The sequence below is a fragment of the Gastrolobium bilobum genome, unplaced genomic scaffold (genome assembly GCF_033153095.1).
Source record: "Gastrolobium bilobum isolate Gb01-03AN ecotype WA unplaced genomic scaffold, APGP_CSIRO_Gbil_v1 utg5726, whole genome shotgun sequence".
Taxonomy (NCBI): Eukaryota; Viridiplantae; Streptophyta; class Magnoliopsida; order Fabales; family Fabaceae; genus Gastrolobium; species Gastrolobium bilobum.
This window is the reverse complement of record NW_026896804.1, coordinates 582,909-714,053: the sequence shown is the minus strand read 5'-3', so window position 1 is coordinate 714,053 and position 131,145 is coordinate 582,909. Positions and strand designations below refer to the sequence as shown.

At 33.1% G+C, this 131,145-nt stretch overlaps 8 protein-coding genes, 1 non-coding gene and 1 pseudogene across 9 annotated transcripts; 6 read left to right on the top strand and 4 right to left on the bottom strand.

Annotated features, from left to right (window-relative positions):
- The first annotated feature begins 30,110 nt into the window (after positions 1–30,110).
- Positions 30,111–31,646, top strand: LOC133302084 (protein DETOXIFICATION 56). Its single transcript, XM_061501807.1, has one exon. The coding sequence runs from the start codon at positions 30,111–30,113 to the stop codon at positions 31,644–31,646; it is 1,536 nt and encodes a 511-aa protein (XP_061357791.1).
- Positions 31,647–31,986: 340 nt separating this feature from the next.
- Positions 31,987–34,887, bottom strand: LOC133302131 (ATP-dependent Clp protease ATP-binding subunit CLPT2, chloroplastic-like). Its single transcript, XM_061501876.1, has 5 exons — positions 34,653–34,887; positions 34,535–34,573; positions 34,336–34,445; positions 33,624–33,803; positions 31,987–32,298 (listed from the first exon to the last, which is right to left on the bottom strand). The coding sequence occupies exons 1-5, from the start codon at positions 34,865–34,867 to the stop codon at positions 32,141–32,143; spliced, it is 702 nt and encodes a 233-aa protein (XP_061357860.1). The 5' UTR covers positions 34,868–34,887; the 3' UTR covers positions 31,987–32,140.
- A 9,184-nt stretch (positions 34,888–44,071) lies between these two features.
- Positions 44,072–46,626, top strand: LOC133302139 (ACT domain-containing protein ACR8). The gene is made up of 7 exons (XM_061501889.1): positions 44,072–44,133; positions 44,762–44,807; positions 44,935–45,049; positions 45,159–45,226; positions 45,346–45,912; positions 46,021–46,125; positions 46,226–46,626. The coding sequence occupies exons 1-7, from the start codon at positions 44,072–44,074 to the stop codon at positions 46,586–46,588; spliced, it is 1,326 nt and encodes a 441-aa protein (XP_061357873.1). The 3' UTR covers positions 46,589–46,626.
- A 7,237-nt stretch (positions 46,627–53,863) lies between these two features.
- On the top strand, positions 53,864–53,982 carry LOC133302158 (5S ribosomal RNA; annotated as a pseudogene).
- An 18,688-nt stretch (positions 53,983–72,670) lies between these two features.
- LOC133302127 (AT-hook motif nuclear-localized protein 1) lies at positions 72,671–82,294 on the top strand. Its single transcript, XM_061501873.1, is given in 8 exon segments — positions 72,671–73,350; positions 74,806–74,873; positions 75,127–75,258; positions 81,271–81,432; positions 81,682–81,726; positions 81,728–81,774; positions 81,776–81,851; positions 81,854–82,294. Coding segments are annotated over 8 exon segments (1,026 nt in total). The 5' UTR covers positions 72,671–72,953; the 3' UTR covers positions 81,953–82,294.
- Positions 82,295–84,918: 2,624 nt separating this feature from the next.
- LOC133302135 (protein cornichon homolog 4-like) lies at positions 84,919–87,325 on the bottom strand. The gene is made up of 4 exons (XM_061501882.1): positions 87,091–87,325; positions 86,631–86,812; positions 85,445–85,567; positions 84,919–85,351 (listed from the first exon to the last, which is right to left on the bottom strand). The coding sequence occupies exons 1-4, from the start codon at positions 87,160–87,162 to the stop codon at positions 85,315–85,317; spliced, it is 414 nt and encodes a 137-aa protein (XP_061357866.1). The 5' UTR covers positions 87,163–87,325; the 3' UTR covers positions 84,919–85,314.
- A 6,011-nt stretch (positions 87,326–93,336) lies between these two features.
- On the bottom strand, positions 93,337–93,874 carry LOC133302104 (uncharacterized). Its single transcript, XM_061501842.1, has 2 exons — positions 93,582–93,874; positions 93,337–93,455 (listed from the first exon to the last, which is right to left on the bottom strand). The coding sequence occupies exons 1-2, from the start codon at positions 93,838–93,840 to the stop codon at positions 93,373–93,375; spliced, it is 342 nt and encodes a 113-aa protein (XP_061357826.1). The 5' UTR covers positions 93,841–93,874; the 3' UTR covers positions 93,337–93,372.
- A 9,663-nt stretch (positions 93,875–103,537) lies between these two features.
- Positions 103,538–106,979, bottom strand: LOC133302149 (uncharacterized protein At4g22758). Its single transcript, XM_061501899.1, has 3 exons — positions 106,502–106,979; positions 104,171–104,381; positions 103,538–103,965 (listed from the first exon to the last, which is right to left on the bottom strand). Exons 1-3 carry the CDS (start codon positions 106,778–106,780, stop codon positions 103,724–103,726), a joined length of 732 nt encoding a protein of 243 aa, XP_061357883.1. The 5' UTR covers positions 106,781–106,979; the 3' UTR covers positions 103,538–103,723.
- A 4,774-nt stretch (positions 106,980–111,753) lies between these two features.
- TRNAK-CUU (transfer RNA lysine (anticodon CUU)) lies at positions 111,754–111,826 on the top strand. The gene has a single exon. It is a non-coding gene; the product is annotated as a tRNA-Lys (tRNA).
- A 15,604-nt stretch (positions 111,827–127,430) lies between these two features.
- LOC133302143 (uncharacterized) lies at positions 127,431–130,272 on the top strand. The gene has a single exon (XM_061501892.1). The coding sequence runs from the start codon at positions 127,677–127,679 to the stop codon at positions 129,930–129,932; it is 2,256 nt and encodes a 751-aa protein (XP_061357876.1). The 5' UTR covers positions 127,431–127,676; the 3' UTR covers positions 129,933–130,272.
- The last annotated feature ends 873 nt before the right edge of the window (positions 130,273–131,145 follow it).

The window sequence follows — 131,145 nt, the reverse complement described above, 5'->3', positions numbered from 1 at the left end:
TCTTGATATTGTTCCTTTACATGTGATACTAATATTTCTACTAGTTTCACTTATATATTATCATGTTGAATTTCCAATCATGGTTCTCTTGTTTGTTCACTTAGAGATATATCTATCCCCTCTTGAACAATCAAGGGAACAATGGATGAAGTTTCTAGAGATTCTGGAAATTATTGATCTGAGATAAATCTCATCAAGAATAACCTAACTTAAGAGCTTATAATTTCTTATCTAGTCCTCCTTTAAGAAAATCATGTGAGTGCTCACTTAGATTATCTTGTCCTTAAGACTAAATAAGAAATCATCCATAGTTCTCTTATTTGACTGCTCACTCTTCCATACAAGATTCCATCTCATTTTACTGTTGTTGTAGGACGTGTGCCGTAGCACCCTAAATTTGAATATGGTTTGATCTGGGCTTGCACCCTTTCCATAATTCTTTAGGTGTCTTTACAACAAACTTTGACGGAATCAAGTTAAGAAGGTACATTTCCTTCTCTTAGGCATCTCCCTTGAACAACATTGACAAAGATGAATAACTGAACATGATCTTCACCAAGTCTAGAAATGTTTGATTTTTGCATACTGCAACTTCATTCAACTAATGCGTTCTTAGAGTTGACAGTTACAAAAACTATCCCCTCTTAAATCAGGTAAGACCTGAACTTACCAGACAGGTAGCCAACACTTTAGTCAGACCAAAGTGTTTTTGATTTGAACACCTACATGCTTTTCTGCCTCAGACTAAATCTCTTGGAAATTTCCAAAAGCTTTAGACTTATAGCGCACTTGGTTCATCTGTCCAAATCCAGAGTAAACATTCATATAATGAAGTACTCATCACCTCTTCTGGTCTGAACGCTAAGTGGTCCACATACTTTAGTATGTACCAGTTCCAGTTGAATAGTTGCGCAAACGTTCTTGGCCCTTGTAGGATTGCTTGGCCACTTTACCTTCCAAATAGGACTAACATGTAGCTGTTAGTTAAAAGATTCTTGAACTTTCAGTCTCTCTTTTAACTAAAACATATTCTCTACTTGAGATAATGTGACTCAATCACAAAGGCCAAAGTTATGTTTCATTTGAAACTCTTATTTCTTTGGTGAAAGTTCTTGTTCATCATCTTTTCCATTCAACATAACAAATTTAAAAAGGGTATAGGACATAGGTAATAAAGACTATTTAAACAATGTACCAGAACAAAACAAGACGAAGATGAACTTCGAAATGTAACTGAGGAATCAATTGCATTGTCAAACCATGTTTTAACCAAAACAACTAACAAAAATTGAATTCCTCTTGAAATCCGGAACAAATAAACAGTCACTCAAAACCATAGTCGTATAAATAACTTGTCCTACTGCAAATGCAGACACAAGTTTCCATTTTCAAGCTTAAAATATCTATGTCCATTGCTGACAGGTATGCCATGTTTGAACTACTACAAAGAGTAACAAACATAATCAGTGATTCCTGAATCAATAATTCATTCACTGATCAGGCCTTGATATGCCCATGTCAGGTTCTTTTCATCACCTCTGGACAATTTTTCTTTCAGTATCCCTTCAGTTTGCACTTGAAGAACTTGTCTTGCGGCTTCTTCATAGCAACTGGTTTGACAACTGATAACCAAGTCATTTTGTTCTTGTTACCACCATTGGGTTTCCCTTTGAATTTAACAAGACACTTAGCAAAACCTACATCGACTGCATTCTGTCTAGCAGAGCTGCTAGACGCAGCAAACATGTCATTAAGAGTCTAAAGCATTTCTACTCCACTCTTAATCTTGTACACTTGCTTCTGCAACTATTTAGAAAGACTGACAATAATATAGCAGCGAACTACCATATCTGCCCTTTCCTAATCTGAGAAATGCATCTTAGTTTCTTTAGACGCATCCTCTGCAGGTTGCTATGGCCCTCGCATTGTCAGGACAAATTTTATCTTCCATGTTTTAGAACAATATCAAAAATTTGCTTTTCACTTATTCATAGTTGGTACCATCTAGAGGTTTTCGACTCAAAATCATTTCTAAGATATTTTCTGAAAAACATATAAAGCACACAATTACAAACAAATAATGCAATAAACAAACGAAGTGCAAGTAGATTCTCATAATTACTCTTATTTATTGTTAACAATCCTTCAGTTTATCTTTACAAGGCTTACGATGGGCAAGTCACTTGTAAAAACCAAAATTGTTATTTGGGCCTTCAGTGCCATTGCCAGAGCCTCGATGGGAGGGTTAACAATTTTACCAAAGTTGAATGTAATTAACCATTGTTTAATTTCAAAATTACCCTTAGTGTCTAAGCATTGCCGACGATGGGCCGTACAATACTTTACTAAAATTTTGAAATTATTAAGATTTAATCTAGTGAAATCTGATTATCCTTATCCGATGGGGCTTCAGCGATAACCATTTCACTAATAAACCCACAAATGGAGCCCGCAAGTTTTAAAATTAATTAATTTTTAAAACCTTCACCCATTCAACATTTTTGTTTGAGAATTTTCATAAGCCCAGTTGAATTCATTGTTTAATTTCAAAATTATCTTTAATAACTTAGTATTATCGACGATGGGTCGTACAATACTTTATTAAAATTTTGAAATTATTAAGGCCCAATAAAATTCAATCATGCTTATCCGTTGGGGCCTCTCATTATTATTTTATTGATAGGCTCACAATGCGCCTGGAGGTTAAATTAATTTCTTAATTTAAATCTCCTCCCATAGATATTTAAGTCCAATCTACTAAAATCCAATCATGCTTATTCGATGAGACTTCACATGATTATTTTATTAATGGTCCTATAATGCACTTGAAGGTTAAATTAATCTCTTAATTTAAATCTCCTTCCATTCAACATAAGCAACATTCTCTAATTTCCAAGAATTATTTAATTGAGAGTATCCTTTGTTCGATTTCAAAAGACTATATAAGTAAGAGCGTCGATAAACGTGCACTAAGCTTAACATAATTTTGAAAGCATTGAGGTCCTGAAATCCGGTCACTTTACGTCAGCGTGTGCTCCAAACAATCATGATACATGAAGGTTGTATGCAGCGTGTGTTATTCCATGACCATTGCAGAAAACCCACAAATTACTCGCAAAATAAAAGAATTCTCTTAGGAAATTTTCTCTAATTATTTTTCTTGATTTAAATCATCCAAATAGCTGACTTAATTATTAATCTAGATTGCAACAATCATAATAATTATCATTTATGAGGATAATTTGAAATCAAAATAATTTCCATAACGATTATTTGTCTTGATGTTAATTATCCAAAATTAATTAATTCAATTATTAATCTAGATTTTTAATAAAAATCATAATAATTATTAATTAATTTCTTAGGATGATTTAAAATCAAAATAATCCCATAATAACTATCATACTAGTCGCTGAAGACATAATAGCTATTATGCTCATGCAATCATACAAGTTATGCAACAATATGGCACCACTTATTCTATATGGCATGTTATCGCAATAAAGCATGTTATCAATCATATAATTTATACCAATCAATAAAAGCATTAAATAATAAATCATAATTACTTTAATCCATGGCCTTCCTATTTTAAAGAAAATAAAATAAAATTAAATTAAATAATACAACTTTGAAATTCGACTTTCGCCTAGCCCATAGATCTGTCTCAAGCCCCTTTAGGGTTTCATGGGCCCAAAGACCCAATCCTTTGGCGAGAAACCCTAGGACGCGAAAGAGGAACCCTAGCCGTCAGGTCTGCCGCGCCGTCACCCGAAGTCAAATCAGGCTGAAACTCCAGGGGAAGGACCGCCACGTAGAGACGAGTGCACCGCCGCCGGAACCACCCAAAAAGGGGGTCAGACGTTCCCTCACTCTCCCATTCTTTGCCGGAGAGTGGCAGCCACTCTCATCCTCTTGTGGAGGCGCGTGGTGGAGCGTGGAGTCTCCGATGGCGGTGATCCACCCACCGTTGCGTTCATCTTTTCGTCCTCTTTCCAACCATATATAGATCTCCCCATTCCTAGATTGGTAAGTCCTTGAAAAGTCTCCGACAGTGCTGACTGCGCATCTTCCTCGCGATTTCTCGATCTTGGAATTTTACAAAATATTGAAAAAATACACAGAAATTCCAAAAATAAACAAAAACAGCAAGGAGGAAACCTAATCATATGGGATTAGCCTCCTTGTTACAAATCGAGAAATACACGAGAGACCCTAACCATGGATTAAAGCATTTTTACCGATTAAAATTTAAACTTTTATGAAAATGAATTATAAAATACACATGCTAGATTCATACCATAATCCTAGAACCCTAGGTGCCACATTTCAAGAAGCAAAACTAATTACATGAATAGTGAAACTAGATTCACATACCAATGTACAGCCAAGGCTCTGATACCAATTGTAGGAAATCTTAGATTTATGCGGAAGCGATTTAGGACCTAGTACATTGGTATGCTTACCGAATCATCCTTGTTTCACAATTACCTCTCGGTGCGCAGGTCTCGTGTAGAATCTTCCCTTGTAGGATTCCTCTTCACGAACAGCTCACATCAGCGCCGCAACACGAACAACCTCCTTGAAGCTGGACTGTGGCAGATCTTCCAAACTATCTCTCGAAGAGGAAGGGGAAGTGTGTGGGCACTGATTAGATTCTGAGCTTGCCTCTTTCTCACAAAAAAGACCTTGGAGGCTGATGACTTAAAAGGTACTATTTATATGGGTTCCAAGAAACCCTAGCTCATTGGGCTCTAGGTTCCTTGGACTCTTCTCATACTAATAACTCATTTGGGCTCTATCAGTCTATCACATTTCGTAGTCTCCTTACAAATTCATCTGAGCTGTTTAATTAATATATATTTTTATTTGTATATTGAAATGCATCCCTAATTTGGGTTATTAAACAGTGTTTTCCATCTCATCTCGAATATGGGTTAATATTATTGCATGCATCAGCTTTCTCACGACTCACATATCAATTATTCTTAATGGAAGACCTACAGAAACCTTTCACATGAGGATGATTAATTAATTTCAGTGTCTCCAGTATTTACATAATTGAATAGTAAGATTAATTCTGGACAAAAACGACAAATTTATGCACACACGTGAGTGGCGGCTGTTAATTGGAATCATTTTTGGTCGTCTCTTGAATTAACCTCGACCCATTTACAATTTTTGTGTAAATGAATAGTCCAGTTTCCAGAGTGTGTTCATGATTTTTCTTCGTGCTAGTCTTATACGTCATAGGAGTGAAGACTTTTGAAAGCTGTGGGAGATGCCAATCATTCTTAACTAGAGATTTTTATTTATTTATTTTTTTGTATCAAGCTCGTTCAGGCAGAGGTCTTTTAGCTCAAATTCAAAGGATCTGGTGTTTTATGATTTTATCCTCGACCTCGCGGAAGGAACCAGAACAATTATGTTGGACTGCGATGGTGTAAATATTTATTTTAGTTATAATTTACTGTAAATCTAACCAATGTTGTTAAAATATATATATATAATATTTGGATTGTGGCTACTTTTTGGCTTTAACTTGTTCCGCCTCTGTTACTTTTTTTCTTTTTTCTTTTTTAATAAAACACCTATCTATAATCGAAAGAAACTAACTTCCAAAATAAATTATTAAAACGTAAGAATATAAGAGATTTTCTTCTTTGATAAACTGGGCTTGGACAGATCCGTTCAGCCCTTCTTATTTCAACGGACAGCCCATTAAGCTCGGGTTTGATATCTATATCTATATCTATATCTATATCTATATCTATATATATATATATATATATATAGATCTGAAAAGATTAACTGCTATGATTTGTAAGCATGTGACACCATTGATTTTTTTTTATCTAATGACTCTTAGATGAGGTGTCAAATTTCAAATTTGATACCAGTGTCAAATTTCAAATTTGATACCAGTGTCAAAGAATCCTACTTCATATATATATATTAATATTATTAATTGTTTCGTCAACTATTTAATTAGTATGTTTCGAGTCGGGTAAGACCATATAGACCGTAAAACTTTTTCTATAAAATTTTAACATAAATGCCTTACCAGAAATTCAAACTCGAAAAGTTAAACTGAACATTTGATATTATCTTTTCAAATTGAAAGCATGTGTTATTTCTTGAAAGTCTGAAGTCCAAACAACTCATGGCTTAACAAAATATATATCAATTAACACGTCCATAAAGTGAATTATAGCTTCGTTATGTCAGTTAATCAAAGGGCATTTCAAGTGCCAAAGCTCAATAATTTCATATACCTCAAAATATTATTCACCCTCGAATAACACTACAAATTATTTCAAGGTCAATCCAACATATTATAAATTAACATGAAATTCTATTCAGTATTATTTAACCATATTTAATAACATATCTATACCAGAACATGCCAGTGCAATATTTCTCTTTATTCAGTCCATTATTTGATACATTTAATATCATTACCTAGTTGCTTGATTCACTATTAAAAACCAAACCTATCAGTCCTGCAAGAGTTCTTATGCGCCAGAGATCCTAACTTTTAGTTGAATCAATACCTTATTTTTTCACCATGAGGAATTCTTGTATAAATGATTGAGAGAAAAAATCTTACATTAGTTAAAAATGTACTAAATGTGCACCATATAAGTGGAAGGATTCGTGCACTTATAAATGTCTTAAAGTTTTGGGTTTGATTGTAGTATTCGATACCCACTTAATATTACTGCTCACTTGGTCTATAATTGGTGATCTATCCCCGCCACGAGTTCTCCCTGCACGGCCCAACACCATTATCATTGTTGGAATAAGTCACCCTTTACACTTTAGGGTCACCTTCGTTCAAGAAGTAGAAAATTTTGTTTCGCAGACTCAATATTCCGGTTGGGTTACCTAAACAGAGTAAGCTTAGACTTTGCTTCAAATTTATTATGTTAGGCTATCACCATTAAAAAAGTAGGTATCTCAGTTCGCATACACTCTTTAGGCTTTGTTTGAGAGTTAGTTTTAGTAGAAAAAGAAAAGAGAAGAAGAGTTTTATTAATTCTTCCATGTTTGGGAGTTTAAAAAAATGGGGGAAGGGAATTGGAGATTTTTACCAAATCCTCCAAAACCCTTATCACCCTTAAAATTAAAGTTCCCCCCAATTTGGGGAGTTTGAGAGAGAAAAAATTGAAAATTACTTATCTACGCTTAGCATTAAAATGTGAAAACTATATAAATATGAATCATTTTTAAATGTGGCATTATTAGAAAATTCTCAAATACCAACAAAATTTATCGACGAAAAATATTTCATCGAAAATAGTGACAAAATTTTTGACGAAAATCATATTACGTAGAAAATAGAGGCGAAAAAACATTTTCGATGAAACTAAAGACAAAATTAGAGATCGAACAGGATTTGGCCATAATCTATTACATAATTTTTTTCAGAAAAAAAATTCAGCCAAAATTCTTGATAGAATCTAAATTCCGTCGAAACTGCCAACGAAAATATTTAGTCAAACTTTTCAAGGAAAAATATTTCTGACGAATATTTCGTTGAAACGCATTTCCATCGAAAATTTTCGACGGAAAATAATTTCGTCAAAAATTTGTCGCAAAATATTTCTGTCAAATTTTTTTACGAACACATTTCTAGCGAAAATTTTCGACGAAAAATATTTTCGTAAAAATTTGTGAATAAAATAGTTTTGTAAAAAATTATGACATTTTTGTCAAAATTCATTACGGAATCTAAATTCCATCAAAAAAATTCCATCAAAATATTGACCAAAAACCACGTTCGCCTAAAAAACATTTTTGTAAATAATTTTAACGAAAAAAAAAAATCGTCAAAATTCTTTACAGAATCTAAATTCCTTCAAAAGTTTTCGACGGAAATATTTCCTTTATATTTTTTGATGCTAAAATTTTCCTTCAAAATTTTTGACAAACGAAAAATTTTCGACGAAAAATATTTCCTTCAAAATTTTCGATAAAAAACATTTCTCTCAAAATTTGAAACGGACACATTTTCGACAAAATTTTTTGAGGAAAAATATTTCAATAAAAAATTTGACGAAAAAATATTTTTGTAAAAAATTTCGAAGAAAAAAGTATTTCGTCAAATTTTTTTACGAAATCTAAATTCCGTAGAAAGTTTCAACAGAAGTACATCCCTCAAAATTTTTGACAAAAAATTTTTTGTGAAAATTTTCATCGGGCGATATTTTCATCGAAAATTTTGGATAGAAAATATTTCGTCAAAATGTTTACGAAATTCTTTTTTTCGTTGAAAATATTTAAGAAATCATTATCATCAAAACTTTTGAAAGAAAATAAATACTGTCAAAAATTTCGATTGAAAATTTATTTTCGTAAAAAATTTCATCAAATAAAATTTTCGTCACTTTTCGACAAAAAGTATTCCGACAAAAAAATATATAATTTATAATAATTTTAAAAAAAGGGTAAAACTGTAAAAATATCTCATTAACTCTTCATTTTTCTCCCTTTCCATTTTTGAACTCCCAAACAAGGAAAGGGAATACCCTTCAATTTTCTTCCCTTCCTTCCCTTTCCTCCCCCTAGGATCCATTTCCTTCCCTTCCCCTCCAAACTAGGCTTTGTTTTGGAGTTGGTTTTAGGAGGAGAAGGAAAGGAAACAGAGGATTTTAGAAGAACTTTCCTTGTTTGTGAGTTTAAAAAAATGAGGGGAAGAAATTGAGGGTTTTTACTAAACCCTCAAAAACCCTTCTACTTCTTAAAATTAAAGATCCCTCGATTTGGGGTGTTTGAGAGGAAAAATATTAAAAATTACTTATCTACCCTTAGCATTAAAATGTGAAAACTACATAAATGTGAATCATTTTTAAATGTGACATTATTAGTACAATCTCAAATACCGACATAATTTATCGACGAAAAATATTTCGTCAAAAATAGTTATGTAATTTTTGATAAAAATCATATACGTCAAAAAATTTCGGTCAAAAATAAAAACAAAATTATAGATGGAACCAGATTTTGCCAGAATCACTGACATAAATTTTTTATGGAAAAAATATTCAGCCAAAATTATTGATAGAATCTAAATTCCGTCAAAATTTTCAACGAAAAATATTTTCATCCAAAATTTTGACGAAACACATTTCCATCAAAAATTTTTGACGTAAAACAATTACATCAAAAAATTTTACGAAAAACATTTCCATCAAAATTTTTCGTAAATATTTTCGATTAAAATAATTTCCATCAAAATTTGTGACTAAAAACATTTATGTAAATTTCACCAAAAAAAATTTGTCAAAATTCTTTTCGGAATCTAAATTTCGTCAAAATATTTCACAAAAAAACATATTTATCAAAAAATTTGTCGAAAGATATTCCTATCAAAATTTTCAACGAAACACATTTTCATCAAAAAAATTTCATCAAAACTCTTTACAGAATTTAAATTTTGTCGAAAGTTTTCGATGGAAACATTTGCATTAAACTTTTTAACAAAAGAAATTTCGATCGAAATTTTTAACGAAACACATTTCCACAGAAAAATTTCGTCAAAAATATTTTCGTCGATTTTTTTGATAGGAAACATTCCCATCAAAATTTCCAACGAAACACATTTCTATCAAAAAATATTGACAGAAAATATTTTTGAAAAAATTTTGACGAAAAATATTTCGATAAAAAAATTTGACGGAAAAAATTTCTGTCAAATTCTTTACAGAATCTAAATTTCATCAAAAGTTTCGAATGAAACATTTCCCTCAAAAATTTTGACAAAAAAATTTCTGTCAAAATATTTGTCAGAACACATTTCCATCAAAATTTTGAACGGAAAACATTCCGTCAAATTTTTTTACGGAATTCTTTTTTCGTTTAAAACATTTGATGGAGGAAATCACTTTCGTCAAAACTTTTGACGAAAACTAAATTTCGATAGAAAATTTATTTTTATAAAAATTTTGCTCAGAGAAAATATGTCGTTGATTTTTGACGAAAAGTATTCCGACGAAAAAATAATTTTGTGACGAGATTTTTGTCGTTTGCAACTTAATTATTTCGTCGAAAATATGATCTTTTTTAGTATTGTGAAAGTACATAAATAATTTTGTTAAAAATTTTAAATTTAATTTAATTTGTAAAATATAATAATTATATTAATTTTAAAAATGAGATAAAATGGTAAAAATATCTCATTAATCCTGTATTTTTCTCCCTTACTATATTTTAACTCCCAAACAAGGAAAGGGAATGCTCTTCAATTTCCTTCTCTTCCTCCCCTTCCCCTCCAAACTCCCAAACAAAGCCTTAAGGTTTCAGGATATAGACTTCATTAAATTTAGGAACCTACACCTTCTGGTTAGAAATTTTTATATGGGGGCACTATTAATTAATATTTTTGTATTTCCTAAAATAATGAGATTGATGGATATTTCAATTTAATCTATTATAATAAGCCAGTTATGATCATGATGAGTTGGTCTTTTGGCATCTATTGGTATTGGACTTAGTTGGGCAAGCACAGTACACGCATTTGTCTGATTAGACTTCTGTGATGGATGGACTCATTAGGGTTTTGCTAGGTCCCATCTCTAGCCTATTTATATTGAGATTAAGTTCCACGAGCCGTCATGCTCCCATCGTAAGAAGGTTGCACTTTCGTAATAGATAATAGAGAGGAAGATCCTACGAAGAAGATCTCAAAATTTGTTCAATAGATCAGATGGCCCAAGTATGTATTCCTTATTCTCGAATTATTACTATGTGTGGCATTTTATATATTATAAGTGTATTGATCCTATTGAGGTATTATCATTGAAAAATTCTTACATTTGGTATCAGAGCTATGCATGTATAATAATAAGTCCCATAATTATTTTTATTTATAAAAAAAAATACAAAATTTGAATATAGAACATAAAGTTCACGATAAAATTTCGTTTGGAATTTTTGACTATTGATTTTAGAAACCTTGAGGTTTTTGTTCTACATGATAAGAGCTTTCCAACCGTATATCATATACATGATCCAGAATTTTTAGATCTTTATTGAAGGAAAATTTATATTCTCAAATTTTAGGGTTCATAAAAAGGAAAATAAAAGAGTGTTAAGCACAAATAATCAAATAATAAATATGGTAACACACTTGGGTGCCAGTGATAATCGCTCCATCCACCTTGTGCTTAGTCCATCGATGTAGCGATGACCCCTATAGAAGAGATCCATGGTTCAAACTTCAAACGGCTCACCATAGATTAGATAAACAAGGAACGAACAGGTGTATGTGGCAGTGACCCTTTTTTGCATTGGAGATTTAGATTCAACCACTCTACGGCATCTTTTTGTGTCAAAATATATATATACTCAAAGTTGAATTCATCGCCAAGTTCAAAGTAAATGCATTTGTCATTGCCCTCCTCCACGTTGCTCCTCGACCCTCGTAATGCCTTATGCCTTTCTTCTTTTTATGATGCTTATAATTGTTTGTTTTGAATGCAATATTTTATTTGCATTTTATTTGAAGATGTTTGGATTTTGTTGCAATATGACGTCTTTTTGGTTTTTACATTTTGGAGCATGACCTTTTTTTTCTTTTTCTTTTTTTATTGCAATACGTAACGAATTTTCAAGGATGCCATGCAGCACTGTGTAACCCCTTAATACTGAATCATGTTAGACTTTTTCATGTGTGCAGCATAATCATTATATGTTATTTTATTTTTGTTTGAGGCATGTTTTCATTGAGTATTCTAAAAAAAAATTGAATTTGAATTTTTGGGTTTTATTACATTGAAGTTTAGAAAAAAATTCAAATTATTTTCAATCGATATATTGAAACTTTAAATTGCTTTACGGCTTTTAAAAAACAAGTTTTTAGTTATCTATTGACACAGAAATTATTTGAAATTATTTCCTATAGCGAATAAATTTTGTTCATGAATGTATTGTTACGAAACATAGGGTTCATTAGGAGTGTTCGCGGTCTGGATTTGATCGGTTTTGGAAGTAAAAATCATCTGATCCAATCCCTTCGGTTTGATCATATAATCATCCATTCGGTTTTGATTTTTTTTCAAATCTGATCCGATCCAATCCAATTTTTCGGTTTGGATTGGATCGGTTTTCGGTTTTTTGAAAATCCTAAAATTTATTTCATGATTATTGTGCAAATAACATCTTTTGTATATATTGGCTTTGTAAAAAAAAATTGAAATACAAAAGCATTAGTAAACTATAATATAATTTTTTTAATTTTAGCAATGAGATATGAAGCTCTACAAAGATAAAATTTTGTTGATGAGATATGACTAGATTTTTTCTTGGGTTTAGTTGATGGGTTAATGGGTCTTGGGTTTAGAAATTTTTAGGCTATGATTAGGGAAATACCCAAGTAGGTAGAGAGAAATTAATATATTGGATCGGTTTGGATTGGATCGGTTTTCATCAACTCATCCAAAAACTGATCCAATCCAATTAAAATTTGCGGTTTTTAATCGGTTTTCGATTTTTCGATTTATTCGGTTATCGGTTTTTCGGTTCGGTCACTGTGGTTTGGATCAGTTGATGAACACCCATAGGGTTCATATTATGAAAGTTTCTATTTTATGTTGTTTTTAATACAAAAATTATAACTTTTGTGCCAAGAAAAATTGCGACCCATACCTTGAAAAATTATTTTTTAAACTTCCAAAAGCTCTCGATATTTTGCATTTTTTAGGATGTATTAGATTAGAATCTTATTGGGTTGTTATTTCTGAGTTGTTTTATTATGAAAATCGCTCAAAAATCCTTTTTTTTTAGCTTTGATGAAGCTCCTTGGAGGAACCCATTTTCTAGCGAGTCCACCTACCAAATTGTTGGATTTAGGTTGATGGCAGTATTCATTTTTTCCAAATTTGATTTAGGTTGTTGTCACTCTCCTACTTAAACATAGTTAGTAATTTTTGTCATATACTTTAATGTTAAGTTTTGAATTCTTATGGCAAAATTTGTTGGATTAACAAATGCAATATGATTTCTGGAAACACATGTTGTGAAGTGTTTCATGTTGTTAGAAACACATGTCGTGAAGTGTTTCATATTGTTGAAAACACATGTTGTAAAGTGTTTCATGTTGTTGGGCATTATTGTTGATCTATTATTTTAAATTATTATATGTTAATTACCTGCCCAATAATTTGAAAATTTACATTAAGAAATTAATGATAGGAATACTTGATTTAAAATTAATTATCTGCCTAAGGGGGATAAATTATTTTTAAATTGCATGTGGTATTATGGAGAAATATGTATAATTTAAAAGTTTGTATACCCAAAGGGGATTAACTTTTATAATTATCTGCAATTCTCCTTGTTCAAATCTTCATGGGATGAAAAATATTAGTATATTATATACCCTGCCCAAAGGGGCATATGATATATAAATTATTTTGTTGTTACCCAAATTTAATCTTGTTGCATTATGTATGTCATTTTATTACCTTTGTTGTTAACAACAACCATGTCATTGTTGAGTTATTGACTAGGTCAAATTATAAGAAATGAATATGTATAATTCATAGAATATTATTGTTTATGGAGTTGTATGCTTCCACTTGAACTATTTAAGTGCAATTTTTTTTAAATGCTAATGTATTTAAATTCATGGTAAGTGAGGGTGTTACACCTTCTTGTGGACTGCATCATGATTTTGTGCAAGAGGAGCAAGAGTTTCTATGAATTACTATGGGTGATTACCACCAAAGTGGGATTGCTTGTATTAATTCATAGAAATTTCTTTGTAATTTGAGTAATGCTTCTAGTTATTTCATACAATTTCCTGTCCAAAAGGGGTTATTGTATGTTTTGATTGGAAGCTTGTTGGAGATGAAGTTAATAGGGGTGCATTGTTTTAGGTAATTTGTCTGCTCAAAGGGGACAAATATCTGAAGTCAATGTACACTACAAGAAAACTGGTATTTGGAGGTTGTTTAAATGAGGTGGTTTAACTTAAACCGCCTCCAATTGATACAAAGAGACGGTATTTTTGGCAATTTAATTGATTCGAGGAGGTTGATGTCTAAACGCCTCCAAATGTGTATTTGAGGTGGTTAAAATAACTGCCTCCATTTTCCATTTAGAGGAGATTACATTAAAACCGCCTCTAATTGCTACCTTTAGAGGCGGTTAAATCATAACCACCTCCAAATGTATATTAGATGCGGTTAAAATAATCACCTCCATTGGCCATTTAGAGGCGGTTGAGATATAATCGCCTCTAAATGTAGCAATTAGAGGCGATTTTAATATAACCGCCTCTGAATGAAAATAGGAGCAGTTATTTTAACCGCCTATAATACACATTTGGAGGCGATTTCATGTGAATAGCCTCAAGATGTACATTAAAGGTGGTTAAAATAACCGCCTCCAAAGCATATTTAGAGGCATTTCATAATCTATCGGACAGTGAGATTCAAATAGGAAAATCTCTTTGTTCAGCCGCTGGATCGTCCTCAAATTTCGTCAGTGTGTTCTTCTCTTGTAATATTTTAATCTGACCGTTCAGATTTTTAAGTTGAATTATCTGGTGTTATATATAAATTTTCAAAGATGACTGTTGTACATTAAAAAAACCATCTCACCTTCACTTTAAAGTCCCGCATTGGATGACACCTGTTCCTCCTTCTCTATTCCCTTCTATATAACAACCCATACTAACACACACATATACAAAATTCAATAAGTTATTTATATTCAACTAATGAAAATTATATTAAATTTTAAAAATATTTTTTTTAAAAAAAATCATATTACCTAATCACTGTAGAAAATTATATTAAAAATAAAAGTTTAAAAATAAAAATTATGTTAACTTTTAAAAGTAACAATTTTAATATTAAAAATTTAAAATTTATACAATTTTAACTATTTGGAAGCGGTTACACATTATTTAGAGGCAGTTAATATAACTGCCTCAGATTATCTTTTGGAGGCGGTTAAAATAACCGCCTCAGATTACCTTTTAGAGGCGGTTAAAATAACCGTCTCAGAATATGTTTTGGAGGCGGTTAGAATAACCGCCTCAGATTGTCATGTAGAGGCAGTAATTTCAGCGATTTGTGAAAACCGGTGTATTTTGCCTCGCAAATGTGGTAAAGGAGGCGGTTCATGAACCGCCGAACTAAGCATTTAGAGGCGGTTTGAACCGCCTCAAAATGAAAATATAACTGCCTTTGCAAACCAAATTTCTTGTAGTGGTATGCTCACTGAGCAATTTTTTTAAGGTTATAGATAAAATTATTGGAGACTCATTGGTCTAGTGATCTACTGCCCAAAGGAGATAGATTTTCAAACCCAATGTTATGGTCATTGATTGATTCATCTAAGGCTTTCACCTTGGTTTAAACCTTGGCTTGTGCATTATGCTCAAATGGAGATATACTATTATGTTGGTCTAATTATGATAACCTGTTGTGCTTATTGAATAACTTATCTGAGGTTTTGACCTTTGTTGCGACCTTGGTATGTGCATTTTGTCCAAAGGAAAATGTACTATTATGTTGGTCTCATTGTAATTACTTGCTTTGATTAAAACTATATCTTGCCCTATAGTTGATTTTGATACATTCTATTTTACCATAACAAGGAAATTTTTAATTAATTCCTTAAAATTAATATAAAATATATATGCTTAACCAATACATCTACATGAACATAAGTGAGAGTAAATATATTTTCTTAGTACTTTATGTAGATGACATTTTATTTTTCATTAAGATGATTTACTTATTTTATGTAGATGGTATTTTATTTTTCAATAAGATTATTTACTTACTTTATGTAGATGACATTTCATTTCTCAATAAGATGGTTTACTAAATGAAACAAAAGCTTTTTTTCTAAAAACTTTGATACGAAAGACTTTGCAGTAGCCTTTTTGTTTGTAGAACAAGAGTATTTTATATTCTTTTTATTCCCCTAGATAGTGGAGTTATACTTAAGACTTTCTTGTGGGTATTTTAGATTGTCTCAATTCCCTTAATGAATGATAGTTATATCCAGTTTGCTTTTCTAGTTACTTGTATACAAAACGATTATCATTTATAACATATGTTTGAATTTTCATAATTTATGATCATCACTATTGTTATTTCTCCTATCGATTGAGAAATATGTGTATGAAATAATATCTTTAAGCATGTTGTGAGCTTAAAGATGACTGGATGTCACAAATTTTGAGATCTTATGTTGTATTGCGACATTGATTTATTTAATCTGAGCAATTTCATGTCGTTTGTAAATCGCGTTTATTCAATTTCATGTTGTTAAGAAATTGGATTGAAAAAGGCAATTTCATGTTGTTTAGAAATTATTGTAATGTAATTTCATCTTGTTAAGAAATTGCATTATGGAGTGTAATTTCATGTTACTTGTAAATTACACTAATGTAATTTCATGTTGTTAAGAAATTACATTGAGGACCAATAAGAATTAATGCATTATATTGTTGATTACATTTTGGCTCTAATTCTTAGTGCACTGCTAGGTCTACAATTCATGAAAATATGATGCTTATTGTATGTGAATATGGAAGGTTATATGTTATGTTATTTTTGATATAATGATCGTCATGTTCCTATAATAAGGTTATATTGAATTGGATTGAATTGAATTGAGATGCTACAATTGAAATATTGTTTTCAAAATCGTGGCCACTTAAAATGTTTTTTCTATGTTATTAACCTGATAGAGTCATTTTCAAATAAAATGTTTTTCAAATTAAAATAAAATAATTAATCTAGCTTAAGTAGGAGAATGTTGGAAATTTTATATGTGGACAATATTAATTAATATTTTTGTATTTCCTAAAATAATCGGGTTAATGGATATTTCAATTTAATCTGTTATGATAAGCCCGTCATGATCATGGGCTTTTGGCATGTATTGATATTGGGCTTAGTTGAGTAGCACAATATAGGCATTGGTGTCTAATTGGACTTCTGTGATGGATGGACACATCAGACACACTGTTGATTAGAGTTTTGTTAAATCCCCTCTCTAGCCTATTTATATTGTGGTTAAGTCCTATGAGCTATCATGCTCTCATCGAAGAAGGTTGCCACTTTCGTAATAGGCAATAGAGAAGAAAATCCTAACAAAAAGAACAGCTCAAAATTTGTTGAATAGATTAGATGGCCCAAGAAGATATTCCTTATTCTCGAAGTATTACTATGAATGTAGTTTTATATATTGTATGGGTATTGATTCTATTGAGATATCACAGAAAACTTCTTACACTTCTCACAACCTCAATATACCCTTCAAGCTTCACTGTGTGCTCAAAATATTAACACTTAAAAGGTACAACCTAGGAACTTTGGGACCTCTCACACTCAGTTGCTCAATATTCTTTCCAAAAGAAAACATTGTCCAACATTACTGTTAGAATCTAGCAATGAGAATCACATAATCACTCTTCCATCAAATCAAAATTTGTTTTCTTATACTATAGCTATTCCTTCTCATTTTTTCACAATTGCACCTTAAATTGCTCCAGCATTATGGTTTTAACCATGCTCCCGGCCGGAACACAATAAGGTTGTTTTTTTTTCTATCTATGGACATGTAAAAAAAAAATGATTCGATTTATTTTAAAATTTATTTCATAAATTTATTTTTAAAAAATTATCCAAAAATCATGTATGATGATCTTTATTTTGAAAAAAAAAAATTCAATAAAAGTGATATAGCGGTAAAAACAGGTGAAATGATGAAAATAATTTCATTTGATATACACATAATCTTATATATTATTTTTTAACATATTTAACATGACTCATTTGAAAAAAATGATTTCATGTCATAAAAATGAGTTGACTCATGTCTCACACACACACACATATATATATGTGTGTGTTTATTTATTTATTTAGTATTAAGAAGATAATATGTATTATAAAAAATGAGTTATATTCTTATATATATTTTAATATTTTCATGAGATAATATCTTTTATTTATTTTAGTTAATTATTGTTTTTAAATATGACATTTTGATCATGAGCTATTCTGATTTGGTCATTTTATACCCAATGAATGATAAATTTATAATTATTTTAAAAGTAAATAAACATACTTATAGTGTTTATCAAATGCAATTTTATATTTTATTTATAGGACTAGTGCATGGATCTATCTCACAATTAATCAGAAAAAATACAATCAATTTAAGTGATAAAAAGTTAATTTCTCATAATCAGATATCTCGAATTCGAAAGTCCTCACAAGTCAGAATAAAGAAAATTATCTCGTGAGAGCCTCTTCTTATAACAAGTTCTATAATATTCGGACAGGACTAATTAGATAATTAATGAATCGATAAATATATAAAAACATACAATGGTTTTAAAAAATATTATCCTAATTATTTTTTGTTTATTTGTTCGATCGATAAATATATAAAACATACAATGGTTTTAAAAAATATTATCCTAATTATTTTTTGTTTATTTGTTCGAGTAATCAAGTGTTTTATTTGAAGAAACTTTATTCAACCATTGGCTTTAGTAGCCATTGTTAATTCCTGGCCACATTCTCACCTTTATGTTACATTTATATTCAGTGCTTGTCATCTTCCAATTATTTTATTCATATAGTCATTATTACGAAAAAGCACTCCTCTATAGAATTTTTGTTTTTTATTTTATTTTTCTTTATGGTGGGTGTGTGTGATTCCACTGCAATGGCAGATAGATACTCTTTTCAATCCTTGAGCTTTTTGCCTCCTTTAAACTGCTTACATGAATGTACGACAGTACGAGAACCCTATGTACTGATGAAAATGGTAAGAAACCAAAAATCTGATGGGAAGAAGAGATGGTTGTCGTGGGGTGAAGAATAATATACAGGGAAAATAGGAACAATAGTGATCAAAATGGTATTGTTCTCTAATTTTTTTTTTCCTAAATGATAGGTTAACAGTGTTAATTTCTAATATGCCACGTGGACAAATTTGCTAAGTATTGTAGTGAATTCAGTTTGGTGATGTGTCATGTTTCTAGTGGATACCAAGTTTGTTACCCTAAGTAACGAACTTGGTTGCAATTAATACACCTACACGTTTCCATCTGCCACGATGACACGTGGCAGACATGCAACGAAGTTCACTAGGGCGGGCAGCAAACTTCGTTGCATGTCTGCCATGTGGCGTGGCAGGTGGAAACACACAGGTGCATTAATTGCAACCAAGATTGCTACCTAGAGTAACAAACTTGTCCACGTGACATATTAAAAATTAACACGATTAACATGACATTTAAGAAAAAAATTAAAAAACAATGACATTTTAATCACTGTTCCAAAATAAGAAATCACACTTTGGATGGTAGTAATCATTATGAATGAAGCTAAATAATAGTGGAAATCGCCTTGTTTTGCACGCCATGCCCCCTTTTTTGTATTTGTAAGTATACTGTGATGAATGCAGCCGATAAAAACTTCAATAAACCTGGAGTATCGAATTTGAAGTTTCTTTTTATTAAATAGGAAATTTATAAAAGAAAATACCAAATTTGTCCTTAAATTCGGTGTTTCAGTGCTTTCAGTGCATTGAAATTTTTCTCGCACCAGCACAGATATACAAGACCTTACATATTTTAATTTTAGCTCTCTCCGCTAGTATTCGAAGGTTGTGTCTTCTTAAAAAACTGACAAAGTTAAGAGGTACACCTCAATTTCCACTCGAAACAGTTTTATATATCAAGGAAACGTACTCGCAGACAACTCGTGTCTCTTTTTTCTCAATAATTTGACCTCTCTATCTCTCTCTATATATATATATACACACGAAAAATAAGATACTTATAATCTATTTTTATTTATAACTTTTTACAATTACATTTTGATCATTAATTTTTGTCAATTTTGAGAATTAATAATTAATTAATAAATATGATCAAATAAATTATAATCGTTAAATTAATGAAAATCAACTATTAAAGTAAACTCATAAGAGATTGTAAATGAAAATATGTTGTAAGTATAATCTTTCTATACACACACACACATATATATATATAGAAGAGTTATATTTATTAAAAAAAATTATAAATTCTTACAAACTATACCATGTACTAGGGATAGTACATTGTGTATTGGAATGTACTAGTACGTAGTATAGTTTGTAAATAAAAAATTTATAAATATATATATATATATAGGATTAATATTTCTCATATTGTAAGAAATAATTTTATCTCCCACACATACATAAAATGCATGAGATCATGTGAGGCCATATGAAGATAAGAGAGAGAAAAAGAAAACATGGACCTCACTTTATTTTATCTTCTATATAATGAGAAATATTAATTCCATATATATGTGGCCTTTTAAGTGTGTAGGAAATAAAATTTATCTCTTATCAAATGAGAAACATTAATCTCATATAAATATATATTAATCTCATATAAATATATATATATATATGAGATTAATCTCATATATATTTATAGGGAAAATATTTTCTCATGTCGTAGGAGAGTTATTTTCTCCTACTAGTGACCATTTGATTTTCGTGCAATATATATATATATATATATTTTTTAATAGATGTGAATCCCACATAAGATGTTTCTACCGTTTGAGAAAATTTTCTCCTACCGCATAAGAAAATCGAAACCCATATCTATATGAGATTAATGTTTCTCATTTGGTAAGAGATCAATTTTATCTCCTAAACAGACATAAAAGTATGTGAAGCCCATATGGACCCATGTGAGGAAAAGAGAGAGAAAGAAAAAATATAGGTCTCATATTTTTTTTTTTTGGAGTTGCCCAACCCTAATTATCTCTTTGAGACGAGTTGGCTCCCTCTGGTATCCCCACGAGCTTCGACTCTTTGAGCCGACTATGGGACTAATCCGGAGTCCGGGGGAACAGTGATGGCTAAAGGTATAGGTCTCATATTTTATGTATGTGTAGGAGATAAAAATTATTTCCTATAACATGATAAATATTTAACTCATATATATATATATATAGGGCTTGGTGTTTGTCATTTTAAATGACATAAGTTTTGTCATTTTAGGAGAGAGATAGACACAAAAAATAAAAATCATGGGAGAGAGAAAGTGGGTGGTTTTTTTTAATTTAAAATTTAAATAAAAAAATTTATTCTGTGTCTATCTCTCTCTTAAAATGACATAACTTTATGTCATTTAAAATGACAAACACTTTTCTCATACATATATATATATATATATATATATATATATATATATATTATTATGTTGGTAAAATTATTTCTGCAGCTACTTTACGTACAACAACGACAGGTGTATAGTTATGATTCCTCTCATTTAATGCTTTCATCTTTTATATGGTTATGATTCCCTGCATTTAATGCTTTCACGTATATATATATATATATATATATATATATATATATGAAAATAATACGCCAAACATAATAGGAGTTACATTTCTGCTGTACATGTAGCAATCAAATACTTGCCATGTACAGCAGAAATGTAACTCCTATTATGTTTGGCGTATTATTTTTCCCTTTTGTCAATGTCACTTAATCATCTTATCATTATCATATAAATTGGAATTTTTTTGTTTCTTGTTCTTCCATACCCATTTATGATTTTCGACCAGCAAATCTCACATTCTCAACACGCATTGGCTTTTTTCCCATTTAATTTGTTCTCATTATTTCTATTAATTATTTAAATTAGTAGTTACTGTTCTAACACTTATTTCTGACCGCATCCAATATGTATTCTCTATTTGTTCAAACTCTCGCATATAATCTCATTGTAACCTCTTTGCCACAATCTCGAACCATATATTTCTACTTTCCAGCGACCAGGAGCTCAAAGTGGATGAAGTTTTCAGTTTTCACTGTAGTAGGCATAATTAAGCTTCAACTTGTGCATTATGATTGGAAACTTTTATGATATTAAAATAAGGTGTTTGTTTTTCTTATCTTGCAGGAGAAAACAAATTTTTTCTATACACACTATGAAAAAGTGTGTCACTCGTTATTTTATTTTTTATTTTTTTTAATAAGTGAGCTCCACATTTGATATATCTATGACATAAGATTAGAATTCTCCTACCACATAAGATTTATTTTTCCCTTAAAATAATTAGTGGTTATGGAAGAGACACGTTAGATGACTAGCCCACGTAAGCTTTTGCTCTGCTTCTGGGCCAACCCTTAGTCCCACTAACTACTTTACAGAATTGTGTGGGTCTATCTTTAATTAAAAAAGTAACTTCGAAAAAAAAAGAAAAAAAAAAGGCTTCTGTCCTCAAATCAAATATATGCATCCACCTTTCGCGCGGTTCTCTTTATGATCGCGGGTATATTACAATCTCTTCAATCATGTATGGCCAAGTATTTGTTTCGATTATGTATCTGTTAAAGTCGCACTCCATGGCTAAATTCCCTACATCCTATATTTTTCCAAGATTCCTTAGACTTACTGTTGCATTTATATTATCCACAAGATATAGTATCATATAAAGTAATAAACTACGTTCCTTCCGTTATATGTTCTAGTTGCTAGGAAATAAGAACTTTTAGAATTTCCTTTATTCTCGTCCATGATTTTGATGTTGGAGCTTACATAATAAAGTTAGCATTAATATTACTTTCAGCCTAACTGGGTATCAACCGACGGAATTGATCAGCCCGAATCAATGTATAATAGCTTAAAACAGGTTTTGATTCTTCAATGATCAGTTAACGACTATATTAGCCAAAACCTCGCACGGGATCAAGCTAAGAATCACATACTCGCATCATTGAGAAATGTTGACTGTAGTAACTAATTAGTTAAAAATTATTCGGTCCATACCTTGTTCAGTTTTGATGATAATAAATAAAAGAAGCCAAGGTATCTAATAGTTTGTTTAATTTTTAAAAGTTTGTTGCACTATTTACGAATGCAACAAAATTATAAGTAAGGCGCATTCAACATTATTTGGGAACCAGGCTTCAACAGATTTATTTAGTCCACATATTAGGTTTGATTTATACATATTTGCTTATTGATTAGAATCTTTTAAATTGATCCTAATTAGCTATTATTGAAGTAAGCAATAGAGGAGCAATTATTGGGAACATGTTCTTTTGGCTTAGAGTTAAGATGAAAGTATATTTAGTAAATGCCAGAAGTTTGACAATTGGGACACAATTTATTTGAATAAACTTGGGTGCCTAAATCTAGAGTAGGTTTGGTTGAATTTTTGTACAAGGATAGAATAAATTATATTCTTATACTTTGAATTGAGCTTAATTATTATCGTAGATTTGTTTCCCAATTGGATATGAATTGGGGTCTTGGATTTTGTATTCCCTCCTTTTGTTTCTCACTTAATTGCAGTATTATCTCTTTACTATTTTATTATTATAATTGAAAAATTAACATTAATTTAAATCAAAAAAAATTTATATAACTTAATTCACCCCTTCTTGAGATAATCAGGGATAAACAAAGGTTGAATACATATGAAAACGATTAATTTTTGGTATTTGTTTAGAAATTTGCACTAATTTCAGTCGTTGAAAGCTTTTAAGTGAGAGCAGTTAAAAATTAATTAGATAGCATGCCTTTTGGCCGAGGAAGAAGCCAAAGTTGCATTCAAATAATCCCTCCGTTGTTTTCCGTTCATTTTCACTTCTACCAAACCGAAGTGGTTGTTGGTTGATAATGAAAATTAAGAGCAGCTTTTGCAGAAATATTTTTTATCAAATTTTTTCCATACTCATTGATTTATCTTATGTTTTGAATCGGCCTCCGCATCCAACGACCCACTTGCTCATTTTATGTCCAACTCAAGGATTCATCTTCCATTTCCCTTGCACATACATCTTATATTTCTATGAAAGTGTTTGCATGGCATATGCACTCAGTAATGGGCTCTAATGACGTTGGCAAAATCATTACTCACGGTAAAGCGCATAAGAGGGAATTAATTGCTCTCATCTTCCTCCTTCCTTGTATAAATAGCCGCATCATCATGGGTGAAAAACCTCCTTGTATTAATGAATCAAATGAAACAATTTCATTCTTTTATGTTAATATTTTTAATCAAAAAATTTCCATATATATATATATAAAAGAAGGGTCCGTTAACCAAATTTTTTTTATAAATTACACTAAGTATGACCGGTCATATACTCTAGATTGAAGTATGACTGGTCATACTTAGTGTAATTTGTAAAAAAAAAATTGTAAACGGATCTTTACCCTATATATATATATATATATATATATATATATATATATAGGGGTAGAATCCTTTGACATCATTGTCAAACTTTAAAATTTGACATCAAATCCTAACCGCTGTTTTTCGTCAATCAACGGATATCATTTGTTCGGAATGAAACTTATTAATTAATTATTAATTCCCAATAATAATAACCGTTGATTGACGGAAATCAACAGTTAAGATTTGGTGCCAAATTTCGAAGTTTGACACTGATATCAAAGGATCATGTCTCATATATATACATGTCGTTGCTGTACGTAAAATGGATGCAGAAACTGTCGTTGTTGTACGTAAAATGGCTGCAGAAATATATATATATATATATATATATATATTTCTGCAGCCATTTTACGTACAACAACGACAGGTGTATGATTATGATTCCTCGCATTTAATACTTTATATTTATTTTCACCTTTATATGGTTATGATTTTTCATATTTAATGCTTTCACATTAAATATGAAGAATCATAACCATACAAAGATAGAAATAAATATAACCGTTGGATCAACATAATCGTCTAACGATGAAATTGATTGGTAGTAACACTAATTGATTGTTACAATATCCTACCCGTTTTTTAATTCATATTTTTTAAATTTTACTTAAATTTTAAAAATATGTATTCGGTACACGATATAAATAGATAATATTGAATCATGGAATTATGTTAATGGGCTTGTGGGGGAAATGAGCATATGAATATTACCATCAATTGGGTTAAAGAATAAAAAGAATAATATTTATAGGTAAGGAAAGTTCTGTTGTCTTCGAAATCCAGCAGCATCTAATTAACAGACGGTGAAGGAATTTTCTTTTTTGCACTTTTAGAATTTGGAATTTGGGTTTATGGAGGGGGGGAAAACCTTTCTACTCTTTAGTTTATTATTTTGGTGAGACTTACTTTAGATTAGGTTCCATGATTGAGTTCTCTCTCTCTGTCTTTTTTGTTCATTTTTAGAAATTTACTTTGCCACCTGAGTCCATAAAATCTTTGTAATGTCTCCTATGTATTGTTATTTATGATTATTGAATTATTTCCTCTCTCTCTCTCTGTTAGGGGTGAGGCACTTAATATTACTGAAATCACGATTAAGTAAATCAACAAATAAGTGATCATATTTTTCCGCAATGTTAAGTACAAATTTATATAAAATTAATAAGTATTATTATGGGGAGGATTAATATGTACCAATATAAAAATAATTAATAAGTCTTATAATGAATTTTAATTGTTAATCTTATTTGCACTTAATCATTCAGGTAAATAATAAAATTAAATTAAAAATATAAATAAATAATTACAAAAAAATAAATATTTGTTGGGTCAGCAAGGGAGCTCATGGCGAGGAGAGATTGTCATCCATGGATTAAGTGAGCAATGACATTAAGTGTGTTTAGTCGTTTAGACACTACATTCAAATCTAAAATATTAAGACATTAAATGCATGGGTCCTTCCACTTATATGGTGCTCATCCAGTTTATTTTTAACCAATGTAGAACTTCAATCACTCCCACTTAAATTTCTCAACAATATTAATATGAAAATATAAACAGCTGATATTTAAAAAGATAAGAACAATTTAACAGCAAAAAATTGTTTAAAAAATAAACAAGTGCAAATAAAAATAAAATGTAATAACCGAAGTACGCTGTAGGGTCTTGCAATATAATAAGAGATTATCGAGAACAGCGACCCATTTGTCACAAATCCAAAAAATAATTGACTACATGCTATGCGAATAGTAAAAAATTTCAAATTGTCACGCGTGCAAATTCGCTACAAACGTGGCACGTTTATGGTGGGCACCTAATTCGCTACTGGTAGTAGCGAATTATATTGAAATTTTGTCAGTCTGCTCTGAGCAAAAGTAAGACATGTGGCAACCACTGAGGAATTCGCTACACGTCATAGCGAACTAAGTCCAAAGGTCAGGGGAAAAAATAGTCATTGGGCCATGTGTCAGACATGGACAAATTCGCTGCACAATATAGTGAACTAGGTCCAACGGCTACGTACATACCAAGTGGGTGCCTATATAACCCCATCCCCTCAAACTCCACACACACACTCTCTCTAATTACATATTTTGCCTCTCTCTCTCTACAATTTCATACTTCTTCTCTCTCAATACCTAATGGTCTTCATTTTATCTTTCACAAGGTTAATGTTTTATATTCTGTTATTTATGCATTATTAGTGGGTGTTAGTTTTTTTATATTATTTATTTTAAGAATTGAAACCTTAGTTTAGAAGATATGTTTTTTTTTTTTGAATCATAGGATAGAACCAAAGTGTTAATGTTGTCACATTCCTTTGTATTTACATTAATATGTAGAATAGTTGATGTGTTATTTTATATTTTAAAATTAAATTTATAAATATTGTTTTAGTATGTTTTATATTTTTTATTTTAATAATATTTATTTTAGGACTTGACACTTTAAGTTATAGATATTTTTAAAAAAAAAAATTCCAAAATAGATCCCATGTGTTAGTGTTATTTATTTTAGGTCTCGAAACCTACGGTTAGAGGATATGTTATTGCTACTGTTTAGGTTAATAATTATAAATAAAAATATTAATATTATTTAATTATTCTTCTAAATAGATCCATGGAGCATAATGAACCCTCACGTCCTAGGTCTCCGGGGAGTGTTATTGACCCAAGTTCGTCCAACCATTCTCTCCTGACATTACAAGAGAAACATATATTCACTTATGCCTGGAATATCTCCGAGGATTGCAACTTCCAGGATCGTGTGATTAATATTAGACACGTTGTCACACATGATCATGAGCATATACCTGAGGAGATCCATCTGTTTCTAATGTAGGGTGGTTTCTATCACGTTGCGTGCCTGTGCAACCATAAGGTTAGTATACTCTTATTGTATAACCTAGTATTATAGTGTTATGATTGTAATATTTTGATGATATCATACTGTTTTTTATTTCAGATCGACCATGCGCTTGTGTCGACACTTGTCCGGCGATGGCGCCCAGACACATGTACATTTCATATGACGATTGGTGAGATTGCCATCACCCTGGAGGATGTACACATCTATTGGGTTTCCCATGGATGGTGAGGTTATCTCGGGCCATGCTGGATAGCATCCATTTCGACAGATGATTTCTGACTTCTTAGGAGTTGAGCCACAGAACCGTCGATATTTCCATGGAGGCTTGTTGGGCCTCCACTATCTGCCGGAGCAGTTTGATGATTATAGGGTCCACACTGGCAATGTTATTGGCTGTATCAGATACACTCGCGCATTAATCTTGTGTATCTTATGGAGGATGTTGTTTGTGAACACCGCCTCCAGCTTTGTGCCCACCAGATATTTATTAATTATGGACGATTTTGAGCTGACGAGTACTTTAAATTAGGGTTCCGCAGTTCTTGCATCCTTATACGATGGACGCCATATTATGATTTCCCTGCATTCCTCGGTATTTCCATATAAGTGGGTACCATCGATCTGGATAACTAACTTGCAATAATCAAAAGCATCACAACATGGTTTAAATGTCCAAAACACCCTATGAAACACCTTGTGAGATCGATCGAGGCGTCCAACATCAAAATGATCATTTAGATCCAGCTTATAAACAGACCCTGGAGAAAATAGCAACATTTAGTCCAACCATCTTGGGAGGAACGCGTAAGACTTATTCCAATCCCCAAAAAATTTTACAATTGTCTTTTGCTTTGCCTTCCTGTAAGATATATGAAATCCAAGATTTGTTGCTATCTTTTCCTATATTAGAGCAATTTTAACACTGGGTTCCTCCCTTATCATTTTTGAATTTGGTCAAACAATAATGTATTAATAATCATTCCGAAAATATTAATAAAAAGAAAAATTATTTGACATACATATGATCAATGAACAAATGAGAATTAAGTCTAGCTACTTCTAATCTTGAGAAAGACTTTGACTAACACATGTGTGTTTGTTATTCCATTTGCAAATAACTCATTCAATGTTGCCTTTTTTTACGGATGCCCTCATCCTCCATGGACAACTGTCATTGTGATTTTCACAAACCATGATCAACCTTTTGGTATCACTCTTTTCTACAATGGTTGTGCGATGGTTCGCCATACAAAATTATTTTATTTTCATATGTACATCTTGCTTGCTCTCAACACCTGGTTCTTATATAACTCTAGACCCATCTGCTAATTAGGTATATGCGCTCCCTCCATTTCGTCCAACTCCTAATTTGGGTGTGTCCAATTAATATTCGTGTAATGGCTTATCTGAGACAAAAAAGGTACACTATCATCTCTTGTTTAATCACACATGCGTTCGTTATTCTCAAATGTGTCAATAACAAGTATGTTAAAAAAAAATTTAAACCATTACAATTACCAACCTATAATTGGCGGGTCATGCATTCCGACAAGCCCGGTGAAGGAATTGGATGAAACACTGCGCAAGACAGACAATAATCGAAATCACCATTGACGTCCGTATCCGATGAGTCACTGTCCGAAACAAGACCTTTGTCCACCACTTTCTCGGAACTGTACGTACGCCAAGCCGGGTTGTACATGTCATGGGCCGAAAGCATTTCTGAAGACATTGGTGGAGGGTGGGGATAACACATACCTATCTTTCGAATTGACCAGCGACTCCCTGTTAATGTTGATAGAGTGAATGGATAAGAGGGAATGTTGAGTGCTTGATTGTCCACCAGAGTTTACTTCCGCATACAGTTCAATAAATGTGGAGTCTTCATGATCTCAAAATGTGTCAACTATTAACGCTACATCTTCATCCTCAAAAATCTCCACAGTAACCCACTGTTGCGGATGGGCATCTAGTAGTCAATCGAGAGAGAGATTGACCCATTGTAATCTCAACTTCTTGTATATTATCTTCTTCAGTTCATTATAATTGCATCGGGGGCTTATGCGAAATATTTCTCTATCTCCTTCAAAAACTTGATCATTCGATCCAAAATATCTCCTCCCATTATAATATACAATGGTGATTAAATAATTGCTACTCTCACTCATTATGTAAAAATGAAAATAAAAAAAAATAGAAGGAAGAAATAACCGGGGCACCAAAACAAAAACACAGGTGAGAATGAAAATGAAGAAATGGAGCGTAGTGCATGCAAGGGAGGGAAATGGGGTTGGGTATAAATAATAGTAAATTTGCTAGACCTGATAGCAAATTTACCATATGTCAGACAAATAAATTTGTTGTGCCCCATAGCAAACTTGTCCTTGGTTGCCAAGTGTTACTTTTGGTCAGAGCAGGGTACCTAATTCGCTATGCCCCGTAGGGAATTAGTCATTGGCTACCACGTGTCCTGCTTTTGCTAAGAGCAAACTGACATGTCACACCTAGTTCGCTATGACATGTAGCGAATTTCTCAATGGTTGCCATGTGTCCTGCTTTTGCTCAGATGAAATTTTGATCGCCTAGTTCGTATTAGCGAATTATGTGGCCACGGAAACATGCCATTTTTGCAAATGAGTTCGCTATCTTTGTAGCAAATTTGCACGCGTGGCACTTTGGAAAATTTTATTATTCGCCCAATATTTGGACAGTTTTTTTTTTTTTTGAATTTGTGATAAATGGGTCAGTGTTCCAATTCAGACTAGTATGACTCATCATCAGTCATCACGCACTAAAAATCTTTCACCAACAACCGTTTCTTTTATTGGCAGGGAAAAAGACTGGTACCACCAATCCGTTCCTCCTTAAAAAAAATACAACTCCCTCCCTCAGGATCACGAAACTCGTGCACTCAACCAATCCCAGTCACCAAGGTAAAGAAGTCTTAAGCAGAGCACGCAACAATCTCCCCAAAACATTAGCTTAGAAAAAATGTCAGCAACATCTAAATTACGAGAGAATCTAAGCTTGAACGGTAAAACTATGGAACTGTCTCTACCTCCTCCGCCATTACAACCTCAAAAATGCTCTGCCAATATGGTGGAGATGGTGCTATCAGAGTTAAGAGTTCAACGACGAATAGTCCTTCCAATGGTGGCCATGAACTTGGCTTGGTTTGCCAAGACAGCCATCACAACAGCTTTTTTGGGGCGCCTGGGGGAGCTCAGCTTAGCCGGTGGTGCGCTTGGGTTCACTTTTGCTAATGTCACCGGTTTCTCTGTCTTGAATGGTCTATGCGGTGCCATGGAACCCATCTGTGGACAGGCTCATGGGGCTAAAAACCTTAGGCTCCTTCATAAGACCCTTCTCATGACAATTTTATTGCTACTATTGGCAACACTTCCTATTACTTTCTTGTGGCTTCATGTTGACAAAATTTTGATTTATTTTGGCCAACAACAAGACATCTCCGCTGTGGCCAGGACTTATGTTTCCTATCTCATACCCGACTTGTTTATCACCTCACTCTTCTGTCCCTTAAAAGCTTATTTGAACTCTCAAAGCATAACTCTTCCCACCATGTTTAGTTCGGCTATAGCACTGGCTTTCCACATACCCGTTAACATAGTATTGTCAAAGACCATGGGCCTCAAAGGAGTTTCCATGTCGGTTTGGATAACTGATCTTATTGTTGTGGTTCTGCTTGCCATTTATGTTGTAATTCTCGAGAATAGAAAGGCAAACATGTGGAAGGAAGGAGGATGGTGGGATCAGAGCATTATAGAATGGATTAGGCTTATCAAGCTTTGTGGATCATGCTGCCTCAATACATGCCTGGAGTGGTGGTGCTATGAGATTCTAGTCTTGCTTACTGGCCACCTCGCAAACGCCAAGCAAGCAGTGGGAATTTTTGCCATTGTGCTCAACTTCGACTATTTGCTTTTCTCAGTGATGCTATCGCTAGCCACTTGTGTTTCCACTCGTGTCTCAAATGAGCTTGGCGCCAACCAAGCTGGCCAAGCTTACAGATCAGCGCGCGTGTCTCTAGCATTGGGCTTTATCGCAGGTTGCATAGGTAGCTTGGTGATGGTGGCTGCCAGGGGAATTTGGGGGCCCCTCTTCAGCCATGACAGGGGAATTATAAAGGGAGTAAAGAAGACAATGTTGGTGATGGCTCTGGTGGAAGTGTTTAATTTTCCATTGGCAGTTTCTGGAGGCATAGTTCGAGGCACAGCTAGACCCTGGTTGGGCATGTATGCTAATATAGCTGGATTTTATTTCCTGGCCCTGCCACTGGGTGCAGTTTTTGCCTTCAAGCTCCGTCTTGGGCTTGTTGGACTCTTCATTGGACTTATTACTGGTATTGTTACCTGCTTGACCCTCTTGTTGGTGTTTATTGCGAGGATAAACTGGATGGAAGAGGCTGCCAAGGCTCAAACACTAGCCAGCAGCAACGAGCAGGTACAGGAAGTCCCCAAATATGAAGCAGAAGAACGAATTGAGTCCCAAGAAAATAATCAAGCATAGAAAGTGTGATCAATATCTATCTATATTCTTACATATCTCCAAACACTTGGCCAGGACGAATTAAACACGGCTCGACCATGTGGACAATCTCAAGACAAGGAGGTCATAATGCGCAACGGCTGAATTGTTTTGTTAACCCCATTCGGAGTGTTTGCTAAAAGATTCTTGCTGAAAATCTGTAAAAAGCAACCCAATTGGTTCTTTGTCATTGTAGATCACTACCTAATGCTTTTGCTTTTTGCCTGTTCATTTCTTTCTTTCTTCCTTTTCTTTTTTATTTCTGCTTTTTGCTTTTTTTTCTGTTTATTTCTTCTTCTTTTGGTTTGTGGCCTGTGGGTTAAGGGAGTGGAATTCACATTAGAAAATAAGATTTCTGCACTCGAAATCAATAGGCAGAACATAATAGCCTGTTGATCTATCTATTGTACAACAATTGCATCAATGACCAATACGCACTCAAGAAAAACTCTTGCCCATACATCTTAAAGCAAACATCAATCATCGGTAACCCGAGGTTTAGAAATTGAGGACTCTAGCTCTTTAGCCTTCTCATCATTAAAGCCAAGGGTGGACAGTATCTTGTGACCAGGGGAATCCACTTCAGACCAAATGCCAAGAAGTATGTGTGCTGTGGTAATTTCCCCACCATCAACTGCAAGTCACAGATGGATTCATAAAAAAACATTAATTTCTTGGCCTAGAGCATAGAACATTTGACAAAAATCATCATTTCCAGAAAGAAAGAAAAAATGATGATGATGCACCACACTCCATTCACCAATTAAGTGAATGAGAAAATACTGCGTGGAAGTTTTAGGAAAATGTATAAATTAGCAGTATCTACCCCAAAGTGGCATTTATAATTATATTGAGAAAAATTCTCTCCCCAAAACAACAATCAGTCACCACATGCCTACCAAGCACACTCTTCTTTATATAATAAATAATAATAATAAAAAGGAGATTATAAAGGGCCATTATCGCAATAAATCATTCTAAGAAACAAAAAACATCTAATAGGTAACAGGAAACATAATGCAGAAAAATGTCAGCTCTTTAGAAAACTACAAATGGTTTTCTTGTTTGGCTATAGAACCAAAATGCCTTCAACTCTACGTTAAAAGCCCAATAAAAGCACTTCAAACTCTATCAGACAACTTTAAATAAATCCTCACCTTAATTTAAGATACTTGTTCTCTTCCTAATTGCCTCATGGCTTTTTCTTGGAATTCATAGTTTAGGTTTTATCATATGACATGATTTCCGAAAGAAGAATTGAATCTTATTTATTATTACAATTTGAATGAAAGTCATAAACTAACTAAACCACCATCAACCTGAAGGTAGGAACATTAGACAAATAGTTTCGCTACAAGAAAAGCCTAAGGACCAAATGACTAGCTGTCATTAGCACACCTGATTAATACAAATACTCATAAACCACAAATTATGCAATCTGAAATAAGTAATTAGAATAATGGCCAATAAAAAGCCACTGACCCAGGGATTTAAATAAAATAATACCTCTCATTCTCATCTTTAACCACATGTATTTTATTTCGAAGGATTACATCCAAACATGTAAATTTCCATACAATTAATGCTATCCATATAGAATTCATTACAAAATAATGCTTCTTGGCATAAGCCCAAATGCAAAACATTTCAATGCATAGGTCCTACAAATTTTGGCTCCATGTATAGTAACCATTGCTGGTTGTTTAGTTTAAGGTGAATCCTAAATAACTCATCATTCTATATAAAAATTCTGTCAAATTTCCTGTGTTTACACGCTATTCAAAAACATTGGAGAGAGAAAGAGACAGAGTCACAGAAAAAATCAAAGATAATTTCAATCACTAGCAAAAGAATTAAGTAATGCATGAAGTCATTTAGGCTTTGCAAGCAGCTCTCCACTCTTCTACGATTGGTAATAAAAAACTACAACAGTAAATGAGGAGATTGACAATAACCAACCAGATTTCATTTTTTGATCAATAGCCCAATCAAGGGCCCTCTGCGCTTCTTCAGTCAGCGGAGGATGCTCGGGGCTGAAGAAAAACATATCAGCTTTTCCAAGTAACTTGACAGTTTCATCTCGCACCTCAAAAAGTGTAATTCCATTGGCTCGCAAAAACTTAGCAGCTAGATTAGTACCTATAGCCCAAAGATAGATTAGGCACAATGCTTAAAACTTATATATCTAAAACTTTCACCGGAAAGAAATGCGGTAAGAACACAGGGTACATTTGTAATCAAAAGCCTCCCAAACATAATAAAGACATAATTTTGCACCTTAAAGTAATTTATTTTATTTTATTTTTTAAAATGTAGCTTCTAAGTTGCATTAAATTTTCCATTTTTTCCCTCCTGGAATTATTTGTAAGGAGAGATAATCAACTTTATACATGAGTTCTAGTCAAATGGCTGAAAATGCAGAAAGTGAAGTTAAATGGGAAAACGCGGAAAATATAAGCGCATGAGATTAAATGGCTGAATTTTAAGAATCAACAGAAAAGTAAACGATAGAAGTACATCTAGTTTATATAATAGTCTATGGAACCAGAGGACTATGCATAAAGACTCAACGGGAAGGTAAAATCAAGGACTGTCCCAATTGAGCTTAAGTTCCCATTTATGATGGTCCACCATTAAACTATACGAAATAACAATGGACAAAATGGATTACCCTCGATAAGAACCCCCATGAGAAGGGCTTCAGTGCCAGTTGTTGGATACTTAAGTTTTCTTGCCTCACATTCAGCCATCGCAAATGATTTTATAGCCTTGGAAGACCATCTTGCTTTCATCAAATACAATTAGCAAAGAAGCAATGACAATGGAATGAGAAAAGGAAGTAGATGCAAATACATTTCGGCGATACTCACCTGGGAAATTCCTTTTCGGGAGAAACTCGCACTGGCTTTCTGCGAATATGAAATCACAATAAATCTGAAACCCTAAATGGGACAAGTCAATTTCTAATTGAGAATAAAAAAAACTTACGCGGTGGGGAGACTGAAGGAGACGGTGGCAGCGAAGGGGCGGCGCGTGCAAACTGACACATGAGATCTCAGACTGAGACTGCAAGGCTGAACCCAAATTTTGGTCCCTAGCCATGAATTCTGAGGGCTCTTTAGCATCAAATTTTGACCCAAACAAACGGAAGGTTCGCACCGAAATATCAGATTCGAGGAGAAATGATAGTTCATAGCAGCCATTTCCACGACAATTTCCGAGACTTCGGATATGGAACGTATTAAGCAGAAGAAACATACGATGTCGTATTACTCGTGTGTTTTTTCGGGTCATATGGGAAATGGGTTCAATGAGAATTGGGCTTAGAGCCTCCAAAACTTCTGGTATCTGCTGGGCCGGAAAGTTTTTAAGCCCTCCTGTTTCCTTCGGTTGTCCCTTTGGAATAAATAGCAATTGCCAAAGGTAAAAAGGAACAATGCATCACTTTGCGGCTTGAAAGCAAAGGAAGCACAAAGGAGAACCAATTGTATGTTGGAAAAAAAGTAGTCAATTATCCAAATTGGATCCTAAGTTCACTTTCCAAGCAAGCAATAAAAACTCGATGATCAGTCCAACGTATCCACTTTTGTGGACGTGAAGCCTGAATAGCCCACGAAGGAGATAGCTAGCACCAAATTAATGTCATCGTATTGTCATTGTGGCTTCCCACTGTCTCTATTTCTTTGTTTGGGTCATTTATTCAGAATTCGAGTTCGATATCTTAAGTTAAAATAAATTAACTTCTTATTACTTAAACAATGATGACAACTTATTGCATATGTTACCTCGTGACATTAAAAATAAATTATTACATATATTTGTTGCTCCTTTTTCTCAGAGTATATTTTAGGCGGGCGAATAATCTCTTCATGTCAGACGCTAAAAACGAAGATTTCCAGCATGTTGTTTTTATAATACACAACAATTTATGGGTCGAACATAAGTGCTTGTTTGGATCCTCTCTTTTTTAAGCTAGAAGTTACTTATAAGCATAAGTTAGGCCAAACAGATTTTGGGAAAAGTTCTTATAACGAAAAGTTCTTTTTTTTTTTCTTTACCAAAAAAAAAAAAATCTCTTTTTTTTTAATGAAGAAAAAAATTGCAAACTAAAAGCTCCTATGAGGAGCTTTTTTTTAAGCTCTTGTCTTTTTTTCTTGAATTGTGTGCTTTTTTTTTTTAAATGAAGAATGATAAAGATAGAGAGAGAGATAATTTTCTTGAAATATGTGTTTTTAAATAATTTTTAAGCTAAATTTTTTATGTAATTTCAAACAGCTTTTAGTTTTTTTTTTAAGCTTTTTTATTTAACTTTAGCTTATAAGTAGCTTTTAGCTTAGAAATAAGAAGATCCAAACAGGCTCTAAAACTACATGTTTAAGGGATTCGAACTTCTTTTATTCGATATGATGCATATTAATCGCATACATTTATTGTTGATTTAAAACTTTATTTTTTGAACAAATTGTTTGATGATATGACACTATGAACACATAATCTAACTGAGTTGTATATAAAGAACCTTGGGATACATCACCTCAAAAGCTAGCTCAAAGGTGGGAGTGCCCAATGTCTTATAAACTCCACATTAGTTGCTCATACAACCAATGTGAGACTATATATCTCAACATGTCCCCTCATACAAGAGCCCATTGGGCTTGAAGAGTGGACAATGCAACAGGCCCAGCCTACCTGTGCTAAGAAATGCCACAAGAGAAAGTGGGGAGCGGTGAGGATCGAACCCAGAACACAAGGCTTTGATACCATAATAGAAGTGAATAAAACTGATTTCATTAAATGAATATCAAGGCTTACATCAGAATACATTTATATGGACCTCAAAATACATATGAAAGAAGAAAGGAAAATAACTGAATTGTAACTGTGCTAAGTTCCTAACAGAAAATCGTTAGCATCTATCTGTCATGATCAGTTCTTCTTATGCAATCGGTTGAGATATATAGTCTCACATTGGTTAAATGTGCAACTAATGTGGAGTTTATAAGGCATTGGGCACTTCCTCCCTTTGAGCTAGCTTTTGGAGTAGTGTATCCCAATGTTCTTCTGATGGTATCAGAGCTTGAGCCCTCACCGCCTCCCACTTTAAAGTGGAATTAAAATAAAATAAAAAAAGCACAAAAGCTAAACCAAAAATTAGGCATGTGCAATTCCACGCTTCTAGCCCACTCTTGCGTGACCCACTTTAAATGGAATTAAAATAAAATAAAAATCACAAAAGGTAAACAAAAAATTGGGCCTGTGCAATTCCACGTTTCTACCCTAAAGGGCTCTTGAGTGAGGGAGCGTATTGAGATTTGGTTAAATGTGCAACTAATGAGGCCTTTATAAGGCCTTGAGCACTCCCACCCTTTGAGCTAGCTTTTGGGGTGGTGTATCCCAAGATTCTTTATATTCAAATTATAATATGTTGGGTTAAAATCTGTTAAACTGGATGTCCGGACTAGTTATGTAAAATTGATTCAAAGTATCTTTTATATTCAAATAATCAATATACTATGTTATTTTGTTGTTTTCAAAATATTCAGTGTTATGAACTAACACAATGGACGTATTATACAGCCCAAATTACTTCTAAGTAAGGAATCTTCTATAAAATAAGAGTTTCACTTCGCATACATCTTTTTCATATACATCGTGAGCCCATGATCAAACATTAACCTTTGATTCACCAAGATCAACACATAATGTGATAAATCATGAGAACTTTACGTTTGAGCAGGGGCGGATACAGGGGAGGCTAGGGTGGGCGGCTGCCCCCCACCCCCCCAAAAGAAATTGCAAAAAATATTAATGCAGTTAAAGGCCAAATATAGTATTGTTGTTACTGTGGGGCGTTTGGTACGCGGCATTTGACCGGATTCCCGGGAAACTGAATTTTTCTAAATTTTAAATTTTCGAATATTATCGTAAACTGAATGTAAAAATCATATTTTTGAAAATTGAGATTCCCGGACAAATAAAAATTTCTCCTGTACCAAACGCCTTCTTTTGGAAGTTCTGGTTTGAGATCAAGTTGAAATCTACCTCCACTTCACGTAATGTGTGTGTTATGTGTAACTTTTTCTGTATTTTTTCTTATTTTCATATGTTATGTTTTGAATAATGAAAGCTTGGGCCTTTTTGCCACCTTTTTACTTTCTTTTCATTTGCATGGTTGTGTTTCTCTTTATGCTCTGGTTTCATATAGAGAAAATGAGATTACTCTAACTTAAAAGATTCACTTTTTGGGGCAACTTGGTTGCAGTCTTATATTTTATTTTATTTTTAAAAATGTAGTTAAAAATATTGTTTTAGTTAAGGCACTTTTTTTTTAATTATTGCTTTAAACTATTTTTTTTTGTCTATTGGAGCACCAATAATACATTTTTTCAATCTTTCAAATATTGTTAAATGTTAATATTTTGGTAGAAAATTACCTAAATGAGTTCCTACGAAGTCAATAAGAAAAAATCACTCCCCGTTAAACCCGACTAGCGAGTGTGGGGTGGAGGAAATTCTTGTACACAGCCTTACCCTTGCATAATTGCAAAGAGGCTATTTCCTGGTTTCAAACCAATGACCTTTCAGTCATGAAGGAACAGTTTTACCATTGCTCCAGTTCGCCTACGAGGTCAATAAGTAAAAAAAATATTGATATTATGCAAGACAAAAAATTAATTTTCGCCCCCTCCCCTCCAATCTTGGCTCCGCCACTGCATTCGAGGGGACGAAAATTTTGGTAACTTGAAGTCTTCTCACTATGTCATATATTTTATTTTATTGTTTCTAATAATATAAAATGAATAATCAAATTGTTCTTGCTAACAATATATTTGATGCTTTTAAGTTTGATGAGATACCAAAAGATTGCTATAGACAAAGAAAATTATTCAGGATATCAAATATTACTCAACTCAACAAAGTTAATGTAATTTTTTATAATAAAAATAATATTATTATTATTTATGACTTTAATTCTTATATATTAATTATTATTTATGATATCAACAAATATTTATATAGAATGAAGGGATAGTGATAAAAGTTCGCGATTCCTCTCTACCCTCCTTGTAATTACTTGTTTGCGGCCAATTGTAAGTCTTTCTTTAGAACATGTGATTATTTATCAATTAGTGTGGTAAAACTTTGCTAATCTGGAACCCGAATTTATTCTCATAAATGCCAACAATTTAATTTTTTTTTTGGTAGGTCAATAATATAATTAAATAACATAATTACTTTAAATTTCAAGTTTAATCAATTTAAATCAATCATAATCTTTTTTTGGTAAAAAATCAATCATAACAATTTAAATACCTGTCACATGTTAATTAAACTTGTTTACTTCATTATCACAATCAAATTAGACAAATAAAATGTTAATATATTTTTAGGGAAATCATTATCTCATTTTACATGAGATAACTCTTTTATGTTGTCTCACATCAAAAATTATGCCACCATTTTTCTTTTTTCTTTTTTTTAATAAATGGTGGACTCCACCACATTATGTGTCTATAGTAGGAGATAATTATCTCTAATAACATGAGAAAATAAAATCTCATATTTTTATATGCAAAGATTAATTCTTTTCAAAATAAATACAATCGGGGACTTGATCCGACTCCTGAGAAGAAAATTCCACATCAAGAGTTATATATTTATTAAAATAAATAAATCTTACTTATTAAGTGATATTTAGAAGGTTCTAATTCTTTTTTATGATGTAGAGCAGGCGAATAGTAGGGAAGACGTGGAATTGTTAAGGGAATAATTTAGTAACGGTAGTCAAATTACGGAATATGGGTCACGGCAAGAAAGTGGGAAACCATAACTTGTCTAAATTCAGAGAAAGGTAAGCAAAGATTTGCAAGGAATCATATATTCTCATTCGGGGCTTTAGATTTAAATTGTTTTGATTACAATTATTTATTGAAACATGTTCACACACGTTGGCGCAAAACAAGCGTCGAGTGTCCCACGGAAAGACATGCGGCGCCGTTGTATCAAAGTCCTCCTCTCAGTCTCACTCTTAAATCCCGCCTCAAATGGTGAGCACGGGATTTCGAATTTGGCGCTACCGACTCTTAACGGTCAAAAAGTGCTGATGTATCCAAGAAAATATAAAAGGCGGGACATACGAAAAATCGAAAAAAAAACTGCTGAGTTGTCAGCCACGTGGCACTACTCAAAGTCCCTCCTCGTACGTTGCCCCTTCGTATTGTAAAAAGACCTGCTAACAAAACCTAATGTACTTTGGACTCTGGTTGTGGTGTGCAGTGTCCCACGCTACTTTTTAGGATCCACAATATCGATGTCGATATAACAACGGGCCCACCACCGTATTCTTTGGCGGGAACCCTCACCCCGTCTCTTCCCGCCACAGCTTCAACCATCATGTCAACCACTTCCTTCGCTACTAACCGTGTCCCTAAACGGCCGTTTAGTTTGTATTGTTAATTCTTGTAGGCCGTAATAAACACTAACGGCGCAACGTCACTACGAGGAGACGGCTTATGGGGTTTGGACACTTGAAGCTGGCAATAGTGATCAAAGTGGCACGGTTTCACAATTTATCTCTCTAAATGTCATGTCAATAGTACAATTTTCTAATATGTCATGCGGATAAATTTGCTACAGTGTCTAACAAACTTGGTAGTCAATGATTTCGTTACACGTGGCACATTTTGACAGGAAAAGTTGATTGACACGTGTCCAAGTTTGCTACGACTGGTAGCGAACTTGGTAGCCAATAATTTCGTGACACGTGGCACACTTTTGCAGGAAAAACTTATTGGATGAAGTTCGCTACCAGGGGTAGCGAACTTGGTGTGCTAGGTGGCACAATCTCATTGCCCGATCAGAATTAATGTTATAATCACATTAAAAAAAAAGAAAAAGAAGAAAAATGACAATTTATTATAATTAATGTATTAATCACAATTAATGTATCAATCACCAATCACAATTAATATATCAATCACCATTCCCAATTAATTTTGATCACAATTAATGTACCAATCACAATTAATGTATCAATCGCAATTAATTTTGATCGTTACATTAATTGTTTGTGATATCATTATTACAAATTTGAACGATATTTGTGAGAGATAAAATATGTCAAATGAGGTGTCATTGGGTAGATCTCGAAAAGTTATATGAAATAAAATAAAAAATATTTGATCTGGATATCCGAATAAAAAATTATGGCTCTCCGAAATGATTGTGATTGGTACATTAATTGTGATTGGTACAATCAAAAGTTAATCCTATTTGTACGCTAATTGTGATTGACACATTAATTGTGATTGACACATTAATTGTGATTGCTAATTGACACATCAATTTTGATTGACATATTAATTAAATTGTCATTTTTTTTCATTTTCTGTGTTTTATTATGATTGATACATTAATTCTGATTGTGCCACGTGGCACCTAGTTAACTTGGACCTTCGGCGAACTTGGTGTATGTCAGACACGTGGCACACCTAGTTTGCTGCATGTGGCAACGAACTTCTCCAATGTGTCAATATTTATTGCAACATAGTTCGCTATTAGAAGTAGCGAACTTGTTGTCCACCATAAACATGCCATGTCAGAAAATGAAGTTTGTTGGACACTGTAGCGAACTTGCCCGCATGGCATATTAAAAAATAATATTGTTCACATGACATTTAAATAAAAAAGTTAGTGAACAGTGATATTTTGGTCAGTAAGTTGAAGGCAAAGACAATAGCCAACCAGGTAACATGTTTTCTGACGAGCCAGCATGTAACCCAAGACAACGTGACCCACCTTAGCCTCTCATAAAAAATAAGACTTAATTTTTATGTTTTATTCTTTATATATTTTTTATTTTTATTTTTTGCCCATAAATTATGTATTTTTGGTTGTTCTACGTTTTAATTTTAAGAAATTACTACTTTTTCTGAAAATATTTTATACTACAAATAAATCAAATACCATGTTTAAATCAATTAAGAAATATTTATTACAATTTACACCAATTACCATAAATATATGTTAAAATTAAAAAAAAAAAATCATACACAACACGAGTCACTTAATATGACGTTGACTTTAAAAACAAAAAATAATATCGGAAGATTCATCCATTGTCTGACACGTGACGAATTATTGTTTCACAGTTTTAAATCCAGTTTTATCTTTTCTTTAACGTAAAATATTTTCTTTCTAAATTGAGTACTATAACAATTTTTCATCTCTTTAAACCAGAACAAATCAAATATACACGTTTTAAATTTAAGTAAATTTTTTATATAAATATTTCTACATCAGGCTCAGAAAATTTAAAATTAATCATCAAATCAATTAGACTGCAGTTTTTTTTATACTAATCTGAATAAATACACTTCATTATACCTTACGCTTCAAATTTGTTATGATGCAATCAATCTTTTATGGGATAAAAAAGAGAATATACTTACTCAAAAAATAAAAATGGATATATCTCGATAAATAAATTTATCAAAAACTTAAAAAGGAAAAACATTACCAAACTTTTCAATTTAAAAATTGATAAGCTGAGAAAGAATCGATCCTATTATCATAAAACATCCCATGATCTTGTGTTATATATATATATATATATATATATATATATATATATATATATGGTAAAATCATTTCTGCAGCCGCTTTACGTACAACAATGATAAGTGTATAGTTATGATTTCTCATATTTAATGTTTTCATCTTTTGTATGGTTATGATTCTCTACATTTAATGTTTTCACTTATATATATGGTAAATATTTGATTGCTGCACGTACAGCAGCCGCACAAATATAAATCTCTATATATATATATATATATTATAATCAAGTATCTCAAAAGTATAACAATTTTTATCCCATTTATTTTAAAATATTTATCATTTAAGGTAATGCTCAAAGATTAAAAATTTATAAGATGAACTAAATTAAAAATAAATAAATAAAATCTTGGATTATAGATATTTAAAATCTTATAATATAATCAAAAACTTAATATGTAACCTTAATCTTTTTGATGTTTTAAAAAAATTCCAAAAAATTAATTTTCTCTTCACTATAGATAAATATATATTAAAAAAAGTTCTATATTTTAATTTGCGAAGCTAAATGCGACAATATTCCACTTAATGAATTAAAAACTTGAATATCATGTCGTATCATGTATATATGTTGACAATCAAAAAAGGAATTTTTTTTAATGAATTAAAAGGTTAAGATCTGATTTTTTTCGAAATTAATTGGTGGTAATTAAAATATTGAATAAGAGTTGGATCTTGGAATTGGAACAATTAATTACGGGTGATTGACAATCAGAATTTCAGCAAGGAGATATTTGTTTTAATGAGTAAAAAAGGAAAGATCTGAAACATTTGGAATGATAAAAATATTGAATTCAAAGGAGAGGGAGAGGGCAGGAATGGAAATAAAAATTGGTTTGCGTCATAACTAATAAGCAAAGGTGAAGATCAAAAATACAAGAAGTACAAGAAAAGCGGCGGAAAGGAGTGAGTGACAGAGGAAAAGCCGCTAGGAGCGGTGTTGTCACGTGCGGACGTTATGATTCGTGTCGGCAAATCCTCACCTTAATTACCAAGGTTACTCAATTCGAACCTTTTAAATGTTAAGTACTGAGCAAGCAAAGAAATATCTGGAGATCCCACGTGTCGTCCACGATGGATTGTGAACCACGCCGATTGGTGACAAATGACACGTGTCACCCGATTTGATTGACCTGTTAGCCAAGATTGAAGGGGCTAAAAAGATTTTAGAATTAATTCGCAATAGGAAGCTGGGTCAGCGGGGGAGGCGTTAGTCACGCCATGTGACAGATGACAGTGCTCTTTTAACGAAAACGCCCCCCTTCATTCTTTTTGCGTGCAGACGTGGTCTCTAATTAACATTTTAATAACGGCAATAAAATATCTTTAAATATTTGCTAAATATATATATGCGGTGAAACTTTGTGTAAGCCCAGGACAGGAAGTTATGTGTTGAGTTGAGAACAAGGCGTGCGTGCTTCTATATAGAGAGAGACACACTGTTTTGCTCACTCAGAGTCAGAACGCGCAGAGAACAAGGCGATTTGGTCGAAGGGGTTGGGCAAATAAAAAGCCACGGTTTCGGATCATAATCTATTATGATTTGATTTTGTGATAACTAGAAGATATCAATCACAATTCACAAGGACATACGCGTTGCTTTTGTGGGCTGTGTGTTTGCTGTTTTTTTTCTTCCCTGCTTCTTCGGGTAACTCGTCGACATCTTATTAAAAGCGGCTACCTATTCCCTGTGTGACCAACTGCAAAGGAAAGAGATGGAGTGGCCTTCTTGTACGGATGAATACGAAAAGCAGCTACCTATTCCCTGTGACCAATTGCAAAAGAAAGAGATGGAGTGGCCTGCTTGTACGGATGAATATGAAAAGCTCTTGATACGAATGAGCACTCCCAGGTTTGAAAATTATTCTTCCCCCAAGTTGTTTCTTGATTTCTTGCCATGATTACTTTTTTATTTCTTCTTTCTTGAACATATGTTTTCGGATTGGTCTTAAAAATTTCGGAACAAGAGTGTGGCTGCTTTTATGCAAATCTAACCCGATTTGTGTGTTCTTCAATGTTGTTTTTTTGTTGTTTTTCTTTACTCTTCAATCAAAACCTTTTAATTTGAAAACATTTTTTATTTTTAACTGTTTAGTTTTCTTTTCTCCGGTGAAAGTTCTTTTTGTTAGACAAGAATGCTTTTGGTCTCTAACCACCGACTTGAACTCCTTCCTTCATATCTTGGTTGTAATAATTCAGTTTCCTAATCTTTCAAAATAGCACCAAAACGTGCAAGAATAAATTTTCTACAAGTCACACCGACTTTTAAATTTGATTGGTCCACTGCCAATATTTTTACAATTTTTTGACTTTCTTTTCTAATCTCGCGTCTAGCCTTGTCTTTCCAGAACGTCTATGTTCCCGAATCCCGTGTATATGTATTCTTTGTATTTTATTTTTTTTGGTCTTCAATCCGACATTTAAACAGAAAATCGGGGAAAAAGTAATTTCATTGACTTTGATTTTTCTTTATGAAACAGGGTTGTCATTGACAATACCAGTTGCTCCATGGCGACTCTGGTCAAGGTAACCTCCCACGAACAATATTTCTAATATTGAATCAATAATCAATTCGTTCAAATAATGTTTTTTTTTTTTTTTATGTAAATAAAAAAATAAATAACAATAGTCTTTGTTTTATTGAAATTCACAGGTTGATAGTGCCAGAAGACATGGTATTCTATTGGATGCGGTGCAAGTGCTCACTGATCTTAACCTTTATATTAAGAAGGCATATATTTCTTCTGATGGCAGGTGGTTCATGGATGGTAAGCTAATCTCCATTCCCCTGAAATTTCAGTAATTACTTAGATTCTGGGTTAATCTGCCAAAATAGTCAATGCCTCAAGCTCTTATCTTTGGCTATTCAATGGACAGTTTTCCACGTCACCGATCAAAACGGAAACAAGCTAACAGATGAGAGCGATATAAAACATATTGAACAGGTATTTAATTGTCGCCTTACAAGTTCCAATTTAGTTGCAATGTTGCTTGTTAGAATTTATTTACCATATCTTGTATTTATTGTTAATCTGACTCAATTTTTTCTTGAATATTACGACAGTCACTTGGGAGCATTCATAATGGAAGAAGCAATCACTCAAATGGTCTTACTGCACTGGAATTGACTGGAACAGACCGTGTCGGTCTTCTATCGGAAGTGTTTGCTGTATTGGCTGATCTTCAATGCGATGTGGTTGAGGCTAGGGTTTGGACTCACAATGGTCGCATTGCCTCCCTAATCTATGTCAAAGATTACAATTCTGGGTCCACTATTGAGGACTCTCAGATAATTAATAAGATTGAAGTGCGTTTAAGAAATGTTTTAGAGGGAGACAATGACATTAGAAGTGCAAAAACTTCCGTCTCTATGGCTGTCATGCACACTGAAAGAAGGCTACATCAAATGATGTTCGCTGACCGAGATTATGAGAGGACTCCCATTTTCAAGTTTACTTCTGATAACCCAGTAGTGACTGTCCAGAATTGGGCACAAAGGGGTTATTCAGTTGTGAATGTTCAATGCAAGGATCGAAGCAAGCTATTGTTCGATGTTGTCTGCAACTTGACAGACATGGAATATGTTGTGTTTCATGCAACTATTAACACGAATAGTGACCAAGCATCCCTGGTAATTATGCAACTTCCTTTCCTTTCAATGGAACGTATTATTTTTTATTTTATTTTTACTTGCTCAATTGCTTGGTTTATGTTAATGTTGTTCAAATTGTCATCTCAGGAGTTTTACATAAAACATAAGGATGGCACTCCAATTAATTCAGAACCAGAGCGTCAACGCGTAATTCAATGCTTAAAAGCTGCTGTGAAGAGAAGGGCATCTGAGGTATAGGCTTTTTTCCTCCCACTATTATTTGTTAAATCGTTATAACTTTTGGATATGATGTGGCTAAGACTCTAATTAATTTTTACTTGTTTGATTATAGGGTGTTCAGCTAGAGTTATGCACGGAAGACAAGCAGGGGCTTCTAGCAGAAGTAATGAGAACTTTCCGAGAGAATGGTTTGAATGTGATCAGGGCTGATATATACACCACAGGGGACATGGCAACAAATATGTTTTATGTAACAGATGTGATTGGAAACCCAGCTGATCCAAAAATCATTGAATCTGTTAGGCAGAAAATTGGGCTTGCCGATTTAGAAGTGAAGGAGTTGCCATTGATGGATCAACAAAAGGCAGAGAAAGAGGATCAAGACGTTGGAGTTGGCGGGGCAGTGTTGTTGTCTATTGGGAGCCTTGTGAGAAGGAATCTTTTCAATTTGGGACTCATCAGATCCTGTTCTTAAAGCAGAGGACATAGTGTAGAGAGGCAAATTTAGGATTGTGGGTGGTCGTTGCATCTTTTTTAGCATAATATTCTTTGCTTCGGGTTTGGGCTTTGTGTACATAAAAAGTTGAAGGGTGGAATTTGGTTATAGTAGTAGTTCTAGTTGGTTTGGTAGGTGGAAACGGATAGGTATTTGTACAGCTGGAGGAGATTGGGGTGCCCCGCCATTTTAAATGCTCTATGTGAGGAAAAAAAGGATTTGAATTATGATGGATTGGTTATTGCAGAAGATGCTGTTCACATCTGTGGGAAGGTTGTGAGATATGAAATACAGAACTGGATTGTTGGTGGCAGATAGACGAGCTTAGTTAGACACAACAAAATGGGTTCTTTGTTAATTTACCATTTAGCTCGTGTCCATACTAAACTTTTTTAAATCGTTGCTGATATTAGTTTTAGTGGCCGACTCCAATTTTTAAATTGAACTCTCTTTCTCTCGCATTTTAACTCTTTTTTGGGCTCCACGTTTGCCATTACTAGATGTTTGTTGATCATAAAAGTTGGTCCGTAACGTGATTTTTTTTTAGTACATACTTTATAACGTGATTTGTCCATAACATTATAAGACAATTTTAGGAAGTTCTCACTGAAAAACTTGATGACACACAACTCTTTGGAAATGGTCCACACCACAGCATTAGCATATAGATGATAGATTAGGAAATAGACTAGCATCGTAGGAGTGAGGAGTGGGCAATTAGTGGTTAGTTAAAAATCAAATAAAACGATGTGGAAAAGGAGGAGAAGTCAATGAACTAACGTGGCAGAAAATGCCGCAGTTATTGCCGCTAACTGTAACTGAGCTGGATTTTGTCTGTGTTTGTACCGTTTTCACATGCATTCTCTCTTTCTTGTCTTTCTTGTCATACTGGGGGAAGAGGCAACTCACTCAGTCTTCTTCTATTAAATGTCACTTTCAAATGTTTTTTTTTTTTAATAGAATTCAAATATGTTTTTTTGAGATGACTTTATAAATATTTTTTTCTTCAGATCTTGGAGTTGGAAGTGATCATACAATAATAACTTAATAGGAAAAGTGTGTATCATTTTAAAAGATGTAAAGTTGTGTCATTTTAAGTAAGAGAAAGAGATAGATAAAGGAGAAGAGAGAGTGGACAGAAAAATATAAAGGTGTATAAAGGTGTGGGCAGTGGCGGACCCAGGAAAATTTCTCTATGTCCGCACATTTAGTGGCGGGGATTCGGGGCCAGCGCCCCCGAATTTTTTTTTGTAAAAAAAGTTTAAATTAACGCTTGAACCCACTCATAATCTAGTTGTTTCCATAACAAAGGAAGAAGAAATCATGGGAATGGGTACGTGACAAGGGAGGAAGAATAAGTTTTCTCTCTAATCAATTTGTATTTCTACGTTGTTTTAATCACTTCTGTACGTTGCTAACTAATATAAGAATAAATATCATTTTTGGTCTCTAACAAAAAATTCGGTCCCCACTTTAGTCCATTATAAAAAAAAAGTCACCTGGTCCCTATGAGATTTAAAGTGGATCTATTTTAGTCTTTTTGAGACTAATGTAGGTCTTTTTTGAATTTGTGAGGGACTACAATTTTAATTAAATTTATCCACTTTGAATTTTTTAGAGACCTCTTCGAGACTAATTTTTGATAAGGGACTAAAATGGAGACCATATTTTTTGTTAGGGACTTAAAATGATATTTATTCCTACTATAAATATTGAACCAAGAGACAAATAATAACCTACATAACTAAAAAAAAAAATTAAAATCCAAAATCACATCCCACCGTGGGTCCGCCAGTGGGTGTGGGTCTCATCTCTTTGTGAGAGTGAAAGAATATAAATTGTGTCATTTAAAAGAACAAACACTATTCCCTAAGTTAATAATAGAAAAGTAACCCTTCTCTACCTCCTTATTTGATAATATCTTCTTTAATAACAAGATATGAATGTGGGATTACTATAACCTGCTCAACTTATTAAATGATGGTAGTTTAGTGGTGTAAGGGAATTGAGCATCGAAAGTATGTGTTCGATTATCTAGTATCGTTTTTTGAAAGAGTTTAAAATTTTAATTCTAGAACGCACCTAAAATCGAATTAGTCGATAAACGATGAACCAATTGAAATATCTCAAAAAAAAAAAGAACCGGCTCAAATCAAGGCCATAAGAATCTTTAGTAAATCAAAATGGTTTGAAATTTTTCTTTTAGGGGGCGTTTGGTACGAGAGATATTTTTTTATCAGGAAAAAAAAAATTCTGAGAATATGGTGGAAAATTATTTAGCCCAAGAAAGTAATGAAAAGTTGTTGGGTAGGCCAAAATTTTACTGGGAAATTTTGGTTAATTTTACTGATTGATTGTAAAATATTGAAAGGAATGTTAACATAAATTATCAATTTACCCTTTATTTTAACATCATTCCAAACAGAATGAACTTGAAAGACAAAGTAATAGTGGAACAGTTCAAAGATTATGTACCTCAAAAGAAGCACCAAAGTCTCTTTTTCACAAATCGGAAGCTCCAAGATGCTCCCATAGTAGTGGGATTCCTGATAAATGTCAAAGGGCACATCTACCAGCTCTCAATACCCGGACACGCACAATTTATGAAAAAGGGTGTGTCGGACACGTGTCCGACACGGACACGCTCCGACACGTTCCGACACGCGGTCAACATTTTAGGACACGTGGTCAACTCTCTGACACGCTCCGACACGCAGTCAACTTTTTCGGACACGTGGACAACGATCAGACACGTTTTTTTTTTTTAGTCTTAATTTTATTTTATTAAATAAAAAAAAATCATTTATAAATCAATTTTTTTCTGTTATGAAATTTGACATGAAAAATTAACAAGGTACGGAAAAAAAAATTGTTTATATTTATGTTATGAAATTTGAATATTTGATTGGTTATATGACTTATTATGGACTGTTATATCTATTAAATATAAATTATATTATATATATTAAAAATATTATTTAATATCAAAACGTGTCCCAACGTGTCGAAATATGCTACTTTTTAGAATTAACGTGTCGGCGTGTCGGGTCGTGTCCTGTGTCAGTGTCCGTGCATCATAATCTACCAGTTTACAAATAAACATTTTCGGACAAAACCAAGTCACAAATCAAAGACGTGGAGATGTGCAGACGAAGACGATGCAACTTTCTCTCCATGATGTGTTTCTCTGCGATGTCTACTTACACATTTGCAGATATATTACAAGGGGGCATTTTTGTTGGAAATCGACAACACACAAATCGAAAACGGAAAAGAAAAAGAGAGAGAGAATAGACACAAAGATTTACTCTGGTTCACCCAATTAAGGCTACGTCCAGCTTGTCTGTACTATATTCTCCTCACCGCCACTCATTACAAGTCACTCGATTTACAAGAAAAATATAAATAGGATTAGAAAACCCTAACAACAGCTATTCATGGGCCCAATCCCAAACTGCTAAGAAAATTACAATAAAACAGAGGCCCACAATAGTACCTAGCCTCGACGGGCCTGGGGGCGCTGCCCCCCGGACCCCCTCCCGCTCACCAGTTGCCTTTCTGCTGACCCCGATAATTAGGGCCCTCATCAGCATGCGAAGTATGAGCCATACCCAATATTCTCCCACTTGGTGAATGCTTCACATGTTTCTTCAATCCCAATGCAGTTGTACACCATTCAAACTTCTCTGAAGTCACTGCCTTGGTCAGAAAATCAACATTGTTGACCTTTGTGTTAACCTTCTCCTGCAATACAACCTTGTCTTCAATCTTCTCTCTGATGAAGTGGTACTGTATGGCGATATGCTTGGTCCTCGCATGCAAACCTAGGTTCTTAGCCAAGAAAATGGCGCTCTGACTGTCACACAAACGATCATCTCTCCTTGTGCAAAGCCAAGCTCTTTGCACAACCTTCGTAACCAAATAGCTTCCTTAACAGCATGTGTCAAGGCCATGTACTCAGCCTTTGTAGTAGATAAAGCAACAGTGCTCTGCCTCTTACTCATCCAACTGATAGCTCCACCGAATGATGAAACAACATATCCACTTGTAGACCTTCTACTATCAATGTCACCTCCCCAATCATCATCCACAAAGCATCTCAGTTCTAACAATGTCTGTCCCCTTGAGCCCTTCACGCCTTCATAGCATAACCCAAGGTCAGACGTACCACGAAGATAGCGGAACACTCGCTTCACATCCGACCAATGCTCATTTCCTGGCTTGGACATATACCTGCTCAATACTCCCACTGCTTGAGCAATATCAGGTCGAGTACAAATCATGGCATACATCAGACGCCATCTCCTCTCTTTCTTCTTCAGTCTTGGGACATTGGTCAGCCGATAACTTAGAACCAGTAGACATGGGAGTCAACACAGGCTTGCAGTTAGTCATCTTGAATTTCTTCAGAACATTTTCTATATACTTCCACTGACTTAACCATATTCTTCCTTTGTCACGCTCCCTCTTAATCTGCATACCCAAGATCACATTTGCAGCGCCTAGGTCTTTCATTTCAAACTGCTTTGCTAGCAGTCCTTTAACAATGCTGATCATCTTCAAACTGTTTCCAACGAGTAACATGTCGTCAACATACAAAGTTAGAATAACAAAGTCACCTTCTAACCTTTTCACATAAACACAGTGATCAACATCACAGCGGTCAAAGCCAAGCTTCACCGCATAAGTGTCGAACTTCATGTACCACATCCTTGGGGACTGCTTCAGGCCATACAAAGATTTATTCAGCTTGCAGACTAGCTCCTTTTTGCCTTTTGCAATGAACCCCTCTGGTTGCTTCATGAAAATAACCTCATCCAAATCACCATGAAGGAAAGCCGTCTTCACATCCAGCTGCTCCACCTCTAGGTCATATGCAGCTGCTACAGACAAAACCAGTCAAATGGAATTTAACTTTGCAACAGGTGAAAATACCTCACCATAATCAACCCCTTTTGTCTGTGAATATCCCTTTGCAACCAATCGAGCCTTGTAGCGCTCAATCCCCCCATTGTCACCAACTTTCTTCTTGAACACCCATTTGTAACCAATTTCTTTTTGGTCTGCAGGTAGATTCACCAAACTCCAAGTTTGATTTTTCATTAGAGATTTCATCTCTTCTTTCATAGCTTCCTCCCACTGTTTGGCATCCTCCGAGCTCCTAGCTTTCCTTACGGTGCTTGGATCATCACCTGTAATACTAAATGCACAAACATCATCACTAGCACACAAGATATAATTTTCAGGTGTATACCTCTCAGATGGTCTTCTTTTCCTCGTGGATCTCCTCAGCACTGGTGCTTTAACCTCAGCCTCGGTTTCATAAATTCATTCTCTACCTCGTTATATTCAGCAGCTTCAGAATTCAAATTTTCCAATTCAACCTGTGAGTTTACTGTATCCTTTCTCAAACCCACATCCATCTCCATTGTCTGTGACTTTTCAGGAGCTTCAGGAAAAATTTGATTCAACTTACATTCCCTGAATACAACGTCTCTGCTGTAAGTTACTCTTCTAGTGTTTGGATTCCACAACTTATAACCTTTGACGCCATCCTTGTACCCAATAAAGACACACTTTTCAGATTTACTGTCAAGCTTGTTTCTTTTCTCTTTGGGTACGTGCATATATGCTTCACAGCCAAACACTCTGACATGAGATACGTCTGGCCTTTTTCCAAACAGTGCTTCATACGGAGTCTTCTCCTTCAAGGTTGATGTAGGAAACCTGTTCTTCAAATAACAAGCAGTAGCCACTGCCTCTGCCCAAAATTCAGCTGCCAAGCCTGCACCGCTCAGCATACTCCGTGCTTTCTTCATGAGAGATCAATTCAACATCTCTGCCACCCCATTCTGTTGAGGTGAGTAAGGCGTAGTCTTCTGCCTTACAATTTCATTGCTAGCACAAAACTGGTCAAATTTTCTTGAACATAACTCCCCTCCATTGTCAGTTCTCAGCACCTTGATCTTTCGATCAAACTGATTTTCCACCAAAGCCTTAAACTCGCGGAACTTATCGAACACTTCATTCTTACTGCGCAGAAAATATAACCAGACATGTCTTGAAAAATCATCAGTAAAAGAAACATAATACCTTAATTTTCCATGTGATGCTACAGGTGAGGGGCCAAACACGTCGCTGTGTATCAGGTCCATAATCCCCTCAGCTCTTCCTCCTATGGAATCAAAAGATACCCGATTTTGCTTCCCTTGCAGGCAATGCTCGCAAAATCCAAACCCTATAGAGCAACTCGGAATTCCATCCACCAGCTTCTTTGATATCAGAGTCTCTAGACCTTTTCCTCCAATATGCCCCAGCCTCCTATGCCACAACATAGCAGTGTCTTCCTCCGCCTGTTCTGAAACATAGCTTTCACCACTGAATACTGTGCTACCCAACAATTTCCACAATTTACCATGACGCTCTCCTCTTATAATAACCAAAGCTCCTCGAGTCAGCTTGCAAGAATACTTGTCACTGCTAAAATTAATACCAGCATCTGCCATACTACCAACGAAGATCAAATTTCTGATAAGCCCCAAAATATGCATCACACCCGGCAGATTCTTGACTGTCTCGTCACTCATCTTCAGCTTTACCTTCCCACGCCCCACAATAGCATGAGTCGTGTCATCTCCCATTCTAACTGTACCGCCAGAATATGATTCATAGGTGCAGAACCACTCCCTATGAGGTGTCATATGAAACGATGCTCCAGTGTCAATAATCCGGTCATTACAGTCACTATGACTGTCAAACGCCTTGTACAAGTCCCCTGTACTATCATCATTATCCTTCTTTGTACCCGAAGCAGATGGTTGTGAATCATCCCGCTTCTCAGGACCTACGCTTTTACTTCTGCAATTCCTTCTCAGATGTCCAACCTGTTTGCACCTCCAGCACCTCATTCCAGATTTATCAAATTTATCACGGGACTTTGACCGTACCCTCGATCTTCCTCTGTGACCAGACTTTGATTTGTCACCACTCCTCCCTCTAGCAACCAGAGCCTCATTGTTGGTACCTTCAGAACCTACCATTCTCATCTCCTCAGACAATAAGGCAGCAAAAATCGTCTCGAACAACAGTTTATTAACACCAGTACCAATTGACTCAATGATGTGCTCCCAAGAATTGGGCAGCGAACACAACATTTGGTATCAAGAGCTTTGATTCTGCGACCAGGGTTCCAGTGACATATTGAGGTTTCGCGATTTGGGTTTTTTCTGTGCATAGAGAAAACTACGAAATTGATCTAGAGAGGATGTCAGCACTAATGCATCGGATCCCATCAGAACTCCGCAGTTAAGCGTGCTTAGGCGAGAGTAGTACTAGGATGGGTGACCTCCTGGGAAATCCTCGTGTTGCACCTCTATGTCAGGCGGGTCCAGGGGGAAGCCCGTGGCGGGGGGCCACCACCAATGAGCTAAGGCTACACAAACCGTAGCAAGTGGATCTGACACCATGTCTCAACCCAAAACCTTAAGGCATTGGGTTCACGGGTCCCTTCCACTTATATACTATTCACTTAGCTCATTACCAACCAATGTGGGACTCATCACACTTGAATATCCCAACAATCTCCCCCTCAAGTGTGAAACCCACCATAGGTATACTCCCCCTCAACCGAGTACCCCAAGCGCAAAGTACTCGACCCGCCTCCTAGCCAATCATCAGGCTAGCTCGAGCCCAACCCGGCTCTGATACTATGTCAGGCGGTTCCAGGGGAAGCCCGTGGCGGAGGGCCACCACCAATGAGCTAAGGCTACACCAACCGTAGCAAGTGGATCCGACACCATGTCTCAACCCAAAACCTTAAGGCATTGGGTTCATGGGTCCCTTCCACTTATATACTCTTCACTTAGCCCATTACCAACCAATGTGGGACTCATCACACTTGAATATCCCAACAATCTCCCCCTCAAGTGTGAAACCCACCATTGGTATGCTCCCCCTCAACCGAGTACCCCAAGCGCAAAGTACTCGACCCGCCTCCTAGCCAATCACCTGGCTAGCTCGAGCCCAACCCGGCTCTGATACCAATGTCAGGCAGGTCCCGGGGAAGCCCGTGGCGGGGGGCCACCACCAATGAGCTAAGGCTACACCAACCGTAGCAAGTGAATACGACACCATATCTCAACCCAAAACCTTAAGGCATTGGGTTCATGGGTCCCTTCCACTTATATACTCTTCACTCAGCCCATTACCAACCAATGTGGGACTCATCACACTTGAATATCCCAACAATTTTGGTCTCAAATCATTAAAACCAGATTCTGATTTCATGGATAAAAAAATACCATGTGTTGTGGGGTATAATTTTTTAGTTGTATTTAGTACAAAACTTGAATCACTAGTAATTTTTTTTCCTTGGCTTTTTTTAAGTTTCTTTATAACAAACATGGCTAAAAAATATTCTCCACCCACTTTCTTATCATTCGACACAAAATACTCATACCAAACACCCCCTTACTCCGTTCAAGTGATAGAAATAAGGACTTTATTTGTCTCATGTTGTTGAATATTTTTATCTTATGCTATAGGGACAATTATTGTAGGATCTATTCTTTTTTAAAAAAAAAAAATGAGACACGAATATCTTTGGGTCAGTTGCAAAATCAAAATTTATGTAGCAACATAACATAACATAAGACAAATAAAATGGCTTTTTGACCCTTTTACCCTTCATTAATTAATTAATAACCATTTTTTCCTTTATTCAAAACTATTTACAAATCTGTCCCTCTTTAATCGATTAACTTGAAGATTTAATTGACTAAATGGTCAAAACTGACAAAAATGGTTGACTTGAAGATTTAATCGATTAAATCTTGAAGTTAATCAATTAAATCTCCCAACAGGCAACAAAGGTCAAATCTCCTCCATAAACAAAAACAGATTCCATGCATATGAAGCAAATCAACAAGCATAGATAACCAAACAAACAAAGAAACCAACAAAAGAAAAACGATTCTTGAAAACTGGATTGATTTACATGAACTAATTTTGTTACTTTCCTTTTGATATAGTAGGCCAACCTATTAGGTTTTAAAATATGATAAGCAAATGCAAACATTGTTAATGGTTTGATTTAGCAATAGCACAAAAAGAAAAACGATTCTTGGAAACTGAATTGATTTACATGAACAGGTCTGTCTCCATTTCTACCTCTGAAATGAAAACCTTGCTTATTACATGAAAAATGGAGCGAAGTGATCCTATTGTCAACCTCGGAACGATGACAGCGACCAAGGCGAACAACGAACCCTTCCCGTCTTGCATATTCATCATAAAAATACTTAGCAGAATCTTCAATCAGTTTTCCGTGTATTGTAGGTTATTTGAATTTTGAATTTTGAATTTTGAATTTAATGTAATAAGAGTTGATTGTGATTTGTATTTAATAGGAGCTGATTGCGTTTTGTATTTAATAGGAGCTGATTGCGTTTTGTGTTTAATAGGACGCAATCAGCTCCTATTAAATACAAATTGCAATCAACTCCAATTACATTAAATTCAAAATTCAAATAACCTCCAATACCGTGTTTGTCTCTTTCAATATATGATTTCACGCTCATTTGGGATATTTAATCGATTAAATATAAGTTTTAATCGATTAAATCAATTAAGAGGGATATTTAATCGATTAAGAGGGAGATTTAATCGATTAAATCTTCAAGTCAACCATTTTTTTCTAATTTTGACCATTTAATCGATTAAATCTTCAAGGTAATCGATTAAAGAGGAGCAGATTGATAGATAATTTTGGATAAGGGACAAAATAATTATTAATTAATTAATTAAGGACAAAAGGGTAAAAAAAAACCCAAATAAAACCCTAAAAATAATGACTCTGAATTTCTGCGAGACAATACAGCGGCACTAGGGTCGTGCAGTCGTGCCAATTCATGAAGGCTCAGTTTCCCGTTTCTTATATTTTGATGATGAATAAGTTTATATATTTCTAATAAACCAGTTTAATATTTTTTAATTGTTTTAAAAATATTGAATATTTTTAAAATTTGTAAAACATTTATAAATGTTTTTACATTGTTATTTTATATTTTATTTTAAGTAATTACGACAGCATTATGAAAAACTTGTTAAGAATATATATTTTCATTCTTTAAACGATACCGTAGAAAGAATCAGACGGACAAAAAAATAAGATAATACAGTATAACAATCTAAATTTCCATTCCATCCCCACAAAACTCTGGCACACTTCATATGCCCGCTCTTATTTAAAAACCAATGTATCGACAAGGGGCATCAGCCAGTTTATATGGATTCATACGGAAAAAAAAAAAATCTAAAAAAGTTATACACTTATAAGCGAAGCAAGGAAGAATTAATTCATTAAACTTTATTCTTAAATTTAATTCAGACTTAAGAAAAAGATAATATAACATAAGTTTGTCTCCCTCAAACTCAACTTTTGAGTTTTCGTCCTTATTATTTCTAAAATACAAAGAAAATTGATAGTGTTCTTCAAATCTGGTTATATACAAACTCAATCGGGTTATATACAAACTCAATATATATATATATATATATGAAAAAATGTTTCTGCAGATAAGTTATCTGCATTTATTTTCAAAATAACGTCATTTTGGTATTGAAATCTTAAAAAATTATAAATACAAAGACTATTATAATCCTGGAATAAATTAAAATTACAAAAATACCATGATTTTCGCCCCAAAACAACGTCGTATTAGGCTTACTGTAGATCAACTCCTTTGTATATGGGAAGAATTTGATTGATGCACGTACAACAGCTACAGAAATGTAAACCCCATATATATAGGGGAAGGATATTGTGACAACCAAGTTGTGTTACTACCAAGTGATTACCAATTAATCTCACCGTTAGATCGATTATGTTGATCCAACGGTTATATTTATTTCCATCTTTGTATGGTCATGATTTTCCAAATTTAATACTTTATATTTATTTCCACCTTTGTATGGTTATGGTTTCCCATATTTAATGCTTTCACTTTAAATATGAGAAATCATAACCATACAAAGATGAAAATAAATATAACCGTTGGATCAACATAATCGATCTAACGATGAGATTAATTGGTAGTCACTTGGTAGTGACACAACTTGGTTGTCACAATATCCTTCCCCATATATATATATATATATATATATATATATATATATATATATATATATATATATATCGGGATAGGATCAACTTACACCGGTGTAAGAATAATAAATTTTACACCAAATCTTAACCGTTGATTTCCGTGCATCAAACGGTTGAGATTTATTGAGAATTAAAAATTAATTAATGAGTGAGACCTAATAAATCTTAACCGTTAGATGCAGAAAATCAATGGTTAAGATTTGGTGTAAGATTTATTATTCTTACACCGGTGTAAGATGATCCTGCCCCATACACACATATATATATAGGCTTTTTGACCATTTTGTCCCTCATTAATTACTTAATAACCATTTTGCCCCTTATTGAAAACTATCTACCAATCTGCCCCTATTTAATCGATTAATTTGAATATTTAATCGATTAAATGGTCAAAACACACAAAAATGGTTGACTCGGGATTTAATCAATTAAATCTCCCTATTTAATCGATTAAATCTCCCAAGCAGAACCCTATTTAAATCTCTGAATCCTCCTTGTCCCGTCTGTGTTCAGTCATTGTCTCTCCCACCCGAGCAGAACCCTAATTACAGGTGATCTTTCATTTTGCCTTGTATTATTTCGTAAACGACAACGCATCCAACAGCTTAGCAGAAGAAAGGGCTTCAAGATCAGTATTTGAGCGATTCACAAAAAGGGAAGAAAGAAAAATGGAATGGTCCATAGTTTTGTTGTTACTCTTGATTTTGTGTCATGATGTGTGTAGATATCTTAACACTTTATGGCTTTACAGGTGCAATACTTCACTTCTAATTGATTATTGTGAAAGCAACGGTAATCACACCTATATATTGATTGATGTTGGGAAGACATTCAGGGAGGCAGTACTTAGATGGTTTGTTTCTTATAAGATTCTAAGAATAGATTCTCTGAGTTAATCCTGTCAACTTTTTTTTTTTAATTTGCGAATTTTACTATTGATGCTTTTTATGTTTAAGTTTTAATGTAGAGTCAATTTGAATCTAACCTTATATTATATGTTTTCAGCTGCCTTATGGTGTTCAACCCTCATAGCTTTGTCGTTTACGAGATAGTTCTGCTCGCTAAAAACTATCTTCCAATTTGATGAAAACTATTGATGTTTGTGAGATTTAATCGATTAAGAGGGATTTTAATCGATTAAATCTTCAAGTCCACTATTTTTGTCAGTTTTGACCATTTAATCGATTAAATATTCAAGTTAATCGATTAAAGAGGGGGCGGATTGGTAGATAGTTTTCAATAAGGTCAAAATGATTATTAATTAATTAATAAGGGACAAAAAGTCAAAAAGCCTATATATATATATATTTAAATTAGTGTGAACTTTTCTGCCATTATCCCTTGTAAACCTTGGGAAAATTCTTTTTAGCAGTTTTTAACTATATATTCACGGGAATGTATAATTATAATATTAAAGTTGTACATTTTTTACTTTTCATGTCAGCAGACAACTTCTAAAGCAGGGATGGCAAAAATAAGCCAACTCGTTGGGTTGGCTCGTAACCCGCATAAAAATGAGCCAGGTTTGGTGGGTAAAGATGAGCTAACAGCTTGAGTCAGCTCGAGCCAACCCACGGGTCAAACAGGTCAACTCGCGGATTACTTTTAAAAAAAAAAAAAAAACAAAAACAAATAAACAAAATCAAATACCAAAACACATGTTGATGGTAGTGTTGTTGAGCATAATCAGATCGAGATTGAAGTGGAGGTTAGTCGCAACTAAAATTCTCGAAATCCTCTTGTCCTTGATCCTTCATCACATCAGGTATTCCTCAAATCCCATACACTATAGATCCCTATTTTATTATTCACTTTTCTATTTCATTATTATCTTAGTTTTGGATTAAGATTATTATTACCATTTTGGAATTTTTGCAAATCGAGAAAGAAAACACGATGAATTTCTTGATGCGGCTTACCACACATGTTTATTCAGATAGAGAAAAGTCTTCAACGATTCCAGAACTCTTGGATCGAATTGGAACGACTCAAGTTTAAGATCCAAACTCTTTCCCATTTTTTTGAGCCAATTCGTGAGCCAACCCTAACCCGACTCGGGTCGGGTTGAGTTGAGTTTTCTGGCTCATTTTTTTTTGAGTCAACCCTAACCCGGCTCATTTTTTCAGGTTGCAAGCGGTTCGGGTCGGGCCGGGTTGGCCCGTTTTGCCAATCCTATTCTAAAGAAAGAAAAAAAAGTAACTTTAATATTATAACTATGCATTCCCAATAATGCATAGTTAAAAATGCTAAAAGGACATAACTTGTATCCTAAAGAACACTCACTAAACCCATAAACTTTTTGAGCTCTGTCATTGCAAGTAGTATTATTTAATAAGTTTGACACCTCAAGTTATACATACAGTCAAAATTATTAAATAAAGTGTCAATTGTTGCAAACATGGCAAGTGCATCAGTCGTATTAGTAATATAGTGAAAATGGTAGGTTGTCATTCCCACTATGATTGATTAATCAAACAATAACATATTTATATAACCAAAGTTGGATCGATCTTGGGAGTTTTTGAGAATATGATGTTGGTTTAATAAAAAAGAAATTTAAAAACAATATTTTTGATTTTCAAGACTAAGAACAAGAACAAAAACAAGAACGGAATAACAACGAGTTGAAAATTAATATGCGAGAGCGTAGCTAGGGCTTCGATTTTTCCAATGTTTTCCTAACAAATCTACCCTTCAATGCAATCAATATTCAAAATTGAGTTATCAACGATTCTTTCTAAATTAATTAAACCCCCTTCCCCCCAAAAAAATATCCCTTAGTAATTTAGTCATATACTTCATTCAAAACCCTAATGCCTTAGAAGTTTATCCTAGAGTAAGCATTAAAAGCAAGAACCATAAAGTAATAGATTTTGTAAGCTTATGTCTAGGGATTTTTTTAATGTGCTCTAGGAGCACAATACTGTTTGGTGGTCCTTCACAAAAAAAGAACGGAAATATTTTTTCCCATTTATACCCCCTCCTTCCTTCTAAATTCGCTCCCAATTAGGGGTGTAAATAAGCTAGGCCAAGCCAAGCTTTAGCTTAAACGAGCCAAGCCTATGAAAAAATTTTGAGCTTGGCTTGGCCCATTAATTTGGTACGAGCTAAATTCTAAGCTTAGCTTGGCTTGTTTGAAAAAAGTTAAAGGCTTAGCTTGAGTTTGGCTCGTTTATAATTATAAAATGTATTTTTTCCAAACTCACATACGTCCAAATGTTGAGATAATAAATGCATCAAATTTTGTAAGTTATCAAGGGAGAAAATGAGTGACAAATAGTCAGAGAAATTGTTTGTTGAACTGTGACCGTGAGAGAATATCAGTAGACAATAGTAAAAAATAGGGTTAAAAAGTAGGGTTAATGAATTAATGACATAAAAATATGTTATTTATTAGAAAAATATTTGTCCTTTTAAAGAAAGGTTATTTTAGTTAAAATGAGTATTTTTATTTAATATTTAAATTAAAAAAAAATCTCACTCGCCCCCTTGATTTCCATTATGCATCCCTTTCTCTCAGTATAAAACATTGTAATTTTGACAAAAATGACATAATTCCATGTCTAATCTCATTATTTATTATAATAATATATCAGGGTAGCTCACAGGCTTTTCAGTCAAGTCTCATTAAAACTATATTTGGAAAGGGAGCACAAAAAATGAACTCTATGTCTAAATCATACAAACCCTAGCAATTAATCAATCGGAATCATAATTGGCCATACAAGAGTCTAGTGTCCATCATAATTGGCCAGATCGCAAATTTAGAAATTAAAATAGATTAAATGCATAACGTGAAACATAAATATTAACTACAAGAAAGCATAAAATAGTGTTAGGAACCTATTGGTTCCATCTCAACCTAACTATATAAAGAAATCTACCCTAACATGTTTATAAAAACAATAACCATAGATGAAAGAAAATTATAATCCATAAAAGAAACTTAAAATCCAGTCTCCATGGTGAAGCTTTGATCGTTTCATCCGCTCCTCTACTTCAGAACTGCTCCTCTACTTCGTCCGAGGTCTCTTGCCAAACAAGGAATGTGTAAAATCAACCTTAGATGCCCCCTTAATGAAAATATTCATGGGCATTTTTTCTAGACGTTGCTCGCTGGTTTGCCTGCTTGTTCGAGCAAATTGACGAGATAAATGAACCAGCTCGCTCGAGCGAGCAGACTTGCGAAATTTGCTGTTAATGAGCGAGATGTAACGTGAAATCACTCCTTGGACTTTCGCTTGGCTTTAGTCTTAACTTTCTCCGGCTTGCTTGATCTATCAATGCTATGATTTATCAATATAAACCTGAAACCAATATACTTTAAAGTCAGTTGTTGCGACTTCGGCAAGTACATCGGTCATATAAGTAATAAAGTGATAAGAATAAGTTGTCGATCCCACGAAGACTGATGTCCAATCACTAATTTACCTATTCAATTAAAGTTGGATCGATCGTGAAAGGTTTTCTTGAGAATATTTTAATTTAATTAAAACAGAATTTTTAAACTTATTTTTAGTTTTCAATATTTAAGAAATTAAATTCAGAAACTAATAATGCTACAAAATTGATTTTAAGTTTTAATAAAAGACGTAGTTAGGATTCAACTTCCCCAATATTTTCATAACGAGTTTACCTATTCTTATAATTAGCACTCAAGATCAAGTTATTAACAATTTTTTTCTATATTTGGTTAGATCTCAATCCCTTGGTAATCTGATCCTTTACTTCACTCAAAAGCCTAATCTCTTAGTACTTTTTCATAAAGCAAGCATTAACGCAAGAACTTTACAGTTATAGAATTCATAAGTCTATCCCTAGATCATACAAATTCTAGCAATTAACCAATCGGAATTAAAACACCAACATCCCTATTGTCATGCAAGATTCTAATTCCCATTCAAGATTTGCCAGATCATAAACGACACTAGGAATTTAAAGCAGATTAATTGCATAACTTTAAATCAAGAATACAAATCATAAGAAAGGCAAAACAACGTTTAAGAACCCATTGATTCCGTCTTGCCCTAACTACTTAAAGAAAATTAGTCTGACATAGTCAGGAAAACAAGAACAATAGATGAAAAGAAACTAAAATTCATAAAAGAAAAATAAAATCCGATCTCTATGGTGAAGCTTTGACCGTTCCTCCGCTCCTCTGCCTTCTGAATGTGCTCCTCTGCCTCGTCTCTTGAATTTCTGGAATTAGCCTTAACGTGCATTTTTATATAAATAAAAATCAACTTTTTAATTTGGACTAGGCTTGCTGAGGATTAATTTTTATTAATTCTTTGTTTTTTTTTATCTTTATCCTTTGCAACTGATCTCAACATCCTTTTCTATTAGATTAGTGATTTGTTACATTAAACCTAAAACAACCTAAAACAATATGAAAAGGGACTAGAATCTTATCAAGTTGTTGGTACTTTAATATCTTTTAGATTTATTAATTAACACTATATCAATAATCATATTAATCAATATTTAAAGTTATTTTAATATTAAAAATATAGTGTCTTTGACACTTATCATCAGTAACACATCAAATCATAAGAACTTGAAAATCTTTTGCAAATGACAAAATGTGTTATATTTTAAAGCATTTACAATGATATTTACCGTACTTTTGCATATGAAAACAATATGTGCATTTGACACTATCATCAATACAAGATTATATTTTAATGTACAAATATTTTATATAAAAAGAACTAAAATTAAATTTTAAGTTAAACTTATTAAATTAAATTTTAAGTTACACTTATTGTACTTTTTCCAGTTTAGTTTGATTAAAGTTTTAGACACTAAAAAGTTTGAGTGAAGTTCAATTTTTGTTCTCTCAATTTTAATTACAACGCTATCACTATTTATTAACTTTTAAAACTAATAAAATAAAATATTTTATTATATTAATGTTAACATGTCATTAGTCTTATGTTGCATTAAATTAATAAAAAAAATCTCATTATTAATTTTTGGTAATGTGATAAAAGAATTTTTTTTTTCATCAACAAAACTAATTTTTTTTTTGGTAAGTAACAAATTAAACTAATGTTATATGATCATCAACTTGGCAAAAACTTAATCATTAAAAGTTAAAAGCTATGAGAATGATATCAATTGATTATTATCTTAACTCTCATTCATCATCGATCAGTTAATATATAAGACATATATCCAGCCAAAAACCAGTCGATTGATCGATCCATCCATCATCTCAATTCTGAGTGATGAAGACGGAATTAAAAACAAATGAAGGAAACTCTTGCCAGAAGTGACTAAAAAAATTATATTTTTGGTGGAAAGTGTTGACTGAAAATATATAATAATGCAAGGGAACTTAAATTTTTTTCTAATTATATATTATAATTAATAGACTTAAGTTGTTATGTTCCTATTGTTTTATATATACAGAAAATATATAAGACATATTATTATCTTAACTCTCATTCATTATCGATCAGTTAATATATAAGACATATATCAAGCCAAAAACCAATCAATCGATCTATCATCTCAACAGTGAGTGAGCCAGAGATGAAGACCTTGTTTAAAAAAAAATGAAACGCCAACAATAGAACCTCCAGAAATGACTAAAAAAATTTATATTTTTTGTGGGAAGTTTTGACTAAAAATAGGCTTACGGGGAAATCTTTTTGCGTGTTATATATGGGTGAATCATTTTTGGAAGGTAGAAAAATTTCAGACACAAAAATCACTCTCGCTCTTTGAATTTTGTGTTTGAAGTAGAAAAAAATTTCTGCCTCAGCTGCAGAAATGATTTACCTATTATATGTTATAATTTAGTATTTATTTGTTATGATTCCTATTCTTTTATATATAAATAAAGTAGAGTATAATAGTTGATAAGGATAAAAGTAAATCTAATATATATAGAGCTTATCGTTTCTTAAGCTGCTTGAAATAATCTTATCTCCAGCTACTAAATCATAACCGTACAAAAATGTATTAATGGTGATAAAGGAAGAGAGAAAAAAAAGGAATCATAATCATTTAAATGTGAATCAATTAATATAAGAAAATAAATAAATAAAATGACGTAGTTTTGGGATAGCCGGAGATAAACTTATCTTAAGCTGAGAAATATTTTTCCTTATATGTATATATGAATCATCAGCCAAGCATGCACATGTTATAATACTTTTTCTGAACAAGTTCTTAACTAACATCAGCATCTCACCGATTATCTTCTATTCCAAGGAGAATGTTCGAGGGCAGCTAGGTGATCTTTCTATTTCTGGCAACCGCAAATATAACACGCGTATGCATGCTCATGAGATACCCTCCATAAAGTTGGGAATAAAAGCATGAAATAAAGTTTATACCCTGAAATAAATATTGTACGATACCTCTAAGGAATAATATATACATATATGGAGTTTATATTTTAATCAGAGATTATTATATACTTTTGTAACAAACATTAATTGGCATTCTAGCAAATAAAGGAGCATATATATATATATATATATATATATATATATATATATATATGTGTGTGTGTGTGTGTTTCTATAATTTTAGGTGAATTAACGAAAGGTGTTTCAGTAAAATGTATACGATAAAATAATAAATAAAATTACAGAAACACTCTTCATTAATTCCCCTAAAATTACAGAAACACTTTTCATTAATCGAAATAATGTAGTTTTTATGGTAGTTGTAGATAATCTTGTTTAAAGTGGCTGTAAAAATATTTTTTCAATATATATATGGATTTTATAAGAGTTATGTTGTAGGAAAAGTGATTGTGTAATGTTATAGAGATTCGTTTTGCGTGCCTTAATTTTTTATTTATTTTTTTGTTTTAAAAAGTGTGGGCTCCACAAAATGTTGTGAGGGTAGAAAAGTTTGTTGTGTTATGTTAAAGGATAAAACGAAAACCCTATATGTATATATGTGTGTGTGTTGTTAATAAATAAGAGCTAGAAATCTCTTTTGATGGATAGATGGATACAGGATCTAAATCCTATAATCCTATGTTTTACTTAAAGAGTTACGGGTTTGTGCTATTAATTTATGTAATAGCCGGCGCCGGCCGGCAGGATTAGTTACATTGCTTAAAGACAAGATTCGGCACCTTTGAATATATTCAACTTGTTTGCATAAGAAAAAGAAAGAAATAAAATTAAAGCTATTGAGCCTGCCAAGCCTGTGTGATCCCTTGAATTGATGGCCTATACATTAGCTAGAATTATTTGTCTCTCATTTTTTTATTTTTAGAAAAATAGAGAGAGAGAGAGAGAGAGAGAGAGAGAGAGAGAGAGAGAGAGAGCACTTATTATTAATGAGTGGGCTGATCATAGAAAAGAAACCAAAAAATATATGTATTGATCAATATTATATTAAAGTTATGCTATCTAATCTATCATATAATTGGATCTGAATATCGCTTAATTAGAGACAAGTGTTTAGGGAGTTGAAAACATGCATTGTTTAATAAAGTCATTGTAATTGTTTACCGAAAAAAAAAGTCATTAATTATTATTTTCGAAAGTTTTAGACTATTATTTTTAGATATTTACCCTACCATGCATGTAGAATTATAATATTATAGCCAAACTTGTTATTTCTGTAACCTAACGTTGATCATTGATTATATATAACTATTTATATATTTTCTTTAGCAGCAAGTTAGCCGCCTTTGACCCTTTTGACGACAATGTTTGTAGTTCAATTTGAAGAAAAAACATATTTCTCATGTGTGAACAAAGACATGAAGCCAAGGAACTAACGTTTCAAAGGGGGGAGAAAACGATGTCACTGTTTTAGGAACATAAGTCGTTTTCATTTGCAAGCCGATGATATAACATTATCCAATAAACGATAATTACAATTCACCAAGTTGCACAAATAAATTTGGCTCTCATCCTTCCAACAACGCTTACGTTAACGTTACAATCAATGTGGTTTACTGGCTCGTCTCTGATTTCAATTTTTTTTAGTAGACTGATTTCAATTTTAATTCTAATTGTTTAATTGACCAAAAGAAACGACTTCAAAAGTGATTATTGGCTGCTTCCCAAAAGAATCTTGAACCGGGGCCTTAGCAGCTATCAATTTGTTAGTGTGAAAGCCGGCAAGTTCATTTTCAAAAGAGATTGCAATGAACATTTGAATCTGTCAAAGGAACATAGAAACTCATTGGATTAGGAGAATTCATAGTTTAGTGGATGAGATAAGATTTCAATAATATTACTTGCACATTATTCTCATAACACTATTTTTCTACCGCTTTTTTAAAAAAGAAAAAAGAAAAAAAAAATAGAAAAAGCACACACATTTTCATATATCATCTTTATCTTTTGATTAAAGAAAGTACAAAATAGTATACGAATATTGATGTGGAAATATTCAATTAGATTGCACCCGAATTTTCATTTGGTCTCTTCAATCTGTTGGTGCCCACAGGCCTTACAACGATATCTTTTAAAATCAATTCAATCCAAAATCTTAAAGTGTTATAAAGTCATATGTTTATGATGTTTATAGGAGTGGCTAGGGATTCTTGTCTGCATGTGTTTCCTCCTGCAATTGAGGAGATACTGGCTTGTGATCAAGCCCATATTGATTTCATTTCGGCATATTCTTCTTTGTAGCGTTGTGTGAATCTGTTTTTTATAAATTGTATCCTCCAATCTCCAAAGGTTATATACACATGAGGGTTTTATAAAGAAGATTCCCAGAAAAGCATTTTCATTTCTTCTAATGATGCTGAATGCAGTCTTTCATACGTGACCTTTACTATTGTTAATTAATGTTATATTTGGCTCTTTCAGATAAGATAGGAACTAAACCATGTGGTGCTCCACCAAGTGTATAGTTATCTTTTATATCTTTTGGGGTTTTGTAATTAATATGATTGTGTTTATTTATTTCAAATGATTCAGTTTTTTTAATATCCAAAAACACTAAAATATAATAATAAAAAATTTAAAAATTATATTTCCAATAAAAAATGCTCATCCGAGCATTCGTAAAAAAAAAATAATAACAATGAAGTTTTGGCATTCACTTTAAATTTTTGCTCACAATCTGCAATTTTCCTTTTTCTTATCCTAAGACTCAGTACATTCTTTGTCAAAAATGAAAAAAATAATATATTTAACCTTTTCATTTTATCCTTCCTTTTATATTTATTCTCCCTTAAATCGCTACCTTTTTTATTTTTAGTAAAAGAATATGGAAAAAATGTTTATTTTTTTTAAAGGATATAACTTTGTATCATTTTAGATCCTAACCGTTGATTTTTATCAATCAACGATTAGAATTTATTGAATTTTATTGTGAATTACTAATTAATTAATATGTTTGACTCAATAAATCCTAACCGATTAGAATTTAAAATGACACAAAATTATATCGTTTATAAGGATAAATATTTTTCTCAAAAAATATATACTCCTACTGCTGTAATATCAAAAGATATGGGAAATTATGTAACAAAAAAAAAGATGTGGGAAATTTTTGGAGTGGGGTAATGCGAATGGATTGTTAAAAGTGGTCTGCTATTGGGCTTGGCCCATATACAATAATATGCTCTAGTCAATGAATTTTGTTGAGGTTTTTCTGTTGGCTGCTTTCAAGTATAAGGGCAACAAAAGGGCCGAAGTAATATGATCGTATATGACGGGCCTTTATCCATCATATTTGGTGAATCTAACCATCGGTTCAGGATCCAAACTTGTACTTACTTCTCAGCTCGGAAATGAAATGATTGAGAAATCTTGATTATAACTAGATTAAATGTATAAAAAATTACAATATATAAAAGACACGATATTTTTTCCCTGAATTAAAAGATAAAGACTAAAGGGCGAAAGTAATTTATTTAAAATTAAATGAGGGAGTAGAACAGTTAATTAACTGTAAATCCCAAACAGGGAAATATAAACATTTATGGAAGAGAAATTAACTCCCTTTTATTCTTCGTTCCATCCCTTCCTCGTTACTTTTAAAACATCCAATGATAACATTAGCGAAGTTAGCGTGATCGTAGGTCTACCATTTCATTTCCAGTATTGGAATCTCAACAACTTCTGTACCTGATATTCCAACAACTTTCAAATTGGGGGTCCAATGAGAAACATATACGGATTGACTTTGATACTTAAGACAGTCAGAACTTAGATCTTTCAGTCATATTTATTGGTAATAAAACAACCAACAGTTACCAGGTTGAAATAATTACTGTTATTTAATTAGGGCAAAATGTATTCTTATGCAGTAATTTGTTTATTTTATGTCACTCTCAGTTTGTAAAGTGTGCTTAATCTTTTTTATTTATTTTTTTCACAAAAATTAGTGGGACCCAACTTACTTCCATGTGCAAGAAAATTTGATTATCTTCGGCTACAGTAGAAAAACAAAGCCCTTTAATTAATTAGATACGCCCATAGATGCTCGCTGTTTTGAATTATGGCAAGGTATTTCTTTAGCAACAGAAAACAGTAATCAAAATTAATTAGGAAAGTATTTGTTTATAAATTTTTTTTATGAATTACACTAAGTATTAAGGGTGTTAACGGGCCGAGCTGAGCTTTGATCTTAAGAGGCTAAGCCTGTATATAAATGTGTCAGTCTGACCAAGCCTGTTACCTGTTATGAATATAATTATCGGCTTGTGGCCTGACTTATTTACAAAAAATAAAAGCCTGATTCAGCCTGTTCAAAAAAAAATAAGACCACAAAAATTTATCCAAACAGAAAATATAATCAACAGCACTGGTAATTCCATAAATATTTATAAATTTAATGTATGTCCAAACAACATAATATAGAACAAAATCAATTAAAAAGTCTGTTTAACCAATAAAATGGGGCGAAATGGATTGAGGAAGGAGAGGGGGCTATGACAATCAGTATAAAAAATATAAAATAAAAGTAAAAATTAATATACTAATTCAGCCTGAGAGGCTCCAAGGCCGAGCTTTTCAATTGGAGCCTGAGGCCTTTTTATTAAATGAGCTTTTATAGAAGTACAAGCATGGTTCCAACAACCAATTTTAGACATGTAAGCTCAGGCCTTCACGAGCTGAGTCAAAGGTCCCTGAAAGACCCCTGTTCATTTAACACCCCTACTAAGTATGATCAGTCATACACTCTTGATTAAAGTATGTCATATTTAGTGTAATTTATTTTTTTGTAAACAAAAAGTTTGTAAATATAATTTTCACCAAATTAAATTAGGGAAAAAAAATATTTTTAGCAGTTATAATTATATATTCTAAAAAGTATATATTTATAATATTAAAGCTATATTTTTTTTTTCAGAAATTAAAGGTAAAAAAATAAATATAATTTTAATAATATAATTATATATTTTTCGAAGGGAGGGATTATATTGACAAACTTTTTTTCTTACAAATTACACTAAGTCTGACTAGTCAGACTTTAATCAAGAGTGTATGACTGGTCAAACTTAGTGTAGTTTGTAAAAAAAACCTATTAAATTGTTCAAAAAAAAAAAAAAAAACCTATTAAATTAATGCAACAAATTATTCCCAGATAAACCTATGTAAATATACTAAAGCCGTCTCCTTGGGATTCCACAGTCATGTTCCTGTCTAACAAGTGACATGGAGCCACTTCAACCATTATTTAATCATCATTTTCACTTTTTTAAGTCCTGTTATCAATCTAAAATAAATAATAGTATCATTAATTTAATCAAATAAGTTGAAATTTTAGGGTGTACGCAAAATAATATACCCAATAAAACAAGAAAGCAAGAAAACCAATCCATTCAAAATTGTATAGTTGAGGAAAGCTAGTGGGCAATCAAGACTCGACCCTACTCTCTCTCATGTATGTATAACGCACAAAAATTCTGTATTTTGTTTGATATTTTCTTATTCTAATTTCTTTAACTTTTTAGAAATATAATACTTCTAAAATAAATAAAAAATTTATATTTACTTTAAATTTAATTCAAAGAATATTTTAATATTAACGCATAAATTCTATCAAAAGGAAAGTAACAAAATCAGTTCAGGTAAATCAATCCAGTTTTCAAGAATCGTTTTTCTTTTGTTGGTTTCTTTGTTTGTTTGGTTATCTATACTTGTTGATTTGCTTCATATGCATGGAATCTGTTTTTGTTTATGGAGGAGATTTGACCTTTGTTGTCTGTTGGAAGATTTAATCGATTAACTTGAAGATTTAACCGATTAAATCTTCAAGACAACTATTTTTGTCAGTTTTGACTATTTAATCGATTAAATATTCAAGTTAATCGATTAAAGAAGGACAGATTTGTAGATAATTTTGAATAAGGGACAAAATGATTATTAATTAATTAATGAATGGTAAAAGGATCAAAAAGTCACAAATAATTCCCCAAATTTTAAAAAATAATAAATAATTAAAAATAAAAATAAAAATAAAGTAAAAATAAGAGAGAGAAAAAGAAATAAAAGAAATAAGGAAAAAAATAGAGAGAAAAAATATATAAAAAATAAGAGAATAAAAAAAAAACAATTCGGTTTTTTAAACCAATTCGATTTATAAACTGATTTTGAAAATCTAATTTCAGTTCATGAATTGAATTTTCAAAAACAATTCAGTTTAAAAATTGATTTTTAAAAAGTAATTTAATTTAAAAACTAATTTTTAAAAATTAGTATTTTTTAATTGCAGTTTAATTCTGGTGGCAATTCATTTTAATTTTTTTATTGATGGTGGAGTCCGCTTCACCCATTCCCAAAACCAAGTTGACAAATAAGGGGATGGAGCAATCGTATATCTAATCGAAGAAGCGTTGGAAGATCTCTTCTTCTTTTTTTCGTTTGATTTGACTCTCTTTTTTTTTTCTCAGAATCACTAATCTCATAAATTAGAGGGCCTCATTGGAACAACAGCAAAAAGATAAAATTTTACCCAAAAAAAAGTTAACAAAGCAGGTTAGAGTCTCAAAGTGGTGACACCAACAATGATCTAATGGATAAAGTAAAAAAAGGTTATATTACTATGGTGCAATAAGAGATATATTATGTCATATTATAAATGCAATCATATGATGACAGTTTATGTAATTGTGTGTGATGTCCTATAAAGTTGTATTCGTAATTTTTTTTTGGAAGTTTATGTAACAAACAATAATGACCATTTTTTTATTCTGTTTAAACATATTGGTTTTACTATAAGAATAAATTTCGATCACAGACGTTTAAGATGTTACAGTAAATACAAGAAAATTTGTTTTAACTTTTACATGACAAACAAATTTCTTTTTTTCTTTGTGCAACACATAAGCAATAAACTATTATTTCTATATTGTATATAATTAATGCAGTACATTGACCGCAACATTTTTTTTTTCATTTGTTCAATTGCTGAAGCAGGAGACAACTTGCTGTACAAGAGAAAGTTTAGTATGGAAGAAGTTTGGCGTTATTAATGTAACATTAAAGTCTTTTATAGACTACATTCAATATTAACTTACAACTCTCTTATCTATTTTTTTTTTTGAATAACTGTGCGCTATAAAATTCCAATTAAAAATTTAATTTACAATTTACGTTAATTTTTTTGAGACAAATAATTTGATTTTTTTTCTCCATGCATCGCACGAGTAATAAACTAGTTATTTATTAAAAATAAAAAAGACATAATAATCAATGAATTTGTAGAAAATTATATTACTCTCGTACAATATAAGAATAATATAACCCAAAGTAAAATAATAAGAAATACGAATTGTAAGAGAGAAAGAAACATAAAAGATTTAATATTACTTTTGCATCAGAATCCAACCAAAACCAATATTACATACATTAAATATAATTAATTAAAATAATAATATTTCCTTTTCCTTCCTTTTATTATTTAAATCTCAAATTGGACAGTTTTAGGAGAGTGGGAACACATTTACCTGAACAAGGAAAACAAAGGATTCATTTTATCTGGCCATTTGGTTTCCTTGCAAAACTCAAAAAATAAAAATATCACATAGCAGCAGCACAAAATTCGCTCTTTCCTTCCACAAAAAACTTTCCCTCTATTTTCTCATGACTCTAATATTTTTTTATTCTACAAAATTTTAGATCGCATTATACATAATTTTATTTTTAGTTTCATCTTACACTGCGGATTAATTTTAATTACGAAATTTATGTAAATCAATGGTCCAAAGTGAAAGACTTTCTTCTTACCCTGTTGATGTGTGAGTTGGTTTATATACGATTTTATGAGGGTTTAACTATGGAGGTTATTAGTGGTAGTGGGGTTACGGCGGTGGGACCGGATGCTCCATCGGAATACCATGCAGCTCCGAGGACTGATAAACCAGCTTCGGCTGGTGGATCGGCCACCACATCGGTTGCTCAAGGGGGTGCTCCGCCACCGCATCCGGCGGGAACAATGATGGCGGCAAAGAAGAAGAGGGGTCGACCTAGAAAGTATGGATCAGACGCGTCGGTGACCATGGCGCTGTCTCCCAAGCCAATATCTTCTTCAGCTCCACTGCCGTCGGTGATCGATTTCTCGGCGGAGAAACTCGGAAAAGTGCGGCCAGCTAGCTCTGTCAGCAATGCCAATTTTGAGTCGGAGAATTTAGGTAATGAAGAAAATCTCTTTTTTCTTTTGTTATGTGGTTTTTTGAATTGAGTGTGTCTAGTGTGAATGTGAATGGCATTTTGTTTTTCCGTACCTTTTACTCATAATAAAAGAAGCATCTAGCAAACAATCGATGTACCTCGGTTGGTGGGTGCACGGGAACTGAGCAAATGGGACGAGAGCATATCCTTCCTAGTACTTAGCTTTGGTAGGGTTTTAAAGCTTTAAATTCTGAGAGAAATGGAATGGTAGGGGGGATGTTGTTTGTGTTATGTTGGAATAGACTTTTGTCTTATATTATTATAGTCACTAAATTCTGAGAGAGTACATTTGAAGATGTGGATTGGGCAACTGTGTATTCTTTTTCAAGAGGTCCATATTGACATCAGCTTCTCTTTATGGTTTCCTTACATTAATTTCTTCTTACTTGGATGATGCAGTTATGTGGTCCTTCCTTTTTTTTATATAGTTTATTAGATAAGAAGGCTTTTGTTGATTATTAGGATATTCATTGTTACTTGTAAACTTATCTGTGCTTGATGAGTGTTATACTGAGATTTAAATGGTTGACTGTTTGGAATGGATAGTATAACTAATTAAACCGGAAGTCTAATTTTCAATCCAGTAACTAAAAAACAGTGAGTTATAAATAAAGGTGTTTGTTCTATTATAATTTGATGTTAGATGAGTTTACACAATTGATCAATATCTGGAGACTTGCTGCAAAAATGGTTTTGACAGCACATTCATTTTTTTAAAATACTAATTTGAATCCCTTTTGCCATTCTTTTTTTTTGTTAATTTTCTTGTATATTTTCTGCTTAATTTTTTTACTTCTGATAAGCTTCCACATACATTAAGTGATCAAGTAAATTTCTATTCTATGAGCACCTCTTAATTCATGACATACATTGAATTATGTAGCTTTTGTGGCATATTTCAGAGATAAAATAACCTGAAGAACTATTTTGAAAAGGAACTTTTTGGTATTTACATTAACAACAGAACTAAATTTGATGTACTATTCATTTAAAAAATCTGATGCAGAGTTTTAAAGTTATCCTTTGCAGATAATGAAAATAACATTTTCTTATGTAAAAGAATCTTACTATGTGTTTTCTTATTACTACCTGATATAAGAGGCATACCCTCCAAAATTGATATGCTGTCTGCTGCCTTAAACCAGAAAAAAATCTGTGTACAAAATCCTACTATGGAGAGTAAAGAATATAATTAAATGTGTATTGGTGGTACTTGCATCAATCTAAGACATAATTCTAATGTTGCCTCAACTTCTTTAGATGGTGACTGAGGTCTAAATGCTCACATTCTTTGAATAAGGGATGCCTTATAATATAATTCCTGATACTGTTGAGTGTTGATCATTTTCATTTTGATATTAAACATCTTCATGGTCAATTATGATTAATTATTGAAAATTCTTTCCTTCTTTTAGGCGAATGGGTTGCGTGCTCGGTCGGTGCTAATTTTACACCCCATATCATCACTGTTAATTCCGGCGAGGTAAGTGTCAGTCATATCAATTGACTATTCTGAGTTTCTATTATACAATGCAATTTTCCTCTCCTTTAATATTCATGGTCAGGTAAATGCCAAAATTATTGGTGGAAGCACATACATCTGATATTTTTAATGGGTAGAAGCACGACTTTAACTAAAATTTCCTGCAATAATTGTATTCATTTTCTGTATTACTGTAGTTATTGATAAAAGAAGTATATATGGTTGACAGCTACTTGTCTTTTTGTTGTCTTAGGATGTTACTATGAAGATAATATCATTTTCTCAGCAAGGACCGCAAACTATATGCATTCTTTCTGCAAATGGTGTCATATCAAGTGTCACCCTTCGTCAGCCTGAATCTTCTGGAGGCACGTTGACATATGAGGTGAAACATTTATGTAATCTGATAGTATCATTTTCTCTAATTCAATGAACTAATTTGGAATTTATTTGTAGTTTGTTGTTAATTTATTGTTTAAATGTGCTCCTTCCGATGATGAAAACTGCGTGCCAGCCACTGGTTCAAATGGACATTTAAGCTGTTTTTTTTACAAAAGTTTTATTATCATTTTATGCTTTTGTTGACAACCCGTAAGTGTAATTTGTTCCTATTATTATAACAACGTGACCTAATTTTCTTTTTGTCTTCTTGTTCTTCTTTGTCTTTTCATGAAAATATGTTTTGGTATAGATGTGTATGAGTGTGTAGCCCCACCCCAGCTTTGCCCAGTTGGCTGATGTGGTTCATATGCAAAAAGAAAACATGGCTTCTGGGCATTGATTTTTATTTGTTTTCAGTGCTTGAAATTTTTAGATCCATTGATGCTCTAGCATATTCTATAAATCTGAAAGGTAACTGGTCATAAAATTAATGTTTGAAATTTTTTTAACGGTTGTAAAATATTAGTACATTGAGTCTGGATTATTTTTAACTGCATATTCCTCAAGGATTTATAAGAAATTATGTACAATTTAGAGGAAGCCAGTGTTTCAATGAAAAATAATATCAGAAATTGCTATAGACCCCTATCACAAATCAAAAGAGAGGAACTCAGAGGAGAAAATATGAACTCCATCTTATGGATTAAAACTGAAAAAATGAATAATCTAAAATGAGTTCTGTACTTTACATAGCTTATATATTATAAAATTAAGCTAACAGAAAACTAACTACTTCTAACTAGTTTAACTAAGGCACGTGGGATCTGATACTTCATGAGCTGACGTGGCCTCCTTTATTACCCCCCCACAAGCTGGACGAAGGATATCATGAAGACCAAGCTTGCCAATATTGAGCAGAAATGGTTAAGGATGAAGGGCTTTGGTAAAGACATCAGCCAGCTGAGAAGAAGATTGAACTGGGAGTAGATGAATGGTGCCATCATTAATGTGTTCTCTTGTAACATGACAGTCGATCTCAATATGCTTGGATCGTTCATGGAATGCAGGATTCTTAGCAAGATAGATTGCTGAGATGTTGCCACAAAACACAGCAGCAGGTTTCGTGAATGGCACACATAAATAAGTGAGTAAGAACTTCAACAATTGAATCTCACAAGACATGGATGCAAGGGCTCGGTACTCAGCCTCAGCTGATGAGCGTGAAACAGTGCTTTGCTTTTTCGAACGCCAAGATACAAGTGAATCTCCCAAGAAAATACAAAGACCAGTGATGGACTTCCTAGTGTCTGGACAACAGGCCCAGTCACTATCGGTAAAACCTGACAGCACCAAGGATTTATTGCAAGAAAAGAACAACCCTTGAGCTAGGGAGTTCTTGAGATACCGGAGAACTCTATGTGCAGCATCCATATGAAGAGCTGTGGGGGCTGAAACGAATTGGCTGAGCTGTTGAACAGCGAAGGAGAGATCAGGTCGTGTGGTTGTGAGATACAGCAGTCTACCAACAAGCCTTCGATATGGTTGAGCATCAAATAAAATTTCAGAAGGATCCTTGGCTTGACATAACTTGTTAGAAGGCTGCATAGGTGTGGAAACTGGTTTACAACTAAGCATCCCAGCATCAGAAAGTATCTCTAAGGCATACTTCTTCTGGTTTACAATGAGACCATCCTTTGAGCGTGCAACCTCCAAACCAAGGAAAAATCTCAGGTTGCTCAAGTCCTTGATTCTGAAAGTAGAGTCTAGGAAAGCCTTAACTTGATTGATCTCGTTCAAATCATCACCTGATAAGACTATATCATCCACATAGACAAGTAAGGCTGTAAAGGAAGAATCAGTTCGTTTGATAAAGAGAGAATGATGTGCCACGGATTGTTGATATCCAATGGAGATGAGTGCTGAAGACAGTTTGGAATACCATTGACGACTCGCTTGCTTGAGTCCATAAAGAGATTTTTGAAGTTTACATACCTTGGGTGGCTGAGACTGAGGGAAGCCATCAGGAAGAGCCATAAACACCTCTTCATTGAGGTCTCCATGCAAAAAAGCATTGTTGACATCAAGTTGCAAGAGATGCCAACCTCTAGAAGCAGCCACACTAAGCAAAACCCGAACAGTAGTCATCTTAGCAACTGGGGAGAAGGTGTCAAGGTAGTCTACTCCTTCCATTTGGGTATAGCCCTTGGCAACTAGCCTGGCCTTATATCTCTCTATGCTTCCATCAGCCTTGAATTTTACTTTGTATACCCACTTACAACCTATTATGTGTTTATCAGCAGGTCGATCAACTAGAACCCAAGTTTGATTCTGCTCCAGAGCAGAAATTTCAGCCTTCATGGCTTCTTTCCAGCAGTCATGCTTTGCTGCTTGAAGATAAGTATGAGGTTCAATGATGCATATGGAATTGCAACAAAATTTTGTAAAAGTGGGTGAGCAATTGTCATAATACAGAACATTGGATAAAGGGAAACGTGTATCAGCATTTGATGTTAAGGAAGAAAGGCCACATTGAAAATCCTTAAGATACTGAGGGTGATTTCTGACTCTTGTGGAACGTCTAATAGGTACTGTGGCTACTTGGTTTGGACTGATAAGATTTGGATTATTAAAAGGTAAGTCACTGGCTTGGACTGTTGTGTTTAAGGGTAAGTCACGGGTAGGATTATTTATAGGTTGGTCACGGGAAGGATCTGTGACAGAAAGAGGTTGGTCAAAGATTTGGTTAATAGGATCATTATAGGTAGGTCTATGGGAGGGAGTGTCATAGATGGGAAAATCACAGAGGGGTGCAGGGTTAGGAAAAGATAAGCATAACTTTTCCTTGAATGGAAAGAAGTATTCATGGAAGACAACATTTCGAGAAGTAAAAATCTCATTAGAAGTGACATCAAAAAGGGTATAACCCTCTATTCCATCTTGGTATCCAAGGAAGACAGCTTTCCTTGCTCTAGGAGAGAACTTATTTCTGTGGCTAGTCAATTTGCTAGCATAGCCAAGACACCCAAATACCCGTAGATGAGTGAGGGCTGGTGGCCTATTGTATAAAATTGAATATGGGGAGCTGTTATTTAGCAGTGGAGTGTTCAAACGATTGATCAGATGGGCTGCATGAATAACAGCAAAATTCCAAAAAGTTGGTGGGATCTGAGACTGAAAAACTAGAGCTCGAGCAACATTCAATAAGTGTTGATGTTTGCGCTCTACTCTACCATTTTGTTAAGGAGTTTCAACACAACTCCTATGATGCATTATGCCTTTCTGTTGATAAAAGGAATCCATGATAAATTCAGTTCCATTATCACTGCGTAACACTTTCAATTTTGTTTCAAACTGAGTTTCTATATATGCTATAAAATTCTGCAGACGTGGCCTCACTTCTGCTTTATTCTTGAGGAGCATTACCCAAACAAATCGGGAAAAATCATCTACAATGGTAAGAAAGAATCTGTGACCATTAATAGAAGAAACACCATATGGCCCCCATATGTCCACATGTATCATATCAAAGACTTTATTGCTTTTAGAATTGCTAAGAGGAAAAGGTAATCTTCGCTGCCTTGAGTAATGACATATGTCACAAGGACATACATCTTCACAGGAGATAAAAGGAAATGCTTTAGACATCTGTTTGAAAACATCAAAAGAAAGATGTCCTAAACGAAAGTGCCATAACTTGGCATTATTCAATTTTCTAGCTACATTAACATAAGCTTTATTCAAGGAGTTGTCAATCTTCATTGTTGTTTCCTGCTTATAATCAAGGAAATACATCCCTTCCTTTGCATCAGCTATACCAATCATCTTCTTGGTATTTGCCTGCTGTATAGTGCACGAAGACTTGCCAAAAGTTAGATAACAAGGAATAGCTGAAGTCAGCTTTGAAACAGAAATCAAGTTGACCTTGAATTCAGGGACATACAAAACATCAACTAGTCGCAAGGTATCACATAAGAAAATAGTTCCTGATATGTTAGTCACCACTTGAGTTCCATTAGGTATCATGATAGAGATTGACTGTATATTGTGGATAGAATTGAAAAGAGACAATACATAACAAATATGACCTGTAGCTCCAGTATCTAGAATCCAACAGATATTACCTGCTGTGTTGCTCCAAGATGCTGATGTTGGAGTTGTATTCAACGCAGCTGTACTTGTCAAATTAGTGGAATGAACTGCTTGCTGTTCATTAGGTGGTTGGCATCCATCATCTTGCAAAAGGCTTAACAATCTCTGATATTGCCCTTGAGACAATGAAACTCCTACTTTTGAATCATCATCGAAAGCAGTTGTGAGTTTCTCCACCAAGTTCTTGTTGCACAAAATTAGCTGAACTATTCTGTCTTCCACCTCTTTTGAAACCAGGAGGAAAACCATGAATCTGATAACAAGTTTCAATGGTGTGGTTGAGCTTTCCACAATGAGTGCACATCTTAGTGCCACGTCCTTGACCTCCTATATTTGGCCTAGGCTTTCCCTTTTCTGCAACAAACTTTCTGCCATAGTTCGAATTATTAGCAAAAGTATGAGATAAAGATGATTCACCTTTAGATACAGTATCGAATTGCCTTTCTTGTTGAGCAACCAAAGAAAAAGCTCGTGTGACATGAGGCAAAGGATCAATCATCATTATCTAGGATCTAACATGAGCATAGTTCTCATTCAAGCCTTTCAAGAAACGCATTGTCTGGTCTTGTTCCTTATGAGTTCGAACCATATGAATGAGCCCACAGTTGCAAGGTACTGCACATCGACACAAAGGTAAAGGACGAAGATTATCTAATTCGTCCCAAAGAGTCTTCAACTCAGTGAAGTAGTCAGTCACATTCATCTCTCCTTGATGAAGCTTATACAAGTCTTCTTGAATTTCAGATAATCTGAATATATCAGATTGACAAAACTGATTTCTCAGATCGGTCCACACATCTGAAGCACGATTCATCCATAGAATGGATCTTTCGATTGAATTGCTAATGGATCTATGAATCCAAGCAAGAACAATGGTGTTGCATCTCTGCCAAGCAACATATGAAGGATCTTCAACAGGCGGTGGAGCAATAGTTCCATCAACAAATCCAAGCTTATTCTTGGATAATAGAGCCATGCTCGTACCCCGAGCCCATGTATGATAGTTCTTTCCACTCAGAGGTGAATTCACGAGAACAAGAGAAGGATTCTCGTTTGGATGCAAGAAAAAAGGATGACTTGGATTGGTCAAGTATTCTGGAATGTTATCTGCCATTGCAAATGAAGAACAGAGAAAAAGAAAACGATCAAGAAGGAAGAAAATGCAGCGGAAATGGTGGATACCAGAGCTAGGAAAGCTCTGATACCATATCACAAATCAAGAGAGAGGAACTCAGAGGAGAAAATATGAACTCCATCTTATGGATTAAAACTGAAAAAATGAATAATCTAAAATGAGTTCTGTACTTTACATAGCTTATATATTATAAAATTAAGCTAACAGAAAACTAACTACTTCTAACTAGTTTAACTAAGTCACGTGGGATCTGTTACTTCAAGAGCTGACGTAGCTTCCTTTATTAACCCCCAACAGATGCGCTAATTCCTAAATCAATTTAAGTAGGATTGTATCTCGATCAGTCAAATGGACTCACCTTGTTGTGAATGATGTGTCAATCTTTATGTTTATTTGCGTTAAAAACTTTCACGCTGAATGTTTTCCTTTTGTATATAGCACAATCCTTTACTTTTCTTGCTTTGGTTTTGGATTTTATAGCTTTTGCTATGCGCTTTGTAAAATAGATTTCTGCTTACTACAGTCTGCATCATTATTGTCTCTGCTGTTAGTTGTGCTGTGCTGCTACTTACCTACAAGGCTACAAGTTTCATTGAACCTGGTCAAAACCTTAGCTCATACTGCTATTTCCTTTCATTATGTTTTCCATGTATTACCGTTTCTGTAGCCTTCTAAAGCCACTGCTGTCCCTCTAAAGTGGAAATTCCAACTTTCTTGCTGTTGTTTTTTCAGGGACGGTTTGAAATTCTATCTTTATCTGGTTCATTCATGCCAAATGAAAGTGGTGGAACACGGACCAGATCTGGTGGCATGAGTGTTTCTTTAGCAAGTCCAGATGGACGTGTTGTAGGAGGTGGAGTAGCTGGTCTATTGGTGGCTGCAAGTCCTGTGCAGGTATCTTTGTACTTCCAAATTTATTCCCTTTTCCTTTTTCACCTGGGTAGGGAATAATAGGTCCAAAATCTGTAAAAGGCATTCTTCACATGCTAAACACCAATTAGCGGTATGCTTGTGTAGTTTATCTTGGATGAATAAAGTTGATGATCCAGCGTCTAGTAACATGTATTAGCCAGTAATTACTATTATTGGATGACAAGTTTATGCAATTCTGATCACTCTTTACAATGGATTGATATGTATCAGGTAGTGGTAGGCAGTTTTCTGGCAGGTAACCAACATGAACAGAAGCAAAAAAAAACCCAAACATGAGGTAATATCAATAGCAACACCTAACACCAACACCAACTGTAGCTGATCCAATACCTAATCTCTCATCTTCTTCTTCCTTCCGCGTAGATAATCTGTCTGCGCAATGGCAGTGGCAGCGGATGTCAGGAATAACCCAACTGACATTAATGTGTCACTTCCTGGAGGTAAATTCATAGGGCTTCACTCTCCAAAAATTTTTTTGTAAGGCTTCATCACATTTGGATACATATTTGGTAGACCATGTTGTAATGGGATTCCTAATTGTTGGGTCTTTTTCCCTTGTTCGTTGTCTTGTAAGCTTATAGACAGTGTCCTGGAACCAACATGTTTTCAGAGCTTTTATTTTTACTGGGTTCCTATCCATTTAGAATTGAGGTATAGCTAATTGGACATGCTTCCGATGCCCATGTTGTGTCATGTAAGATGTTTTGATGTAATTGTTTTTCCCGAAAAGTCCACCTTTATTCTGAGTGAGATTGTGAAATCCTCGGGGCCGTTTGAATACTGCTTTTAAAAATAGTTTTTTGATTTAAAAAAAAAAATACTTGTTCCATGAGACCTGATTTTTAAAAATAGTTCTACAAATATAATTATAATTTTTTTGTTTTGTGTTTTGATTTTTAATTTTTTTAATATATATATATATATATATATATATATATATATATATCGGAAAACTATTTCTTCTTTAACATGAGAATTGTTTTCTCATGTTAGTGAGAGATTGCTTTGCGTGTAATATTTGTTTATTTTTTATTTTTTATTTTTTATTTTTTATTTTTTATTTTTTATTTTTTGTGGGATCCATTTAAATTATGTATGTGTAGGAATTTTTCTAACCTCATGTTAAATGAGAAATGTAAAGCCCTATATATATATATATATATATATATATATATATATATAATCACATATATCATTAACTATTTTATAAAACAATTTTAAAAACAAAAAACATAAACCACAATCAAGCTACTATAACAATCACTAATCACATATTTCATTAACTATTTTATAAAACAATTTTAAAAACAAAAAACATAAACCACAATCAAGCTACTATAACAATCACTAATTTGAGACTGATTTCCATAATTTTCCCATTAATTACTACCACTGTAGGTGTTAGTCGTCCCACAAAAAATACAAAATTATTCATGTATTTTACTCAATAGATTGTACTATTAAAAATGTTAGTTATTAATACGGCATTAGAGTCTCTACAATCAAATTATAAAGAATTTGATTTTATTACTTTCGTTCAAAATACTACATATCCAAAAGCATTGAGGGGATGCTAGGCTTAAGTTTTTAAGAGTTGATCCTTGACTTGGTGGTTGAGTGTAGACGAAAAAGGTCAAAATGTTAACAACAGTTCTTTATTAAAAAAAAATGTATAATCTTTTGTACCCAAACAATATATATATATATATATATATATATATATAGAGGTAGGATCCTTTGACACCGGTGTCAAATTTCAAATTTGACACCTCACTTCAGAGCCGTTAGATAAAAAAAAATCAACGACTCTAATTTGTAAGCATGTGACACTATTGATCTTTTTTGATCTGACGGCTATAAGATAAGGTGTCAAAGTATCCTACCTCATATATATATATATATATATATATATATATATATATATATATATCTTAACTGCTTTTGCATAATTTGACATTTTGACTTATCATCTATCGCAGAATTTGGCATGGTAATGTTAGCCATAATCACAATGTAAGATTCTTAAACAGTTGTCAACCAAAGTAGTGACTTGCCTTATGAACCATGGATGTCATGGAAAATGAGAAATAAAAATTATGTTAGCGTTTTATTTAAATTACTGACAAAATAATTGTTCAAGCAGAGTTAGCCATAAAGGTGCTGCATTTATACCCACGTTTTTATTTATTTATTTATTTTTTAGGAATACTTCATAAGTTGTTAGAGTATTTAATTTTTTTATTAAATATATTTAGTAATCAATAAATTTGAGTATGGTAATTATTCTCACAAATTGAATAATTGTTTAATTTTTTTCCTTTTCCTGACTTAGTAGGAAGCAAATGATGATTTTAATTTTTTCTTTGTTGAACAATAATGCTTCTATTTATTTTATTTCATTTTCTTAATACATAAATATAGTGCTTTTATTATCATTATTATCAACAATGATATGTAGTACATTATTTCCTTCTTAGGTAATAAAAATTATATAATAATCTATCTTTTTCGTTTTATTTCTTTTTTTCAATACAACAATAGGTATAAAAAAATCGTATGTAAAAATCTTTCCCCATTATTATTTTGATTATAGTAAAGTCTTCTACGAGAATCTAGGTTTGTCTTGTAGCTACGACTATATCCTTTGTGCATGTCTTAAAACAGCACAGATGTGCCGTGAAGCTAGGTTTGACATTTCAAGTTTGGATTAGTTTAAGGAGGTGTTTGGTTCAAGTTTTCTTAGAGGATGAGTAGGCATTACATATTAAGATTTTGTGTGATCCATGTTTGGTTCAAGCTTTTTAAGAATATTGGTAGCAAACCAAGTGCCTAGACTTTTAGAATTGTTTGGAAAAAGTGATCTAATGCACTATGCCAAAATACTACTTTGGAGATGGTATTGCAAGATGAATGGCTAAATGGAGAAGTGGAAAACAAAAGCATGACAAAAATACCCTCATAATTTGGAGGAGAGTGAATTTGGAGGAGAGATGTAAACATTCAAAAATTTAAAAGGGATTAATTTGGTAATCTTACCTCATTTCTCCATTAATATTTTACCTTCAACCAAATATAGACTTATAAAATTTTATCTAATTTTTCCGGTAAAATTTTTGCCAACCAAACAACTTTTTTTTAATTTTCCTACCAAACTTCATTTTCCACTATATCTCTAGTAATTATATTTCCCTAGTAAAAAAAAAAAATTTCCTCTACCAAACGCCCCCTAACTTCTCAAGAAAAGAAAAAAAGGGAAAAGGAAAAAAGGTAAAAAGAAGAAGAATTACCAACACCATGGGCCATTGTCCTGTCTAGAATTAACGGGAGCTACTAATGAGTGACGCGAACCTCGTGCATATAATATTATAACCAGTAAATAATTAATCTAATTTACCAAGAACATCAAAGGGTAAAAGCTTGTTCCCCTTAATTTGCCAAAAAGAGAAAACAAAATAATTTTGTAGACAAAACCAATATGAATACATTACTCAAAAATTATTTTTTTGGACACTGGCACGTATTAGCCTTTAAACCATGCAAATTACCCAAATCACTCGTGTGTCACCTCTACCTCCTTTTAATTCCTTTACTCATATGCATGTAAGGCATGAATTAAACAAGCACAAAACCTACAGGCTGTGAAACTGCTTGCAGTATATTGATATAGATATCACGCAGTTCAACAATCAACACTAGCCTGTAACTCACCCTTATAAGTACAAGTCAGTCATGAAACTGTCGCATATGGGAAGGAATTAGCTGCTCTCAACCACACACGTCTGGGAGTTTGCTGCACCGGTTACTTTCAGTAAGCACTCCAAAAAAACAAGCAAGCATCTCCAATTATCCATAATGGTCATCCAGTGATGTGTATATCATCCTACAGTAAAATGAACAATTAGAAATAAAAACATCTATTTTAATGAAATCCATAAAATTGACAGACAATTAGGCCTTTGGAAAATCACCGTACCAAAATACAGAGAGGAAAAGGGTAATAACAAGATAGAAGAGTTTGACAAGCCGTTGCTTCTTTTCCCAAGAGAGCTGGTTGAATATCTCAGTAACATCAACCAAATGCTTTCTTTGTCTATACCTGATCAAAGGAATAAAATATACAATAGCAGGACCATATTAAGCACATTCCAAAACATTCAGATATCAAGCATTATTATTGCAAAAAAAACATGAAAGAAACAATTCATCTTCCATGATCCTTGAACTAGTAAGCAACCATCAACCAAGCAATGGACAACTAGTGCCAGACTGGAACGGCTATAATAGGGCAGCTGTGAGAAATTTAAACAAAAGCTATTTGACTATGTTGATGCAAAATTAATCCCGAACTTTCCAACAGGTTTGAGCTTGGATAATGATATTTTGTGTACATATGCACCTACATATATACTGTTTGGTTCAACCTGAAGCTCCAAACAGTCAACCAGATTACCAGACCATAGTTTTTTTTTTTTTTTTTGGTGTATGTCAAACCAAGTCAAACTAAATTACGGAAAGAAAAAACTGAACAAAACTTCAATACAGCAAAAAGAAAAAAAGGGTTATATTTATCTTATGTTGCATAAGACAAACAAGCTTCCTACACACACAAAGTGGAGGTGAGTCCCACATCTATTTTTCTCTCTCTCTTCTTACATGTGGGTCCCACTTATAATTTTATTTCTATAACATGAGATTACCATTTCCCTACAACATAAGATACATATAACCCAAAGAAAAAAATGGTTCAATTGGTTTGGTTTGGATCTCTGAACATTCCTGCACTCAAACTAAAACACAGAAGAATGCAAAGACCCAAAATTCAAATTCAAACTCTCTTCTCTCACCCAAACAACGGAACAGACATGTATAATTTCCCCTTAAAGAGGTTTTCTAGGAATAAAACATTTAGTAATCAGTATAAGAAATGTAGCCTACTTAGCAACTCCATGAATGCCAAAACCAAAACATAGGTTACTGCGATCAAATTGACCTGACTAATGTACCATCAGCAAATTACTTTTTTGCCAGGCTATCCTGCCACTCTCACACTAGTGTGCAAATCACTTAAATATTCCTTAAAAACAAAAAATTCAAGCATCTGTTTCATTAAGAAACAACAAACTTGCCTAGGTTATTTGTAGAATTGATATAAAACTTACAATCTGACATTGAAGTAGAGATAAGGAGAACAGAACAGTGCCATCATCCAATGCCCGGTGATAAGATAGAAGCAGCACAGGACAGCTTGTGTAATAAACTCAGGCATCGCCACCATATTTATTCGAGACGTGGAGTCATAAGAATTTATATAATCAAATTCTAGATCTGCCAGGCACATCAGCTGCAACAAATGTTGAAACAAGTCAGCATATGTTTGATGATATGATACCAAAAGAGGATAGGTTGACAGTGTACAAAAAGCAACAAGGTCAATTTGATTTGCAAGTATTGTGCAGAACAAAACAATTAACCATCTATCTCTGAAGCAACAATTAACCATTCGTTTCTCAATTACGTAAAAATGCTTACAAATTAAGATTTGACACCAAATTGTGGAGGAATGAAAGGAAATGTTTAGAATGAAGAAGAATATATAAAAGGAAAGAGAAAAAGAAAAACCTGGTAAGTGACGAGGACGAGTAAGGCAATAAGGATGAAGAAGGAGATGAGCCACGCAAATAGATCAGCCATGCTCAACTCTCTTCTTCTTCCCTCTTCCCTCTTCCCTCTTCCTTCCGATTTCAATTACCGCTTCCCATTATCACAAACATAGTGTGCCTTACAGCACCGTGTTGTAGATATCTACGCCGCGCCCTACGCGCAACACCACTCACTCGGACATCAACCCTTTTTTTATGCCTGATTCATTGACAGTAGTGCACATTAATTAACTTCTGTTTTAGATTAAAAAAAAAGTCATTTACTTTTTTTAAAAAAAAAATTTATTATTATTATGGATTTATCTTATACACATGAGTAGAGTGTAAATGAGTCACACAACTTGTCAAACTTGGTCTACTTTCGAGTTCATGAAAAGGGTTGTTTACAAACAAATCAAGCCTAATGACACATTTTTCTTCTCCTCTTTAATAATAAAAATGTTCTTGTCACATGCACATTAACCGATGCAAAATACCAATTAATTGTAAGGGTTAATTAATTGCCTCACATAAGAAGAGTTCACATTTTCCTTCTTATCAAATTAATTACCTGATTTATACCCAAAATAAAATAAAATTATTGCCTCATTAGTGAATTAAATGTCATTTGAAAAATATTAAACATTTTTTATAATTCACCATAAACATTCGACATTGATGAATCACATAAATCTATCACAAAGCTCACGAGTAGAGTTCATATTTTTTAAATACACGCGCCCCAAATTTTCAAATTAGTTGTCTCTTTTAATATATTAGATGTCATTTAAAAACATTAAGAGACTGTAATATAATACTTGGAAAATATAAATTCAAGTATACTATTTTGATTTTTTATCTAAATAATTCTATAATTCAATGAAAATAGGTCCTTAACATTAACTAACTTCCTTGTAGCAAGGTTGGCAAGTCTTACATATGGTATGACCTTTTGCTCATTGCAATCAGTCCAAACTAGAAAATCCATAAAATCATTCTCATCATTTTTTTTATTTTTGTGGTTCTTAAGGGGTTTCTTCTTTGTAAAACCCAAGACAAATCTCAGCACTGACAATAAAGCAAATGTGCAGATTTTCTTCAGACGCAACGCAAGCTGAGTTGTTGTTATCCCAATTCCATGAATCTATCTCTCCTCAAATCCCAAAGCCATTCACCCTTTCACCACCGCTATGTCTTTTGGGTCAACCCGCAAGGTCAACATTCTGCAAAACAAGGTCTCATGCATCGTTTTCTTGTTCACTGCAAAGCTTGGCTTTTCTCACAAAGACTCAATTCCAATCCTTTGTTAGAACCCTACAGTCTGACAATGGAACTGAATATATGAACTCTACCTTCACTGAATATCTCACTTCCCATGGCATTAAACACCAGTCTTCCTGCCCTTACACACCCCAACAAAATGGCCTTGCCGAACGTAAAAACCGACACCTTCTTGAAGTTGTTCGGGCATCCTTATTCGAAATGAATGTACCCAGATATTATTGGGGTGAGGCAGTCGTATCTGCTGCCTATTTGATTAACAGAAGTCCTTCTCGTGCACTAAACTTTCTGACCCCTTTACAGAAACTCGAATCATTTTTTTCAATTCCCCACTACACCAACCTTGAACCTCGTGTGTTTGGCTGTGTTGCTTATGTTCATATACCTAAAACCCTTAGGAATAAATTGGACCCGTGTGTTAAGAAATGCGTTTTTGTTGGTTACTCACCTGTTCAAAAAGGGTATAGATGTTATGACCCTTCTCTTAGAAAAATACATGTTACTCTTGATGTTTCCTTTAGAGAATCCGAACCATTCTATTCAGGGGGAGATTTGTCTCCTTCTCCTCAGGGGGAGATTGATTGTGGAGGAGAAGTGTCTGTCCAAATCCAGAGAAACTTACAAAATAGTCAGCCCCCTACCTTTGGACTCAATGACACAGAACAAGAGAACTCAATTCCTCAAGACTCATCAACCTTAATACCCACAGCTGAGCAACCCTCTCTGGATGTCCAAACCACTGCGCAACCGATGGAAACTGAGGTAATTTCTGACCCAAACACTTGTGCATTTCATCCTTCTAGTCCCATACAGCCTGCTCCTAGTTTAAGGAGGTCAGAAAGAACTACAAAAGGTATTCCAAAAAAATTATATGAACCTGATCCACATTCCACAGTAAAATATCCAATTGGAAATTATGTGTCAACAAGGAAGCTATCCAAATCATATGCATTAGCTACTAACCAATTATCTAGTATATGTATTCCTACAAGTGTGCAGGATGCAATGGCTGACCCCGAATGGAAGAAGGCTATGGAGATTGAAATGGAAGCCCTTGTAAAAAATTCTACTTGGGATATAGTCCAACTACCTACTGGAAAAAGGAGTATAGGATGCAAATGGGTTTTTAACTTGAAGCTCAAGTCAAATGGCAGCTTGGATAGATATAAAGCAAGGTTGGTAGCAAAGGGGTACACTCAAAAGCTTGGAATTGACTACCAGGAAACTTTTGCTCCCGTAGCCAAATTAAATACCATCAGAATTCTTATATCCATAGCAGCTCATAAAGATTGGCCCTTAAAACAATTTGACGTGAAGAATGTCTTCCTTAACGGAGACTTGGAAGAAGAAGTCTACATGGATATTCCTCCAGGCATGAGTTGCGGTCCCTTGAAAGAAACCTTGGTATGCAAATTGAAAAAAGCTCTGTATGGACTGAAGCAGTCCCCAAGAGCCTGGTTTGGGAGGTTCTCACTTGCTATGAAGAAATTTGGATACAAACAGAGCAACTCTGATCACACCATGTTTATCAAACGGCAGAACAGCAAGGTATCAATATTAATTGTGTATGTTGATGATATTGTGTTGACTGGTGATGATATAGAAGAGATGCAAGCCTTGGAAGGACAGCTAGCAAGAGGATTCGAAATGAAAAACTTGGGGCAGTTGAAGTATTTTTTAGGCATTGAAGTAGCCAAATCTGATCAAGGTATATGCTTATCTCAAAGAAAATATACTCTTAACTTATTGAATGAAACTGGTATGTTAGCTTGTAAACCAGTAGACACTCCAATAGAAATGAATCACACTCTTGCTATTTATCTGGCCAGAATCCAACTGACATTTGTAAGTACCAAAGACTGGTTGGAAAGCTTATATATCTTTCACATACTAGACCTGACATTTCCTATGCAGTTAGTGTAGTGAGTAGGTTCATGCACTCTCCAAGTGATGCACACATGGATGCTGTTTATAGAATTCTAAGATACTTGAAAGGGACTCCTGGAAAAGGGTTGTTGTTTGCTAAAAACCGAGAAATATCTATTGAGGGGTATACTGATTCTGACTGGGCAGGAGATAAAACCACAAGACAATCAACATCCGGATATTTTACTTTTGTGGGAGGAAACTTGGTGACTTGGAGGAGTAAGAAACAAAAAGTTGTAGCAAGGTCAAGTGCTGAAGCAGAATTCAGAGGAGTGGCTCATGGGATATGTGAACTATTGTGGATAAGAGATATTCTTGAAGATATTGGAATCAATCGTGATGAACCAATGAAACTTTTTTGTGACAACAAAGCTGCCATTGAAATAGCTCACAATCCTGTACAACATGATAGAACCAAGCATGTGGAGGTAGATAGACACTTCATCAAGGAGAAATTAGAGCAAAAAATCATACAACTTCCATTTGTCAAATCTGAAGAACAGGTGGCTGATGTCCTAACTAAAGCTGTATCAAGCAAAGCTTTCGGAAAAATAATTAACAAGCTGGGCATGATAAATATTCATGCACCAACTTGAGGGGGAGTGTTGAAGAATAGATTTGTTAATTGTATTTTAAATGTTTGTTGTAATCTGTTGCTATCTAATAGAGATAAGGAACATAGGATTTGGTTAGTAAAATTGATGTTAGGTTGTTAGAGCTGTTTGTATCTTCTGTTAGTTGTTTATATTTTTTGTTTCTTAAAATTAGGAGTAGTTATTTTATTTCACTATATATAATTCTCTCAAGGCTGAGGATGAATAATCATCAATGAATGAGAATTCAGCAATATCCATCGTATTCCTAATTTTTGACTGACCAAAAAAGTCGCGATTTTGAAGAACGAATTGGTTCGGGTGCATATAGAAGAATAAGACAAACCTATGTGTGAAATATATTTTAAAAAAGTCTCGATAGGAATGTTTGAGACCTAGAAGTCTCGAATAAGATAAACCAAACTATAAATTGGTTCGGGTGCATATATTTTAAAAAAGTCTCAAATATAGTAAAATAGATAAATCTATATGTGAAATAAAATTAAAAAATGCAAACAAAAGAATAAGCACGGAAAGTATTAAACATACTATAACTAATGAAAAAGATTTTAATTTTCATAGAAAAATTAAGTAAATTAGGATTAATAAGAAAATTTGATAGTCGACATAGATCTACTACTTTTATAGTAAGAAAACATAGTAAAATTGTAAGAGGAAAAAGTAGAATGGTAATTAATTATAAAAGATTAAATCATAATACTATAGAAGATGCTTAAAATGTCAAGATAAAGATAGTTTAATCTCTCATATATAAGATTGTAAATTTTTTAGTATTTGATTGTAAAAGTGGGCCTCGCCATTTAAGTTAAAAGAAGAAAGTACAGAGTGAGCAGCATTTAATGTACCAATTACGACACCTTTAGAACATTTTGAAGGCTCTTTTGATCCAAAAGGGGTTTTTACTCTTTTAATGTACCAATTTGGTATTTGATTTTTGATATTTATTAATAGGGATCATCTAGTGTCGTGAGGGACCCGGCGGCTGAGTGTTGCCCTCCTCCCCCTCCGACACTCACACGATTGTGTCAAGTGACACAATTTTGTTAGTCTCGTTATCGTAAACATCGGAAGATCGTAACTTTTGACTCAGATATTCAAATTAGATAAAAAAAATTGATTTCATATAAATTTTCGCGATCTACGAATGACATTTCATTTGACATATTTTATCTTCCATAAATATAGTTCAAATTTGCAACAATAGTTTCACAATCACAAGAGCGTTTAGATTCAAATTCAAATTTGCAACAATAGTTTTATCTGTTAGAGTTGCGGCAGCACCTGTGCGAGACAATAATTAATTTGTTTTTGTGAAGAAAACAAAACGAAAAAAAAGTTGGAGCAAAAATGAGATGTCATTGCGTAGATCTCAAAAAATTATGTAAAAAAAAAATATCTGATTTAGATACCTGAGTCAAAAGTACGACCTTCTGAAGTTTTACGGTAGCCGAATTAACGAAATTGTACCATTTCGCACAATCATGTGAGTGTCGCGGGGGCAGAGAGGCGACACTCAGTGTCACTGGGGGCCCCACGACACAAAACGACCCCTATTAGTAAATATCATGAATCAAATACCAAATTGGTACATTAAAAATTTTAAAACCCTCAATTGGTCAAAGAGCCCATTTTGAATGGCTAGTAATGCCTTCAGGACTTAAAAATGCACCTAGTATATATGAGAGAGAATTTGATGAAATCCTCTTAAAAAATATAAAGATTTATGTATTATATATACTGATGATATTCTTGTTTATAGTAAAAATATAAAAGAAAATATAGGACATTTGCATGTAATATTTTCTGAGTTTGTTAAACATGGTATTATAATCAGTAAAAAGAGAATGGAGTTAGGAAAAACTTATGTAAAATATTTATAATTAGAATTAGGAGAAGGTACTGTAAAATTACAACCTCTTATTTCCTAGAAAATTGTAGATTTTCCTGAAGATTTAAAAGACTTAAAACGTTACAAAGATTTCTAGGATTATGTAATTATGTTAGAAATTTTATAAAAGACTTTAGCAAATATTTAGGACCTTTATATAGTAAAGCATCAATAAAAGGACAAAGATATTTTAATAATGAAAATAAAAAATTAATAAGACATAAAAGAATTAGTTAAAGATTTACCACCATTAGCACCTCCACTAACTACTGATTATAATATAGGAGTAACATATGGATCTGAATTAAGATGGAGAGTTGAATTAAGAGAGAAACCTAATAAATATTATGAAAAACAAACTAAATATGTAGATATGTTAGTGAAAAACATAAAGTAAAAAATTTAAGTACTATAGATTATGAAATTGAAGCAGTTATTAGCTTTATTTATACAATGGCTTGGCAAATACATTGACATAGCAAAGATGAAAGTGTTGTATAACAGAGGAACGAACATTGTCGGAGGAAATGCAAAACCAAATGTCATTTGCTGCCTACAAAGAAGAGGTAGGAGGCTTCGAGCGGAGAAAGAAATTCCTTGACACCAAGTTCTTCAACTTCTCATTTGACTTCAAACCTGCTCCATCTCAATAATAACAATTATTATTTGTCCCTCATGTTAAAAAATAAATAAATAAAAAGGAGAAATTAAGAATATTGACATTCCAAAGGATCAAGGCAAGGATTAAGGTAAATCACTTACTTTGGAGGCTGTAGGGAGAATAATGAAGGTCGTAGCACTTTGGATCAGTGTGCTTCAATAGTGGCCTCCTCTTCTCCTTATCATAAATTCCCAACGCTGCCTTCACCAAATCGGCAACGGTGTCTTCAGGCTGCATCAGGACCTGTATTGCACCCAAGCTGTTCTCTATATTCACATTCAGTAGCAGTTTCGGTGGCTGATGAAGAGAGTCACCACCAGTTTCCATGTGGGTCCGAGGAGTGGAGACAAATCCACCCATTCTGCGAACGAGGACAGAGCCAGGAAACTCTCTGAGTTCAATTCCTGCATTCAAAGTTTCAAGAATTAGTCCTTCTTTTATTTTATTCTATTTTATTTTATTTTTTTTCTCTTGTATTGCTTAGAGATAAGATATTTGCCTGCATGTAATGAAGTTGGAGCTTGAGAAGGGAAAGTATGGATGGGGCGGGTGCAGGGGAAACCGAAAACTGGTTTAAATGCGGTACTGTTGAAGCCTCTCAGAGGGACGTTTGGTTCAAGAAAATTTTTTGGAATAGTAGAGAAATGAGATAGATAGAGAAATGATTGGAAAGATAGATAAAGTGAGATAGGTAGAAAAATGTAAAAAAAAGTTGTTTGGTGGGGAAAAATTATGTAGCTTTATGAAATCAACAGTGCATTAAAAGCCAGATAACCGGTTTTCCGAAAAATCTCACCTTCAAATTGGGTTTCTAAACAGTGCGGATATCTATGTTTCTCATAAATCCAGACAAATTGGATAGATGGATTTTTGGTGAAAAATGTTGAAACAAACATGGTGTTTCTAAAAGCCATACTTGAAAAAGATAGATATCCGCTGAAAAGCTCCCAACTAAACACCACCTCAAAGATTGAGCAGTGGCGAAGGGAAGCTTCTTGGAAAGTGCTGGAATTTTTAACTTTTGTTTAGATTTTGGGAAAGTTTCTTCACTCGGGGCATCACTTATTCGCTTGAAAAAATATCCCCGTTTTGCCCAATTGTTTATGATTAATAATTTAGTACTGCATTAAATGCCGTTTCTTTTTTATTTTACTAAAAGAGTATATTCTAATGAAGAATTCAAAGCATTTGTTGTTTTCTTATTTGAATAACTGAAATCATTTATGATATTAAATGATTCCTCTAAGTAGTTCTCTTAAAATAATTATTAGCACAATAAATGTTTTTTGTAATTTTCTTCCTTACAAAAATATTAAATATTTTTTAGTACTCAAGACATCAAAAACAATTTATTCAATTATAATTCCTGTTTAAAATAAATATAAAAATGTTATAAAAATTAGTCATTGAATAAATAATTAAATTGTTTATTTTCAAGTAATTACGAGTATTATTGGGGTGATTTATTACGAAGATAATATATATATATATATATATATATATATATATTATTTCTCTATTACACTATTATATACATATATATAACACTAATATATTAAATATTGGACTAAGGTCATCATTTAGTGTGTTGTGATTCGCTGTCCAAAAATACTTAATTCATAGGTATCTAGAGAAAAAGTATCAGATTCAACATCAATCATCTAACTTCCAATTAGACATATCTCCCTCACTCAAAACAAAAGTATATAAAAATTTCTTAACTAGTACGTTTTAGAAAAAAAATCTTGCGATGTCTACTTGAGGTGAAAACTTCGGTCAAAAATTACCAAAGTAGAAAAGTCTTCGTAGTTGATTTTATCATTTTAGACAATACCTCCTTTAACTTTCTTACTAGAGACTATGGTTTATAAAATATTGACAAAACATATAACTAATTATATTATTTATGCTTTGTTTAAGTTATTTTGATTTTAATTTTGAAATAATTAATTTTATTATCAATAAATATTTATAATAAATAAAAAATTCAATATATATTTGAATTCATTTATTTTATTTATTTTGATAACATGAATTCATTTATTTTACTTAAGAGAATTCTTAAAATAAAGATATTTCAAATAAACGTTTGGCTAAAAATATTTTTTAATTCAAAATAGATTGATATAATATTTATAATGAATTTCATTAATTTTGTAGGACAATTTTACTTATATATTAATTCATGTTTGATATTTTATTGATTAAAGTTATTAATTGCTTTAATATATATATATATATATATATATATATATATATATATGATCCTTTAATACCAGTGTCAAATTTAAAATTTGATACCTCATCTAAAAGTCATTAGATCAAAAAGATCAATATGTTATAAAAAAAAAAAAAAAATCAATAACTCTGATTTGATACAAACTAGAAAATAGTTAATTTGGTTGAAGAAACACCCATAAAAGAAGAATATGTACTCCAAAAGGGAGGTAATCAATAGGGGGGATTATCAAAAAGAACAATATTCTAGTCTTGGAAGAAGGGAGTGATCCACTGGCCAATCAATTACAATATTATTCTTTCTGAAAGGAAAATATTTTCGGTATTTTCGTTGTACGTGCATCATTTATTAAATATAAAAAAAAACATTTTTATACTACTCTCGTCTTTATAATTATTTTTATCTATATCTCACATTTTTTCTTTTTCAGTAAAGAAGTATGTACTCCTATTGTAACGAAAATCCTCTCCTCTAAGAGCATGTGTCACCTTCACTCTCCAAGGTCTATTGATCATCATTTGAATTTATGTTAACCAAGTTATAAATGGTTTATGGGCTTCACACCCATTCTTCACCAGGTTGATCATTGAGCCGAAATCACCTTCCAACCGAATGGCTGTAAAGCCTTTACTTCAAGCTAGTTCCAGTCCCACAAGAGCTCCTCAGAATTCAATCAAAGGAGAACCTCTTCCTAGAGATTTTGGGAATGGATCCTCTAATGTGAAAAAATAGTTATGTGATTATGTTATTTGATCACAATTACTCATTTAAAAATTATATACTTTTTTCTTTTTTATCTCATCATTAATAAGTGGTTGTGATCAAATAATATAACTAAATAATTATTTTTTCACATAAGAGGATCCACTCTTGAGATTTTAAAAAAAAAAATCATATGTCATCTCCATGGAATTACGAGGGATATCGGGAATCTAATTCGCAATTAAAATAATCTATGTTGAAACACGTCTCATTAAAAATTGACTGGAGTCAAGGTGAGAGCCATTATTATACATAATTTTACCATTTCATATTAATTCTTCTTTAAAAAAGAATTATAAAACTGATTCCTTTTAGGATGTATTATATTACATGAAAAACATTTTTTGGCCCGATGAGACATAAAAGAAGAGAGAGAAAGTAAGATGAAAAAATGGAAAAAAAATTATGGACCTCACATTTTTTGTTCCCTTCTTTTAATTTACTGCAAACACTGTCTTAGTAGTCAAATTCAAGGATTAAGAGCTCTTATGTTTGTTGTCTCTTTCTTTATTTTATTGAAGACACTGAAATCAAAAGAATACTCGGTAAGCTTTTTTCTTTTTTTTATATAGACAAAAGGCTTAAGCCAACACGAACAGAAAAGAAAACAACAACAAAAAGAGACTAAAGATTACACACCACATCACGTGGTCTACTAACAGAAGCTAAATCAGCCAGCAGCAAAAGCCTAATACCAGGAAGAGGATCCGACCAAATAATTTTAGAAGCCTGCACTTGATTATCTAAAATATAATTGGCCAACCAATCAGCACAAGAATTCTCTTCTCTACATGTATGCCTAAGAGACACAGACCAGTTCCTTTGAAGCCATATCCGTATACGAGAAATCAGATGACACTCACGGATTGTTACACCATTTTTGGTTAGCAGAGTGATTATACTAGAAGAATCACTTTCAAGAATTATATTACGGTAACCTGCAACCCAAGCTAACTCCAAACCCCTCAGCACACCCCATAATTCAGCTTTGAAAGAATTACAACACCCCAACCTATAAGCAAAACCACCCAACCACCATTAGCGTCTCTCATCACACCACCACACGCTGCAGAACCAGGATTACCACGAGCAGCCCCATCAGTGTTAACCTTAATCATTCCAGGAATAGGAAACTGCCAAGAAATATCAATGCTCATAATTCTTTTCTTAGCAAACCGATTTGAATGATTACAACCAGCAAAATTAATACTCATTAAGCTTTATTTGTTATGGATTTGGATCCTGTGAAAAAAAGATATGATATGATTATATAGGGAATCATAACCATACAAAAGTAGATCAATGATGATAAAAGAAGAGAGAGAAAATATTATAATAGGTAGTTACAAAAGCATAACCATTAATTTACCTTTATATGGTTATGATCTTCCGACATAATCATGTCATATTTTTTTTTTTACATAAGAGAATTTATTTCCATTTGTTTATACTTGTGCCCTCATATTGTCAATATATATGTAATTGTTTTGTGGGTTTGTGAGTGAGGATATAGGAGCAAGGCTGGAGGAAGGATAAATATTTTTTTGGAAAAATTGTATCTTTTTAAAGGATACAAATTTATGTCCTTTTAAAATATAGATAAACACAAAAAGGTATGAGTTCTACTGAAAAAAATAAAAATAAAAAATATAAAGATATAGATATTATCTCTTTGTGTCTATCTCTTTCTTAAAAGAATATAAATTTATGTCATTTTAAAGGATATATTTTTTTTTTCCATTTTTTAATGCTAAAATTTTATATTTCTTTAGGTGGTGGGTTTGTTTTTTTTTTTTTGCACTTCATTTTATTTTGAAACTTTTGGTTCCAAGCTTTCTTTTCTGGATCGGTCGCCTAGATCAATCTTGAACCGACAGGTAGGATTGTTCTAAGGCCCGCTCTAGGCCCAATATGTAATCCATTCCCTACTTCTCTAGCACATGTATCTCATGTCCTTATAAGTACAGTGTCTTACGTCATGTGGAGTCCATTTGACATGATAGGATAGAGAATCATGGGTTCTAAAACGAGACATTACTTAGAAGGATCCTTAGAAGAAAGAATAATATCAAATGAGTGAATTGAATAAGTGAAAAAAAAAGTCGATCTGATTTCCATATGTTATTTTTGAGGTTTAAATATTTTTATTTTTGACTCATTTTCGTATTTCGGATTAATTTTATAGTCAGCTCAAACAATCAAAATACCATAAGAGGGCGTTTGGTTGAAGGATTCTAACGAGATGCATAGACATTTGAGAAGTGGGATTAGTCAGTGCCCATGTTTGGTTGAAGCATTTTGAAGATATGTCCACCCAAATCATTTCCCAGCTTAACAAGTTGCATGTGTATCTGATCCAAAAACCTGGTGAAATTTTCCCATTTGCAATGTGGTATTGCATGTTATTTATGTAAATCATCACAATGGGCAAGATTCAGATGACGATCGTACCCTCCTGTAGGAGGGTGTCACGAGAAGAACTCAAAAAGGAGAAAGAGAAGAGTAACAAATAATTCTCCACTTGGAAGTTTTTGTATAGAAAAGGTGGAGCGTGTTGTGAGACTCAAACAGAATCACGAAGAAGACAAGGCTGCTAAGACCCAAGAGTTTTTAGTTCTTGGAGGGCAGACCTTAACTGCTTTGAGGGACAAGATCATGGTTGTTGAATCGCAATACGTATCGTGAATCGTTCGGCTGCTTTTTTGTATCATGAATCGTGAATCGTATCGAATCGTAAGATTCAAAAACAAATTAAAAATAACTTAATTAAAAATATATAATATCATATAAATTCAAATTAAAAAAAAAATCTAAATACCAAAATCCATAAGTAACCCATTTCAAAAGCCTGGTTGTTCATATATATTTCATATCCATTCAATATCCAACAACAATTCAAATCAAGGACCAAGGCCAACTTCAGGGCTATAAAAAAAATAGATGCCAATCAATACACACCTAGTCCAACCTGATTTGAAATGTGTACGTGTCTTATAAATAGAAACAATAATCTATTTATAAGACACATCCTCTCATGCATTTTAAATTGAGAACACATTGCAGCTTTTTCATAATATTATAATAATATATTAATATATGTATTCCTCTGATCCTCCCATCACTATAATATTTAAATTTATTTACAATTTACAAATTCCAATCACAAACCCATTTCAAAAATAGTACCCGTCTGTTTCAAAACAAAAAAAAAATAGTACCCGTACGGCCGTTTTCCTCTGCAAGTCTTCTTTTGCACGTTCTCCTCTGCAAGTCTTCTTCGTCTTCTTCTACACGCTCTTCTCCTCTGCAAGTCTTCTTCTACACATAGTCTCTCCTCTGAAATTTCTGTTTCGCTGCTTCTTGTTTTTTAATTTCTGTTTCAATTTCGTTGTTTCGTTGCTTTTTCAATTTCTGAAATTTCTGTTTCGCTCCTTTTGTTTTTTAAATGGGATTTTGAATCCCTGATTTTTCTGAAGCAACCTTTCATATAACAAGTAACCACATGCCGTTCCAAGCGACTGTTGAGTTTTTTTTTTGTTTTTTTTTTATATTTTGAATCGCAAATGTAATTTCGATTCACGATTCGGTTGCGAATCGTTCGATTCTACGATTCCAACCCACGATTCATACCAAAAACGATTCATTATTTTGATCTGTATCGATTTGGGTTAGTATCGTATCGTATCGCGTATCGTGCGGTACTAACAACCATGGACAAGATCTATTGCTCAATGGACCAGGCGATGGAAAAAGCTCGGCAGCATAATCCTTCTGGTTATTTTCTCATTGAAAATGTATTCTACACTGATTTGAGGGATCCATCTGCTATTGATTTGACCAGTCCTATACTGGATTGGCTTCGAAACTCAAAGGAGGAGGAGGCACAAAAGAAATGGGAATAGGGTTATTTTCATAATTGTCACTTTTTTCCCATCTATATTTTATCTACACTCAAACATAGACTTTATAAAAGTTAACTAATTTTCCCATCCAAATTTTTCCAACCAAATAACTTTTTTTACATTTTCATACCTAACATAATCCTCCAACCATTTGCCTATGCATAGCATTTCTCTATTATTCATAAAATTTCTCCTCAACCAAACGCTCCATGAGAGCTAACTCGACTCAAAAAAATAATTAGAGTTAGGTTAATTCAAAAAAAAAAAAAAAAAATTTCTTCCTCATTCCCTTTGTTTCCTTTATAAGTAATCCCTCCTTATGAGAGAAGCTTCCTCATTCCCTTTGTTTCCTTTATAAGTAATCCCTCCTTATGAGAGAAGGGACATCCAAATCTCCAGATTACGTAGTCATTACTCTGCTTCTCCATAACTTTAATCACAGTTTTTCTCCGTTGAGCTCAGCCTTCAGCCTTGGTTGAGTTCCACCACACATAAACCCCATAAAAATTCTAATTTTCTCAGTCACTATTACATTGAAACATTGTTCCGCCCCTGAGAAAGATTCAGCCGCATCATCACTCATCATTAATATAATATCCTTAAACTGAACACTTTCCTTGCTTTGCCAACATATGTGTCTCGCACGGAAAGGTTTGTGACGGTTTGGTCTATTAATTTCCATATCTATTTTCCGCTTGAATATATGTAATATTTTATAGCTTTTGTAATGACCTTAGATTCTGACACCAAAGGGGTAGTTGCTGTAGTTAGCAAACTTTTGGTACATTTAATGTGTTGGGCCGTGGAAGGAGAGTTTACCATGCGAAGAGATATTTAATCATGGACCAAATGAGTAATAATATTAAGTGAATTTAGAATATTATAATCAAATCCAAAATCTTAAAGCATTAGGTACATGAATTCTTCTACTTATATGATGCAGGGAGAGCTCATGGCGAAAAGAGACGGCCAATCATGGTGATGGGTCAAACGAACAATAACATTAAGTTGGCTTGAAATACCACAATCAAATCCAAAACCTTAACGCATTAAGTGCATGGATCCTTCCACTTATATGGTACTCACTTAGTCTATTTTTGACAAATGTAAAACTTTTTCTCCCAATCATTCACATTTAGATTTCTCAACATGATGTACCTACTTTTTTACTAAAAGGGATAATTTTTTTCCCATTTTAACCCTTATTTTTTTTATTCCCTTAATTTTATGTCCCAAAATCCTTTTCCATTTAGTAAATAGATGTATGGAGTTTGGTACATCTGTTGTATTTAAAAAAAAATTGTAGTTGCTGGTTGTTATAAATGTTGAAAGGAGACACAAACTAACGTATTACAAAACTAAAACAAAACACTCCCCGTTAAACCAGTGGCGGAGCCGGGCTTCAACTGAAGCCCGGGCCAAAAAATTTAATGTATATTTATTTTTTAAGTAAATATTATTTTCGGTCCTAAAAAATTTTACGATACTCATTTTAGTTCCTAGCAAATAAAAAGATTATTTGTGGTCCTTAAGAAATTCAAAGTGGATCCATTTTAGTTCTTTTGAGGGACTAATGTGAATCTTTTTTGAATTTATGAGGGACCACGATTTCAACTAAATGGGTCCATTTTGAATTTCTTAGGGACCACGAATAGCCTTTTTATTTGCTAGGGACTAAAGCGGACATCATGAAATTTGCTGAGGATTAAAAATGGTATTTACTCTTATATTTTTTAATTTTAGTTAGTTCATATCATAATATATTTAAATTATATTAAATATAAAACACTTGAGCAGGAAGCATCAAAAGAATTATAATTTTATTAAATATTTTTAAATTTTACTGAAAATATTTTAATTTTTTTATATAAATAGAAATGAAACACATAACTTAATATAACTTACCCAAATCTCTCATCAAATATATTTTAATTTTTTGATAGGGCCAAATTATAAATTTTTTTTTTTTTTTGTAAATTATAAATTTTAGCCCGGGCCAAATTACAATTTTAGACTGGGCCAAATTTTATAATTAATTATATAATTATACATAAGTACAATTTGTTAAAATTTAGTCCGGGCCGAGGCTACACCCATCAAGCACGTGGCTCTGCCACTGCGATAAATCCGACTAGGAAGTGAGGTGGAGGAAATCCTTGTACGCAGTCTTACCCTTGCATAAGCGAAAAAATGAAATAAAATCATTACTATTCTATTTCTGTTTTGTAACATGAATATCTGCACTTTCTTATTTTCATATTGCTCAGTTACTTCTTTTTTGTCACTGAGTTAAAAATGTGATCTTGTCTGGTCAATTCAACCATTAAGTAATGAACTGGTCTAAAAAATGGTGATTCGGTTTCAAAAGCGTTTGAATTGGTATTCAAAATTTTTCACTACCAACTTATTACCTATCTAATCACCATTAGATTAATATTTTCTCTCTCTTCAATTTTTTTTTAACATTCTCTCTCTTTGATCCAATGGTGATGTGATGGGTAGTAATAAGTTAGTAGTAAAAAATTTTGGTAGTTAGAATATCCTCACTCATTTATTATATATAAGAGATTACAATATCTTATAACTATTTTTATTATTGTTGAATCAAAATTAATAACAAAAATAAAAGTTGTTGATTTACTTTTAATCTAAAAATAACCATTTTAAGAATCTACAAAAAAGTTATAAATAAAACGATTAGTGTTTGTCCTTTTAGAAGACATAAAATTATATCATTTTAAGTAAGATAAAAAGATAAATAATGAAAATCATGGGAGAGAGTGAAATTTTTTTTAATTTAAATTTTAAATAAAAAATATTACGACAAATATTTTTTTCATAAATATAATATATCCCTTATTATATTGCTTTTATTATTATATATATTACAAAATCATTGATACACTGTTTGAATCAATGACACAATACCATTTAATAATACTGGTCCAAGTGTCTATATAATATATCATTATCTTCTTAGATTATCTTGAAGATGCATGTCTACATGAACACGAGCTTGACAAATTTGGTTAGGCGAATTCATTTCTGTGTTTGTTCAAAGTTCGAGTTCAAAAAATTAAAATAGTGCATGTCCTTTGAATTACTAAACCAATCTTGATTTGACGTCATCATCATTTTGCAAGCAAAATAGAATATTCACTGAAAAACTTACGAAGCCAATAACCATGTCTTTTGATTTACAATTTGAATGAATATATATAAATCGTACAGAAAAAGTGGAGATGAAGGGTTGAAACTTGAAAAGCAACTGATAAAAAATGGTTGCTTTTTTGTCATTGGTTAAAGTAGCCCAAAATACTGCGGGGTTTTTTGTTGTCCCTCATTGCGAGCAAACCACAATCTTCCAAAGCCTTTGAGCTCTTCTTACAATTTTGCTAATCTTCCGGGCAATAAAAGACTGAAGTAACAATGGAGGGGTTGCAATGGATGGAGCAGTGCTACTTGTGACTAATTCATGAGCACTTTCCGAATGAAATGAATTCGAAGTAGATGCACCATTACTCTTTTGCAGATAAAAATTTCTACTACCGACATCCCCAATGACTTCTGATTTGTCCAAACCTTGTAAGCAAAAGACGTAAGCCAGATAAATTAATAATACTGAAGAAGCCCACAATAAAAGCTGAAAAAGGGATCTTCCTATATAATAAGGGTACCACATCGATCGGTCAAATGTGTAACCATAAATAAAATTAATATTACTCAATCATGTTTCCATGTTTAGGCTTATGAATATAGAAATGTTGACAACTAGTTTTTCACTTACTTTGGAGACTGAAATAGGAGTAATGCAATTGGAATGAAGATGCATAAGGATCGATCTTAGGGCTCCTTCCTTCTTCGCTATATTTATCGACCACGTGCCTTATTGTCTCCTCCACACTGGAACCCAATTTAACCATCGTTCGGACTGGTCCTGGACTTCCTTCAACGCTCACATTAACTACCACCTTAGCTTCCTTGTCGTACCCCCTTATCTAACAAAATAAAAATAAAAATCAACAAGAGGAATGTGTGAGTTTTATTATAGAGAACTCATAGGATACATGTAATCAATTAATTGTCATTATTATTAGAGGTTGATAAGTTTAATAGTAATTAATTTTTTTATTTTTTTTTATAACAATAGTAATTAATTTTAAGTCATGCATAATATGGTAGCTTTTGGTCTGTATTGTTTTCTACCCCAGAATAAAGGTATACTATTTTTTTGTTTCCGTGTTTTGCTCTGTTTTATTTTTAAAACGCACTAAACATATAATAAACTCATAAATTATGTTGCATTTTGTCTTAGCATGTCTACCTACGTCATTACACCTAATATTTAAACCTTCACTTCTCGGTGTTACATAATATGGATAAAAAAAAAAAAAAAAACTTCCATTCACATCGTGGAATAATCAAACATCATAAATATGTTTTTAAAAAAATATTTGATTGATAAGGTGAAAAAATCTAGAATAAAAACTATTTTATATTTGCGTGGTCTAACATAATTGTGAGATAATTGAAAAAAAAAAAGTGTTCTAAATTTCCAAGGTCTCTCAAATTCTAGACAAAATTTTGTGCAATTAAAAAGAAGAGAAAGAGAGAGAATCATCTCACTTTAGTCTCACCCCTTATGAAACAGTATAATCTACTAAATAAGGATATTTCAGTTGAGCAGGTGAGGTGAGAATATGTATTCGATCATTTTAGTACTATTTTTTAGAGAGGTTTAAAGTCTTAATACCGAGACTCACCTCTAATCGAACTAATCGCAAAACGATTAACTGATTGGAATATCTCAACAAAAAATTTATAATTTTGGCCAAAACTCTTTAATAATTTAGAATCTTTCCAGTTTGGGAATGCATCATGAAATGAAGTCAGTTCAGCTATACCTAACTTCCTTTAGGGGGCGTTTGGTAGGTGATTTTTAAAGAGAATGATGGGTAAGTGAGATAGGTTTTTTAAGACAGCCTCGTTTGGTACAAGAGTTTGAAAAAAAGTACCAGGGAAGTTGTTTCCCCATGAATCGGTGGCTTGTGTGTATTTTAGTCTGCAAATCACTGTTTGCAAAACCCAGCTGAGAGGCAGTATTTGGAGAGAACCAGGAAAGCTGAAATTTTGGCGTGAGTTTTCTTACACAAATGCCCCCCTGATATTCACCTACTAAAATCCTCTCTCCTCTGTGAGATATGATATCTATGTGTTCTTTGTATTCATCGTATTTGTTTTTTTTAACTGAATGATCGGTCCTTTTAACTTTTAGTGATAATGCAACATGGCACCTATGCATCTCCCCTGTTTTGCTAGAACCTGCCATTGCTGCGACATGTCAACATACTAATGGAATATTTGCTTTGCAGGGTCAAATAGGATCAATCTCTACTCCAGATAGTCCACAGCAAACAATAGGAAATGGTCAAACGTATGGAACTTCTCGTGAACTAGCAAATGCAGGATCAAATATGAACGACGAAGAAGAACATTGCTTTTCATCACGTGTCCAACGTCTCTTTTCTACCGAGTTTTATTTTAATATTCAGGGGTAATTGGGAAAATTTGTCATATTTCCCCATCAATCTTTTATTTTCAATCAAACATGATCTGTGTAAAATTTACACAATTTTCCTGGTTATATTTCTGTCTACTAAACAACATTTTTAAAATTTCCCCACTTATTTTATTTTACAACCATTTCCCCACTATTTATATTTACCTGATTATAAAAAATATCTCCTGTACCAAACATCCCCTTATTGGTTTACGCCATCTTTAATTTCCATTTCGTCGAATGAAAGAAACCTACCATCCATTAGATTTTTTATTAACATGTCAGGTGGAAGCAAGGCATAAAAGGATTCCTAAAAAATAAAAACAAAGGAAAACAAAAAATTATCAAACTCTGGAAAAAAAAAAACTGGATATCGATCTCAAATTCATGGCCAACATCATAATATAAAATCAGTCAAATTAACAGGCTGAGTCCAAATTCTAGCCTTTTCTACAACTGTAATAGACTAATACTAGCTAGATGACAGAGCTGCTAATGATAATGATAATAATAATAATAAAAACATATATGTTTAAAGTAAAGTTGAGTGACTCTAACCTCGTTACTGTGATTTTGTGGAGAGGAAGCAAACAGAGAAGGGGAAGATACAAAAGCATCCGAAAACGTTTGAGGACGGAAAAGCGTCCCACCGTTCCCCCAAAAATGACCATCAAAATCATCTCGCCGCGAAAGCAGAGGCGCCGACGAGCAACGCTTCAAGATCTTGACAGGCTTTGACTTATTCGACCTCCGACGAGGCGACGGCGATGGATGCGGCGGCTTACTTCTCCGGGACGTGATCAACGGCGATCTTCGCCGTGGACTCCTTTGCGACATACAAAACAATACAATTATTAAATATGTATGGTGTATTGGGCTAGCTAGGGAATTAAAATAAAATTAAGGAGTTTAATTGACGGTGTGAATAATATATATAAGATGTGGTAGTTGAAGAGAATGAGAATGGTAGTTGATGTGGAGGCAGTAGCTGCACTTCACTTGTCGAGTTCTCTCCTTTTCATCTAACATTCATTACCGAATTGAGAAACATATGATATGACAAACCATTATGTATTTTGTGAATTTTTTTTTCCCCCACCGCAGGTTATGCTTTGCTTTTCCTATGTTGCCACTGGAGGTGTGTGGGTCCCGCAGTCTTTCCCCCATTTTCTGTTGTTACGTTGGCCCACCGGCCATGTATACTTTTCTTCCTGTTTGGGTCAATGCATATATTCACTGATAAAGTATAGTGAATTATCATTTATTTTTTTCCTTTTGGGATGAAATAATAATCAAACTTAGTGGTTTCAGCATATTCGAAATAGATAACCATATCTCGATTGGATGGTATATATATTTATTGAATGATTTGTTTTAAGGTATATAATTGAAAAAATTTGATATGATATCCATTAGAAATATTATGAATTGTTTTTTTTTTGTATAACATGAATTGTTTTCTAATACATTAAAAATATATTAATTAACGTTTAAATTTTCTTAGAATATTTTTTAAAATTTAAATGATATAAAAAGTAATGCTGTAAAAATAAATGCGACTAAAGGTTAATAATTGAATTATAATACCACTTTTATTGGCATGCTACCAAAAATTAATATATGATGTTATTTTCTTTAACCAGAATTTTTTTTTCCCAACTTCTAGTTAAAGAAAATAATTGGTCTAGTGGTAGGAAATTTGTGTAATTTGTATAAGATTATAAGTTCGAACCTCAATGTCACCGGTGAATTCAAAAAAAAAAAAACAAAAAAACGTTTTGATTTTCAACCCTACTCCCATTGAGTTCAAATTAATTAGGTAATCAATGAATGGAGAGATAAAAAAATAATATACTCATCTAGACATGAAAATAAAAATAAAACAAAAGATAACAAAAATGATACTTTAGTGAGAAACAATAATATTAAAAATATTTTTTAAAAATTTGAAGCAAACATGTGAATGTCATGTTCTTGAGATTAATTAAAAAAATAACAATCCTTAAAATAAACATACCCCAAAAAGGAAAATAATTCATTTATAAATTTTGATAAAACTGCACCTATTCAGTAGGTATGAATAGATATGAAATTTTCTCACAATCTTCTCTAATAATCTTGCATGAAATAATTTTTTCCCCTAAAATTAATAAATATTCCTAAATGCATTTATATTCAAAACTACTTAATTATATATATATATATATATATATATATATATATATATATATATACACATTTTGTTTTTAATTTCTTTCAAAATCTCCTTAATCGATCGTCATTTCAAAGTTTTTTTTTTTAAAAAAAAAAGAAACCAACAAACTTAAGCACTAAGATAAATTAATTATACCAATTTATCTATCGAGTCATAAGAATAAAGATTTCTTTAATTTATATATTTTCATATTATTGTTATGAAACTAATTTCTAAAATACTGTTATAATTAGAGACTTTTTAACAATTATCTACTTTATAGCTCGACTTGAAAATACTGTTTACTTATTATCAAGGGTGGACCAAGGGAGGAGCAAGTATTGGCCGTTGCCTCTCCTTAAATTTTAATCTATAAAATAAAATAATATTTTTTAATAATAATAGGTAATTAGTATTCATAGTTAGATCCGCAATGGCTTATAGCTTATCATTACACTTATCCAATACTACTACGGGGATAATATTTGTCTAAACCTGTACTAATCTATCCTGTTCATTTAATTAATGCTTTTTGACCTTTAATTAGATTTTCTTTGTTTACTAATATCACATGAACATTTTTTTTTCTTTTTTAAAGTTTTATGTTTTATCTGGTACATAAGATTTGTGTTTATTTATCTAAACATGAATTTTTGTTAATAGTTTTTGTGTTACATGTAAAAATGAATCTGTCTTAATAAACTAACAAAAAACTGACTTTTAACTCAAATGAGACCGAGTTAGAAGTACTTGATTTTAGATTTAAATCTGTTCGATACAATTTAATATTTTAGTTTGTATTTCCTTTTTTTTTTTTTTTTTTGTAAATTTATTTCCTTTTTTCTAAGCTGGGTCTTAGACATCATTAGAAAAATAAAATAAAATTGTATGAAAGTTTCAAAACAGTCGAAACTAATTATCTTTACACTGTTATTGAACCGTTCTCACTCTCAGGACCAGCAGAGGGAGCCAGTATGATGAGGTAAAGGACAACTGAAAAAGGGTTTCTTAGGTTGGGTCTTTGATTTAATTTTTTGAATTAAAAAATGGAGAGTTGGGTTGGGTACATTATATATGGGTGTTGGAATCGTAGGAGTAACATTGAGCCTAGTTTAATAATCGAGAAATTTTCGACTGATGTTTAAAAAGGGTTAAATTGAAATGACTAGTTGACCCAAGTTTAAACAACTTTCTAATTCGACTAACCTGGTTAAACCCCTGGTTCACAAGTTCAGGCCCGTATATCCAACTATTTCAACAAATGATTTAGGTAAAATTACTCTTCGATGTTGTGAAAGCGCGAGTAGGGGGTAAATGTAAAATTATTATTTCACATTATTGAATTCATTTTAGGATTTTATTTTTATTATGTTGCATGAGACAAGTTGTCTCATGCAACACACAAAAAGTGAGTGGGACCCACTATAATAAAGAGAGAGAAAATAAAAAAGTGGATTCCATCCATTTTTTTGTGTGTTGCAACATAAGAAAAATAAAACCCTTCATTTTATATATTGAAATAGAGCCATTTTTTAGAGTGATATTATACGTTGTCTTATTTCTTTGTTTGATTTTAACGTTACTCGACGTAAAATTTCAGTAAACAACGTTTACTTTTTCCCTTATGTCTTAGCATTTCTATTCATATATATATTTGTGTTTTTTTTTCTTCGGTTTTTGAATACCATTCATTTTTTTTAAATGTGAATCCTATACATAATGTTTGAAAAAATAAAAGAAATGCGACAAAGAAAAATAAGATATTAATATTTTTCATAACTTGTAATATTGTTAATATTTCTTAAAACGGCCTTGAAAAATATGGATTCATTACTAGTTATATATATATATATATATATATATATATATATATATATATATATATATATATATATATATATATATATAAAAAAGTTTTATAGTGAGTTGGCGGGTCAACCCACCAATCCGCCAATTAAAAAAAAATTAATTAAAATTCAAAAATAAATTATATTTTATGAAATTTTTTAATATTATTTTATTTTATTTCACACTTCTCTATAATTTTTTAGTCTCAATCTTAAATGTATACTATTATTTGTCAAATATTCTTTAGGAATTTATATATAGATAACATTTGTCATAAATAAAATTGTTATTCTTTATTTTTTCTAAGAAGTACTAAGATAAAAAAAAATTTGGATATCACAAAAATTTAAGGACTAATGAAATACTACCTAATTGTAAAAAAAAAAAAAAATTATAACCCGCGGGTTGAACCCGTTTTGACCCACTTCTAGGCGGGGCCGGTTGAGGTGGGTTGGGTTGGTGGGTTGAAAACCTCAACCCAACCCGTCCCGTTTTGGCGGGTTGGCGGGTTGACCGGTCGAGCTCAACCCATATTGTCACCTCTAGTTTTATATCCTTTTCAGGGCCAATATTAAAAAAAATTGTTTAGGCGAGGAAGAGTACCGTAGTTAAATTTGTAGGCAACTTTCTAGCCTTGTGTGTGTTTTTGTAGTGTTTGGTTCAAGTTTTATTTTTAGATCCCCGTCCATCTGATATTGGCATTTCATGTTGCCAACGTTTGGTAGTAGAAACACAAAAACTTATCCACCAAAATATTTTCCCCATCCTTTCTGAATTGCATGCAAAAAAAAAAATGTTGCACTCTTGAGGTTTACCATTTGTGAAGTGGTATTTCAAGAAAATTCGGGAAATGAAAAAATGTGAACCAAAAATATGACTTATTTACCCTGATTACATCCGTGCAATCTAACCACAATCTTTGTTTCCTTCTCCAACTCAATGCTAAAAAAAGCCACGTAATGAATGCGCTATTAGACTTCACAAAGAAGCAACAACTTTATCATCTCTTAGCAGAATCAATTTGTTATTTTGCTGGTTTAGCAGTTATGTTCTTCATCTATTGACTTATTCATTTGGTTCTATGGTTTCTCCTGAAAAGTCCATCATCTTCATCTCTTTATAATTCCAATAGATTCCCAGACGCTACACGCATTTGTGGTCTTCAAATACAGCTTCAACAACGTTTGAATGTCGACGCACACTCAAGTGGATGTATTTTCAAAAATGTTCTTGACTTTCAAAATTTTAAGTATAAAATGGTTAGTTTCGTTATTTCTACCCATTTTTTCATCATTATTTTACCTTTAATCAAACAAAGGCTCACAAAAATTAACACACTTTTTCTAGTAAAATTTTATCCAACTAAATAATTTATTTTTTTAAAATTTTTACCAAATTCATTTTTCTATCATATTCCTGGTTATTATATTTATCTGATTAAAAAAAATATCTCCTCCACTGAATATCTCCTTTATGTTGCAGGAAAGATTCGTCAGTATGTTGGACAATTGGAGCATTGCATTTCAGTTCTAACATTTAGCAAGGTGGGCTGCTACAGAATGTTTCATACGGATCCAAGTCTTTCTTTACCGTTTGACTCTTTACCAATAGATCTAAAGCCTAACGCTAGAAAAAACCCTTAAAGCCAATCCTCCTTTTTGTTTTTTCCAAGAAGTAGCCCAACTTCACATAATTTATTTGTATAGTGGTGTACTTAGTGTATCATTACTTAACTAATGATTAGAAAGATAGGAAAAATAATCAATAAGCCCGTCTAGCTCAGTTGGTAGAGCGCAAGGCTCTTAACCTTGTGGTCGTGGGTTCGAGCCCCACGGTGGGCGTTTTTTTCCTTCCTTTTTTCTTAAAACGACTGAGGATGATCGACTGATATTCCCCCACTTAGCTTCTCGTTAAATGTAGGTCATCTCCTAGTGGAAGCAGAAAACCAGAATGTCACCAATTATAGGGGCCAGCAATTATGTGGTTTATCTATCTGGCCAGCCAGCTGTTTCAAATCTCACAGTAAGTCTCATCATATTCCAAAGTTTTCAGGAATTATTGGCCCATTTTTTGCATTATTTTCTTCAACCACTTTTATAAAGTCAGTGAAATTGGAAATGAGCTTTCTCATTGTTTGTCTAACTTTGTGGCTTTCTTTTTCACGCATCATTACAAATATCAACTTCTCAATCTTTGCAAAACACGTGGTTAGGCTCCCCGTGTAATCTCATACCTCTCTTGCTCCCCCAGTTGCCCAACATCACTCTCCTTTCTTATCCATTTTTGGTATTTTGGATAATGAGGGCGAAAAGATATGGGTTTATCATCTATCATTTAACATGACCACAAAAATTTTTTTACACACACAACATTTTGTGGGGCCCGCAGCAAAAAACAAAAAAAAACTTCAGTACGCAAAACGAATCTCTATAACATAACACAATCATTTTTCCTACAACATAACTCTTATAAAACTCAAAAGATATATATCCTTTTGACTTTTCTCCCTTATTTTTTCCACTTCCTCAAGGGAAAATTAAACAAAAAACCAAAAAAAAAAGGAATGGGAACCTGAGCTTGCGAAATTTTCCTAGTGTGTGGTTCATTGGTTGATATAGAAAGATTCAGAAGTGATTTTTTTTCCTGCGAAAGTTAACATAAGGACGAAAATAAATATTCTCCAAGAAAAGTGGCCCGGTGCTTAAGTCAAATTTTAGACTTGTTCGTATGGTTATATGTTCGCCGCCAGTCCCTTTAGGAGTAAACCCAGCTGTAACAATGGTTATCTCAGCCCATCTCTTTCTAATTGGAGTAATCATTATGGATTTTATAAGAGTTGGATTTAAAGACAACATGGGTTGGCTGAGTTAGTAAGAATTGTAAAGAAACACTTTAATCCAATCTTTATATTATTTTTTAACACATCCTCTCACACAAGATCCTTTTGAGATTGAAGTATGGATATTGTATAGGTCCAATGTTTTTGATTTTAACTTGTACTTATTTTAATTCCACTCGAAAGTGGAGGCGGTGAGGATTGAACTCGTGAACTTATGGTCACTTTCTGAAACCATGTAAAGAATCACTTCAATCCAAAAACTTAAGATGTTGGATAAAAACTTAAGACGTTGGGTGATGCTACATTAATGTTTTTATATATTTCAACAAGAATCGAAAGCTTCGTTCATATTATTATTATTATTATTTTGGTAAACTTCGCTCGTATTATTTAGTTTTTGCTGTGCACAATTCCTTTATTTTTAAGTATTATAAATTAGAACTTTGTATTAGATAAATGATAAATCTTCTTTTATTTATTTTTAAAAAAAACTCACTTTATATTTTGATTTATTTATATTCAAAATTGTTCATGAATTATGAATAAGGATTTAGTAAAGACCATGATACAAATATGACTTGCTTATTTTGTGAATTAATACAATGTTTCAATACAAAACAACATAAACAACGGCGGATCTGAAAAATTTTATGATATGGGATGAAAATTAAATATTAAAATTACAAGTATTATTTAGATTAATAGCAGGGGTTAATATTACAAGTATTTCTTAGGGATTATTATTAGAAAATATTATACATATAAATAATAATAATGATAATAACAATAATAAACATCAAAGCTCAAGGAAGAGCCATCCGCCACTAGACATAAATAACACGTGAATTTCAAAGTGTCTCTGTGATGCAGATTAACATGATATGAATGAGTACGTAGTGAATGTTGCTTTTATTAATATCGTGTTAACACAATATTATTAAGTTAATAGAATATCGATGCCAATTAGCGTTGCGTTTGTAAATTGATACCAATTTTTTCATATATTTTTTTTTACCGATCCAAATTATATCTTTCAGACAAATCAGCTTATTGGGTATCCCCCACAAACAAGCTTTGGACTAATCTCGAGTCAGACTTAATTACAGTTAAAACTCTTAATCTTTTTTGAAAGAAGTATTTAATGGGAATCAAATTAAGATTCTCTTTTCATTTACTCAACTTATATTGTCAACTGAGCTATAGAAAACTAAATATGAATCAACCTAAAACAAAAATCTTGTATCGTGTACGTGCTTGTGTAGTTAATTACCGCCCTTATTATTAAGTTCCTTCTTATTCTTATTTGTTACCCTTTTTTTAACTATGTCTTATGTGAAAATACCTACAAAGAGAAAAAGCTAGTTATTTTTTTTCTTATAAAATGGAAGATATAAAATAGAAGTATATAAAAAAAAAAAAAACAGTTGAAAAATAATAATCTCAGTTATAAGAGGAATTAATTAAAAATACATAATTTTAGTAGCACTGATTTGGGAATATGTATATGCACAGTACTACTAATTAATACTGATACAATTAGGTACCAACATCAATAATAATAATAAACTTAACGTTAAAGAGATTATTAGCACCATGCACTTAATGGTTTAACGGAGATTTAAATCAATAGATACTAAATTATTTTATTGGTCATAACGCCACTGTTTCTTATAATAAAAAGAAAACAGAGAACAAAGTTTTATGAGCATGAATTTGATGGACCAAATCCAAAGAGATTCGTTAGCTACAATATAATACACATAAAAAAATTTATTTAGGAGTGAAAAAGAAGACGACTTTAGAGTTTTGCAATCAAATTTGTCACTGTTGATCCTGTATATATAGTATTAGAGTCGACAAAACGAGCTCGGCTCGGCGGGTCAACTCGCCAAACGGAATGAGGTGGACTGAGTTTTTCAATCTATATCAAAAGTGAGGCAGGTTCATTTGTTGGCTGGTTGATGATGGGCCGAGACGGGTCAGTGTAAAATAGACCTGGGTTGACGGACCAACTCGCCAAACGAGACAAGACGGACTGAGTTTTTCAGTCCACTTTCAAAAGAAGAAGGGAACAGACTGGCTCATTTTTTGACAAAATGATGCGGGATGCCCATTTTGCCACCTCTATATAGTAGTCTAATATATGTATGTCATACTGTTTATCGTAGTTGTTAATTATTAGTTGTGCAAATATAAAGCGGTGGGTTTGTAACCAAAAAAAAAAAGTGGTGGGTTTGGTGACTGTGTGAACGTGGTAGAATATCTACTTGATTTACGGGTATTGTTTCTCGAAGGTGTTGGGAGGATTTTCTAAATGGGTGCATATATGACTACCGGCCTTTATACAAAGAAGAATAGCCTATTATCTCCGTAATGATCTCCATGGGCCAGTATTGCCTTTTTCTTTTTGTATGAGATATCTTCATTGTAGTGTTGTCGCTTCTCAACGTTTAAAGATAAGCCACACACACATATATGGATTTTCAAGTTCTTCTTTTTCTAGTAAAAGGGAAAACAGAAAAGATTAAAAAGTTTTAGAAAAAAATTCTCCCTTATTCTCACAATCATATCTACTAGTTTATTCGTACCCTTTTTTTTTTTTTTGGTGAGGAGGGGGATTGTGTTGAGAATCCAATGTTAAATTGAACCATAATAACAACTGAGGTTGCTATGATGGTGAAAAAAGAATAATCAATTAACATTAACCACAAAAGAAATATTCAAGAGAAAGAAAAAAATGATGGACATCTATGAACAAGATTAGTGGGCCTCCCAATCCAGCTATGGATAAGGAGAATTTAATTAGTGCCCAACACATATAAGGTTATTTAGCCACAATGATTAATTTTCGAAAATAAATTAGGGTTAAGATACCCCCTCCACCCCATAATAAGACTATATGTTTTTTCTATTCTTGTTGATTTGTTGGTGCGCACAAAGTGAACTACTGAGTTACCAAATTAATTTCGGCATCCTATGAAGCATAGAAGAAGAATTTTTATAAAATATGATGATAGCTTAGTTGATACTAGGAAATTGAGCAGGTAGATATGAGAGCATATATTTAATTCTTTCCAGTACTGTCTTTAGGAGGAATAAATCTTTGGTGCTACTGTTGCACCAAAGATTCAGTACATCCCACCAATAGAAATATTACATATCAGTTAAAATTTTCTTTTCTCTGCCAAATTTTTTCTCTCTCCTAAGATGTGTAATGTTTCTATTGGTGGGATGCACTGAATCTTGGTGCAACAGTAGCACCAAAGATTTATTTCTTTGGGAGGGGTTAAAGCTCATCCGAGCGCCGTTAGATCAAAAAAGATCAATGATGTCACATGCTTACAAATCAGAGTCGTTGATCTTTTTGATCTAATGGCTCTCAGATAAGATGTTAAACTTTAAATTTGACGCTGGTGTCAAAAGATCCTACCTCTTTTATATATATATATATATATATATATATATATATATATTTTTGGTACATTGCCAGGAGGTATCCTCATTCAACCTTCTCCGGGCACCATGCCCTCGGGGTACGGCCCGTTTGGGCTAGCCCCTCATTGTAACAGTGGGTGCACTAAGCTTCGCAACCGGAAAAAGGACGAGACTAATCCCCCAACCGAAGATTTTTGGCTTATCCTCTGACCCCCAAAGATTTTCCAAGAAACTGCTTGAGGCAGGGTTTGATCCCTGCACCAAGCAATCCCTTGGGAGCTCTTTTATATTTTATATACACGTAAAATATATGGGGCCCAACGTAGATCTATGTGAAGAGAGAGAGAAAAAAAAAAATATAAGTCCATACTCCATACACTTTTATATATGTATAATAAATAAAATTATCTCTTACAATATAAAAAATATTAATCGCATAATGAATATCATAGTAAAACTTTTAAATATTATATTAAAATATTATATCATCGTAACAACAATATAACACATGAAAGTATGTTTATTTTAATTTAAATTTAAATTTATAAATTTTGTAAAATATTTTAAACTAAAATTAATTATAAATTCTTCTAAATTAAAATTAAACATTTAAAAAAATTCTTATTAAAAAGGCAAGTTACTAAATAGTCCCAGAGGTGTCCATTTCGTCTTTTACGTAGTCAAAAATTGCTTACATCGGGAGTTGGGTGACAGTTGTTGCATGCTGTTTTTTTTTTTCGAATACAGTTGCATACTGTTTTTGACTCAGTACGCATTGACAATTTGTGTACTTTTTAAATTTTTTATAACGTTATTTTAAAATAAAAGTATATTTTTTAATCTAGTTTAAGATATATTGTTATTTTTAATGTTTTTAATATATAATAATAAATGAAAAGTATGTATGATAATTTTTTAAAAGACATAAAGAGATAGATCATAGAAAGAAAAAAATACATTATATCTTCCTATGATTTATCTTTTTTTTAAAAAGATACAATTTATATTATTTAAAAGAACACATACTTTTCCTAAGTCATAAATATATTTTTATTTATATACATTTCATACAAATTTATTTAAATATTTGTTTTAAAAATATATTAACTTCAATAAAGTACCTCCCATGAGAGCGGTGGAACCCATTGGGCAGTTCAATTCAATGTATTCATGCGGTCATGCTTTCATGGTCTTCACCGGATCCCAGCGTTCCAAAGCATATACTACATAATTACAGGAAGAAGAAAAAAAGCATATAATACATTATAAAGTTCAAAAAGAAAGTCATGGATAGTCCTCGTGCTTGTAAATAGACTGGGTTAGGTTAGATTTTGATTTAAATAGATTAAGCTTATATAAAAAATATTGCGTTTAACCTGACTTACTAGTCTGTGTAGCCCCAAATTATAAATTTGACCTGACTTATATTTAAAAAATAAAAGTTTTGACCTTAGCTTGTTTAATCCTATTAAACATTTAACAATTAAAAGAATAACTAAAATAATATTATTTTATTATTCAAAATTATTAAAATAATAATTTGATTTATTTTATTTACAATAAATAAAATGATATAGGCCGGCTTGTAAGCTTATAGACCCGATATGTACAAAAAAACATATGACCTGTTTTCTAAATAGATTTTTTTTAAAGCCTAGGCCTGTTTTATTTTACTTTTTGTAATAGGCCAAGTCTGGCCTAATATAGGCTAGGCTGTAGGCCCCTGTAAGTCAGCCTAGCCCATTTACACCCCTACTCTAAGATAATTCAATAATTCTCGGCACTTTATTTATCAATCACACAACAATTTCTTCTGTAAATTTAGTATACACAAATTATATAAACTAAGTTGATTGAGAATTGATATATAATTATCTTACAATAAGTATTAGCAAAATTTAACGGTTGTTGTGTCAAACATTGTAAATTAAAATTGATGATGTGCTGCTATCCTTGAATGAGATGGTGTTTATGGGACACAAAACGAAACGTGGGGATTTGATTACCCCAAGCCCTTATATATTTTGCCTGACCTTTATTTTCCTCCGTAGGTATTTTTCTGAGCCGCTCTAGGGGTTTACCGTAACGGTGCCTTAGGTCAATTAAATTAGGATAAATCTGATTACAAGTTTAATTTTAGATATAAATGAAATTAAGTGAAACAGTTTAATTTAAACATTAATTTTTTTAAATAAACATGGTTTAAATAATATTGATAAAAAAATCACCTGTGCTTGTAAGTTGCATGAGTTATTTTGAATTAGATTGTTTATAAGTTGATGCTAGCAAGGTATATTTTGTAAATAAATTGATGATAGAATAATTTATTTTAGGATTTTAAAATAGCATAATTAATTTGGTATATAATAATGATTATTGAAATTATGAAATTATAAATATTTTAATATTATTTAATTAATAATGTAATATCAAATTATACCAATTATTTGTTAATTGGACTCATGTTTCTAATAAATGGTTTTTCTTTCATCCTAAATGCAATAAAATGTTGTAACGTATAAAGTATGGAAAAAGTGTGTATCATTTTAAATGATGTAAAGTTATGTCATTTTAAGTGAGAGAAAGAGATAGATAAAGGGAGAGATAGTGGACAAAAAAAATAAAGGTATGAACCCCACCTCTTTGTGAGAGTGAAATAACAAAAGTTGTGTCATTTAAAAGGACAAACATTTTTCTCATAAAATATTAAACTCTTTGGCGCTTGGCACGATATTCAAAATACGATTTTGGAATTTTGAACATTACCAAAACACCCGCTAAAAAAACAAGAAAAATATATAGATATTGTTTTTGGAAGTGGTTACTTTCAAGATAGTTAAAATTGAGTTTTTATCTAAAATAAAAGAGAATAAAAAATCGTAATAAAAAAATTGTGAAAAAATGAAAGCGCTCTTTGATGAAGAAAAAAAATCGTAAAAACATAAAAAATCAGTTTTTTTGTGGTAAAAATAAAGAGGAAAGCCCCCAAAAGAACAACTCAAGTCAAAACAACTTTACGAAAATTACAAATCAAAGAAAATCCGCCAATACAATGGCAAAATACCAGGGGGAGGGGAACTAAAAATACACAGATTATTCTCCATTACATGGTCCAGGGGGTATTTAGATAGTCAATCTGCACAGCTATTACTTTCTCTATAATTATGAATAAGCTAAACATCTCAATCTTTTCGTAACCATGCTCGAATGCGAGCTACCAATCTGGACTCTCGAGCTGCTCCCCCATTTTTGGTGAGCAAAATGATAACTGAACTAGAATCACTTTCTAAAATGCAGCGTCTCCAACCCTCATTCCAAGCAGCTTGAAGACCCTTGAGAACACCTCATAATTCAGCCACAAAAGCTGAACATTAGCCAATATGATACGCCAAACCATGAAGCCAGCAACCAGATTCATCTCTTAAAATAGCCCCACAAGCAGCCCCTCCACCATTACTTCTAGCCGCCCCATCAGTATTTATTTTTATCCAACCAGACTCCGTAGGTTCCCATCTAACAGAAATGACCCCCAAAGATTTGTAGGATTCATACTCAAATGATTCCCCCAAGCTAAGGAGAACTCCTTTACTTTTGATTCAATAAAATGAAATTTGTATGCAAAAAAATTCAATTCTTTTCCATGAAAAATTTCATTTCTCCACCACCAAGCATTCCAAGTATCAACAATAAAAACCATAGACCAGGGAGTATTAAATCTAACCTGGGAATCATTCTTCAAGTTCCTCATAATCCAAAGATCAAGATCTGCATCAAAAAATTCGTTTGTCTCATCCTGCCAAAGCAAATCCAACCAAATTTTTTTGATACTACTACAATCTCTAGCCATATGCAAAATAGTTTCATCTTCCAATCTACACAAAGGGCAGGTAGCTGGGGCTATATTTATTCTAGACAACAAATTCCTAGTTGGAAGTCTATGATGAGCCATCTTCCAAACAAACAAGCTAATACGATTAGGTACTTTCAACTTCCGAATTAAGGACCATATTGTATTGTCTTATGCGTCTTCTTCTATATGGTTCATCAAAGCATTGTAAATATTTTTTACTATAACTCCGCTAGAACCCGAAAGCATCCAAGCAATTCTATCAGCACCACTTGATTCATGAGGAGGAATAAGGCTCCTGATAACTTGGATAATTTCTTGAGGAAGGAAATTGGAAAGTTTACCACAATCCCAATCACCTTCACTAGTGACATACTCTGCAACTATACTGTCAAACTCAAATTGAGGAATAGGAATAATAGCTTTATTGGCTAAGTTACACTTACCATCCACCCACTTGTCTCTCCAAAAAGCTACTGATTTTTCATCCCCAACATCCCAAATCAGCCGAGGTTTTAATTTATTCCATACAGCACAAATAGACTTCCAAAGATGAGAGTTTCCATTCGTATACCTCATCCCATCATAAACATTCCCACCATGAATATATTTAGCTTTTAAAACTCTAACCCAAAGCTGGTCAGAATCGTTCAAAAAAGCCCAAATTAATTTTCCAATAAATGCTTCATTCATAACAGCTCGCTTTTTAAGCCCTAAACCGCCTGCACTCTTTGGCTTTGTAATAACATCCCAGCCAATAAGATGCATGTGTTTCGCTCTACTAGAGTCATTCCAGATAAAAGACCTCATCATCTACTCCATCTCATTACAAATACTCTTGGGAATCATAATGCTCTGCATATGATAATATGGTATTGCACCTAAAATAGATTGAGCAAGGATCACTCTTCCATCTTAAGACCTGCCAACTATTCAATCTTTCCTTCATCCTTTCAATAATTCCAACAAACAAATTTTGATTTACCCTACCATGGATTATCATTGCACCCAAATACCTTCCCACATTAGAGACCCTTTTAAACCCACTCACATCAGTAATTCTGTTTGCAATATCATCTGGAGTATTTTTAGAAAAATAAACACTTGTTTTCTGTTGACTAACCTTTTGTCCAGATATTTCACCAAATAAATTCAGACATATGAGAAGAACTTGAATCTGCTCCTCACTAGCCTTTAAGAACAGCATCAAATCATCTGTAAAGAGAAGATGAGAAATTTTTGGTCCCCCTTTTCCTGCTCTAATCGGATTCCACATGCCACCCTTAACAGCTATATCAATGATTTGAGAAAGTTTTTCCATAGCTAGGACAAACAAATAAGGAGACAAAGGATCCCCTTGTCTTATACCTCTACTTGGCTGAAATTCCTCTGTCAAAGTTGCCATTCCAAATTACACTGGTCCTTGGACTAGAAACAGCTGCCATAATTAAATTAATTAGATGACGAGGTACCTTAATCTACTCAAAAATTAGTCGAAAAATTCCAATTAAGACGGTCATAGGCCTTCTCAAGATCAACTTTAACTGCCATGAAACACCTTTCCCCCCTTATTTTCCTCGTAGAGTGGACAAGCTCTTGAACAATAATAATATTGTCTTGAATATGTCTCTGAGGAACAAAACTTGTTTAAGCTGGAGACACCACTTTAGTCATGATTGGTTTTAATCGATTCACAATGATCTTGCTAACAATCTTGTAGACCACCGGGCAAAGAGATATTGGCTGAAACTGAGTAATCAGTGACGGATTCTGAACCATAGAAATAAGAACCAGAAGAGTGGAATTAATAGAAGCCAACATATCAGGGTAATTCCAAATCTGCTGCACTAAGGAGAAAACTTGTGCTTTAATAAGCTCCCAATTTTTCTTGTAGAAAATGGAAGGGAAACCATTAATCCCGGGAGCCTTGAATCTGCCCATGTTGAAAATCGTGTGCTTTATTTCCATTTCAGTCGAATACTTATTAAGACAGTCCATATAACCACTTGAAAGAGCTGGCCACAAATTCTCAGAAGTAATCCATCTTTTATAATTAACATCTTCAGTAAAGAGAGCTTTAAAAAAATTACAGGCTAAATTCTTAAGCTCATTTGTTTCAGAAACCCAGGCACCACTATCATTTCAGAGTCTAAAAAATTTATTTGAGCTCCTCCTTACAACTGTACCTAGGAGATAGAATCTTGTGTTTCTATCCCCATCCACTATCCACTTTTGACGAGACTTCTGATACCAGAAAAGCTTCTCCTCTCTAAGGACATCTATCAGTAAACTTTGACAATTTTCCTCAATTCTCTTCAAACTATCTGAATCATTCAGCTCACGCTCACCCTGTGTCTTAGTAATTTTGCTAGCAAGACCATTTTTCCTTCTATCAATGTTGCCAAAAACTTCTTTATTCCACACTTTGATATTCGGTATTATCCTTTGAAGCATATATAAGAAATCAAAATCATGATCCCACTTTGCTTTCAGAAATTCATTAAAGGAATGATGTTACTGCCAAACAGCAAAGAAACGAAAAGGCCTCATGCTACTATCTCTGGCATCTTCAAAAGCTTGATAAGAAGAAGATTATGATCAAATAATAAACGAGGAAGAGCATAGACTCTAGCTTCCTCAAACATAACTCTCCAATCTAGATTTGCCACCACTCTATCTAGCCTTTTAAAAATTCTATCTAGATTAGCCCATTTTGGACCCTGCCAAGTAAATAGCGAACCATCACAACCCATATCAGCTACTTTACAGTCTTAAAGAACTTGAGCAAATTTAGCACACCTTGATGAATCAGCCCTGACTCATCCTTTTTTTTCATGTGTAAATGCAATTTCATTAAGATCTTCTCCTAGCATCCATGGTTCAGAAATAGAGGCACTAAGATTGCGCAAATCATTCCATAGATTTTCTCTCAATGCTTGAGAAGGGCTAGCATAAATAGCTGTAAAATAAAAGAACTGGCCCGAAGGTATCATACTCTCGTATATTAATAAATATGATCATGTCATAAGGAAAGACCTCAATCATGTAAGGATAGATCAATGATAATAATGAAAAAGAGAAAAAAAAATATAGGAATAAATTTTGAGATCAGAATAAATTATAAGTACATGTATAATATAAGGGAAAAGTGTGTATCCTTTTAAAGGATACACACTTATATTCTTTTAAGAGAGATAAAAGAACAAATTTGGGTAAGAGAGTGGAGGGAAAAATTTATAATTTAAAATTTGAAAAAACACACTAGATTCATCTAAAAGACCATCCTTTTAAATGACAAACAATAAACCCATAATATAAACCACAATGTTGTTAAAATTCATCCCTTGATTTTAGAATATTATGACTCTTCGTTTTATTTCAATGTTCATAAGCGAACTACTTATTTTAGAAAAACCAAATTCAAAATGGGGCTACATTGGGATAATTGAAAGTGTAATATAATATTTTCCAAAAAAAAAATGTAATATAAACTTAATCTTATAATATATAAAATATAATTTTTAACTGACAAATCAAGCCATTTTTTTACACCAGTAAAATAAAATAAATAAATCAAGCCATTTTTAGTTTGAACAAGGGTCTTGCAATTATTATAAGTCAGATGTAAGACAAACAAAGCCTTTATATATAAGCATCACAATAATAAGCTGGTGTCATCGAGAATATGTTTACATAAGCACTTTTAATAAAAAAAAAAGGTAATATTAACTTATATTTGTATAGAATAACAAATCTCATACTCAATTTTATGATTCACATTATTAATAAATTAAAGCTGTTGAATACAAGTGAAATCAATAATTAAATTTGAAAGTGTAACTTAGAGTGACACAAGATATTATCGCCAAAAATTTGTATTAAATTTAACAGTTTATCTTTATAATTAAATTAGATTATATGTTTTTTTAAGAATGGTTTATACTTTATAGTATATTTTATTTTTAATTTCGTTTTTAATTTTTATGTTTTCACCAATATTATAAAAAAAATCACATTATTTTCATTTTAATATGTGAATTTTTTGAAATTATCAGTAAAAATATATCAACTAAAACAAGAGAAAACTAAACACTTCTTTAACCTCTTAATCTATTCTCTTTTAATGAATAATATATGTCATTATTAATTTTTACATTTTCAAACTTTAAATTAATATAAATTAGTTATGCATATGTTTTTAATTTTTAAAACTATATTTTTAATTTTTTTAAAATTTTAAAATATCTATATAATACAAGAGATATACTTGTTAGTTTTTTTATTTTATTTTTTTGTAAATTACTTGTTAGTTTAAGAGTAAATACCCTTTTTAGTCCATGACAATATCCACGAAGCCCTTTTCAGTTCCTAGCAATAAAAAAGGGACAAATTGATCTCTGAAATAACAAAAAAGAGGCCACGTTCATCCTTCTGTTAACTCCCACCTAACAGCCCAACTAACGGTGCACAATTGGCACGTTAGTTTACTGACGCAGCTTGGATGTGGGACACCGTGGAAGACGAGACGACGACGTTTTGGTCCCTGTCAAAACCACGAGGGCCATTTTGGTCCCTGTCAAAATGCACGAGGACTTTTTTAGTCCCTGACAAAAAGCACGAGGCCCTTATTGGTCCCTAACCAGAGAAAAATAGGCACATGACTTCATTCCTTTTCTATGCAGTCCAATTTTACAAAACAGAAGTGCATTACATCAACAGGAGTGCAATCCATTTGTTCATCACAAAGTAATTAAACTAAATTTCATCACAAAGTAAAATACTCCTTCTTGGCATTTTATTTCAATGAAATTTGTGTTTCTAACTGAAGTTTCGACCTTATTAACGATTATTCATTTCTTTTTCAATGCTAATTAAGATTCCCATTTTGTTAAAAGGGATTCTTAGCTCTTGCAAACAGCTTTTACAATCCCTAGAATACTATGAACTACTTTAATTCTCTTAGTCTGTATAAGACATAGCGTTATGCGATTTACAAACAATATCTTCAGTAGTGTAGCGTTACAATTATACTATTTATTTTTCTATAAAAGATAATTGCATGATTGTTGATATTTAAATACAGAGAAAACTCAGAGCAGAAGCCAGGTAAATGATTGTTGATAATTGCAATGCATGGCAGTTGACTGGACTGCAACAGTTGGTAGTTCTCAGCCACATGAAGGCAACCTAAGAGGAAGCATCCCACCTCCATCAAATCCACAACAGGCAAATGAGCTGTTGAGTAATGAAACAATGAATGCAGCAACCAGTGGCACAAGAAGCAGATTATTGGCCTTCATGAGCAGACCTGGTTTTAGGCCACCAAGGCCTGCCTCAAGAAAATGACTTGCTGCTGTATATGACCTAGTAGTAGTGCATGAGCCAACTGAGAAGGGTTTATTATTATGTGACTGGCTTTTTTTGAAAATTCTGGCCATTATGTATTTGGAGGCCTTATTATGTCAATGTTTTTTTTGTAAATTCTGGCTATATTGTATTAGAGGCCTTTCTTTTAATTCCTGACAGTTGGCTTTATTTTGTAATGCGCTACTGTACATCCATGTCTTCAAATTTAATGATACTCAAATCATGTTCCATCTATTATGTTTCACAGGGTTGATGAATGTTTAAGTTTACCATTTTTGATGTTTTTTAACTAATATACTAGTTGTAGTTCTTGTACATCCATGTCTTCTGGTTTAACAAATTGGACTGCATACAAATCCAATTTAATGTCATGTTCCTGTTTCGCAAAATTGGATTGCACTACTGTTTCTGATGTAATGCACTTGTGTTTTGCAAAATTGGACTGCATAGAAAAGCAATGAAATCATGTGCCTATTTTTTTCTGGTTAGGGACCAATAAGGGCCCTGTGCTTTTTGTCAGGGACTAAAAACGTCCTCATGCATTTTGACAGGGAGCAAAATGGCCCTCGTGGTTTTGACAGGGACCAAAACGTCGTCGTCTCGTCTTCCACGGTGTCCCACATCCAAGCCGCGTCAGCAAATTAACGTGCCAACTTTGCACCGTTAGTTGGGTCGTTAGGTGAGAGTTAACAGAATGATGAACGTGACCTCTTTTTTGTTATTTCAGGGACCAATTTGTCCCTTGTTTATTGCTAAGAACTAAAAAATGTTTCATAAATATTGGCAGAGACTAAAAAAAATATTTATTCTTAGTTTAATTTGAGAGAAGCTCGTATAACTTTTGTAATATTTTTCGTGTGATATATGGGGAACTTCTCAACAGCACACTCATGCTTCGAGTCCTAGTCAAACACTGGTCAAAGACATGGTATGGAATTTTATTAAATTCCTAGGTTAACATTCTGGCTATTTTCACGTGTACAAGAAGTCACAAAAGGAAAGCCGAGTCATAAAAATAAATAAATACATATATAAATCTCGCAACAAAGACAAATCGTCCCAATTCAAAATAAAATTAGAGAATACGTAAAAACTATCTTTATGTAACAGATTAAAAAAAAATTGAAAGTAATTTAATTTCTGAACTTAATATTGTTTACAGAAACTTGACCCATATTATTATTAATTTAAAAATTTTAAATTACGATATTAAATTCTTTCAAATTAATTAATTATTTTTTATAATTTTAATAAATTTTCATTTGATATATTATTTATGTCTTATTTACTTTTTCTATCTTCATAATCTTTAATTAATTTTTTTTAATTTACTTAAATTTAAAAATACTCCCAGAATATACTAAATATTTACTAATAAAATGAAAAAAAATGAAAGAAAGAAACGGACAAACCCACCAATACGTAGACCCACAAAAACAAAAGGAAAATCAAAATAAAATAACAAAGAGAGATCCTGAAAACCGATGGGATAAAACAAAGCTACAGAACGTGAAACGGATGTCAAAACTCGAAACTAAGTGAGTTGCCCGTGCGCGTGAAGCCCACTCCCCAAATCAGTGGCAACAGGGAAGTGACCAGCTCTCGGTTCCGTACGTAACTACGTTGGACTAGTAACTGTTGTTATTCCAGCGTTACCTCGTTGCAGAGGTTCCCATCAGAGTCCCTGAAGCATGTTCCCCACGCGCACATAGTCTCCGCGTGAAGGCGCGTTAACTTTTCTCAGACCAGAGGGAGCTTGTTGTATCTCGTTCTCCCTTTCAGACTCATTTGCCTTGCTATTTCTGGTACTCTGCCCCGTTTTTTCTTCTTTCTTCTTTCTTCTTTAACAAAGAAAATCTCTCAGATTTCGCAGAAATGGTACGTCTTTGAAATAAATACAACCCTTTTTTCCTCCTTAGTTTCACATAAAAAGTCTTTTTAACAGATCGCAGCTCCTTTCCATGGCAACCAATAGAAAATTCAAATTCCGGCCACCACTACCACCTACTTTCCCCGACTAAATGCACGAAATTCGATGTCCTTTCATTGCTACCATCGAAGGCCAAAGCGATGACGATGATGACGACGAAGAATACGTAATCAAATAAAGCGTTCTTAAAGAAAACAGGAGTTTCCAATTTTTTTTATCATCACACTCACACCCCCATAACACTTTTGCTTCCTTCACTTCCCACTTCTTGCAATGGCGGGGACAACACCGTCTGGGGACTCAGCTTCAGCCGATGAGCTTACAGCAAAAGCTGTTCACAAGCGCTACGAAGGGTTGGTCATGGTTCGAAACAAAGCTATAAAGGGTAAAGGGGCTTGGTACTGGACGCACCTTGAGCCCATGTTGATTCCCAACACTGATACGGGGCTACCCAAAGCTGTGAAACTCAAGTGCTCTCTATGCGATGCTGTCTTCTCCGCTTCCAATCCTTCTCGTACCGCTACTGAGCATCTAAAGCGTGGAACTTGCCCCAATTTCAATTCTGCAGTTAAACCCATTTCCTCTGTCTCCCCCTCCGCCGCTGCTATGGTATCGTCGCCTTCTTCTCCGGCCAACAACAACCACCGCAAGAGAAGTTCGGGTTCGGCTGCTGCGGGCCCCGCTTCGTCTTACCATGTTCCACCGCTGGCTGCGGTGGATCCGTCGCGATTTGTTGGGGAACTCGCGGGTTTGTTGCCACAGCAACCGCATTTGATGCTATCGGGGGGGAAGGAAGATTTGGGAGCTTTGGCTATGTTGGAAGACAGTGTGAAGAAGCTGAAAAGTCCAAAAACTTCACCGGGGCCAACACTTAGCAAGACCCAAGTTGATAGTGCTTTTGATTATCTTGCTGATTGGGTGTACGAGTCTTGTGGGTCGGTGTCTTTCTCCTGTCTGGAGCATCCAAAGTTCAGAGCTTTCCTTAACCAGGTTGGTTTGCCAACAGTATCTAGCAGAGAATTCACGGGTGCTAGATTGGATGCCAAATTTGAGGAAGCCAAGGCAGACTCAGAAGCACGAATCAGAGATGCTATGTTCTTTCAGATAGCCTCCGACGGGTGGAAAACCAAGAATTACGGTGAAGAAAAACTGGTTAATATGACTGTAAATCTTCCCAATGGGACCGGTTTGTACAGAAGGGCTGTTTTCGTTACCGGTTCTGCTCCTTCTAATTATGCAGAGGATGTTTTGTGGGAGACAATCACTGGCATTTGTGGGAATGTCGTGCAACAATGTGTTGGGATAGTTGCGGACAAGTTTACGGCCAAGGCTTTGAAAAACTTGGAGAATCAGAATCATTGGATGGTTAATCTTTCTTGTCAGTATCAAGGCTTCAATAGTTTAATCAAGGACTTCAGCAAGGAGCTCCCGTTGTTTAGCACCGTCACTGAGAATTGTCTTAAGCTTGCAAATTTTGTCAACTACAAATCTCAAGTTCGGAATAGTTTTCACGAGTACCAAATGCAAGAGTACGGTCACGCATGGTTACTCCGAATACCATTCCGAGGTTTTGAGGATTTTGAATTCGGGCCTGTGTATACATTGATGGAGGATACGTTGGGTTCGGTTCGTGCGTTGCAGTTGGTTCTTCTTGATGAACTGTTCAAAATGGCCTCCATTGAAGACCCGAACGCGAGAGAAGTTGGGGATATAATTCGAGATGTGGGTTTTTGGAATGATTTGGAGGCAGTGCACTCGTTGGTTAAATTGGTGAAGGACATGGCTCAGGAGATTGAGATAGAAAGGCCACTTGTTGGGCAATGCCTTCCTTTGTGGGATGAGTTAAGAGCAAAAGTGAAGGATTGGCGCTCCAAATTCCATGTTGCAGAAGAAGGAGCAGTTGAAAAAGTTATCGAAAGAAGGTTCAAGAAAAATTACCACCCTGCTTGGTCTGCTGCTTACATTCTTGACCCTCTTTATTTAGTTAGGGACACTAGCGGCAAGTACCTTCCACCGTTTAAGTACTTGACGCCGGAACAGGAGAAGGATGTGGACAAGCTCATAACAAGACTTGTTTCGAGAGATGAGGCCCATATTGTTCTAATGGAGCTCATGAAATGGAGAACAGAAGGGCTTGATCCTGTGTATGCGCGAGCTGTGCAGATGAAGCAGAGAGATCCTGTTACTGGGAAGATGAGAATCGTCAATCCACAAAGCAGTAGACTTGTGTGGGAAACTTATCTCTCACAATTTAAGTCCTTAGGAAGAGTTGCAGCTAGGCTTATATTCCTTCATGCAACCTCACGTGGCTTCAAATGCAATTGGTCTTTGTGGAGATGGGTGTGTGCCCATGGACACTCCAGGACAGCACTTGACAGGGCGCAAAAGTTGACATTTATTGCAGCTCATTCCAAACTGGAGAGACGGGATTTTTCCAGTGATGAAGATAAGGACGCAGAGCTGTTTAACTCGGCTAGTGTTGAGGATGATGTGTTAAACGAGGTTTTTGTGGATACATCCTCAGTGTAACTTTTTTTTTTCTTTTTTCTTTTTTCTTTTCTTGGGAGGGGTTAATCACTTAGGAATTTTAATTTTTAGGATTTATTGAATTCTTTTCCACTACCCTCTTCTTTTTTCTTGTGCCTTCTTCGATCCTCTTTGTTTTTTTTTTAGAGCTTTACTCACTCGGGGGATTTTGTGGCAGTTCATAGGTGATTGAATTTTGTATTACTGCTGCTCGGACTCGTGATTCGAGCAATTTCCCATCGTTCACCAGAGCATGATATATTTTTAAGTGGTTAACTAAATATGCAGGGAAAGGATATCTTCTTGTTTGTAAAGCTAGAGAAAAGTGCATGACCAATTACAGAACGGGAAGAGTGGTGTGGAAATTTGTATGTTTTTGTAGTAACTTATGATTTAATAATATTTGTAAAGGGGAAGTTTTTATCAGTTCTCCTTTAGTTCTAAGATCTGAGTCTCCGATCAAACTTCCTCACCAGTTTTGGAAAGAAAAATCAGGAGGGAGCGAGGCAACATTTTATTGTTATTTTCAGCAGGAGTGAAGTGGCAAAAACAGTGTTGTTCTCTCTCGCTTACATCTTTCGCTAAAAGATGCAATTATTCTATAGGAATGCATTTTTCAAATATGGGTAACCTTTGGCGTTAGAAATCGTCTTAATGGAATATGGCAAATTGGTAATAGAAATTGTGTTTGTTTATATAGAATGTGGAAAGACATATGATGCAATCGTAAAATCTGGGGAGTTGCTCGGCTTTCAATCACTCCTACATTGATGAATTCTTTTTCACTCCAAAGGCAATCAGCTTTCTGTCTAAAGTCAAAGTCGCGCATAAATCATCCCAAGACGTCAAATATGCAACTTTACAAATGGCCACTTGTTTTGAAGTTCAATCACGACGTTGATTCCTTAATAAGCTGAGTGTCGAGAGTGTTGTCAGCAGAATATAAGGAAGGCACCCAAGTGTTCCTTGTTTGTTAGCTAAAGCTGTCATGGACTTATAGGTCCCTGTCAACCTCAGTGTTCATGGACTGAGCGGCATCTAATCTTTATGGTTAATTCAAACAAACTTTCCTCAACTCGCCTTTCCGTTGTTGAGCTCTTAAAATAAGCAGCAAAACACAGTTTTGTACTTAGGGTTAGTTTCTCGTGTTATAAGCAATAAATTTATCTCTTACATTACATAAAAGTGTGTGAAGTTCATACATTTTTTTTTCTTT

Coding starts and splice junctions, on each gene's coding strand:
- LOC133302084 (XM_061501807.1), top strand. CDS start 30,111: ATGTCAGCAACATCTAAATTACGAGAGAATCTAAGCTTGAACGGTAAA.
- LOC133302131 (XM_061501876.1), bottom strand. CDS start 34,867: ATGGCTGCTATGAACTATCATTTCTCCTCGAATCTGATATTTCGGTGC. Junction 34,446..34,534: donor CCCGAAAAGGAATTTCCCAG/GTGAGTATCGCC, acceptor GATGAAAGCAAG/ATGGTCTTCCAAGGCTATAA. Junction 33,804..34,335: donor CATGGGGGTTCTTATCGAGG/GTAATCCATTTT, acceptor TTTGGGCTATAG/GTACTAATCTAGCTGCTAAG.
- LOC133302139 (XM_061501889.1), top strand. CDS start 44,072: ATGGAGTGGCCTGCTTGTACGGATGAATATGAAAAGCTCTTGATACGA. Junction 45,227..45,345: donor ATATAAAACATATTGAACAG/GTATTTAATTGT, acceptor ATATTACGACAG/TCACTTGGGAGCATTCATAA. Junction 46,126..46,225: donor TGAAGAGAAGGGCATCTGAG/GTATAGGCTTTT, acceptor GTTTGATTATAG/GGTGTTCAGCTAGAGTTATG.
- LOC133302135 (XM_061501882.1), bottom strand. CDS start 87,162: ATGGCTGATCTATTTGCGTGGCTCATCTCCTTCTTCATCCTTATTGCC. Junction 85,568..86,630: donor CTCTACTTCAATGTCAGATT/GTAAGTTTTATA, acceptor TCCTTTGATCAG/GTATAGACAAAGAAAGCATT. Junction 85,352..85,444: donor CTTTTCCTCTCTGTATTTTG/GTACGGTGATTT, acceptor ATTTTACTGTAG/GATGATATACACATCACTGG.
- LOC133302104 (XM_061501842.1), bottom strand. CDS start 93,840: ATGGGTGGATTTGTCTCCACTCCTCGGACCCACATGGAAACTGGTGGT. Junction 93,456..93,581: donor TTCTCCCTACAGCCTCCAAA/GTAAGTGATTTA, acceptor GAGATGGAGCAG/GTTTGAAGTCAAATGAGAAG.
- LOC133302149 (XM_061501899.1), bottom strand. CDS start 106,780: ATGTCGCAAAGGAGTCCACGGCGAAGATCGCCGTTGATCACGTCCCGG. Junction 104,382..106,501: donor CACAAAATCACAGTAACGAG/GTTAGAGTCACT, acceptor TTATTTTGTTAG/ATAAGGGGGTACGACAAGGA. Junction 103,966..104,170: donor CTCCTATTTCAGTCTCCAAA/GTAAGTGAAAAA, acceptor TTTGCTTACAAG/GTTTGGACAAATCAGAAGTC.
- LOC133302143 (XM_061501892.1), top strand. CDS start 127,677: ATGGCGGGGACAACACCGTCTGGGGACTCAGCTTCAGCCGATGAGCTT.